This window comes from Corvus hawaiiensis, chromosome 2 (assembly GCF_020740725.1).
Source record: "Corvus hawaiiensis isolate bCorHaw1 chromosome 2, bCorHaw1.pri.cur, whole genome shotgun sequence".
Taxonomy (NCBI): domain Eukaryota; kingdom Metazoa; phylum Chordata; class Aves; order Passeriformes; family Corvidae; genus Corvus; species Corvus hawaiiensis.
In genome coordinates, this window is record NC_063214.1 from 50,254,583 (window position 1) to 50,390,890 (window position 136,308).

Here is a 136,308-nt window from a genome sequence, read left to right on the forward strand (position 1 = left end):
CCTAGGCGTAACCCTTACCTTAGCCCTAGGTCTCAGACTAAGAAAGAGCATTGGGCTGAGTTGGGTTCCAATGAGGAAGCCACTGAGGCTGCAATGTTGGGGCCGTACCGCGCTCTCCTTGGCATTCCTTCCGCATGGTCAGTGTCCCTGGAGCTGTGGGCTTTGTGCTTTTCTGAAGCCTAACCCTAGGCGTAACCCTAACCCTAGCCCTAGGTCGCAGCCTAAGAAAGAGCATTGGGCTGAGTTGGGTTCCAATGAGGAAGCCATTCAGGCTGCAATGTTGGGGCCGTACCGCGCTCTCCTTGGCATTCCTTCCGCATTGTCAGTGTCCCTGGAGCTGTGGGCTTTGTGCTTTTCTGAAGCCTAACCCTAGGCCTAACCCTAACACTAACCCTAGCCCTAGGTCTCAGCCTAAGAAAGAGCATTGGGCTGAATTGGGTTCCAATGAGGAAGCCATTCAGGCTGCAATGTTGGGGCAGTACCGCGCTCTCCTTGGCATTCCTTCCGCCTTGTCAGTGTCCCTGGAGCTGTGGGCTTTGTGCTTTTCTGAAGCCTAACCCTAGGCCTAACCCTAACCCTAGGCCTAGGCGCAGCCTAAGAAAGAGCATTGGGCTGAGTTGGGTTCCAATGAGGAAGCCACTGAGGCTGCAATGTTGGGGCAGTACCGCGCTCTCCTTGGCATTCCTTCCGCATTGTCAGTGTCCCTGGAGCTGTGGGCTTTGTGCTTTTCTGAAGCCTAACCCTAGGCCTAACCCTAACCCTAACCCTAGCCCTAGGTCGCAGCCCAAGAAAGAGCATTGGGCTGAGTTGGGTTCTAATGAGGAAGCCACTGAGGCTGCAATGTTGGGGCCGTACCGCGCTCTCCTTGGCATTCCTTCCGCATTGTCAGTGTCCCTGGAGCTGTGGGCTTTGTGCTTTTCTGAAGCCTAACCCTAGGCGTAACCCTAACCCTAGCCCTAGATCGCAGCCCAGGAAAGAGCATTGGGCTGAGTTGGGTTCCAGTGAGGAAGCCACTGAGGCTGCAATGTTGGGGCCGTACCGCACTCTCCTTGGCATTCCTTCCGCATTGTCAGTGTCCCTGGAGCTGTGGGCTTTGTGCTTTTCTGAAGCCTAACCCTAGGCGAAACCCTAACCCCCTAGCCCTAGGTCGCAGCCTAAGAAAGAGCATTGGGCTGAGTTGGGTTCCAATGAGGAAGCCAGTGAGGCTGCAATGTTGGGGCCGTACCGCGCTCTCCTTGGCATTCCTTCCACATTGTCAGTGTCCCTGGAGCTGTGGGCTTTGTGCTTTTCTGAAGCCTAACCCTAGGCGTAACCCTAACCCTAGCCCTAGGTCTCAGCCTAAGAAAGAGCATTGGGCTGAGTTGGGTTCCAATGAGGAAGCCACTGAGGCTGCAATGTTGGGGCCGTACCGCGCTCTCCTTGGCATTCCTTCCGCATTGTCAGTGTCCCTGGAGCTGTGGGCTTTGTGCTTTTCTGAAGCCTAACCCTAGGCGTAACCCTAACCCTAGCCCTAGGTCGCAGCCTAAGAAAGAGCATTGGGCTGAGTTGGGTTCCAATGAGGAAGCCACTGAGGCTTCAATGTTGGGGCAGTACCGCGCTCTCCTTGGCATTCCTTCCGCATTGTCAGTGTCCCTGGAGCTGTGGGCTTTGTGCTTTTCTGAAGCCTAACCCTAGGCGTAACCCTAACCCTAGCCCTCGGCTCAGCCCAAGAAAGAGCATTGGGCTGAGTTGGGTTCCAATGAGGAAGCCACTGAGGCTGCAATGTTGGGGCTGTACCGTGCCCTCCTTGGCATTCCTTCCGCATTGTCAGTGTCCCTGGAGCTGTGGGCTTTGTGCTTTTCTGAAGCCTAACCCTAGGCCTAACCCTAACCCTAACCCTAGCCCTAGGTCTCAGCCTAAGAAAGAGCATTGGGCTGAGTTGGGTTCTAATGAGGAAGCCATTCAGGCTGCAATGTTGGGGCCGTACCGCGCTCTCCTTGGCATTCCTTCCGCATTGTCAGTGTCCCTGGAGCTGTGGGCTTTGTGCTTTTCTGAAGCCTAACCCTAGGCGTAACCCTAACCCTAGCCCTAGGTCGCAGCCCAGGAAAGAGCATTGGGCTGAGTTGGGTTCCAGTGAGGAAGCCACTGAGGCTGCAATGTTGGGGCCGTACCGCGCTCTCCTTGGCATTCCTTCCGCATTGTCAGTGTCCCTGGAGGTGTGGGCTTTGTGCTTTTCTGAAGCCTAACCCTAGGCGTAACCCTAACCCTAGCCCTAGGTCTCAGCCTAAGAAAGAGCATTGGGCTGAGTTGGGTTCCAATGAGGAAGCCAGTGAGGCTGCAATGTTGGGGCCGTACCGCGCTCTCCTTGGCATTCCTTCCACATTGTCAGTGTCCCTGGAGCTGTGGGCTTTGTGCTTTTCTGAAGCCTAACCCTAGGCGTAACCCTAACCCTAGCCCTAGGTCTCAGCCTAAGAAAGAGCATTGGGCTGAGTTGGGTTCCAATGAGGAAGCCAGTGAGGCTGCAATGTTGGGGCCGTACCGCGCTCTCCTTGGCATTCCTTCCACATTGTCAGTGTCCCTGGAGCTGTGGGCTTTGTGCTTTTCTGAAGCCTAACCCTAGGCGTAACCCTAACCCTAGCCCTAGGTCTCAGCCTAAGAAAGAGCATTGGGCTGAGTTGGGTTCCAATGAGGAAGCCACTGAGGCTGCAATGTTGGGGCCGTACCGCGCTCTCCTTGGCATTCCTTCCGCATGGTCAGTGTCCCTGGAGCTGTGGGCTTTGTGCTTTTCTGAAGCCTAACCCTAGGCGTAACCCTAACCCTAGCCCTAGGTCTCAGGCTAAGAAAGAGCATTGGGCTGAATTGGGTTCCAATGAGGAAGCCAGTGAGGCTGCAATGTTGGGGCCGTACCGCGCTCTCCTTGGCATTCCTTCCGCATTGTCAGTGTCCCTGGAGCTGTGGGCTTTGTGCTTTTCTGAAGCCTAACCCTAGGCGTAACCCTAACCCTAGCCCTCGGCTCAGCCCAAGAAAGAGCATTGGGCTGAGTTGGGTTCCAATGAGGAAGCCACTGAGGCTGCAATGTTGGGGCTGTACCGTGCCCTCCTTGGCATTCCTTCCGCATTGTCAGTGTCCCTGGAGCTGTGGGCTTTGTGCTTTTCTGAAGCCTAACCCTAGGCCTAACCCTAACCCTAACCCTAGCCCTAGGTCTCAGCCTAAGAAAGAGCATTGGGCTGAGTTGGGTTCTAATGAGGAAGCCATTCAGGCTGCAATGTTGGGGCCGTACCGCGCTCTCCTTGGCATTCCTTCCGCATTGTCAGTGTCCCTGGAGCTGTGGGCTTTGTGCTTTTCTGAAGCCTAACCCTAGGCCTAACCCTAACCCTAGGCCTAGGCGCAGCCTAAGAAAGAGCATTGGGCTGAGTTGGGTTCCAATGAGGAAGCCACTGAGGCTGCAATGTTGGGGCAGTACCGCGCTCTCCTTGGCATTCCTTCCGCATTGTCAGTGTCCCTGGAGCTGTGGGCTTTGTGCTTTTCTGAAGCCTAACCCTAGGCCTAACCCTAACCCTAACCCTAGCCCTAGGTCTCAGCCTAAGAAAGAGCATTGGGCTGAGTTGGGTTCTAATGAGGAAGCCTGTGAGGCTGCAATGTTGGGGCCGTACCGCGCTCTCCTTGGCATTCCTTCCGCATTGTCAGTGTCCCTGGAGCTGTGGGCTTTGTGCTTTTCTGAAGCCTAACCCTAGGCGTAACCCTAACCCTAGCCCTAGGTCGCAGCCCAAGAAAGAGCATTGGGCTGAGTTGGGTTCTAATGAGGAAGCCACTGAGGCTGCAATGTTGGGGCCGTACCGCGCTCTCCTTGGCATTCCTTCCGCATTGTCAGTGTCCCTGGAGCTGTGGGCTTTGTGCTTTTCTGAAGCCTAACCCTAGGCGTAACCCTAACCCTAGCCCTAGGTCGCAGCCCAGGAAAGAGCATTGGGCTGAGTTGGGTTCCAGTGAGGAAGCCACTGAGGCTGCAATGTTGGGGCCGTACCGCGCTCTCCTTGGCATTCCTTCCGCATTGTCAGTGTCCCTGGAGCTGTGGGCTTTGTGCTTTTCTGAAGCCTAACCCTAGGCGTAACCCTAACCCTAGCCCTAGGTCGCAGACTAAGAAAGAGCATTGGGCTGAATTGGGTTCCAATGAGGAGCCCAGTGAGGCTGCAATGTTGGGGCCGTACCGCGCTCTCCTTGGCATTCCTTCCGCATTGTCAGTGTCCCTGGAGCTGTGGGCTTTGTGCTTTTCTGAAGCCTAACCCTAGGCGAAACCCTAACCCCCTAGCCCTAGGTCGCAGCCTAAGAAAGAGCATTGGGCTGAGTTGGGTTCCAATGAGGAAGCCACTGAGGCTGCAATGTTGGGGCAGTACCGCGCTCTCCTTGGCATTCCTTCCGCATTGTCAGTGTCCCTGGAGCTGTGGGCTTTGTGCTTTTCTGAAGCCTAACCCTAGGCGTAACCCTAACCCTAGCCCTAGGTCTCAGCCTAAGAAAGAGCATTGGGCTGAGTTGGGTTCCAATGAGGAAGCCAGTGAGGCTGCAATGTTGGGGCAGTACCGCGCTCTCCTTGGCATTCCTTCCGCATGGTCAGTGTCCCTGGAGCTGTGGGCTTTGTGCTTTTCTGAAGCCTAACCCTAGGCGTAACCCTAACCCTAGCCCTAGGTCGCAGCCTAAGAAAGAGCATTGGGCTGAATTGGGTTCCAATGAGGAAACCATTCAGGCTGCAATGTTGGGGCCGTACTGCGCTCTCCTTGGCATTCCTTCCGCATTGTCAGTGTCCCTGGAGCTGTGGGCTTTGTGCTTTTCTGAAGCCTAACCCTAGGCGTAACCCTAACCCTAGCCCTAGGTCTCAGCCTAAGAAAGAGCATTGGGCTGAATTGGTTTCCAATGAGGAAGCCAGTGAGGCTGCAATGTTGGGGCCGTACCGCGCTCTCCTTGGCATTCCTTCCGCATTGTCAGTGTCCCTGGAGCTGTGGGCTTTGTGCTTTTCTGAAGCCTAACCCTAGGCGTAACCCTAACCCTAGCCCTAGGTCGCAGCCCAAGAAAGAGCATTGGGCTGAGTTGGGTTCTAATGAGGAAGCCAGTGAGGCTGCAATGTTGGGGCCGTACCGCGCTCTCCTTGGCATTCCTTCCGCGTTGTCAGTGTCCCTGGAGCTGTGGGCTTTGTGCTTTTCTGAAGCCTAACCCTAGGCGTAACCCTAACCCCCTAGCCCTAGGTCGCAGCCTAAGAAAGAGCATTGGGCTGAGTTGGGTTCCAATGAGGAAGCCAGTGAGGCTGCAATGTTGGGGCAGTACCGCGCTCTCCTTGGCATTCCTTCCGCATTGTCAGTGTCCCTGGAGCTGTGGGCTTTGTGCTTTTCTGAAGCCTAACCCTAGGCGTAACCCTAACCCTAGCCCTAGGTCTCAGCCTAAGAAAGAGCATTGGGCTGAGTTGGGTTCCAATGAGGAAGCCACTGAGGCTGCAATGTTGGGGCCGTACCGCGCTCTCCTTGGCATTCCTTCCGCATTGTCAGTGTCCCTGGAGCTGTGGGCTTTGTGCTTTTCTGAAGCCTAACCCTAGGCGTAACCCTTACCTTAGCCCTAGGTCTCAGACTAAGAAAGAGCATTGGGCTGAGTTGGGTTCCAATGAGGAAGCCACTGAGGCTGCAATGTTGGGGCCGTACCGCGCTCTCCTTGGCATTCCTTCCGCATGGTCAGTGTCCCTGGAGCTGTGGGCTTTGTGCTTTTCTGAAGCCTAACCCTAGGCGTAACCCTAACCCTAGCCCTAGGTCGCAGCCTAAGAAAGAGCATTGGGCTGAGTTGGGTTCCAATGAGGAAGCCATTCAGGCTGCAATGTTGGGGCCGTACCGCGCTCTCCTTGGCATTCCTTCCGCATTGTCAGTGTCCCTGGAGCTGTGGGCTTTGTGCTTTTCTGAAGCCTAACCCTAGGCGTAACCCTAACCCTAGCCCTAGGTCGCAGCCTAAGAAAGAGCATTGGGCTGAGTTGGGTTCCAATGAGGAAGCCATTCAGGCTGCAATGTTGGGGCCGTACCGCGCTCTCCTTGGCATTCCTTCCGCATTGTCAGTGTCCCTGGAGCTGTGGGCTTTGTGCTTTTCTGAAGCCTAACCCTAGGCGTAACCCTAACCCTAGCCCTAGGTCTCAGCCCAAGAAAGAGCATTGGGCTGAATTGGGTTCTCATGAGGAAGCCATTGAGGCTGCTATGTTGGGGCCGTACCGCGCTCTCCTTGGCATTCCTTCCGCATTGTCAGTGTCCCTGGAGCTGTGGGCTTTGTGCTTTTCTGAAGCCTAACCCTAGGCGTAACCCTAAGCCTAGCCCTAGGTCGCAGCCTAAGAAAGAGCATTGGGCTGAGTTGGGTTCCAATGAGGAAGCCACTGAGGCTGCAATGTTGGGGCTGTACCGCTCTCTCCTTGGCATTCCTTCCGCATTGTCAGTGTCCCTGGAGCTGTGGGCTTTGTGCTTTTCTGAAGCCTAACCCTAGGCGTAACCCTAACCCTAGCCCTCGGCTCAGCCCAAGAAAGTGCATTGGGCTGAGTTGGGTTCCAATGAGGAAGCCACTGAGGCTGCAATGTTGGGGCTGTACCGCTCTCTCCTTGGCATTCCTTCCGCATTGTCAATGTCCCTGGAGCTGTGGGCTTTGTGCTTTTCTGAAGCCTAACCCTAGGCCTAACCCTAACACTAACCCTAGCCCTAGGTCTCAGCCTAAGAAAGAGCATTGGGCTGAATTGGGTTCCAATGAGGAAGCCATTCAGGCTGCAATGTTGGGGCAGTACCGCGCTCTCCTTGGCATTCCTTCCGCCTTGTCAGTGTCCCTGGAGCTGTGGGCTTTGTGCTTTTCTGAAGCCTAACCCTAGGCCTAACCCTAACCCTAGGCCTAGGCGCAGCCTAAGAAAGAGCATTGGGCTGAGTTGGGTTCCAATGAGGAAGCCACTGAGGCTGCAATGTTGGGGCAGTACCGCGCTCTCCTTGGCATTCCTTCCGCATTGTCAGTGTCCCTGGAGCTGTGGGCTTTGTGCTTTTCTGAAGCCTAACCCTAGGCCTAACCCTAACCCTAACCCTAGCCCTAGGTCGCAGCCCAAGAAAGAGCATTGGGCTGAGTTGGGTTCTAATGAGGAAGCCACTGAGGCTGCAATGTTGGGGCCGTACCGCGCTCTCCTTGGCATTCCTTCCGCATTGTCAGTGTCCCTGGAGCTGTGGGCTTTGTGCTTTTCTGAAGCCTAACCCTAGGCGTAACCCTAACCCTAGCCCTAGATCGCAGCCCAGGAAAGAGCATTGGGCTGAGTTGGGTTCCAGTGAGGAAGCCACTGAGGCTGCAATGTTGGGGCCGTACCGCGCTCTCCTTGGCATTCCTTCCGCATTGTCAGTGTCCCTGGAGCTGTGGGCTTTGTGCTTTTCTGAAGCCTAACCCTAGGCGTAACCCTAACCCTAGCCCTAGGTCGCAGACTAAGAAAGAGCATTGGGCTGAGTTGGGTTCCAATGAGGAGCCCAGTGAGGCTGCAATGTTGGGGCCGTACCGCGCTCTCCTTGGCATTCCTTCCGCATTGTCAGTGTCCCTGGAGCTGTGGGCTTTGTGCTTTTCTGAAGCCTAACCCTAGGCGAAACCCTAACCCCCTAGCCCTAGGTCGCAGCCTAAGAAAGAGCATTGGGCTGAGTTGGGTTCCAATGAGGAAGCCAGTGAGGCTGCAATGTTGGGGCCGTACCGCGCTCTCCTTGGCATTCCTTCCACATTGTCAGTGTCCCTGGAGCTGTGGGCTTTGTGCTTTTCTGAAGCCTAACCCTAGGCGTAACCCTAAGCCTAGCCCTAGGTCTCAGCCTAAGAAAGAGCATTGGGCTGAGTTGGGTTCCAATGAGGAAGCCACTGAGGCTGCAATGTTGGGGCCGTACCGCGCTCTCCTTGGCATTCCTTCCGCATTGTCAGTGTCCCTGGAGCTGTGGGCTTTGTGCTTTTCTGAAGCCTAACCCTAGGCGTAACCCTAACCCTAGCCCTAGGTCGCAGCCTAAGAAAGAGCATTGGGCTGAATTGGGTTCCAATGAGGAAGCCACTGAGGCTGCAATGTTGGGGCCGTACCGCGCTCTCCTTGGCATTCCTTCCGCATTGTCAGTGTCCCTGGAGCTGTGGGCTTTGTGCTTTTCTGAAGCCTAACCCTAGGCGTAACCCTAACCCTAGCCCTCGGCTCAGCCCAAGAAAGAGCATTGGGCTGAGTTGGGTTCCAATGAGGAAGCCACTGAGGCTGCAATGTTGGGGCTGTACCGTGCCCTCCTTGGCATTCCTTCCGCATTGTCAGTGTCCCTGGAGCTGTGGGCTTTGTGCTTTTCTGAAGCCTAACCCTAGGCCTAACCCTAACCCTAACCCTAGCCCTAGGTCTCAGCCTAAGAAAGAGCATTGGGCTGAGTTGGGTTCTAATGAGGAAGCCATTCAGGCTGCAATGTTGGGGCCGTACCGCGCTCTCCTTGGCATTCCTTCCGCATTGTCAGTGTCCCTGGAGCTGTGGGCTTTGTGCTTTTCTGAAGCCTAACCCTAGGCGTAACCCTAACCCTAGCCCTAGGTCGCAGCCCAGGAAAGAGCATTGGGCTGAGTTGGGTTCCAGTGAGGAAGCCACTGAGGCTGCAATGTTGGGGCCGTACCGCGCTCTCCTTGGCATTCCTTCCGCATTGTCAGTGTCCCTGGAGGTGTGGGCTTTGTGCTTTTCTGAAGCCTAACCCTAGGCGTAACCCTAACCCTAGCCCTAGGTCGCAGACTAAGAAAGAGCATTGGGCTGAATTGGGTTCCAATGAGGAGCCCAGTGAGGCTGCAATGTTGGGGCCGTACCGCGCTCTCCTTGGCATTCCTTCCGCATTGTCAGTGTCCCTGGAGCTGTGGGCTTTGTGCTTTTCTGAAGCCTAACCCTAGGCGTAACCCTAACCCTAGCCCTAGGTCTCAGCCTAAGAAAGAGCATTGGGCTGAGTTGGGTTCCAATGAGGAAGCCAGTGAGGCTGCAATGTTGGGGCCGTACCGCGCTCTCCTTGGCATTCCTTCCACATTGTCAGTGTCCCTGGAGCTGTGGGCTTTGTGCTTTTCTGAAGCCTAACCCTAGGCGTAACCCTAACCCTAGCCCTAGGTCGCAGACTAAGAAAGAGCATTGGGCTGAATTGGGTTCCAATGAGGAGCCCAGTGAGGCTGCAATGTTGGGGCCGTACCGCGCTCTCCTTGGCATTCCTTCCACATTGTCAGTGTCCCTGGAGCTGTGGGCTTTGTGCTTTTCTGAAGCCTAACCCTAGGCGTAACCCTAACCCTAGCCCTAGGTCTCAGCCTAAGAAAGAGCATTGGGCTGAGTTGGGTTCCAATGAGGAAGCCACTGAGGCTGCAATGTTGGGGCCGTACCGCGCTCTCCTTGGCATTCCTTCCGCATGGTCAGTGTCCCTGGAGCTGTGGGCTTTGTGCTTTTCTGAAGCCTAACCCTAGGCGTAACCCTAACCCTAGCCCTAGGTCTCAGGCTAAGAAAGAGCATTGGGCTGAATTGGGTTCCAATGAGGAAGCCAGTGAGGCTGCAATGTTGGGGCCGTACCGCGCTCTCCTTGGCATTCCTTCCGCATTGTCAGTGTCCCTGGAGCTGTGGGCTTTGTGCTTTTCTGAAGCCTAACCCTAGGCGTAACCCTAACCCTAGCCCTAGGTCGCAGCCTAAGAAAGAGCATTGGGCTGAGTTGGGTTCCAATGAGGAAGCCACTGAGGCTGCAATGTTGGGGCGGTACCGCACTCTCCTTGGCATTCCTTCCGCATTGTCAGTGTCCCTGGAGCTGTGGGCTTTGTGCTTTTCTGAAGCCTAACCCTAGGCGAAACCCTAACCCCCTAGCCCTAGGTCGCAGCCTAAGAAAGAGCATTGGGCTGAGTTGGGTTCCAATGAGGAAGCCAGTGAGGCTGCAATGTTGGGGCCGTACCGCGCTCTCCTTGGCATTCCTTCCACATTGTCAGTGTCCCTGGAGCTGTGGGCTTTGTGCTTTTCTGAAGCCTAACCCTAGGCGTAACCCTAACCCTAGCCCTAGGTCTCAGCCTAAGAAAGAGCATTGGGCTGAGTTGGGTTCCAATGAGGAAGCCACTGAGGCTGCAATGTTGGGGCCGTACCGCGCTCTCCTTGGCATTCCTTCCGCATTGTCAGTGTCCCTGGAGCTGTGGGCTTTGTGCTTTTCTGAAGCCTAACCCTAGGCGTAACCCTAACCCTAGCCCTAGGTCGCAGCCTAAGAAAGAGCATTGGGCTGAGTTGGGTTCCAATGAGGAAGCCACTGAGGCTTCAATGTTGGGGCAGTACCGCGCTCTCCTTGGCATTCCTTCCGCATTGTCAGTGTCCCTGGAGCTGTGGGCTTTGTGCTTTTCTGAAGCCTAACCCTAGGCGTAACCCTAACCCTAGCCCTCGGCTCAGCCCAAGAAAGAGCATTGGGCTGAGTTGGGTTCCAATGAGGAAGCCACTGAGGCTGCAATGTTGGGGCTGTACCGTGCCCTCCTTGGCATTCCTTCCGCATTGTCAGTGTCCCTGGAGCTGTGGGCTTTGTGCTTTTCTGAAGCCTAACCCTAGGCCTAACCCTAACCCTAACCCTAGCCCTAGGTCTCAGCCTAAGAAAGAGCATTGGGCTGAGTTGGGTTCTAATGAGGAAGCCATTCAGGCTGCAATGTTGGGGCCGTACCGCGCTCTCCTTGGCATTCCTTCCGCATTGTCAGTGTCCCTGGAGCTGTGGGCTTTGTGCTTTTCTGAAGCCTAACCCTAGGCGTAACCCTAACCCTAGCCCTAGGTCGCAGCCCAGGAAAGAGCATTGGGCTGAGTTGGGTTCCAGTGAGGAAGCCACTGAGGCTGCAATGTTGGGGCCGTACCGCGCTCTCCTTGGCATTCCTTCCGCATTGTCAGTGTCCCTGGAGGTGTGGGCTTTGTGCTTTTCTGAAGCCTAACCCTAGGCGTAACCCTAACCCTAGCCCTAGGTCTCAGCCTAAGAAAGAGCATTGGGCTGAGTTGGGTTCCAATGAGGAAGCCAGTGAGGCTGCAATGTTGGGGCCGTACCGCGCTCTCCTTGGCATTCCTTCCACATTGTCAGTGTCCCTGGAGCTGTGGGCTTTGTGCTTTTCTGAAGCCTAACCCTAGGCGTAACCCTAACCCTAGCCCTAGGTCTCAGCCTAAGAAAGAGCATTGGGCTGAGTTGGGTTCCAATGAGGAAGCCAGTGAGGCTGCAATGTTGGGGCCGTACCGCGCTCTCCTTGGCATTCCTTCCACATTGTCAGTGTCCCTGGAGCTGTGGGCTTTGTGCTTTTCTGAAGCCTAACCCTAGGCGTAACCCTAACCCTAGCCCTAGGTCTCAGCCTAAGAAAGAGCATTGGGCTGAGTTGGGTTCCAATGAGGAAGCCACTGAGGCTGCAATGTTGGGGCCGTACCGCGCTCTCCTTGGCATTCCTTCCGCATGGTCAGTGTCCCTGGAGCTGTGGGCTTTGTGCTTTTCTGAAGCCTAACCCTAGGCGTAACCCTAACCCTAGCCCTAGGTCTCAGGCTAAGAAAGAGCATTGGGCTGAATTGGGTTCCAATGAGGAAGCCAGTGAGGCTGCAATGTTGGGGCCGTACCGCGCTCTCCTTGGCATTCCTTCCGCATTGTCAGTGTCCCTGGAGCTGTGGGCTTTGTGCTTTTCTGAAGCCTAACCCTAGGCGTAACCCTAACCCTAGCCCTCGGCTCAGCCCAAGAAAGAGCATTGGGCTGAGTTGGGTTCCAATGAGGAAGCCACTGAGGCTGCAATGTTGGGGCTGTACCGTGCCCTCCTTGGCATTCCTTCCGCATTGTCAGTGTCCCTGGAGCTGTGGGCTTTGTGCTTTTCTGAAGCCTAACCCTAGGCCTAACCCTAACCCTAACCCTAGCCCTAGGTCTCAGCCTAAGAAAGAGCATTGGGCTGAGTTGGGTTCTAATGAGGAAGCCATTCAGGCTGCAATGTTGGGGCCGTACCGCGCTCTCCTTGGCATTCCTTCCGCATTGTCAGTGTCCCTGGAGCTGTGGGCTTTGTGCTTTTCTGAAGCCTAACCCTAGGCCTAACCCTAACCCTAGGCCTAGGCGCAGCCTAAGAAAGAGCATTGGGCTGAGTTGGGTTCCAATGAGGAAGCCACTGAGGCTGCAATGTTGGGGCAGTACCGCGCTCTCCTTGGCATTCCTTCCGCATTGTCAGTGTCCCTGGAGCTGTGGGCTTTGTGCTTTTCTGAAGCCTAACCCTAGGCCTAACCCTAACCCTAACCCTAGCCCTAGGTCTCAGCCTAAGAAAGAGCATTGGGCTGAGTTGGGTTCTAATGAGGAAGCCAGTGAGGCTGCAATGTTGGGGCCGTACCGCGCTCTCCTTGGCATTCCTTCCGCATTGTCAGTGTCCCTGGAGCTGTGGGCTTTGTGCTTTTCTGAAGCCTAACCCTAGGCGTAACCCTAACCCTAGCCCTAGGTCGCAGCCCAAGAAAGAGCATTGGGCTGAGTTGGGTTCTAATGAGGAAGCCACTGAGGCTGCAATGTTGGGGCCGTACCGCGCTCTCCTTGGCATTCCTTCCGCATTGTCAGTGTCCCTGGAGCTGTGGGCTTTGTGCTTTTCTGAAGCCTAACCCTAGGCGTAACCCTAACCCTAGCCCTAGGTCGCAGCCCAGGAAAGAGCATTGGGCTGAGTTGGGTTCCAGTGAGGAAGCCACTGAGGCTGCAATGTTGGGGCCGTACCGCGCTCTCCTTGGCATTCCTTCCGCATTGTCAGTGTCCCTGGAGCTGTGGGCTTTGTGCTTTTCTGAAGCCTAACCCTAGGCGTAACCCTAACCCTAGCCCTAGGTCGCAGACTAAGAAAGAGCATTGGGCTGAATTGGGTTCCAATGAGGAGCCCAGTGAGGCTGCAATGTTGGGGCCGTACCGCGCTCTCCTTGGCATTCCTTCCGCATTGTCAGTGTCCCTGGAGCTGTGGGCTTTGTGCTTTTCTGAAGCCTAACCCTAGGCGAAACCCTAACCCCCTAGCCCTAGGTCGCAGCCTAAGAAAGAGCATTGGGCTGAGTTGGGTTCCAATGAGGAAGCCACTGAGGCTGCAATGTTGGGGCAGTACCGCGCTCTCCTTGGCATTCCTTCCGCATTGTCAGTGTCCCTGGAGCTGTGGGCTTTGTGCTTTTCTGAAGCCTAACCCTAGGCGTAACCCTAACCCTAGCCCTAGGTCTCAGCCTAAGAAAGAGCATTGGGCTGAGTTGGGTTCCAATGAGGAAGCCAGTGAGGCTGCAATGTTGGGGCAGTACCGCGCTCTCCTTGGCATTCCTTCCGCATGGTCAGTGTCCCTGGAGCTGTGGGCTTTGTGCTTTTCTGAAGCCTAACCCTAGGCGTAACCCTAACCCTAGCCCTAGGTCGCAGCCTAAGAAAGAGCATTGGGCTGAATTGGGTTCCAATGAGGAAACCATTCAGGCTGCAATGTTGGGGCCGTACTGCGCTCTCCTTGGCATTCCTTCCGCATTGTCAGTGTCCCTGGAGCTGTGGGCTTTGTGCTTTTCTGAAGCCTAACCCTAGGCGTAACCCTAACCCTAGCCCTAGGTCTCAGCCTAAGAAAGAGCATTGGGCTGAATTGGTTTCCAATGAGGAAGCCAGTGAGGCTGCAATGTTGGGGCCGTACCGCGCTCTCCTTGGCATTCCTTCCGCATTGTCAGTGTCCCTGGAGCTGTGGGCTTTGTGCTTTTCTGAAGCCTAACCCTAGGCGTAACCCTAACCCTAGCCCTAGGTCGCAGCCCAAGAAAGAGCATTGGGCTGAGTTGGGTTCTAATGAGGAAGCCAGTGAGGCTGCAATGTTGGGGCCGTACCGCGCTCTCCTTGGCATTCCTTCCGCGTTGTCAGTGTCCCTGGAGCTGTGGGCTTTGTGCTTTTCTGAAGCCTAACCCTAGGCGTAACCCTAACCCCCTAGCCCTAGGTCGCAGCCTAAGAAAGAGCATTGGGCTGAGTTGGGTTCCAATGAGGAAGCCAGTGAGGCTGCAATGTTGGGGCAGTACCGCGCTCTCCTTGGCATTCCTTCCGCATTGTCAGTGTCCCTGGAGCTGTGGGCTTTGTGCTTTTCTGAAGCCTAACCCTAGGCGTAACCCTAACCCTAGCCCTAGGTCTCAGCCTAAGAAAGAGCATTGGGCTGAGTTGGGTTCCAATGAGGAAGCCAGTGAGGCTGCAATGTTGGGGCCGTACCGCGCTCTCCTTGGCATTCCTTCCGCATTGTCAGTGTCCCTGGAGCTGTGGGCTTTGTGCTTTTCTGAAGCCTAACCCTAGGCGTAACCCTTACCTTAGCCCTAGGTCTCAGACTAAGAAAGAGCATTGGGCTGAGTTGGGTTCCAATGAGGAAGCCACTGAGGCTGCAATGTTGGGGCCGTACCGCGCTCTCCTTGGCATTCCTTCCGCATGGTCAGTGTCCCTGGAGCTGTGGGCTTTGTGCTTTTCTGAAGCCTAACCCTAGGCGTAACCCTAACCCTAGCCCTAGGTCGCAGCCTAAGAAAGAGCATTGGGCTGAGTTGGGTTCCAATGAGGAAGCCATTCAGGCTGCAATGTTGGGGCCGTACCGCGCTCTCCTTGGCATTCCTTCCGCATTGTCAGTGTCCCTGGAGCTGTGGGCTTTGTGCTTTTCTGAAGCCTAACCCTAGGCGTAACCCTAACCCTAGCCCTAGGTCTCAGCCTAAGAAAGAGCATTGGGCTGAATTGGGTTCCAATGAGGAAGCCATTCAGGCTGCAATGTTGGGGCCGTACCGCGCTCTCCTTGGCATTCCTTCCGCATTGTCAGTGTCCCTGGAGCTGTGGGCTTTGTGCTTTTCTGAAGCCTAACCCTAGGCGTAACCCTAACCCTAGCCCTAGGTCTCAGCCCAAGAAAGAGCATTGGGCTGAATTGGGTTCTCATGAGGAAGCCATTGAGGCTGCTATGTTGGGGCCGTACCGCGCTCTCCTTGGCATTCCTTCCGCATTGTCAGTGTCCCTGGAGCTGTGGGCTTTGTGCTTTTCTGAAGCCTAACCCTAGGCCTAACCCTAACACTAACCCTAGCCCTAGGTCTCAGCCTAAGAAAGAGCATTGGGCTGAATTGGGTTCCAATGAGGAAGCCATTCAGGCTGCAATGTTGGGGCAGTACCGCGCTCTCCTTGGCATTCCTTCCGCCTTGTCAGTGTCCCTGGAGCTGTGGGCTTTGTGCTTTTCTGAAGCCTAACCCTAGGCCTAACCCTAACCCTAGGCCTAGGCGCAGCCTAAGAAAGAGCATTGGGCTGAGTTGGGTTCCAATGAGGAAGCCACTGAGGCTGCAATGTTGGGGCAGTACCGCGCTCTCCTTGGCATTCCTTCCGCATTGTCAGTGTCCCTGGAGCTGTGGGCTTTGTGCTTTTCTGAAGCCTAACCCTAGGCCTAACCCTAACCCTAACCCTAGCCCTAGGTCGCAGCCCAAGAAAGAGCATTGGGCTGAGTTGGGTTCTAATGAGGAAGCCACTGAGGCTGCAATGTTGGGGCCGTACCGCGCTCTCCTTGGCATTCCTTCCGCATTGTCAGTGTCCCTGGAGCTGTGGGCTTTGTGCTTTTCTGAAGCCTAACCCTAGGCGTAACCCTAACCCTAGCCCTAGATCGCAGCCCAGGAAAGAGCATTGGGCTGAGTTGGGTTCCAGTGAGGAAGCCACTGAGGCTGCAATGTTGGGGCCGTACCGCGCTCTCCTTGGCATTCCTTCCGCATTGTCAGTGTCCCTGGAGCTGTGGGCTTTGTGCTTTTCTGAAGCCTAACCCTAGGCGTAACCCTAACCCTAGCCCTAGGTCTCAGCCTAAGAAAGAGCATTGGGCTGAGTTGGGTTCCAATGAGGAGCCCAGTGAGGCTGCAATGTTGGGGCCGTACCGCGCTCTCCTTGGCATTCCTTCCACATTGTCAGTGTCCCTGGAGCTGTGGGCTTTGTGCTTTTCTGAAGCCTAACCCTAGGCGTAACCCTAACCCTAGCCCTAGGTCTCAGCCTAAGAAAGAGCATTGGGCTGAATTGGGTTCCAATGAGGAAGCCACTGAGGCTGCAATGTTGGGGCCGTACCGCGCTCTCCTTGGCATTCCTTCCACATTGTCAGTGTCCCTGGAGCTGTGGGCTTTGTGCTTTTCTGAAGCCTAACCCTAGGCGTAACCCTAACCCTAGCCCTAGGTCTCAGCCTAAGAAAGAGCATTGGGCTGAGTTGGGTTCCAATGAGGAAGCCACTGAGGCTGCAATGTTGGGGCCGTACCGCGCTCTCCTTGGCATTCCTTCCGCATGGTCAGTGTCCCTGGAGCTGTGGGCTTTGTGCTTTTCTGAAGCCTAACCCTAGGCGTAACCCTAACCCTAGCCCTAGGTCTCAGGCTAAGAAAGAGCATTGGGCTGAATTGGGTTCCAATGAGGAAGCCAGTGAGGCTGCAATGTTGGGGCCGTACCGCGCTCTCCTTGGCATTCCTTCCGCATTGTCAGTGTCCCTGGAGCTGTGGGCTTTGTGCTTTTCTGAAGCCTAACCCTAGGCGTAACCCTAACCCTAGCCCTCGGCTCAGCCCAAGAAAGAGCATTGGGCTGAGTTGGGTTCCAATGAGGAAGCCACTGAGGCTGCAATGTTGGGGCTGTACCGTGCCCTCCTTGGCATTCCTTCCGCATTGTCAGTGTCCCTGGAGCTGTGGGCTTTGTGCTTTTCTGAAGCCTAACCCTAGGCCTAACCCTAACCCTAACCCTAGCCCTAGGTCTCAGCCTAAGAAAGAGCATTGGGCTGAGTTGGGTTCTAATGAGGAAGCCATTCAGGCTGCAATGTTGGGGCCGTACCGCGCTCTCCTTGGCATTCCTTCCGCATTGTCAGTGTCCCTGGAGCTGTGGGCTTTGTGCTTTTCTGAAGCCTAACCCTAGGCCTAACCCTAACCCTAGGCCTAGGCGCAGCCTAAGAAAGAGCATTGGGCTGAGTTGGGTTCCAATGAGGAAGCCACTGAGGCTGCAATGTTGGGGCAGTACCGCGCTCTCCTTGGCATTCCTTCCGCATTGTCAGTGTCCCTGGAGCTGTGGGCTTTGTGCTTTTCTGAAGCCTAACCCTAGGCCTAACCCTAACCCTAACCCTAGCCCTAGGTCTCAGCCTAAGAAAGAGCATTGGGCTGAGTTGGGTTCTAATGAGGAAGCCAGTGAGGCTGCAATGTTGGGGCCGTACCGCGCTCTCCTTGGCATTCCTTCCGCATTGTCAGTGTCCCTGGAGCTGTGGGCTTTGTGCTTTTCTGAAGCCTAACCCTAGGCGTAACCCTAACCCTAGCCCTAGGTCGCAGCCCAAGAAAGAGCATTGGGCTGAGTTGGGTTCTAATGAGGAAGCCACTGAGGCTGCAATGTTGGGGCCGTACCGCGCTCTCCTTGGCATTCCTTCCGCATTGTCAGTGTCCCTGGAGCTGTGGGCTTTGTGCTTTTCTGAAGCCTAACCCTAGGCGTAACCCTAACCCTAGCCCTAGGTCGCAGCCCAGGAAAGAGCATTGGGCTGAGTTGGGTTCCAGTGAGGAAGCCACTGAGGCTGCAATGTTGGGGCCGTACCGCGCTCTCCTTGGCATTCCTTCCGCATTGTCAGTGTCCCTGGAGCTGTGGGCTTTGTGCTTTTCTGAAGCCTAACCCTAGGCGTAACCCTAACCCTAGCCCTAGGTCGCAGACTAAGAAAGAGCATTGGGCTGAATTGGGTTCCAATGAGGAGCCCAGTGAGGCTGCAATGTTGGGGCCGTACCGCGCTCTCCTTGGCATTCCTTCCGCATTGTCAGTGTCCCTGGAGCTGTGGGCTTTGTGCTTTTCTGAAGCCTAACCCTAGGCGAAACCCTAACCCCCTAGCCCTAGGTCGCAGCCTAAGAAAGAGCATTGGGCTGAGTTGGGTTCCAATGAGGAAGCCACTGAGGCTGCAATGTTGGGGCAGTACCGCGCTCTCCTTGGCATTCCTTCCGCATTGTCAGTGTCCCTGGAGCTGTGGGCTTTGTGCTTTTCTGAAGCCTAACCCTAGGCGTAACCCTAACCCTAGCCCTAGGTCTCAGCCTAAGAAAGAGCATTGGGCTGAGTTGGGTTCCAATGAGGAAGCCAGTGAGGCTGCAATGTTGGGGCAGTACCGCGCTCTCCTTGGCATTCCTTCCGCATGGTCAGTGTCCCTGGAGCTGTGGGCTTTGTGCTTTTCTGAAGCCTAACCCTAGGCGTAACCCTAACCCTAGCCCTAGGTCGCAGCCTAAGAAAGAGCATTGGGCTGAATTGGGTTCCAATGAGGAAACCATTCAGGCTGCAATGTTGGGGCCGTACTGCGCTCTCCTTGGCATTCCTTCCGCATTGTCAGTGTCCCTGGAGCTGTGGGCTTTGTGCTTTTCTGAAGCCTAACCCTAGGCGTAACCCTAACCCTAGCCCTAGGTCTCAGCCTAAGAAAGAGCATTGGGCTGAATTGGTTTCCAATGAGGAAGCCAGTGAGGCTGCAATGTTGGGGCCGTACCGCGCTCTCCTTGGCATTCCTTCCGCATTGTCAGTGTCCCTGGAGCTGTGGGCTTTGTGCTTTTCTGAAGCCTAACCCTAGGCGTAACCCTAACCCTAGCCCTAGGTCGCAGCCCAAGAAAGAGCATTGGGCTGAGTTGGGTTCTAATGAGGAAGCCAGTGAGGCTGCAATGTTGGGGCCGTACCGCGCTCTCCTTGGCATTCCTTCCGCGTTGTCAGTGTCCCTGGAGCTGTGGGCTTTGTGCTTTTCTGAAGCCTAACCCTAGGCGTAACCCTAACCCCCTAGCCCTAGGTCGCAGCCTAAGAAAGAGCATTGGGCTGAGTTGGGTTCCAATGAGGAAGCCAGTGAGGCTGCAATGTTGGGGCAGTACCGCGCTCTCCTTGGCATTCCTTCCGCATTGTCAGTGTCCCTGGAGCTGTGGGCTTTGTGCTTTTCTGAAGCCTAACCCTAGGCGTAACCCTAACCCTAGCCCTAGGTCTCAGCCTAAGAAAGAGCATTGGGCTGAGTTGGGTTCCAATGAGGAAGCCAGTGAGGCTGCAATGTTGGGGCCGTACCGCGCTCTCCTTGGCATTCCTTCCGCATTGTCAGTGTCCCTGGAGCTGTGGGCTTTGTGCTTTTCTGAAGCCTAACCCTAGGCGTAACCCTTACCTTAGCCCTAGGTCTCAGACTAAGAAAGAGCATTGGGCTGAGTTGGGTTCCAATGAGGAAGCCACTGAGGCTGCAATGTTGGGGCCGTACCGCGCTCTCCTTGGCATTCCTTCCGCATGGTCAGTGTCCCTGGAGCTGTGGGCTTTGTGCTTTTCTGAAGCCTAACCCTAGGCGTAACCCTAACCCTAGCCCTAGGTCGCAGCCTAAGAAAGAGCATTGGGCTGAGTTGGGTTCCAATGAGGAAGCCATTCAGGCTGCAATGTTGGGGCCGTACCGCGCTCTCCTTGGCATTCCTTCCGCATTGTCAGTGTCCCTGGAGCTGTGGGCTTTGTGCTTTTCTGAAGCCTAACCCTAGGCGTAACCCTAACCCTAGCCCTAGGTCGCAGCCTAAGAAAGAGCATTGGGCTGAGTTGGGTTCCAATGAGGAAGCCATTCAGGCTGCAATGTTGGGGCCGTACCGCGCTCTCCTTGGCATTCCTTCCGCATTGTCAGTGTCCCTGGAGCTGTGGGCTTTGTGCTTTTCTGAAGCCTAACCCTAGGCGTAACCCTAACCCTAGCCCTAGGTCTCAGCCCAAGAAAGAGCATTGGGCTGAATTGGGTTCTCATGAGGAAGCCATTGAGGCTGCTATGTTGGGGCCGTACCGCGCTCTCCTTGGCATTCCTTCCGCATTGTCAGTGTCCCTGGAGCTGTGGGCTTTGTGCTTTTCTGAAGCCTAACCCTAGGCGTAACCCTAAGCCTAGCCCTAGGTCGCAGCCTAAGAAAGAGCATTGGGCTGAGTTGGGTTCCAATGAGGAAGCCACTGAGGCTGCAATGTTGGGGCTGTACCGCTCTCTCCTTGGCATTCCTTCCGCATTGTCAGTGTCCCTGGAGCTGTGGGCTTTGTGCTTTTCTGAAGCCTAACCCTAGGCGTAACCCTAACCCTAGCCCTCGGCTCAGCCCAAGAAAGAGCATTGGGCTGAGTTGGGTTCCAATGAGGAAGCCACTGAGGCTGCAATGTTGGGGCTGTACCGCTCTCTCCTTGGCATTCCTTCCGCATTGTCAATGTCCCTGGAGCTGTGGGCTTTGTGCTTTTCTGAAGCCTAACCCTAGGCCTAACCCTAACACTAACCCTAGCCCTAGGTCTCAGCCTAAGAAAGAGCATTGGGCTGAATTGGGTTCCAATGAGGAAGCCAGTGAGGCTGCAATGTTGGGGCAGTACCGCGCTCTCCTTGGCATTCCTTCCGCCTTGTCAGTGTCCCTGGAGCTGTGGGCTTTGTGCTTTTCTGAAGCCTAACCCTAGGCCTAACCCTAACCCTAGGCCTAGGCGCAGCCTAAGAAAGAGCATTGGGCTGAGTTGGGTTCCAATGAGGAAGCCACTGAGGCTGCAATGTTGGGGCAGTACCGCGCTCTCCTTGGCATTCCTTCCGCATTGTCAGTGTCCCTGGAGCTGTGGGCTTTGTGCTTTTCTGAAGCCTAACCCTAGGCCTAACCCTAACCCTAACCCTAGCCCTAGGTCGCAGCCCAAGAAAGAGCATTGGGCTGAGTTGGGTTCTAATGAGGAAGCCACTGAGGCTGCAATGTTGGGGCCGTACCGCGCTCTCCTTGGCATTCCTTCCGCATTGTCAGTGTCCCTGGAGCTGTGGGCTTTGTGCTTTTCTGAAGCCTAACCCTAGGCGTAACCCTAACCCTAGCCCTAGATCGCAGCCCAGGAAAGAGCATTGGGCTGAGTTGGGTTCCAGTGAGGAAGCCACTGAGGCTGCAATGTTGGGGCCGTACCGCGCTCTCCTTGGCATTCCTTCCGCATTGTCAGTGTCCCTGGAGCTGTGGGCTTTGTGCTTTTCTGAAGCCTAACCCTAGGCGTAACCCTAACCCTAGCCCTAGGTCGCAGACTAAGAAAGAGCATTGGGCTGAGTTGGGTTCCAATGAGGAGCCCAGTGAGGCTGCAATGTTGGGGCCGTACCGCGCTCTCCTTGGCATTCCTTCCGCATTGTCAGTGTCCCTGGAGCTGTGGGCTTTGTGCTTTTCTGAAGCCTAACCCTAGGCGAAACCCTAACCCCCTAGCCCTAGGTCGCAGCCTAAGAAAGAGCATTGGGCTGAGTTGGGTTCCAATGAGGAAGCCAGTGAGGCTGCAATGTTGGGGCCGTACCGCGCTCTCCTTGGCATTCCTTCCACATTGTCAGTGTCCCTGGAGCTGTGGGCTTTGTGCTTTTCTGAAGCCTAACCCTAGGCGTAACCCTAACCCTAGCCCTAGGTCTCAGCCTAAGAAAGAGCATTGGGCTGAGTTGGGTTCCAATGAGGAAGCCACTGAGGCTGCAATGTTGGGGCCGTACCGCGCTCTCCTTGGCATTCCTTCCGCATTGTCAGTGTCCCTGGAGCTGTGGGCTTTGTGCTTTTCTGAAGCCTAACCCTAGGCGTAACCCTAACCCTAGCCCTAGGTCGCAGCCTAAGAAAGAGCATTGGGCTGAATTGGGTTCCAATGAGGAAGCCACTGAGGCTGCAATGTTGGGGCCGTACCGCGCTCTCCTTGGCATTCCTTCCGCATTGTCAGTGTCCCTGGAGCTGTGGGCTTTGTGCTTTTCTGAAGCCTAACCCTAGGCGTAACCCTAACCCTAGCCCTCGGCTCAGCCCAAGAAAGAGCATTGGGCTGAGTTGGGTTCCAATGAGGAAGCCACTGAGGCTGCAATGTTGGGGCTGTACCGTGCCCTCCTTGGCATTCCTTCCGCATTGTCAGTGTCCCTGGAGCTGTGGGCTTTGTGCTTTTCTGAAGCCTAACCCTAGGCCTAACCCTAACCCTAACCCTAGCCCTAGGTCTCAGCCTAAGAAAGAGCATTGGGCTGAGTTGGGTTCTAATGAGGAAGCCATTCAGGCTGCAATGTTGGGGCCGTACCGCGCTCTCCTTGGCATTCCTTCCGCATTGTCAGTGTCCCTGGAGCTGTGGGCTTTGTGCTTTTCTGAAGCCTAACCCTAGGCGTAACCCTAACCCTAGCCCTAGGTCGCAGCCCAGGAAAGAGCATTGGGCTGAGTTGGGTTCCAGTGAGGAAGCCACTGAGGCTGCAATGTTGGGGCCGTACCGCGCTCTCCTTGGCATTCCTTCCGCATTGTCAGTGTCCCTGGAGGTGTGGGCTTTGTGCTTTTCTGAAGCCTAACCCTAGGCGTAACCCTAACCCTAGCCCTAGGTCGCAGACTAAGAAAGAGCATTGGGCTGAATTGGGTTCCAATGAGGAGCCCAGTGAGGCTGCAATGTTGGGGCCGTACCGCGCTCTCCTTGGCATTCCTTCCGCATTGTCAGTGTCCCTGGAGCTGTGGGCTTTGTGCTTTTCTGAAGCCTAACCCTAGGCGTAACCCTAACCCTAGCCCTAGGTCTCAGCCTAAGAAAGAGCATTGGGCTGAGTTGGGTTCCAATGAGGAAGCCAGTGAGGCTGCAATGTTGGGGCCGTACCGCGCTCTCCTTGGCATTCCTTCCACATTGTCAGTGTCCCTGGAGCTGTGGGCTTTGTGCTTTTCTGAAGCCTAACCCTAGGCGTAACCCTAACCCTAGCCCTAGGTCGCAGACTAAGAAAGAGCATTGGGCTGAATTGGGTTCCAATGAGGAGCCCAGTGAGGCTGCAATGTTGGGGCCGTACCGCGCTCTCCTTGGCATTCCTTCCGCATTGTCAGTGTCCCTGGAGCTGTGGGCTTTGTGCTTTTCTGAAGCCTAACCCTAGGCGTAACCCTAACCCTAGCCCTAGGTCGCAGACTAAGAAAGAGCATTGGGCTGAATTGGGTTCCAATGAGGAGCCCAGTGAGGCTGCAATGTTGGGGCCGTACCGCGCTCTCCTTGGCATTCCTTCCGCATTGTCAGTGTCCCTGGAGCTGTGGGCTTTGTGCTTTTCTGAAGCCTAACCCTAGGCGTAACCCTAACCCTAGCCCTAGGTCTCAGCCTAAGAAAGAGCATTGGGCTGAGTTGGGTTCCAATGAGGAAGCCAGTGAGGCTGCAATGTTGGGGCCGTACCGCGCTCTCCTTGGCATTCCTTCCACATTGTCAGTGTCCCTGGAGCTGTGGGCTTTGTGCTTTTCTGAAGCCTAACCCTAGGCCTAACCCTAACCCTAACCCTAGCCCTAGGTCTCAGCCTAAGAAAGAGCATTGGGCTGAGTTGGGTTCTAATGAGGAAGCCATTCAGGCTGCAATGTTGGGGCCGTACCGCGCTCTCCTTGGCATTCCTTCCGCATTGTCAGTGTCCCTGGAGCTGTGGGCTTTGTGCTTTTCTGAAGCCTAACCCTAGGCGTAACCCTAACCCTAGCCCTAGGTCGCAGCCCAGGAAAGAGCATTGGGCTGAGTTGGGTTCCAGTGAGGAAGCCACTGAGGCTGCAATGTTGGGGCCGTACCGCGCTCTCCTTGGCATTCCTTCCGCATTGTCAGTGTCCCTGGAGGTGTGGGCTTTGTGCTTTTCTGAAGCCTAACCCTAGGCGTAACCCTAACCCTAGCCCTAGGTCTCAGCCTAAGAAAGAGCATTGGGCTGAGTTGGGTTCCAATGAGGAAGCCAGTGAGGCTGCAATGTTGGGGCCGTACCGCGCTCTCCTTGGCATTCCTTCCACATTGTCAGTGTCCCTGGAGCTGTGGGCTTTGTGCTTTTCTGAAGCCTAACCCTAGGCGTAACCCTAACCCTAGCCCTAGGTCTCAGCCTAAGAAAGAGCATTGGGCTGAGTTGGGTTCCAATGAGGAAGCCAGTGAGGCTGCAATGTTGGGGCCGTACCGCGCTCTCCTTGGCATTCCTTCCACATTGTCAGTGTCCCTGGAGCTGTGGGCTTTGTGCTTTTCTGAAGCCTAACCCTAGGCGTAACCCTAACCCTAGCCCTAGGTCTCAGCCTAAGAAAGAGCATTGGGCTGAGTTGGGTTCCAATGAGGAAGCCACTGAGGCTGCAATGTTGGGGCCGTACCGCGCTCTCCTTGGCATTCCTTCCGCATGGTCAGTGTCCCTGGAGCTGTGGGCTTTGTGCTTTTCTGAAGCCTAACCCTAGGCGTAACCCTAACCCTAGCCCTAGGTCTCAGGCTAAGAAAGAGCATTGGGCTGAATTGGGTTCCAATGAGGAAGCCACTGAGGCTTCAATGTTGGGGCCGTACCGCGCTCTCCTTGGCATTCCTTCCGCATTGTCAGTGTCCCTGGAGCTGTGGGCTTTGTGCTTTTCTGAAGCCTAACCCTAGGCGTAACCCTAACCCTAGCCCTCGGCTCAGCCCAAGAAAGAGCATTGGGCTGAGTTGGGTTCCAATGAGGAAGCCACTGAGGCTGCAATGTTGGGGCTGTACCGTGCCCTCCTTGGCATTCCTTCCGCATTGTCAGTGTCCCTGGAGCTGTGGGCTTTGTGCTTTTCTGAAGCCTAACCCTAGGCCTAACCCTAACCCTAACCCTAGCCCTAGGTCTCAGCCTAAGAAAGAGCATTGGGCTGAGTTGGGTTCTAATGAGGAAGCCATTCAGGCTGCAATGTTGGGGCCGTACCGCGCTCTCCTTGGCATTCCTTCCGCATTGTCAGTGTCCCTGGAGCTGTGGGCTTTGTGCTTTTCTGAAGCCTAACCCTAGGCCTAACCCTAACCCTAGGCCTAGGCGCAGCCTAAGAAAGAGCATTGGGCTGAGTTGGGTTCCAATGAGGAAGCCACTGAGGCTGCAATGTTGGGGCAGTACCGCGCTCTCCTTGGCATTCCTTCCGCATTGTCAGTGTCCCTGGAGCTGTGGGCTTTGTGCTTTTCTGAAGCCTAACCCTAGGCCTAACCCTAACCCTAACCCTAGCCCTAGGTCTCAGCCTAAGAAAGAGCATTGGGCTGAGTTGGGTTCTAATGAGGAAGCCAGTGAGGCTGCAATGTTGGGGCCGTACCGCGCTCTCCTTGGCATTCCTTCCGCATTGTCAGTGTCCCTGGAGCTGTGGGCTTTGTGCTTTTCTGAAGCCTAACCCTAGGCGTAACCCTAACCCTAGCCCTAGGTCGCAGCCCAAGAAAGAGCATTGGGCTGAGTTGGGTTCTAATGAGGAAGCCACTGAGGCTGCAATGTTGGGGCCGTACCGCGCTCTCCTTGGCATTCCTTCCGCATTGTCAGTGTCCCTGGAGCTGTGGGCTTTGTGCTTTTCTGAAGCCTAACCCTAGGCGTAACCCTAACCCTAGCCCTAGGTCGCAGACTAAGAAAGAGCATTGGGCTGAATTGGGTTCCAATGAGGAGCCCAGTGAGGCTGCAATGTTGGGGCCGTACCGCGCTCTCCTTGGCATTCCTTCCGCATTGTCAGTGTCCCTGGAGCTGTGGGCTTTGTGCTTTTCTGAAGCCTAACCCTAGGCGAAACCCTAACCCCCTAGCCCTAGGTCGCAGCCTAAGAAAGAGCATTGGGCTGAGTTGGGTTCCAATGAGGAAGCCAGTGAGGCTGCAATGTTGGGGCAGTACCGCGCTCTCCTTGGCATTCCTTCCGCATTGTCAGTGTCCCTGGAGCTGTGGGCTTTGTGCTTTTCTGAAGCCTAACCCTAGGCGTAACCCTAACCCTAGCCCTAGGTCTCAGCCTAAGAAAGAGCATTGGGCTGAGTTGGGTTCCAATGAGGAAGCCAGTGAGGCTTCAATGTTGGGGCAGTACCGCGCTCTCCTTGGCATTCCTTCCGCATGGTCAGTGTCCCTGGAGCTGTGGGCTTTGTGCTTTTCTGAAGCCTAACCCTAGGCGTAACCCTAACCCTAGCCCTAGGTCGCAGCCTAAGAAAGAGCATTGGGCTGAATTGGGTTCCAATGAGGAAACCATTCAGGCTGCAATGTTGGGGCCGTACTGCGCTCTCCTTGGCATTCCTTCCGCATTGTCAGTGTCCCTGGAGCTGTGGGCTTTGTGCTTTTCTGAAGCCTAACCCTAGGCGTAACCCTAACCCTAGCCCTAGGTCGCAGCCCAAGAAAGAGCATTGGGCTGAGTTGGGTTCTAATGAGGAAGCCAGTGAGGCTGCAATGTTGGGGCCGTACCGCGCTCTCCTTGGCATTCCTTCCGCGTTGTCAGTGTCCCTGGAGCTGTGGGCTTTGTGCTTTTCTGAAGCCTAACCCTAGGCGTAACCCTAACCCCCTAGCCCTAGGTCGCAGCCTAAGAAAGAGCATTGGGCTGAATTGGGTTCCAATGAGGAAGCCACTGAGGCTGCAATGTTGGGGCCGTACCGCGCTCTCCTTGGCATTCCTTCCGCATTGTCAGTGTCCCTGGAGCTGTGGGCTTTGTGCTTTTCTGAAGCCTAACCCTAGGCGTAACCCTAACCCTAGCCCTCGGCTCAGCCTAAGAAAGAGCATTGGGCTGAGTTGGGTTCCAATGAGGAAGCCACTGAGGCTGCAATGTTGGGGCTGTACCGTGCCCTCCTTGGCATTCCTTCCGCATTGTCAGTGTCCCTGGAGCTGTGGGCTTTGTGCTTTTCTGAAGCCTAACCCTAGGCCTAACCCTAACCCTAACCCTAGCCCTAGGTCTCAGCCTAAGAAAGAGCATTGGGCTGAGTTGGGTTCTAATGAGGAAGCCATTCAGGCTGCAATGTTGGGGCCGTACCGCGCTCTCCTTGGCATTCCTTCCGCATTGTCAGTGTCCCTGGAGCTGTGGGCTTTGTGCTTTTCTGAAGCCTAACCCTAGGCCTAACCCTAACCCTAGGCCTAGGCGCAGCCTAAGAAAGAGCATTGGGCTGAGTTGGGTTCCAATGAGGAAGCCACTGAGGCTGCAATGTTGGGGCAGTACCGCGCTCTCCTTGGCATTCCTTCCGCATTGTCAGTGTCCCTGGAGCTGTGGGCTTTGTGCTTTTCTGAAGCCTAACCCTAGGCCTAACCCTAACCCTAACCCTAGCCCTAGGTCTCAGCCTAAGAAAGAGCATTGGGCTGAGTTGGGTTCTAATGAGGAAGCCAGTGAGGCTGCAATGTTGGGGCCGTACCGCGCTCTCCTTGGCATTCCTTCCGCATTGTCAGTGTCCCTGGAGCTGTGGGCTTTGTGCTTTTCTGAAGCCTAACCCTAGGCGTAACCCTAACCCTAGCCCTAGGTCGCAGCCCAAGAAAGAGCATTGGGCTGAGTTGGGTTCTAATGAGGAAGCCACTGAGGCTGCAATGTTGGGGCCGTACCGCGCTCTCCTTGGCATTCCTTCCGCATTGTCAGTGTCCCTGGAGCTGTGGGCTTTGTGCTTTTCTGAAGCCTAACCCTAGGCGTAACCCTAACCCTAGCCCTAGGTCGCAGCCCAGGAAAGAGCATTGGGCTGAGTTGGGTTCCAGTGAGGAAGCCACTGAGGCTGCAATGTTGGGGCCGTACCGCGCTCTCCTTGGCATTCCTTCCGCATTGTCAGTGTCCCTGGAGCTGTGGGCTTTGTGCTTTTCTGAAGCCTAACCCTAGGCGTAACCCTAACCCTAGCCCTAGGTCGCAGACTAAGAAAGAGCATTGGGCTGAATTGGGTTCCAATGAGGAGCCCAGTGAGGCTGCAATGTTGGGGCCGTACCGCGCTCTCCTTGGCATTCCTTCCGCATTGTCAGTGTCCCTGGAGCTGTGGGCTTTGTGCTTTTCTGAAGCCTAACCCTAGGCGAAACCCTAACCCCCTAGCCCTAGGTCGCAGCCTAAGAAAGAGCATTGGGCTGAGTTGGGTTCCAATGAGGAAGCCACTGAGGCTGCAATGTTGGGGCAGTACCGCGCTCTCCTTGGCATTCCTTCCGCATTGTCAGTGTCCCTGGAGCTGTGGGCTTTGTGCTTTTCTGAAGCCTAACCCTAGGCGTAACCCTAACCCTAGCCCTAGGTCTCAGCCTAAGAAAGAGCATTGGGCTGAGTTGGGTTCCAATGAGGAAGCCAGTGAGGCTGCAATGTTGGGGCAGTACCGCGCTCTCCTTGGCATTCCTTCCGCATGGTCAGTGTCCCTGGAGCTGTGGGCTTTGTGCTTTTCTGAAGCCTAACCCTAGGCGTAACCCTAACCCTAGCCCTAGGTCGCAGCCTAAGAAAGAGCATTGGGCTGAATTGGGTTCCAATGAGGAAACCATTCAGGCTGCAATGTTGGGGCCGTACTGCGCTCTCCTTGGCATTCCTTCCGCATTGTCAGTGTCCCTGGAGCTGTGGGCTTTGTGCTTTTCTGAAGCCTAACCCTAGGCGTAACCCTAACCCTAGCCCTAGGTCGCAGCCCAAGAAAGAGCATTGGGCTGAGTTGGGTTCTAATGAGGAAGCCAGTGAGGCTGCAATGTTGGGGCCGTACCGCGCTCTCCTTGGCATTCCTTCCGCGTTGTCAGTGTCCCTGGAGCTGTGGGCTTTGTGCTTTTCTGAAGCCTAACCCTAGGCGTAACCCTAACCCCCTAGCCCTAGGTCGCAGCCTAAGAAAGAGCATTGGGCTGAGTTGGGTTCCAATGAGGAAGCCAGTGAGGCTGCAATGTTGGGGCAGTACCGCGCTCTCCTTGGCATTCCTTCCGCATTGTCAGTGTCCCTGGAGCTGTGGGCTTTGTGCTTTTCTGAAGCCTAACCCTAGGCGTAACCCTAACCCTAGCCCTAGGTCGCAGCCTAAGAAAGAGCATTGGGCTGAGTTGGGTTCCAATGAGGAAGCCAGTGAGGCTGCAATGTTGGGGCCGTACCGCGCTCTCCTTGGCATTCCTTCCGCATTGTCAGTGTCCCTGGAGCTGTGGGCTTTGTGCTTTTCTGAAGCCTAACCCTAGGCGTAACCCTTACCTTAGCCCTAGGTCTCAGACTAAGAAAGAGCATTGGGCTGAGTTGGGTTCCAATGAGGAAGCCACTGAGGCTGCAATGTTGGGGCCGTACCGCGCTCTCCTTGGCATTCCTTCCGCATGGTCAGTGTCCCTGGAGCTGTGGGCTTTGTGCTTTTCTGAAGCCTAACCCTAGGCGTAACCCTAACCCTAGCCCTAGGTCGCAGCCTAAGAAAGAGCATTGGGCTGAGTTGGGTTCCAATGAGGAAGCCATTCAGGCTGCAATGTTGGGGCCGTACCGCGCTCTCCTTGGCATTCCTTCCGCATTGTCAGTGTCCCTGGAGCTGTGGGCTTTGTGCTTTTCTGAAGCCTAACCCTAGGCGTAACCCTAACCCTAGCCCTAGGTCGCAGCCTAAGAAAGAGCATTGGGCTGAGTTGGGTTCCAATGAGGAAGCCATTCAGGCTGCAATGTTGGGGCCGTACCGCGCTCTCCTTGGCATTCCTTCCGCATTGTCAGTGTCCCTGGAGCTGTGGGCTTTGTGCTTTTCTGAAGCCTAACCCTAGGCGTAACCCTAACCCTAGCCCTAGGTCTCAGCCCAAGAAAGAGCATTGGGCTGAATTGGGTTCTCATGAGGAAGCCTTTGAGGCTGCTATGTTGGGGCCGTACCGCGCTCTCCTTGGCATTCCTTCCGCATTGTCAGTGTCCCTGGAGCTGTGGGCTTTGTGCTTTTCTGAAGCCTAACCCTAGGCGTAACCCTAAGCCTAGCCCTAGGTCGCAGCCTAAGAAAGAGCATTGGGCTGAGTTGGGTTCCAATGAGGAAGCCACTGAGGCTGCAATGTTGGGGCTGTACCGCTCTCTCCTTGGCATTCCTTCCGCATTGTCAGTGTCCCTGGAGCTGTGGGCTTTGTGCTTTTCTGAAGCCTAACCCTAGGCGTAACCCTAACCCTAGCCCTCGGCTCAGCCCAAGAAAGAGCATTGGGCTGAGTTGGGTTCCAATGAGGAAGCCACTGAGGCTGCAATGTTGGGGCTGTACCGCTCTCTCCTTGGCATTCCTTCCGCATTGTCAATGTCCCTGGAGCTGTGGGCTTTGTGCTTTTCTGAAGCCTAACCCTAGGCCTAACCCTAACACTAACCCTAGCCCTAGGTCTCAGCCTAAGAAAGAGCATTGGGCTGAATTGGGTTCCAATGAGGAAGCCATTCAGGCTGCAATGTTGGGGCAGTACCGCGCTCTCCTTGGCATTCCTTCCGCCTTGTCAGTGTCCCTGGAGCTGTGGGCTTTGTGCTTTTCTGAAGCCTAACCCTAGGCCTAACCCTAACCCTAGGCCTAGGCGCAGCCTAAGAAAGAGCATTGGGCTGAGTTGGGTTCCAATGAGGAAGCCACTGAGGCTGCAATGTTGGGGCAGTACCGCGCTCTCCTTGGCATTCCTTCCGCATTGTCAGTGTCCCTGGAGCTGTGGGCTTTGTGCTTTTCTGAAGCCTAACCCTAGGCCTAACCCTAACCCTAACCCTAGCCCTAGGTCGCAGCCCAAGAAAGAGCATTGGGCTGAGTTGGGTTCTAATGAGGAAGCCACTGAGGCTGCAATGTTGGGGCCGTACCGCGCTCTCCTTGGCATTCCTTCCGCATTGTCAGTGTCCCTGGAGCTGTGGGCTTTGTGCTTTTCTGAAGCCTAACCCTAGGCGTAACCCTAACCCTAGCCCTAGATCGCAGCCCAGGAAAGAGCATTGGGCTGAGTTGGGTTCCAGTGAGGAAGCCACTGAGGCTGCAATGTTGGGGCCGTACCGCGCTCTCCTTGGCATTCCTTCCGCATTGTCAGTGTCCCTGGAGCTGTGGGCTTTGTGCTTTTCTGAAGCCTAACCCTAGGCGTAACCCTAACCCTAGCCCTAGGTCGCAGACTAAGAAAGAGCATTGGGCTGAGTTGGGTTCCAATGAGGAGCCCAGTGAGGCTGCAATGTTGGGGCCGTACCGCGCTCTCCTTGGCATTCCTTCCGCATTGTCAGTGTCCCTGGAGCTGTGGGCTTTGTGCTTTTCTGAAGCCTAACCCTAGGCGAAACCCTAACCCCCTAGCCCTAGGTCGCAGCCTAAGAAAGAGCATTGGGCTGAGTTGGGTTCCAATGAGGAAGCCAGTGAGGCTGCAATGTTGGGGCCGTACCGCGCTCTCCTTGGCATTCCTTCCACATTGTCAGTGTCCCTGGAGCTGTGGGCTTTGTGCTTTTCTGAAGCCTAACCCTAGGCGTAACCCTAACCCTAGCCCTAGGTCTCAGCCTAAGAAAGAGCATTGGGCTGAGTTGGGTTCCAATGAGGAAGCCACTGAGGCTGCAATGTTGGGGCCGTACCGCGCTCTCCTTGGCATTCCTTCCGCATGGTCAGTGTCCCTGGAGCTGTGGGCTTTGTGCTTTTCTGAAGCCTAACCCTAGGCGTAACCCTAACCCTAGCCCTAGGTCTCAGGCTAAGAAAGAGCATTGGGCTGAATTGGGTTCCAAAGAGGAAGCCACTGAGGCTGCAATGTTGGGGCCGTACCGCGCTCTCCTTGGCATTCCTTCCGCATTGTCAGTGTCCCTGGAGCTGTGGGCTTTGTGCTTTTCTGAAGCCTAACCCTAGGCGTAACCCTAACCCTAGCCCTCGGCTCAGCCCAAGAAAGAGCATTGGGCTGAGTTGGGTTCCAATGAGGAAGCCACTGAGGCTGCAATGTTGGGGCTGTACCGTGCCCTCCTTGGCATTCCTTCCGCATTGTCAGTGTCCCTGGAGCTGTGGGCTTTGTGCTTTTCTGAAGCCTAACCCTAGGCCTAACCCTAACCCTAACCCTAGCCCTAGGTCTCAGCCTAAGAAAGAGCATTGGGCTGAGTTGGGTTCTAATGAGGAAGCCATTCAGGCTGCAATGTTGGGGCCGTACCGCGCTCTCCTTGGCATTCCTTCCGCATTGTCAGTGTCCCTGGAGCTGTGGGCTTTGTGCTTTTCTGAAGCCTAACCCTAGGCGTAACCCTAACCCTAGCCCTAGGTCGCAGCCCAGGAAAGAGCATTGGGCTGAGTTGGGTTCCAGTGAGGAAGCCACTGAGGCTGCAATGTTGGGGCCGTACCGCGCTCTCCTTGGCATTCCTTCCGCATTGTCAGTGTCCCTGGAGCTGTGGGCTTTGTGCTTTTCTGAAGCCTAACCCTAGGCGTAACCCTAACCCTAGCCCTAGGTCGCAGACTAAGAAAGAGCATTGGGCTGAATTGGGTTCCAATGAGGAGCCCAGTGAGGCTGCAATGTTGGGGCCGTACCGCGCTCTCCTTGGCATTCCTTCCGCATTGTCAGTGTCCCTGGAGCTGTGGGCTTTGTGCTTTTCTGAAGCCTAACCCTAGGCGTAACCCTAACCCTAGCCCTAGGTCGCAGCCTAAGAAAGAGCATTGGGCTGAGTTGGGTTCCAATGAGGAAGCCAGTGAGGCTGCAATGTTGGGGCCGTACCGCGCTCTCCTTGGCATTCCTTCCACATTGTCAGTGTCCCTGGAGCTGTGGGCTTTGTGCTTTTCTGAAGCCTAACCCTAGGCGTAACCCTAACCCTAGCCCTAGGTCTCAGCCTAAGAAAGAGCATTGGGCTGAGTTGGGCTCCAATGAGGAAGCCACTGAGGCTGCAATGTTGGGGCCGTACCGCGCTCTCCTTGGCATTCCTTCCGCATGGTCAGTGTCCCTGGAGCTGTGGGCTTTGTGCTTTTCTGAAGCCTAACCCTAGGCGTAACCCTAACCCTAGCCCTAGGTCTCAGGCTAAGAAAGAGCATTGGGCTGAATTGGGTTCCAATGAGGAAGCCACTGAGGCTGCAATGTTGGGGCCGTACCGCGCTCTCCTTGGCATTCCTTCCGCATTGTCAGTGTCCCTGGAGCTGTGGGCTTTGTGCTTTTCTGAAGCCTAACCCTAGGCGTAACCCTAACCCTAGCCCTCGGCTCAGCCCAAGAAAGAGCATTGGGCTGAGTTGGGTTCCAATGAGGAAGCCACTGAGGCTGCAATGTTGGGGCTGTACCGTGCCCTCCTTGGCATTCCTTCCGCATTGTCAGTGTCCCTGGAGCTGTGGGCTTTGTGCTTTTCTGAAGCCTAACCCTAGGCCTAACCCTAACCCTAACCCTAGCCCTAGGTCTCAGCCTAAGAAAGAGCATTGGGCTGAGTTGGGTTCTAATGAGGAAGCCATTCATGCTGCAATGTTGGGGCCGTACCGCGCTCTCCTTGGCATTCCTTCCGCATTGTCAGTGTCCCTGGAGCTGTGGGCTTTGTGCTTTTCTGAAGCCTAACCCTAGGCGTAACCCTAACCCTAGCCCTAGGTCTCAGCCTAAGAAAGAGCATTGGGCTGAATTGGTTTCCAATGAGGAAGCCAGTGAGGCTGCAATGTTGGGGCCGTACCGCGCTCTCCTTGGCATTCCTTCCGCATTGTCAGTGTCCCTGGAGCTGTGGGCTTTGTGCTTTTCTGAAGCCTAACCCTAGGCGTAACCCTAACCCTAGCCCTAGGTCGCAGCCCAAGAAAGAGCATTGGGCTGAGTTGGGTTCTAATGAGGAAGCCAGTGAGGCTGCAATGTTGGGGCCGTACCGCGCTCTCCTTGGCATTCCTTCCGCGTTGTCAGTGTCCCTGGAGCTGTGGGCTTTGTGCTTTTCTGAAGCCTAACCCTAGGCGTAACCCTAACCCTAGCCCTAGGTCTCAGGCTAAGAAAGAGCATTGGGCTGAGTTGGGTTCCAATGAGGAAGCCACTGAGGCTGCAATGTTGGGGCCGTACCGCGCTTTCCATGGCATTCCTTCCGCATTGTCAGTGTCCCTGGAGCTGTGGGCTTTGTGCTTTTCTGAAGCCTAACCCTAGGCGTAACCCTAACCCTAGCCCTAGGTCTCAGGCTAAGAAAGAGCATTGGGCTGAGTTGGGTTCCAATGAAGAAGCCACTGAGGCTGCAATGTTGGGGCCGTACCGCGCTCTCCTTGGCATTCCTTCCGCATTGTCAGTGTCCCTGGAGCTGTGGGCTTTGTGCTTTTCTGAAGCCTAACCCTAGGCGTAACCCTAACCCTAGCCCTAGGTCGCAGCCCAAGAAAGAGCATTGGGCTGAGTTGGGTTCCAATGAGGAAGCCACTGAGGCTGCAATGTGTGGGCAGTACCGCGCTCTCCTTGGCATGCCTTTCGCCTTGTCAGTGTCCCTGGAGCTGTGGGCTTTGTGCTTTTCTGAAGCCTAACCCTAGGCGTAACCCTAACCCTAGCCCTAGGCGCAGTCCGAGAAAGAGCATTGGGCTGAATTGGGTTCCAATGAGGAAGCCACTGAGGCTGCAATGTGTGGGCAGTACCGCGCTCTCCTTGGCATTCCTTCCGCCTTGTCAGTGTCCCTGGAGCTGTGGGCTTTGTGCTTTTCTGAAGCCTAACCCTAGGCGTAACCCTAACCCTAGCCCTAGGTCTCAGGCTAAGAAAGAGCATTGGGCTGAGTTGGGTCCAATGAGGAAGCCACTGAGGCTGCAATGTTGGGGCCGTACCGCGCTCTCCTTGGCATTCCTTCCGCATTGTCAGTGTCCCTGGAGCTGTGGGCTTTGTGCTTTTCTGAAGCCTAACCCTAGGCGTAACCCTAACCCTAGCCCTAGGTCGCAGCCCAAGAAAGAGCATTGGGCTGAGTTGGGTTCCAATGAGGAAGCCACTGAGGCTGCAATGTTGGGGCAGTACCGCGCTCTCCTTGGCATTCCTTCCGCATTGTCAGTGTCCCTGGAGCTCTGGGCTTTGTGCTTTTCTGAAGCCTAACCCTAGGCGTAACCCTAACCCTAGCCCTAGGCGCAGTCCGAGAAAGAGCATTGGGCTGAATTGGGTTCCAATGAGGAAGCCAGTGAGGCTGCAATGTTGGGGCAGTACCGCGCTCTCCATGGCATTCCTTCCGCCTTGTCAGTGTCCCTGGAGCTGTGGGCTTTGTGCTTTTCTGAAGCCTAACCCTAGGCGTAACCCTAACCCTAGCCCTAGGTCTCAGACTAAGAAAGAGCATTGGGCTGAGTTGGGTTCCAATGAGGAAGCCACTGAGGCTGCAATGTTGGGGCCGTACCGCGCTCTCCTTGGCATTCCTTCCGCATTGTCAGTGTCCCTGGAGCTGTGGGCTTTGTGCTTTTCTGAAGCCTAACCCTAGGCGTAACTCTAACTCTAGCCCTAGGTCTCAGACTAAGAAAGAGCATTGGGCTGAGTTGGGTTCCAGTGAGGAAGCCACTGAGGCTGCAATGTTGAGGCCGTACCGCGCTCTCCTTGGCATTCCTTCCGCATTGTCAGTGTCCCTGGAGCTGTGGGCTTTGTGCTTTTCTGAAGCCTAACCCTAGGCGTAACCCTAACCCTAGCCCTAGGTCTCAGACTAAGAAAGAGCATTGGGCTGAGTTGGGTTCCAATGAGGAGCCCAGTGAGGCTGCAATGTTGGGGCCGTACCGCGCTCTCCTTGGCATTCCTTCCGCATTGTCAGTGTCCCTGGAGGTGTGGGCTTTGTGCTTTTCTGAAGCCTAACCCTAGGCGTAACCCTAACCCTAGCCCTAGGTCTCAGGCTAAGAAAGAGCATTGGGTTGAGTTGGGTTCCAATGAGGAAGCCAGTGAGGCTGCAATGTTGGGGCCGTACCGCGCTCTCCTTGGCATTCCTTCCGCATTGTCAGTGTCCCTGGAGCTGTGGGCTTTGTGCTTTTCTGAAGCCTAACCCTAGGCGTAACCCTAACCCTAGCCCTACTTCGCAGCCTAAGAAAGAGCATTGGGCTGAGTTGGGTTCCAATGAGGAAGCCAGTGAGGCTGCAATGTTGGGGCCGTACTGCGCTTTCCATGGCATTCCTTCCGCATTGTCAGTGTCCCTGGAGGTGTGGGCTTTGTGCTTTTCTGAAGCCTAACCCTAGGCGTAACCCTAACCCTAGCCCTAGGTCGCAGCCTAAGAAAGAGCATTGGGCTGAGTTGGGTTCCAATGAGGAAGCCACTGAGGCTGCAATGTTGGGGCCGTACCGCGCTCTCCTTGGCATTCCTTCCGCATTGTCAGTGTCCCTGGAGCTGTGGGCTTTGTGCTTTTCTGAAGCCTAACCCTAGGCGTAACCCTAACCCTAGCCCTAGGTCTCAGCCTAAGAAAGAGCATTGGGCTGAGTTGGGTTCCAATGAGGAAGCCACTGAGGCTGCAATGTTGGGGCCGTACCGCGCTCTCCTTGGCATTCCTTCCGCATTGTCAGTGTCCCTGGAGCTGTGGGCTTTGTGCTTTTCTGAAGCCTAACCCTAGGCGTAACCCTAACCCTAGCCCTAGGTCTCAGGCTAAGAAAGAGCATTGGGCTGAATTGGGTTCTAATGCGGAAGCCACTGAGGCTGCAATGTTGGGGCCGTACCGCGCTCTCCTTGGCATTCCTTCCGCATTGTCAGTGTCCCTGGAGCTGTGGGCTTTGTGCTTTTCTGAAGCCTAACCCTAGGCGTAACCCTAACCCTAGCCCTAGGTCTCAGCCCAAGAAAGAGCATTGGGCTGAGTTGGGTTCCAATGAGGAAGCCAGTGAGGCTGCAATGTGTGGGCAGTACCGCGCTCTCCTTGGCATTCCTTCCGCCTTGTCAGTGTCCCTGGAGCTGTGGGCTTTGTGCTTTTCTGAAGCCTAACCCTAGGCGTAACCCTAACCCTAGCCCTAGGTCTCAGGCTAAGAAAGAGCATTGGGCTGAGTTGGGTTCCAATGAGGAAGCCATTGAGGCTGCAATGTTGGGGCCGTACCGCGCTCTCCTTGGCATTCCTTCCGCATTGTCAGTGTCCCTGGAGCTGTGGGCTTTGTGCTTTTCTGAAGCCTAACCCTAGGCGTAACCCTAACCCTAGCCCTAGGTCGCAGCCCAAGAAAGAGCATTGGGCAGAATTGGGTTCCAATGAGGAAGCCACTGAGGCTGCAATGTTGGGGCCGTACCGCGCTCTCCTTGGCATTCCTTCCGCATTGTCCGTGTCCCTGGAGCTGTGGGCTTTGTGCTTTTCTGAAGCCTAACCCTAGGCGTAACCCTAACCCTAGCCCTAGGTCGCAGCCTAAGAAAGAGCATTGGGCTGAGTTGGGTCCAATGAGGAAGCCACTGAGGCTGCAATGTGTGGGCAGTACCGCGCTCTCCTTGGCATTCCTTCCGCCTTGTCAGTGTCCCTGGAGCTGTGGGCTTTGTGCTTTTCTGAAGCCTAACCCTAGGCGTAACCCTAACCCTAGCCCTAGGTCGCAGCCTAAGAAAGAGCATTGGGCTCAGTTGGGTTCCAATGAGGAAGCCAGTGAGGCTGCAATGTTGGGGCAGTACCGCGCTCTCCTTGGCATTCCTTCCGCATTGTCAGTGTCCCTGGAGCTGTGGGCTTTGTGCTTTTCTGAAGCCTAACCCTAGGCGTAACCCTAACCCTAGCCCTAGGTCTCAGGCTAAGAAAGAGCATTGGGCTGAGTTGGGTTCCAATGAGGAAGCCAGTGAGGCTGCAATGTTGGGGCCGTACCGCGCTCTCCTTGGCATTCCTTCCGCATTGTCAGTGTCCCTGGAGCTGTGGGCTTTGTGCTTTTCTGAAGCCTAACCCTAGGCGTAACCCTAACCCTAGCCCTAGGTCTCAGGCTAAGAAAGAGCATTGGGCTGAGTTGGGTTCCAGTGAGGAAGCCACTGAGGCTGCAATATTGGGGCAGTACCGCGCTCTCCTTGGCATTCCTTCCGCATTGTCAGTGTCCCTGGAGCTGTGGGCTTTGTGCTTTTCTGAAGCCTAACCCTAGGCGTAACCCTAACCCTAGCCCGAGGTCTCAGGCTAAGAAAGAGCATTGGGCTGAGTTGGGTTCCAATGAGGAAGCCAGTGAGGCTGCAATGTTGGGGCCGTACCGCGCTCTCCTTGGCATTCCTTCCGCATTGTCAGTGTCCCTGGAGGTGTGGGCTTTGTGCTTTTCTGAAGCCTAACCCTAGGCGTAACCCTAAGCCTAGCCCTAGGTCGCAGCCTAAGAAAGAGCATTGGGCTGAGTTGGGTCCAATGAGGAAGCCAGTGAGGCTGCAATGTTGGGGCCGTACCGCGCTCTCCTTGGCATTCCTTCCGCATTGTCAGTGTCCCTGGAACTGTGGGCTTTGTGCTTTTCTGAAGCCTAACCCTAGGCGTAACCCTAACCCTAGCCCTAGGTCGCAGCCTAAGAAAGAGCATTGGGCTGAGTTGGGTTCCAATGAGGAAGCCACTGAGGCTGCAATGTTGGGGCCGTACCGCGCTTTCCATGGCATTCCTTCCGCATTGTCAGTGTCCCTGGAGCTGTGGGCTTTGTGCTTTTCTGAAGCCTAACCCTAGGCGTAACCCTAACCCTAGCCCTAGGTCTCAGGCTAAGAAAGAGCATTGGGCTGAGTTGGGTTCCAATGAGGAAGCCACTGAGGCTTCAATGTTGGGGCAGTACCGCGCTCTCCTTGGCATTCCTTCCGCATTGTCAGTGTCCCTGGAGCTGTGGGCTTTGTGCTTTTCTGAAGCCTAACCCTAGGCGTAACCCTAACCCTAGCCCTAGGTCGCAGCCTAAGAAAGAGCATTGGGCTGAGTTGGGTTCCAATGAGGAAGCCAGTGAGGCTGCAATGTTGGGGCCGTACCGCGCTCTCCTTGGCATTCCTTCCGCATTGTCAGTGACCCTGGAGCTGTGGGCTTTGTGCTTTTCTGAAGCCTAACCCTAGGCGTAACCCTAACCCTAGCCCTAGGTCTCAGGCTAAGAAAGAGCATTGGGCTGAGTTGGGTTCCAGTGAGGAAGCCACTGAGGCTGCAATGTTGGGGCAGTACCACGCTCTCCTTGGCATTCCTTCCGCATTGTCAGTGTCCCTGGAGCTGTGGGCTTTGTGCTTTTCTGAAGCCTAACCCTAGGCGTAACCCTAACCCTAGCCCTAGGTCGCAGCCTAAGAAAGAGCATTGGGCTGAGTTGGGTTCCAGTGAGGAGCCCAGTGAGGCTGCAATGTTGGGGCAGTACCGCGCTCTCCTTGGCATTCCTTCCGCATTGTCAGTGTCCCTGGAGCTGTGAGCTTTGTGCTTTTCTGAAGCCTAACCCTAGGCGTAACCCTAACCCTAGCCCTAGGTCGCAGCCCAAGAAAGAGCATTGGGCTGAGTTGGGTTCCAATGAGGAAGCCACTGAGGCTGCAATGTGTGGGCAATACCGCGCTCTCCTTGGCATGCCTTTCGCCTTGTCAGTGTCCCTGGAGCTGTGGGCTTTGTGCTTTTCTGAAGCCTAACCCTAGGCGTAACCCTAACCCTAGCCCTAGGTCTCAGCCTAAGAAAGAGCATTGGGCTGAGTTGGGTTCCAATGAGGAAGCCACTGAGGCTGCAATGTTGGGGCCGTACCGCGCTCTCCTTGGCATTCCTTCCGCATTGTCAGTGTCCCTGGAGCTGTGGGCTTTGTGCTTTTCTGAAGCCTAACCCTAGGCGTAACCCTAACCCTAGCCCTAGGTCTCAGACTAAGAAAGAGCATTGGGCTGAGTTGGGTTCCAATGAGGAAGCCAGTGAGGCTGCAATGTTGGGGCCGTACCGCGCTCTCCTTGGCATTCTTTCCGCATTGTCAGTGTCCCTGGAGCTGTGGGCTTTGTGCTTTTCTGAAGCCTAACCCTAGGCGTAACCCTAACCCTAGCCCTAGGTCTCAGGCTAAGAAAGAGCATTGGGCTGAGTTGGGTTCCAGTGAGGAAGCCACTGAGGCTGCAATGTTGGGGCAGTACCGCGCTCTCCTTGGCATTCCTTCCGCATTGTCAGTGTCCCTGGAGCTGTGGGCTTTGTGCTTTTCTGAAGCCTAACCCTAGGCGTAACCCTAACCCTAGCCCTAGGCGCAGTCCGAGAAAGAGCATTGGGCTGAATTGGGTTCCAATGAGGAAGCCACTGAGGCTGCAATGTTGGGGCAGTACCGCGCTCTCCATGGCATTCCTTCCGCCTTGTCAGTGTCCCTGGAGCTGTGGGCTTTGTGCTTTTCTGAAGCCTAACCCTAGGCGTAACCCTAACCCTAGCCCTAGGTCGCAGCCTAAGAAAGAGCATTGGGCTGAGTTGGGTTCCAATGAGGAAGCCAGTGAGGCTGCAATGTTGGGGCCGTACCGCGCTCTCCTTGGATTTCCTTCCGCATTGTCAGTGTCCCTGGAGCTGTGGGCTTTGTGCTTTTCTGAAGCCTAACCCTAGGCGTAACCCTAACCCTAGCCCTAGGTCTCAGGCTAAGAAAGAGCATTGGGCTGAATTGGGTTCTAATGCGGAAGCCACTGAGGCTGCAATGTTGGGGCCGTACCGCGCTCTCCTTGGCATTCCTTCCGCATTGTCAGTGTCCCTGGAGGTGTGGGCTTTGTGCTTTTCTGAAGCCTAACCCTAGGCGTAACCCTAACCCTAGCCCTAGGTGGCAGCCCAAGAAAGAGCATTGGGCTGAGTTGGGTTCCAATGAGGAAGCCACTGAGGCTGCAATGTGTGGGCAGTACCGCGCTCTCCTTGGCATGCCTTTCGCCTTGTCAGTGTCCCTGGAGCTGTGGGCTTTGTGCTTTTCTGAAGCCTAACCCTAGGCGTAACCCTAACCCTAGCCCTAGGCGCAGTCCGAGAAAGAGCATTGGGCTGAATTGGGTTCCAATGAGGAAGCCACTGAGGCTGCAATGTGTGGGCAGTACCGCGCTCTCCTTGGCATTCCTTCCGCCTTGTCAGTGTCCCTGGAGCTGTGGGCTTTGTGCTTTTCTGAAGCCTAACCCTAGGCGTAACCCTAACCCTAGCCCTAGGTCTCAGGCTAAGAAAGAGCATTGGGCTGAGTTGGGTTCCAATGAGGAAGCCATTGAGGCTGCAATGTTGGGGCCGTACCGCGCTCTCCTTGGCATTCCTTCCGCATTGTCAGTGTCCCTGGAGCTGTGGGCTTTGTGCTTTTCTGAAGCCTAACCCTAGGCGTAACCCTAACCCTAGCCCTAGGTCGCAGCCTAAGAAAGAGCATTGGGCAGAATTGGGTTCCAATGAGGAAGCCACTGAGGCTGCAATGTTGGGGCCGTACCGCGCTCTCCTTGGCATTCCTTCCGCATTGTCCGTGTCCCTGGAGCTGTGGGCTTTGTGCTTTTCTGAAGCCTAACCCTAGGCGTAACCCTAACCCTAGCCCTAGGTCGCAGCCTAAGAAAGAGCATTGGGCTGAGTTGGGTCCAATGAGGAAGCCACTGAGGCTGCAATGTGTGGGCAGTACCGCGCTCTCCTTGGCATTCCTTCCGCCTTGTCAGTGTCCCTGGAGCTGTGGGCTTTGTGCTTTTCTGAAGCCTAACCCTAGGCGTAACCCTAACCCCCTAGCCCTAGGTCGCAGCCTAAGAAAGAGCATTGGGCTCAGTTGGGTTCCAATGAGGAAGCCAGTGAGGCTGCAATGTTGGGGCAGTACCGCGCTCTCCTTGGCATTCCTTCCGCATTGTCAGTGTCCCTGGAGCTGTGGGCTTTGTGCTTTTCTGTAGCCTAACCCTAGGCGTAACCCTAACCCTAGCCCTAGGTCTCAGCCTAAGAAAGAGCATTGGGCTGAGTTGGGTTCCAATGAGGAAGCCAGTGAGGCTGCAATGTTGGGGCCGTACCGCGCTCTCCTTGGCATTCCTTCCGCATTGTCAGTGTCCCTGGAGCTGTGGGCTTTGTGCTTTTCTGAAGCCTAACCCTAGGCGTAACCCTAACCCTAGCCCTAGGTCTCAGACTAAGAAAGAGCATTGGGCTGAGTTGGGTTCCAGTGAGGAAGCCACTGAGGCTGCAATGTTGGGGCAGTACCGCGCTCTCCTTGGCATTCCTTCCGCATTGTCAGTGTCCCTGGAGCTGTGGGCTTTGTGCTTTTCTGAAGCCTAACCCTAGGCGTAACCCTAACCCTAGCCCGAGGTCTCAGGCTAAGAAAGAGCATTGGGCTGAGTTGGGTTCCAATGAGGAAGCCAGTGAGGCTGCAATGTTGGGGCCGTACCGCGCTCTCCTTGGCATTCCTTCCGCATTGTCAGTGTCCCTGGAGGTGTGGGCTTTGTGCTTTTCTGAAGCCTAACCCTAGGCGTAACCCTAAGCCTAGCCCTAGGTCGCAGCCTAAGAAAGAGCATTGGGCTGAGTTGGGTCCAATGAGGAAGCCAGTGAGGCTGCAATGTTGGGGCCGTACCGCGCTCTCCTTGGCATTCCTTCCGCATTGTCAGTGTCCCTGGAGCTGTGAGCTTTGTGCTTTTCTGAAGCCTAACCCTAGGCGTAACCCTAACCCTAGCCCTAGGTCGCAGCCCAAGAAAGAGCATTGGGCTGAGTTGGGTTCCAATGAGGAAGCCACTGAGGCTGCAATGTGTGGGCAATACCGCGCTCTCCTTGGCATGCCTTTCGCCTTGTCAGTGTCCCTGGAGCTGTGGGCTTTGTGCTTTTCTGAAGCCTAACCCTAGGCGTAACCCTAACCCTAGCCCTAGGTCTCAGGCTAAGAAAGAGCATTGGGCTGAGTTGGGTTCCAATGAGGAAGCCACTGAGGCTGCAATGTTGGGGCCGTACCGCGCTCTCCTTGGCATTCCTTCCGCATTGTCAGTGTCCCTGGAGCTGTGGGCTTTGTGCTTTTCTGAAGCCTAACCCTAGGCGTAACCCTAACCCTAGCCCTAGGTCTCAGACTAAGAAAGAGCATTGGGCTGAGTTGGGTTCCAATGAGGAAGCCAGTGAGGCTGCAATGTTGGGGCCGTACCGCGCTCTCCTTGGCATTCTTTCCGCATTGTCAGTGTCCCTGGAGCTGTGGGCTTTGTGCTTTTCTGAAGCCTAACCCTAGGCGTAACCCTAACCCTAGCCCTAGGTCTCAGGCTAAGAAAGAGCATTGGGCTGAGTTGGGTTCCAGTGAGGAAGCCAGTGAGGCTGCAATGTTGGGGCAGTACCGCGCTCTCCTTGGCATTCCTTCCGCATTGTCAGTGTCCCTGGAGCTGTGGGCTTTGTGCTTTTCTGAAGCCTAACCCTAGGCGTAACCCTAACCCTAGCCCTAGGCGCAGTCCGAGAAAGAGCATTGGGCTGAATTGGGTTCCAATGAGGAAGCCACTGAGGCTGCAATGTTGGGGCAGTACCGCGCTCTCCATGGCATTCCTTCCGCCTTGTCAGTGTCCCTGGAGCTGTGGGCTTTGTGCTTTTCTGAAGCCTAACCCTAGGCGTAACCCTAACCCTAGCCCTAGGTCGCAGCCTAAGAAAGAGCATTGGGCTGAGTTGGGTTCCAATGAGGAAGCCAGTGAGGCTGCAATGTTGGGGCCGTACCGCGCTCTCCTTGGATTTCCTTCCGCATTGTCAGTGTCCCTGGAGCTGTGGGCTTTGTGCTTTTCTGAAGCCTAACCCTAGGCGTAACCCTAACCCTAGCCCTAGGTCGCAGCCTAAGAAAGAGCATTGGGCTGAATTGGGTTCTAATGCGGAAGCCACTGAGGCTGCAATGTTGGGGCCGTACCGCGCTCTCCTTGGCATTCCTTCCGCATTGTCAGTGTCCCTGGAGCTGTGGGCTTTGTGCTTTTCTGAAGCCTAACCCTAGGCGTAACCCTAACCCTAGCCCTAGGGCACAGCCCAAGAAAGAGCATTGGGCTGAGTTAGGTTCCAATGAGGAAGCCACTGAGGCTGCAATGTGTGGGCAGTACCGCGCTCTCCTTGGCATGCCTTTCGCCTTGTCAGTGTCCCTGGAGCTGTGGGCTTTGTGCTTTTCTGAAGCCTAACCCTAGGCGTAACCCTAACCCTAGCCCTAGGCGCAGTCCGAGAAAGAGCATTGGGCTGAATTGGGTTCCAATGAGGAAGCCACTGAGGCTGCAATGTGTGGGCAGTACCGCGCTCTCCTTGGCATTCCTTCCGCCTTGTCAGTGTCCCTGGAGCTGTGGGCTTTGTGCTTTTCTGAAGCCTAACCCTAGGCGTAACCCTAACCCTAGCCCTAGGTCTCAGGCTAAGAAAGAGCATTGGGCTGAGTTGGGTTCCAATGAGGAAGCCATTGAGGCTGCAATGTTGGGGCAGTACCGCGCTCTCCTTGGCATTCCTTCCGCATTGTCCGTGTCCCTGGAGCTGTGGGCTTTGTGCTTTTCTGAAGCCTAACCCTAGGCGTAACCCTAACCCTAGCCCTAGGTCTCAGGCTAAGAAGAGCATTGGGCTGAGTTGGGTCCAATGAGGAAGCCACTGAGGCTGCAATGTTGGGGCCGTACCGCGCTCTCCTTGGCATTCCTTCCGCATTGTCAGTGTCCCTGGAGCTGTGGGCTTTGTGCTTTTCTGAAGCCTAACCCTAGGCGTAACCCTAACCCTAGCCCTAGGTCTCAGCCTAAGAAAGAGCATTGGGCTGAGTTGGGTTCCAATGAGGAAGCCAGTGAGGCTGCAATGTTGGGGCCGTACCGCGCTCTCCTTGGCATTCCTTCCGCATTGTCAGTGTCCCTGGAGCTGTGGGCTTTGTGCTTTTCTGAAGCCTAACCCTAGGTGTAACCCTAACCGTAGCCCTAGGCGCAGCCCAAGAAAGAGCATTGGGCTGAGTTGGGTTCCAGTGAGGAAGCCACTGAGGCTGCAATGTTGGGGCCGTACCGCGCTCTCCTTGGCATTCCTTCCGCATTGTCAGTGTCCCTGGAGGTGTGGGCTTTGTGCTTTTCTGAAGCCTAACCCTAGGCGTAACCCTAACCCTAGCCCTAGGTCGCAGCCTAAGAAAGAGCATTGGGCTGAGTTGGGTTCCAATGTGGAAGCCAGTGAGGCTGCAATGTTGGGGCAGTACCGCGCTCTCCTTGGCATTCCTTCCGCATTGTCAGTGTCCCTGGAGCTGTGGGCTTTGTGCTTTTCTGTAGCCTAACCCTAGGCGTAACCCTAACCCTAGCCCTAGGTCTCAGCCTAAGAAAGAGCATTGGGCTGAATTGGGTTCCAATGAGGAAGCCAGTGAGGCTGCAATGTTGGGGCCGTACCGCGCTCTCCTTGGCATTCCTTCCGCATTGTCAGTGTCCCTGGAGCTGTGGGCTTTGTGCTTTTCTGAAGCCTAACCCTAGGCGTAACCCTAACCCTAGCCCTAGGTCTCAGGCTAAGAAAGAGCATTGGGCTGAGTTGGGTTCCAGTGAGGAAGCCACTGAGGCTGCAATGTTGGGGCAGTACCGCGCTCTCCTTGGCATTCCTTCCGCATTGTCAGTGTCCCTGGAGCTGTGGGCTTTGTGCTTTTCTGAAGCCTAACCCTAGGCGTAACCCTAACCCTAGCCCTAGGTCTCAGGCTAAGAAAGAGCATTGGGCTGAGTTGGGTTCCAATGAGGAAGCCAGTGAGGCTGCAATGTTGGGGCCGTACCGCGCTCTCCTTGGCATTCCTTCCGCATTGTCAGTGTCCCTGGAGCTGTGGGCTTTGTGCTTTTCTGAAGCCTAACCCTAGGCGTAACCCTAACCCTAGCCCTAGGTCGCAGCCCAAGAAAGAGCATTGGGCTGAATTGGGTTCCAATGAGGAAGCCACTGAGGCTGCAATGTTGGGGCCGTACCGCGCTCTCCTTGGCATTCCTTCCGCATTGTCAGTGTCCCTGGAGCTGTGGGCTTTGTGCTTTTCTGAAGCCTAAACCTAGGCGTAACCCTAACCCTAGCCCTAGGTCTCAGCCTAAGAAAGAGCATTGGGCTGAGTTGGGTTCCAATGAGGAAGCCACTGAGGCTGCAATGTTGGGGCCGTACCGCGCTCTCCTTGGCATTCCTTCCGCATTGTCAGTGTCCCTGGAGCTGTGGGCTTTGTGCTTTTCTGAAGCCTAACCCTAGGCGTAACCCTAACTCTAGCCCTAGGTCTCAGCCTAAGAAAGAGCATTGGGCTGAGTTGGGTTCCAGTGAGGAAGCCACTGAGGCTGCAATGTTGGGGCAGTACCGCGCTCTCCATGGCATTCCTTCCGCCTTGTCAGTGTCCCTGGAGCTGTGGGCTTTGTGCTTTTCTGAAGCCTAACCCTAGGCGTAACCCTAACCCTAGCCCTAGGTCTCAGCCTAAGAAAGAGCATTGGGCTGAGTTGGGTTCCAATGAGGAAGCCACTGAGGCTGCAATGTTGGGGCCGTACCGCGCTCTCCTTGGCATTCCTTCCGCATTGTCAGTGTCCCTGGAGCTCTGGGCTTTGTGCTTTTCTGAAGCCTAACCCTAGGCGTAACCCTAACCCTAGCCCTAGGTCTCAGCCTAAGAAAGAGCATTGGGCTGAGTTGGGTTCCAATGAGGAAGCCACTGAGGCTGCAATGTTGGGGCCGTACCGCGCTCTCCTTGGCATTCCTTCCGCATTGTCAGTGTCCCTGGAGCTGTGGGCTTTGTGCTTTTCTGAAGCCTAACCCTAGGCGTAACCCTAACCCTAGCCCTAGGTCTCAGCCTAAGAAAGAGCATTGGGCTGAGTTGGGTTCCAATGAGGAAGCCAGTGAGGCTGCAATGTTGGGGCCGTACCGCGCTCTCCTTGGCATTCCTTCCGCATTGTCAGTGTCCCTGGAGCTGTGGGCTTTGTGCTTTTCTGAAGCCTAACCCTAGGCGTAACCCTAACCCTAGCCCTAGGCGCAGCCCAAGAAAGAGCATTGGGCTGAGTTGGGTTCCAATGAGGAAGCCAGTGAGGCTGCAATGTTGGGGCAGTACCGCGCTCTCCTTGGCATTCCTTCCGCATTGTCAGTGTCCCTGGAGCTGTGGGCTTTGTGCTTTTCTGTAGCCTAACCCTAGGCGTAACCCTAACCCTAGCCCTCGGTCTCAGGCTAAGAAAGAGCATTGGGCTGAGTTGGGTTCCAATGAGGAAGCCAGTGAGGCTGCAATGTTGGGGCCGTACCGCGCTCTCCTTGGCATTCCTTCCGCATTGTCAGTGTCCCTGGAGCTGTGGGCTTTGTGCTTTTCTGAAGCCTAACCCTAGGCCTAACCCTAACCCTAGCCCTAGGTCTCAGCCTAAGAAAGAGCATTGGGCTGAGTTGGGTTCCAATGAGGAAGCCACTGAGGCTGCAATGTTGGGGCCGTACCGCGCTCTCCTTGGCATTCCTTCCGCATTGTCAGTGTCCCTGGAGCTGTGGGCTTTGTGCTTTTCTGAAACCTAACCCTAGGCGTAACCCTAATCCTAGCCCTAGGTCTCAGGCTAAGAAAGAGCATTGGGCTGAGTTGGGTTCCAATGAGGAAGCCACTGAGGCTGCAATGTTGGGGCCGTACCGCGCTCTCCATGGCATTCCTTCCGCATTGTCAGTGTCCCTGGAGCTGTGGGCTTTGTGCTTTTCTGAAGCCTAACCCTAGGCGTAACCCTAACCCTAGCCCTAGGTCGCAGCCCAAGAAAGAGCATTGGGCTGAGTTGGGTTCCAATGAGGAAGCCACTGAGGCTGCAATGTTGGGGCCGTACCGCGCTCTCCTTGGCATTCCTTCCGCATTGTCAGTGTCCCTGGAGCTGTGGGCTTTGTGCTTTTCTGAAGCCTAACCCTAGGCGTAACCCTAACCCTAGCCCTAGGTCGCAGCCCAAGAAAGAGCATTGGGCTGAGTTGGGTTCCAATGAGGAAGCCAGTGAGGCTGCAATGTTGGGGCAGTACCGCGCTCTCCTTGGCATTCCTTCCGCATTGTCAGTGTCCCTGGAGCTCTGGGCTTTGTGCTTTTCTGAAGCCTAACCCTAGGCGTAACCCTAACCCTAGCCCTAGGTCGCAGCCTAAGAAAGAGCATTGGGCTGAGTTGGGTTCCAGTGAGGAGCCCACTGAGGCTGCAATGTTGGGGCCGTACCGCGCTCTCCTTGGCATTCCTTCCGCATTGTCAGTGTCCCTGGAGCTGTGGGCTTTGTGCTTTTCTGAAGCCTAACCCTAGGCGTAACCCTAACCCTAGCCCTAGGTCGCAGCCCAAGAAAGAGCATTGGGCTGAGTTGGGTTCCAATGAGGAAGCCACTGAGGCTGCAATGTTGGGGCCGTACCGCGCTCTCCTTGGCATTCCTTCCGCATTGTCAGTGTCCCTGGAGCTGTGGGCTTTGTGCTTTTCTGAAGCCTAACCCTAGGCGTAACCCTAACCCTAGCCCTAGGTCTCAGACTAAGAAAGAGCATTGGGCTGAGTTGGGTTCCAATGAGGAAGCCACTGAGGCTGCAATGTTGGGGCCGTACCGCGCTCTCCTTGGCATTCCTTCCGCATTGTCAGTGTCCCTGGAGCTGTGGGCTTTGTGCTTTTCTGAAGCCTAACCCTAGGCGTAAACCTAACTCTAGCCCTAGGTCTCAGCCTAAGAAAGAGCATTGGGCTGAGTTGGGTTCCAGTGAGGAAGCCACTGAGGCTGCAATGTTGGGGCCGTACCGCGCTCTCCTTGGCATTCCTTCCGCATTGTCAGTGTCCCTGCAGCTGTGGGCTTTGTGCTTTTCTGAAGCCTAACCCTAGGCGTAACCCTAACCCTAGCCCTAGGTCTCAGCCTAAGAAAGAGCATTGGGCTGAGTTGGGTTCCAATGAGGAAGCCAGTGAGGCTGCAATGTTGGGGCCGTACCGCGCTCTCCTTGGCATTCCTTCCGCATTGTCAGTGTCCCTGGAGCTGTGGGCTTTGTGCTTTTCTGAAGCCTAACCCTAGGCGTAACCCTAACCCTAGCCCTAGGCGCAGCCCAAGAAAGAGCATTGGGCTGAGTTGGGTTCCAATGAGGAAGCCAGTGAGGCTGCAATGTTGGGGCAGTACCGCGCTCTCCTTGGCATTCCTTCCGCATTGTCAGTGTCCCTGGAGCTGTGGGCTTTGTGCTTTTCTGTAGCCTAACCCTAGGCGTAACCCTAACCCTAGCCCTCGGTCTCAGGCTAAGAAAGAGCATTGGGCTGAGTTGGGTTCCAATGAGGAAGCCAGTGAGGCTGCAATGTTGGGGCCGTACCGCGCTCTCCTTGGCATTCCTTCCGCATTGTCAGTGTCCCTGGAGCTGTGGGCTTTGTGCTTTTCTGAAGCCTAACCCTAGGCGTAACCCTAACCCTAGCCCTAGGTCTCAGGCTAAGAAAGAGCATTGGGCTGAGTTGGGTTCCAGTGAGGAAGCCACTGAGGCTGCAGTGTTGGGGCAGTACCGCGCTCTCCTTGGCATTCCTTCCGCATTGTCAGTGTCCCTGGAGCTGTGGGCTTTGTGCTTTTCTGAAGCCTAACCCTAGGCGTAACCCTAACCCTAGCCCGAGGTCTCAGGCTAAGAAAGAGCATTGGGCTGAGTTGGGTTCCAATGAGGAAGCCAGTGAGGCTGCAATGTTGGGGCCGTACCGCGCTCTCCTTGGCATTCCTTCCGCATTGTCAGTGTCCCTGGAGCTGTGGGCTTTGTGCTTTTCTGAAGCCTAACCCTAGGCGTAACCCTAACCCTAGCCCTAGGTCGCAGCCCAAGAAAGAGCATTGGGCTGAATTGGGTTCCAATGAGGAAGACACTGAGGCTGCAATGTTGGGGCAGTACCGCGCTCTCCTTGGCATGCCTTTTGCCTTGTCAGTGTCCCTGGAGCTGTGGGCTTTGTGCTTTTCTGAAGCCTAACCCTAGGCCTAACCCTAACCCTAGCCCTAGGTCGCAGACTAAGAAAGAGCATTGGGCTGAGTTGGGTTCCAATGAGGAAGCCACTGAGGCTGCAATGTTGGGGCCGTACCGCGCTCTCCTTGGCATTCCTTCCGCATTGTCAGTGTCCCTGGAGCTGTGGGCTTTGTGCTTTTCTGAAACCTAACCCTAGGCGTAACCCTAATCCTAGCCCTAGGTCTCAGGCTAAGAAAGAGCATTGGGCTGAGTTGGGTTCCAATGAGGAAGCCACTGAGGCTGCAATGTTGGGGCCGTACCGCGCTCTCCATGGCATTCCTTCCGCATTGTCAGTGTCCCTGGAGCTGTGGGCTTTGTGCTTTTCTGAAGCCTAACCCTAGGCGTAACCCTAACCCTAGCCCTAGGTCGCAGCCCAAGAAAGAGCATTGGGCTGAGTTGGGTTCCAATGAGGAAGCCACTGAGGCTGCAATGTTGGGGCCGTACCGCGCTCTCCTTGGCATTCCTTCCGCATTGTCAGTGTCCCTGGAGCTGTGGGCTTTGTGCTTTTCTGAAGCCTAACCCTAGGCGTAACCCTAACCCTAGCCCTAGGTCTCAGCCTAAGAAAGAGCATTGGGCTGAGTTGGGTTCCAATGAGGAAGCCAGTGAGGCTGCAATGTTGGGGCCGTACCGCGCTCTCCTTGGCATTCCTTCCGCATTGTCAGTGTCCCTGGAGCTGTGGGCTTTGTGCTTTTCTGAAGCCTAACCCTAGGCGTAACCCTAAGCCTAGCCCTAGGTCGCAGCCTAAGAAAGAGCATTGGGCTGAGTTGGGTTCCAATGAGGAAGCCACTGAGGCTGCAATGTTGGGGCCGTACCGCGCTCTCCTTGGCATTCCTTCCGCATTGTCCGTGTCCCTGGAGCTGTGGGCTTTGTGCTTTTCTGAAGCCTAACCCTAGGCGTAACCCTAACCCTAGCCCTAGGCGCAGCCCAAGAAAGAGCATTGGGCTGAGTTGGGTTCCAATGAGGAAGCCACTGAGGCTGCAATGTTGGGGCCGTACCGCGCTCTCCTTGGCATTCCTTCCGCATTGTCAGTGTCCCTGGAGCTCTGGGCTTTGTGCTTTTCTGAAGCCTAACCCTAGGCGTAACCCTAACTCTAGCCCTAGGTCTCAGCCTAAGAAAGAGCATTGGGCTGAGTTGGGTTCCAGTGAGGAAGCCACTGAGGCTGCAATGTTGGGGCAGTACCGCGCTCTCCATGGCATTCCTTCCGCATTGTCAGTGTCCCTGGAGCTCTGGGCTTTGTGCTTTTCTGAAGCCTAACCCTAGGCGTAACCCTAACTCTAGCCCTAGGTCTCAGCCTAAGAAAGAGCATTGGGCTGAGTTGGGTTCCAGTGAGGAAGCCAGTGAGGCTGCAATGTTGGGGCCGTACCGCGCTCTCCTTGGCATTCCTTCCGCATTGTCAGTGTCCCTGGAGCTCTGGGCTTTGTGCTTTTCTGAAGCCTAACCCTAGGCGTAACCCTAACCCTAGCCCTAGGTCTCAGCCTAAGAAAGAGCATTGGGCTGAGTTGGGTTCCAGTGAGGAAGCCAGTGAGGCTGCAATGTTGGGGCCGTACCGCGCTCTCCTTGGCATTCCTTCCGCATTGTCAGTGTCCCTGGAGGTGTGGGCTTTGTGCTTTTCTGAAGCCTAACCCTAGGCGTAACCCTAACCCTAGCCCTAGGTCTCAGCCTAAGAAAGAGCATTGGGCTGAGTTGGGTTCCAATGAGGAAGCCAGTGAGGCTGCAATGTTGGGGCCGTACCGCGCTCTCCTTGGCATTCCTTCCGCATTGTCAGTGTCCCTGGAGCTGTGGGCTTTGTGCTTTTCTGAAGACTAACCCTAGGCGTAACCCTAACCCTAGCCCTAGGTCGCAGCCTAAGAAAGAGCATTGGGCTGAATTGGGTTCCAATGAGGAAGCCACTGAGGCTGTAATGTTGGGGCCGTACCGCGCTCTCCTTGGCATTCCTTCCGCATTGTCAGTGTCCCTGGAGCTGTGGGCTTTGTGCTTTTCTGAAGCCTAACCCTAGGCGTAACCCTAACCCTAGCCCTAGGTCGCAGCCTAAGAAAGAGCATTGGGCTGAGTTGGGTCCAATGAGGAAGCCACTGAGGCTGCAATGTTGGGGCCGTACCGCGCTCTCCTTGGCATTCCTTCCGCATTGTCAGTGTCCCTGGAGCTGTGGGCTTTGTGCTTTTCTGAAGCCTAACCCTAGGCGTAACCCTAACCCTAGCCCTAGGTCGCAGCCCAAGAAAGAGCATTGGGCTGAATTGGGTTCCCATGAGGAGCCCAGTGAGGCTGCAATGTTGGGGCCGTACCGCGCTCTCCTTGGCATTCCTTCCGCATTGTCAGTGTCCCTGGAGCTGTGGGCTTTGTGCTTTTCTGAAGCCTAACCCTAGGCGTAACCCTAACCCTAGCCCTAGGTCGCAGCCTAAGAAAGAGCATTGGGCTGAGTTGGGTTCCAATGAGGAAGCCACTGAGGCTGCAATGTTGGGGCCGTACCGCGCTTTCCATGGCATTCCTTCCGCATTGTCAGTGTCCCTGGAGCTGTGGGCTTTGTGCTTTTCTGAAGCCTAACCCTAGGCGTAACCCTAACCCTAGCCCTAGGTCGCAGCCTAAGAAAGAGCATTGGGCTGAGTTGGGTTCCAATGAGGAAGCCACTGAGGCTTCAATGTTGGGGCAGTACCGCGCTCTCCTTGGCATTCCTTCCGCATTGTCAGTGTCCCTGGAGCTGTGGGCTTTGTGCTTTTCTGAAGCCTAACCCTAGGCGTAACCCTAACCCTAGCCCTAGGTCTCAGGCTAAGAAAGAGCATTGGGCTGAGTTGGGTTCCAATGAGGAAGCCAGTGAGGCTGCAATGTTGGGGCCGTACCGCGCTCTCCTTGGCATTCCTTCCGCATTGTCAGTGTCCCTGGAGCTGTGGGCTTTGTGCTTTTCTGAAGCCTAACCCTAGGCGTAACCCTAACCCTAGCCCTAGGTCTCAGGCTAAGAAAGAGCATTGGGCTGAGTTGGGTTCCAGTGAGGAAGCCACTGAGGCTGCAATGTTGGGGCCGTACCGCGCTCTCCTTGGCATTCCTTCCGCATTGTCAGTGTCCCTGGAGCTGTGGGCTTTGTGCTTTTCTGAAGCCTAACCCTAGGCGTAACCCTAACCCTAGCCCTAGGTCTCAGGCTAAGAAAGAGCATTGGGCTGAGTTGGGTTCCAATGAGGAAGCCAGTGAGGCTGCATTGTTGGGGCAGTACCGCGCTCTCCTTGGCATTCCTTCCGCATTGTCAGTGTCCCTGGAGCTGTGGGCTTTGTGCTTTTCTGAAGCCTAACCCTAGGCGTAACCCTAACCCTAGCCCTAGGTCGCAGCCTAAGAATGAGCATTGGGCTGAGTTGGGTTCCAATGAGGAAGCCACTGAGGCTGCAATGTTGGGGCCGTACCGCGCTCTCCTTGGCATTCCTTCCGCATTGTCAGTGTCCCTGGAGCTGTGGGCTTTGTGCTTTTCTGAAGCCTAACCCTAGGCGTAACCCTAACCCTAGCCCTAGGTCACAGCCCAAGAAAGAGCATTGGGCTGAGTTGGGTTCCAATGAGGAAGCCAGTGAGGCTGCAATGTTGGGGCCGTACCGCGCTTTCCATGGCATTCCTTCCGCATTGTCAGTGTCCCTGGAGCTGTGGGCTTTGTGCTTTTCTGAAGCCTAACCCTAGGCGTAACCCTAACCCTAGCCCTAGGTCGCAGCCCAAGAAAGAGCATTGGGCTGAGTTGGGTTCCAATGAGGAAGCCACTGAGGCTGCAATGTGTGGGCAGTACCGCGCTCTCCTTGGCATTCCTTCTGCCTTGTCAGTGTCCCTGGAGCTGTGGGCTTTGTGCTTTTCTGAAGCCTAACCCTAGGCCTAACCCTAACCCTAGCCCTAGGTCTCAGGCTAAGAAAGAGCATTGGGCTGAGTTGGGTTCCAATGAGGAAGCCATTGAGGCTGCAATGTTGGGGCCGTACCGCGCTCTCCTTGGCATTCCTTCCGCATTGTCAGTGTCCCTGGAGCTGTGGGCTTTGTGCTTTTCTGAAGCCTAACCCTAGGCGTAACCCTAACCCTAGCCCTAGGTCGCAGCCTAAGAAAGAGCATTGGGCAGAATTGGGTTCCAATGAGGAAGCCACTGAGGCTGCAATGTTGGGGCCGTACCGCGCTCTCCTTGGCATTCCTTCCGCATTGTCCGTGTCCCTGGAGCTGTGGGCTTTGTGCTTTTCTGAAGCCTAACCCTAGGCGTAACCCTAACCCTAGCCCTAGGCGCAGCCCAAGAAAGAGCATTGGGCTGAGTTGGGTTCCAATGAGGAAGCCACTGAGGCTGCAATGTTGGGGCCGTACCGCGCTCTCCTTGGCATTCCTTCCGCATTGTCAGTGTCCCTGGAGCTCTGGGCTTTGTGCTTTTCTGAAGCCTAACCCTAGGCGTAACCCTAACTCTAGCCCTAGGTCTCAGCCTAAGAAAGAGCATTGGGCTGAGTTGGGTTCCAGTGAGGAAGCCACTGAGGCTGCAATGTTGGGGCAGTACCGCGCTCTCCATGGCATTCCTTCCGCCTTGTCAGTGTCCCTGGAGCTGTGGGCTTTGTGCTTTTCTGAAGCCTAACCCTAGGCGTAACCCTAACCCTAGCCCTAGGTCTCAGCCTAAGAAAGAGCATTGGGCTGAGTTGGGTTCCAATGAGGAAGCCAGTGAGGCTGCAATGTTGGGGCCGTACCGCGCTCTCCTTGGCATTCCTTCCGCATTGTCAGTGTCCCTGGAGCTGTGGGCTTTGTGCTTTTCTGAAGCCTAACCCTAGGCGTAACCCTAACCCTAGCCCTAGGCGCAGCCCAAGAAAGAGCATTGGGCTGAATTGGGTTCCAATGAGGAAGCCAGTGAGGCTGCAATGTTGGGGCAGTACCGCGCTCTCCTTGGCATTCCTTCCGCATTGTCAGTGTCCCTGGAGCTGTGGGCTTTGTGCTTTTCTGTAGCCTAACCCTAGGCGTAACCCTAACCCTAGCCCTAGGTCTCAGGCTAAGAAAGAGCATTGGGCTGAGTTGGGTTCCAATGAGGAAGCCACTGAGGCTGCAATGTTGGGGCCGTACCGCGCTCTCCTTGGCATTCCTTCCGCATTGTCAGTGTCCCTGGAGCTGTGGGCTTTGTGCTTTTCTGAAGCCTAACCCTAGGCGTAACCCTAACCCTAGCCCTAGGTCTCAGGCTAAGAAAGAGCATTGGGCTGAGTTGGGTTCCAGTGAGGAAGCCACTGAGGCTGCAGTGTTGGGGCAGTACCGCGCTCTCCTTGGCATTCCTTCCGCATTGTCAGTGTCCCTGGAGCTGTGGGCTTTGTGCTTTTCTGAAGCCTAACCCTAGGCGTAACCCTAACCCTAGCCCGAGGTCTCAGGCTAAGAAAGAGCATTGGGCTGAGTTGGGTTCCAATGAGGAAGCCAGTGAGGCTGCAATGTTGGGGCCGTACCGCGCTCTCCTTGGCATTCCTTCCGCATTGTCAGTGTCCCTGGAGCTGTGGGCTTTGTGCTTTTCTGAAGCCTAACCCTAGGCGTAACCCTAACCCTAGCCCTAGGTCTCAGACTAAGAAAGAGCATTGGGCTGAGTTGGGTTCCAATGAGGAAGCCAGTGAGGCTGCAATGTTGGGGCCGTACCGCGCTCTCCTTGGCATTCCTTCCGCATTGTCAGTGTCCCTGGAGGTGTGGGCTTTGTGCTTTTCTGAAGCCTAACCCTAGGCGTAACCCTAACCCTAGCCCGAGGTCTCAGCCTAAGAAAGAGCATTGGGCTGAGTTGGGTTCCAATGAGGAAGCCAGTGAGGCTGCAATGTTGGGGCCGTACCGCGCTCTCCTTGGCATTCCTTCCGCATTGTCAGTGTCCCTGGAGCTGTGGGCTTTGTGCTTTTCTGAAGACTAACCCTAGGCGTAACCCTAACCCTAGCCCTAGGTCGCAGCCTAAGAAAGAGCATTGGGCTGAATTGGGTTCCAATGAGGAAGCCACTGAGGCTGTAATGTTGGGGCCGTACCGCGCTCTCCTTGGCATTCCTTCCGCATTGTCAGTGTCCCTGGAGCTGTGGGCTTTGTGCTTTTCTGAAGCCTAACCCTAGGCGTAACCCTAACCCTAGCCCTAGGTCGCAGCCTAAGAAAGAGCATTGGGCTGAGTTGGGTCCAATGAGGAAGCCACTGAGGCTGCAATGTTGGGGCCGTACCGCGCTCTCCTTGGCATTCCTTCCGCATTGTCAGTGTCCCTGGAGCTGTGGGCTTTGTGCTTTTCTGAAGCCTAACCCTAGGCGTAACCCTAACCCTAGCCCTAGGTCGCAGCCCAAGAAAGATCATTGGGCTGAATTGGGTTCCAATGAGGAGCCCAGTGAGGCTGCAATGTTGGGGCCGTACCGCGCTCTCCTTGGCATTCCTTCCGCATTGTCAGTGTCCCTGGAGCTGTGGGCTTTGTGCTTTTCTGAAGCCTAACCCTAGGCGTAACCCTAACCCTAGCCCTAGGTCTCAGGCTAAGAAAGAGCATTGGGCTGAGTTGGGTTCCAATGAGGAAGCCACTGAGGCTGCAATGTTGGGGCAGTACCGCGCTTTCCATGGCATTCCTTCCGCATTGTCAGTGTCCCTGGAGCTGTGGGCTTTGTGCTTTTCTGAAGCCTAACCCTAGGCGTAACCCTAACCCTAGCCCTAGGTCGCAGCCTAAGAAAGAGCATTGGGCTGAGTTGGGTTCCAATGAGGAAGCCACTGAGGCTTCAATGTTGGGGCAGTACCGCGCTCTCCTTGGCATTCCTTCCGCATTGTCAGTGTCCCTGGAGCTGTGGGCTTTGTGCTTTTCTGAAGCCTAACCCTAGGCGTAACCCTAACCCTAGCCCTAGGTCTCAGGCTAAGAAAGAGCATTGGGCTGAGTTGGGTTCCAGTGAGGAAGCCACTGAGGCTGCAATGTTGGGGCAGTACCGCGCTCTCCTTGGCATTCCTTCCGCATTGTCAGTGTCCCTGGAGCTGTGGGCTTTGTGCTTTTCTGAAGCCTAACCCTAGGCGTAACCCTAACCCTAGCCCTAGGTCTCAGGCTAAGAAAGAGCATTGGGCTGAGTTGGGTTCCAATGAGGAAGCCAGTGAGGCTGCATTGTTGGGGCAGTACCGCGCTCTCCTTGGCATTCCTTCCGCATTGTCAGTGTCCCTGGAGCTGTGGGCTTTGTGCTTTTCTGAAGCCTAACCCTAGGCGTAACCCTAACCCTAGCCCTAGGTCTCAGGCTAAGAAAGAGCATTGGGCTGAGTTGGGTTCCAATGAGGAAGCCACTGAGGCTGCAATGTTGGGGCCGTACCGCGCTCTCCTTGGCATTCCTTCCGCATTGTCAGTGTCCCTGGAGCTGTGGGCTTTGTGCTTTTCTGAAGCCTAACCCTAGGCGTAACCCTAACCCTAGCCCTAGGTCGCAGCCCAAGAAAGAGCATTGGGCTGAGTTGGGTTCCAATGAGGAAGCCACTGAGGCTGCAATGTTGGGGCCGTACCGCGCTTTCCATGGCATTCCTTCCGCATTGTCAGTGTCCCTGGAGCTGTGGGCTTTGTGCTTTTCTGAAGCCTAACCCTAGGCGTAACCCTAACCCTAGCCCTAGGTCGCAGCCCAAGAAAGAGCATTGGGCTGAGTTGGGTTCCAATGAGGAAACCACTGAGGCTGCAATGTGTGGGCAGTACCGCGCTCTCCTTGGCATGCCTTTCGCCTTGTCAGTGTCCCTGGAGCTGTGGGCTTTGTGCTTTTCTGAAGCCTAACCCTAGGCGTAACCCTAACCCTAGCCCTAGGCGCAGTCCGAGAAAGAGCATTGGGCTGAATTGGGTTCCAATGAGGAAGCCACTGAGGCTGCAATGTGTGGGCAGTACCGCGCTCTCCTTGGCATTCCTTCCGCCTTGTCAGTGTCCCTGGAGCTGTGGGCTTTGTGCTTTTCTGAAGCCTAACCCTAGGCGTAACCCTAACCCTAGCCCTAGGTCTCAGGCTAAGAAAGAGCATTGGGCTGAGTTGGGTTCCAATGAGGAAGCCATTGAGGCTGCAATGTTGGGGCCGTACCGCGCTCTCCTTGGCATTCCTTCCGCATTGTCAGTGTCCCTGGAGCTGTGGGCTTTGTGCTTTTCTGAAGCCTAACCCTAGGCGTAACCCTAACCCTAGCCCTAGGTCGCAGCCTAAGAAAGAGCATTGGGCAGAATTGGGTTCCAATGAGGAAGCCACTGAGGCTGCAATGTTGGGGCCGTACCGCGCTCTCCTTGGCATTCCTTCCGCATTGTCAGTGTCCCTGGAGCTGTGGGCTTTGTGCTTTTCTGTAGCCTAACCCTAGGCGTAACCCTAACCCTAGCCCTAGGTCTCAGGCTAAGAAAGAGCATTGGGCTGAGTTGGGTTCCAATGAGGAAGCCAGTGAGGCTGCAATGTTGGGGCCGTACCGCGCTCTCCTTGGCATTCCTTCCGCATTGTCAGTGTCCCTGGAGCTGTGGGCTTTGTGCTTTTCTGAAGCCTAACCCTAGGCGTAACCCTAACCCTAGCCCTAGGCGCAGTCCGAGAAAGAGCATTGGGCTGAATTGGGTTCCAATGAGGAAGCCACTGAGGCTGCAATGTGTGGGCAGTACCGCGCTCTCCTTGGCATTCCTTCCGCCTTGTCAGTGTCCCTGGAGCTGTGGGCTTTGTGCTTTTCTGAAGCCTAACCCTAGGCGTAACCCTAACCCTAGCCCTAGGTCTCAGGCTAAGAAAGATCATTGGGCTGAGTTGGGTTCCAATGAGGAAGCCATTGAGGCTGCAATGTTGGGGCCGTACCGCGCTCTCCTTGGCATTCCTTCCGCATTGTCAGTGTCCCTGGAGCTGTGGGCTTTGTGCTTTTCTGAAGCCTAACCCTAGGCGTAACCCTAACCCTAGCCCTAGGTCGCAGCCTAAGAAAGAGCATTGGGCAGAATTGGGTTCCAATGAGGAAGCCACTGAGGCTGCAATGTTGGGGCCGTACCGCGCTCTCCTTGGCATTCCTTCCGCATTGTCCGTGTCCCTGGAGCTGTGGGCTTTGTGCTTTTCTGAAGCCTAACCCTAGGCGTAACCCTAACCCTAGCCCTAGGCGCAGCCCAAGAAAGAGCATTGGGCTGAGTTGGGTTCCAATGAGGAAGCCACTGAGGCTGCAATGTTGGGGCCGTACCGCGCTCTCCTTGGCATTCCTTCCGCATTGTCAGTGTCCCTGGAGCTGTGGGCTTTGTGCTTTTCTGAAGCCTAACCCTAGGCGTAACCCTAACTCTAGCCCTAGGTCTCAGCCTAAGAAAGAGCATTGGGCTGAGTTGGGTTCCAGTGAGGAAGCCACTGAGGCTGCAATGTTGGGGCAGTACCGCGCTCTCCATGGCATTCCTTCCGCCTTGTCAGTGTCCCTGGAGCTGTGGGCTTTGTGCTTTTCTGAAGCCTAACCCTAGGCGTAACCCTAACCCTAGCCCTAGGTCTCAGCCTAAGAAAGAGCATTGGGCTGAGTTGGGTTCCAATGAGGAAGCCACTGAGGCTGCAATGTTGGGGCCGTACCGCGCTCTCCTTGGCATTCCTTCCGCATTGTCAGTGTCCCTGGAGCTCTGGGCTTTGTGCTTTTCTGAAGCCTAACCCTAGGCGTAACCCTAACCCTAGCCCTAGGTCTCAGGCTAAGAAAGAGCATTGGGCTGAGTTGGGTTCCAATGAGGAAGCCAGTGAGGCTGCAATGTTGGGGCCGTACCGCGCTCTCCTTGGCATTCCTTCCGCATTGTCAGTGTCCCTGGAGCTGTGGGCTTTGTGCTTTTCTGAAGCCTAACCCTAGGCGTAACCCTAACCCTAGCCCTAGGTCTCAGGCTAAGAAAGAGCATTGGGCTGAGTTGGGTTCCAATGAGGAAGCCAGTGAGGCTGCAATGTTGGGGCAGTACCGCGCTCTCCTTGGCATTCCTTCCGCATTGTCAGTGTCCCTGGAGCTGTGGGCTTTGTGCTTTTTTGTAGCCTAACCCTAGGCGTAACCCTAACCCTAGCCCTAGGTCTCAGGCTAAGAAAGAGCATTGGGCTGAGTTGGGTTCCAATGAGGAAGCCAGTGAGGCTGCAATGTTGGGGCCGTACCGCGCTCTCCTTGGCATTCCTTCCGCATTGTCAGTGTCCCTGGAGCTGTGGGCTTTGTGCTTTTCTGAAGCCTAACCCTAGGCGTAACCCTAACCCTAGCCCTAGGTCTCAGGCTAAGAAAGAGCATTGGGCTGAGTTGGGTTCCAGTGAGGAAGCCACTGAGGCTGCAGTGTTGGGGCAGTACCGCGCTCTCCTTGGCATTCCTTCCGCATTGTCAGTGTCCCTGGAGCTGTGGGCTTTGTGCTTTTCTGAAGCCTAACCCTAGGCGTAACCCTAACCCTAGCCCGAGGTCTCAGGCTAAGAAAGAGCATTGGGCTGAGTTGGGTTCCAATGAGGAAGCCAGTGAGGCTGCAATGTTGGGGCCGTACCGCGCTCTCCTTGGCATTCCTTCCGCATTGTCAGTGTCCCTGGAGCTGTGGGCTTTGTGCTTTTCTGAAGCCTAACCCTAGGCGTAACCCTAACCCTAGCCCTAGGTCGCAGCCCAAGAAAGAGCATTGGGCTGAATTGGGTTCCAATGAGGAAGACACTGAGGCTGCAATGTTGGGGCAGTACCGCGCTCTCCTTGGCATGCCTTTTGCCTTGTCAGTGTCCCTGGAGCTGTGGGCTTTGTGCTTTTCTGAAGCCTAACCCTAGGCGTAACCCTAACCCTAGCCCTAGGTCGCAGCCTAAGAAAGAGCATTGGGCTGAGTTGGGTTCCAATGAGGAAGCCACTGAGGCTGCAATGTTGGGGCCGTACCGCGCTCTCCTTGGCATTCCTTCCGCATTGTCAGTGTCCCTGGAGCTGTGGGCTTTGTGCTTTTCTGAAACCTAACCCTAGGCGTAACCCTAACCCTAGCCCTAGGTCGCAGCCTAAGAAAGAGCATTGGGCTGAGTTGGGTTCCAATGAGGAAGCCAGTGAGGCTGCAATGTTGGGGCCGTACCGCGCTCTCCATGGCATTCCTTTCGCATTGTCAGTGTCCCTGGAGCTGTGGGCTTTGTGCTTTTCTGAAGCCTAACCCTAGGCGTAACCCTAACCCTAGCCCTAGGTCTCAGCCTAAGAAAGAGCATTGGGCTGAGTTGGGTTCTAATGAGGAAGCCACTGAGGCTGCAATGTTGGGGCCGTACCACGCTCTCCTTGGCATTCCTTCCGCATTGTCAGTGTCCCTGGAGCTGTGGGCTTTGTGCTTTTCTGAAGCCTAACCCTAGGCGTAACCCTAACCCTAGCCCTAGGTCGCAGCCTAAGAAAGAGCATTGGGCTGAGTTGGGTTCCAATGAGGAAGCCACTGAGGCTGCAATGTTGGGGCCGTACCGCGCTCTCCTTGGCATTCCTTCCGCATTGTCAGTGTCCCTGGAGCTGTGGGCTTTGTGCTTTTCTGAAGCCTAACCCTAGGCGTAACCCTAACCCTAGCCCTAGGTCGCAGCCCAAGAAAGAGCATTGGGCTGAGTTGGGTTCCAATGAGGAAGCCAGTGAGGCTGCAATGTTGGGGCAGTACCGCGCTCTCCTTGGCATTCCTTCCGCATTGTCAGTGTCCCTGGAGCTGTGGGCTTTGTGCTTTTCTGAAGCCTAACCCTAGGCGTAACCCTAACCCTAGCCCTAGGTCGCAGCCTAAGAAAGAGCATTGGGCTGAGTTGGGTTCCAGTGAGGAGCCCACTGAGGCTGCAATGTTGGGGCCGTACCGCGCTCTCCTTGGCATTCCTTCCGCATTGTCAGTGTCCCTGGAGCTGTGGGCTTTGTGCTTTTCTGAAGCCTAACCCTAGGCGTAACCCTAACCCTAGCCCTAGGTCGCAGCCCAAGAAAGAGCATTGGGCTGAGTTGGGTTCCAATGAGGAAGCCACTGAGGCTGCAATGTTGGGGCCGTACCGCGCTCTCCTTGGCATTCCTTCCGCATTGTCAGTGTCCCTGGAGCTGTGGGCTTTGTGCTTTTCTGAAGCCTAACCCTAGGCGTAACCCTAACCCTAGCCCTAGGTCTCAGACTAAGAAAGAGCATTGGGCTGAGTTGGGTTCCAATGAGGAAGCCACTGAGGCTGCAATGTTGGGGCCGTACCGCGCTCTCCTTGGCATTCCTTCCGCATTGTCAGTGTCCCTGGAGCTGTGGGCTTTGTGCTTTTCTGAAGCCTAACCCTAGGCGTAAACCTAACTCTAGCCCTAGGTCTCAGCCTAAGAAAGAGCATTGGGCTGAGTTGGGTTCCAGTGAGGAAGCCACTGAGGCTGCAATGTTGGGGCCGTACCGCGCTCTCCTTGGCATTCCTTCCGCATTGTCAGTGTCCCTGGAGCTGTGGGCTTTGTGCTTTTCTGAAGCCTAACCCTAGGCGTAACCCTAACCCTAGCCCTAGGTCTCAGACTAAGAAAGAGCATTGGGCTGAGTTGGGTTCCAATGAGGAAGCCAGTGAGGCTGCAATGTTGGGGCCGTACCGCGCTCTCCTTGGCATTCCTTCCGCATTGTCAGTGTCCCTGGAGGTGTGGGCTTTGTGCTTTTCTGAAGCCTAACCCTAGGCGTAACCCTAACCCTAGCCCTAGGTCTCAGACTAAGAAAGAGCATTGGGCTGAGTTGGGTTCCAATGAGGAAGCCAGTGAGGCTGCAATGTTGGGGCCGTACCGCGCTCTCCTTGGCATTCCTTCCGCATTGTCAGTGTCCCTGGAGCTGTGGGCTTTGTGCTTTTCTGAAGCCTAACCCTAGGCGTAACCCTAACCCTAGCCCTAGGTCGCAGCCTAAGAAAGAGCATTGGGCTGAGTTGGGTTCCAATGAGGAAGCCACTGAGGCTGCAATGTTGGGGCCGTACCGCGCTCTCCTTGGCATTCCTTCCGCATTATCCGTGTCCCTGGAGCTGTGGGCTTTGTGCTTTTCTGAAGCCTAACCCTAGGCGTAACCCTAACCCTAGCCCTAGGTCGCAGCCTAAGAAAGAGCATTGGGCTGAGTTGGGTCCAATGAGGAAGCCACTGAGGCTGCAATGTTGGCGCCGTACCGCGCTCTCCTTGGCATTCCTTCCGCATTGTCAGTGTCCCTGGAGCTGTGGGCTTTGTGCTTTTCTGAAGCCTAACCCTAGGCGTAACCCTAACCCTAGCCCTAGGTCTCAGGCTAAGAAAGAGCATTGGGCTGAGTTGGGTTCCAATGAGGAAGCCACTGAGGCTGCAATGTTGGGGCCGTACCGCGCTTTCCATGGCATTCCTTCCGCATTGTCAGTGTCCCTGGAGCTGTGGGCTTTGTGCTTTTCTGAAGCCTAACCCTAGGCGTAACCCTAACCCTAGCCCTAGGTCGCAGCCTAAGAAAGAGCATTGGGCTGAGTTGGGTTCCAATGAGGAAGCCACTGAGGCTTCAATGTTGGGGCAGTACCGCGCTCTCCTTGGCATTCCTTCCGCATTGTCAGTGTCCCTGGAGCTGTGGGCTTTGTGCTTTTCTGAAGCCTAACCCTAGGCGTAACCCTAACCCTAGCCCTAGGTCTCAGGCTAAGAAAGAGCATTGGGCTGAGTTGGGTTCCAATGAGGAAGCCAGTGAGGCTGCAATGTTGGGGCCGTACCGCGCTCTCCTTGGCATTCCTTCCGCATTGTCAGTGTCTCTGGAGCTGTGGGCTTTGTGCTTTTCTGAAGCCTAACCCTAGGCGTAACCCTAACCCTAGCCCTAGGTCTCAGGCTAAGAAAGAGCATTGGGCTGAGTTGGGTTCCAGTGAGGAAGCCACTGAGGCTGCAATGTTGGGGCAGTACCGCGCTCTCCTTGGCATTCCTTCCGCATTGTCAGTGTCCCTGGAGCTGTGGGCTTTGTGCTTTTCTGAAGCCTAACCCTAGGCGTAACCCTAACCCTAGCCCTAGGTCTCAGGCTAAGAAAGAGCATTGGGCTGAGTTGGGTTCCAATGAGGAAGCCAGTGAGGCTGCAATGTTGGGGCAGTACCGCGCTCTCCTTGGCATTCCTTCCGCATTGTCAGTGTCCCTGGAGCTGTGGGCTTTGTGCTTTTCTGAAGCCTAACCCTAGGCGTAACCCTAACCCTAGCCCTAGGTCGCAGCCTAAGAAAGAGCATTGGGCTGAGTTGGGTTCCAATGAGGAAGCCACTGAGGCTGCAATGTTGGGGCCGTACCGCGCTCTCCTTGGCATTCCTTCCGCATTGTCAGTGTCCCTGGAGCTGTGAGCTTTGTGCTTTTCTGAAGCCTAACCCTAGGCGTAACCCTAACCCTAGCCCTAGGTCGCAGCCCAAGAAAGAGCATTGGGCTGAGTTGGGTTCCAATGAGGAAGCCGGTGAGGCTGCAATGTTGGGGCCGTACCGCGCTTTCCATGGCATTCCTTCCGCATTGTCAGTGTCCCTGGAGCTGTGGGCTTTGTGCTTTTCTGAAGCCTAACCCTAGGCGTAACCCTAACCCTAGCCCTAGGTCGCAGCCCAAGAAAGAGCATTGGGCTGAGTTGGGTTCCAATGAGGAAGCCACTGAGGCTGCTATGTGTGGGCAGTACCGCGCTCTCCTTGGCATGCCTTTCGCCTTGTCAGTGTCCCTGGAGCTGTGGGCTTTGTGCTTTTCTGAAGCCTAACCCTAGGCGTAACCCTAACCCTAGCCCTAGGTGCAGTCCGAGAAAGAGCATTGGGCTGAATTGGGTTCCAATGAGGAAGCCACTGAGGCTGCAATGTGTGGGCAGTACCGCGCTCTCCTTGGCATTCCTTCCGCCTTGTCAGTGTCCCTGGAGCTGTGGGCTTTGTGCTTTTCTGAAGCCTAACCCTAGGCGTAACCCTAACCCTAGCCCTAGGTCTCAGGCTAAGAAAGAGCATTGGGCTGAGTTGGGTTCCAATGAGGAAGCCATTGAGGCTGCAATGTTGGGGCCGTACCGCGCTCTCCTTGGCATTCCTTCCGCATTGTCAGTGTCCCTGGAGCTGTGGGCTTTGTGCTTTTCTGAAGCCTAACCCTAGGCGTAACCCTAACCCTAGCCCTAGGTCTCAGGCTAAGAAAGAGCATTGGGCAGAATTGGGTTCCAGTGAGGAAGCCAGTGAGGCTGCAATGTTGGGGCCGTACCGCGCTCTCCTTGGCATTCCTTCCGCATTGTCCGTGTCCCTGGAGCTGTGGGCTTTGTGCTTTTCTGAAGCCTAACCCTAGGCGTAACCCTAACCCTAGCCCTAGGCGCAGCCCAAGAAAGAGCATTGGGCTGAGTTGGGTTCCAATGAGGAAGCCATTCAGGCTGCAATGTTGGGGCAGTACCGCGCTCTCCTTGGCATTCCTTCCGCATTGTCAGTGTCCCTGGAGCTGTGGGCTTTGTGCTTTTCTGTAGCCTAACCCTAGGCGTAACCCTAACCCTAGCCCTAGGTCTCAGGCTAAGAAAGAGCATTGGGCTGAGTTGGGTTCCAATGAGGAAGCCAGTGAGGCTGCAATGTTGGGGCCGTACCGCGCTCTCCTTGGCATTCCTTCCGCATTGTCAGTGTCCCTGGAGCTGTGGGCTTTGTGCTTTTCTGAAGCCTAACCCTAGGCGTAACCCTAACCCTAGCCCTAGGTCTCAGGCTAAGAAAGAGCATTGGGCTGAGTTGGGTTCCAGTGAGGAAGCCACTGAGGCTGCAGTGTTGGGGCAGTACCGCGCTCTCCTTGGCATTCCTTCCGCATTGTCAGTGTCCCTGGAGCTGTGGGCTTTGTGCTTTTCTGAAGCCTAACCCTAGGCGTAACCCTAACCCTAGCCCGAGGTCTCAGGCTAAGAAAGAGCATTGGGCTGAGTTGGGTTCCAATGAGGAAGCCAGTGAGGCTGCAATGTTGGGGCCGTACCGCGCTCTCCTTGGCATTCCTTCCGCATTGTCAGTGTCCCTGGAGCTGTGGGCTTTGTGCTTTTCTGAAGCCTAACCCTAGGCGTAACCCTAACCCTAGCCCTAGGTCGCAGCCCAAGAAAGAGCATTGGGCTGAATTGGGTTCCAATGAGGAAGACACTGAGGCTGCAATGTTGGGGCAGTACCGCGCTCTCCTTGGCATGCCTTTTGCCTTGTCAGTGTCCCTGGAGCTGTGGGCTTTGTGCTTTTCTGAAGCCTAACCCTAGGCGTAACCCTAACCCTAGCCCTAGGTCGCAGCCTAAGAAAGAGCATTGGGCTGAGTTGGGTTCCAATGAGGAAGCCACTGAGGCTGCAATGTTGGGGCCGTACCGCGCTCTCCTTGGCATTCCTTCCGCATTGTCAGTGTCCCTGGAGCTGTGGGCTTTGTGCTTTTCTGAAGCCTAACCCTAGGCGTAACCCTAACCCTAGCCCTAGGTCTCAGCCTAAGAAAGAGCATTGGGCTGAGTTGGGTTCTAATGAGGAAGCCACTGAGGCTGCAATGTTGGGGCCGTACCGCGCTCTCCTTGGCATTCCTTCCGCATTGTCAGTGTCCCTGGAGCTGTGGGCTTTGTGCTTTTCTGAAGCCTAACCCTAGGCGTAACCCTAACCCTAGCCCTAGGTCGCAGCCCAAGAAAGAGCATTGGGCTGAGTTGGGTTCCAATGAGGAAGCCACTGAGGCTGCAATGTTGGGGCCGTACCGCGCTCTCCTTGGCATTCCTTCCGCATTGTCAGTGTCCCTGGAGCTGTGGGCTTTGTGCTTTTCTGAAGCCTAACCCTAGGCATAACCCTAACCCTAGCCCTAGGTCGCAGCCCAAGAAAGAGCATTGGGCTGAGTTGGGTTCCAATGAGGAAGCCAGTGAGGTTGCAATGTTGGGGCAGTACCGCGCTCTCCTTGGCATTCCTTCCGCATTGTCAGTGTCCCTGGAGCTGTGGGCTTTGTGCTTTTCTGCAGCCTAACCCTAGGCGTAACCCTAACCCTAGCCCTAGGTCTCAGGCTAAGAAAGAGCATTGGGCTGAGTTGGGTTCCAGTGAGGAGCCCACTGAGGCTGCAATGTTGGGGCCGTACCGCGCTCTCCTTGGCATTCCTTCCGCATTGTCAGTGTCCCTGGAGCTGTGGGCTTTGTGCTTTTCTGAAGCCTAACCCTAGGCGTAACCCTAACCCTAGCCCTAGGTCGCAGCCCAAGAAAGAGCATTGGGCTGAGTTGGGTTCCAGTGAGGAAGCCACTGAGGCTGCAATGTTGGGGCCGTACCGCGCTCTCCTTGGCATTCCTTCCGCATTGTCAGTGTCCCTGGAGGTGTGGGCTTTGTGCTTTTCTGAAGCCTAACCCTAGGCGTAACCCTAACCCTAGCCCTAGGTCTCAGCCTAAGAAAGAGCATTGGGCTGAGTTGGGTTCCAATGAGGAAGCCAGTGAGGCTGCAATGTTGGGGCCGTACCGCGCTCTCCTTGGCATTCCTTCCGCATTGTCAGTGTCCCTGGAGCTGTGGGCTTTGTGCTTTTCTGAAGCCTAACCCTAGGCGTAACCCTAACCCTAGCCCTAGGTCGCAGCCTAAGAAAGAGCATTGGGCTGAGTTGGGTCCAATGAGGAAGCCACTGAGGCTGCAATGTTGGGGCCGTACCGCGCTCTCCTTGGCATTCCTTCCGCATTGTCAGTGTCCCTGGAGCTGTGGGCTTTGTGCTTTTCTGAAGCCTAACCCTAGGCGTAACCCTAACCCTAGCCCTAGGTCTCAGGCTAAGAAAGAGCATTGGGCTGAATTGGGTTCCAATGAGGAGCCCAGTGAGGCTGCAATGTTGGGGCCGTACCGCGCTCTCCTTGGCATTCCTTCCGCATTGTCAGTGTCCCTGGAGCTGTGGGCTTTGTGCTTTTCTGAAGCCTAACCCTAGGCGTAACCCTAACCCTAGCCCTAGGTCTCAGACTAAGAAAGAGCATTGGGCTGAGTTGGGTTCCAATGAGGAAGCCACTGAGGCTGCAATGTTGGGGCCGTACCGCGCTTTCCATGGCATTCCTTCCACATTGTCAGTGTCCCTGGAGCTGTGGGCTTTGTGCTTTTCTGAAGCCTAACCCTAGGCGTAACCCTAACCCTAGCCCTAGGTCGCAGCCTAAGAAAGAGCACTGGGCTGAGTTGGGTTCCAATGAGGAAGCCACTGAGGCTTCAATGTTGGGGCAGTACCGCGCTCTCCTTGGCATTCCTTCCGCATTGTCAGTGTCCCTGGAGCTGTGGGCTTTGTGCTTTTCTGAAGCCTAACCCTAGGCGTAACCCTAACCCTAGCCCTAGGTCTCAGGCTAAGAAAGAGCATTGGGCTGAGTTGGGTTCTAATGAGGAAGCAAGTGAGGCTGCAATGTTGGGGCCGTACCGCGCTCTCCTTGGCATTCCTTCCGCATTGTCAGTGTCCCTGGAGCTGTGGGCTTTGTGCTTTTCTGAAGCCTAACCCTAGGCGTAACCCTAACCCTAGCCCTAGGTCTCAGGCTAAGAAAGAGCATTGGGCTGAGTTGGGTTCCAGTGAGGAAGCCACTGAGGCTGCAATGTTGGGGCAGTACCGCGCTCTCCTTGGCATTCCTTCCGCATTGTCAGTGTCCCTGGAGCTGTGGGCTTTGTGCTTTTCTGAAGCCTAACCCTAGGCGTAACCCTAAGCCTAGCCCTAGGTCGCAGACTAAGAAAGAGCATTGGGCTGAGTTGGGTTCCAATGAGGAAGCCAGTGAGGCTGCAATGTTGGGGCAGTACCGCGCTCTCCTTGGCATTCCTTCCGCATTGTCAGTGTCCCTGGAGCTGTGGGCTTTGTGCTTTTCTGAAGCCTAACCCTAGGCGTAACCCTAACCCTAGCCCTAGGTCGCAGCCTAAGAAAGAGCATTGGGCTGAGTTGGGTTCCAGTGAGGAAGCCACAGAGGCTGCAATGTTGGGGCCGTACCGCGCTCTCCTTGGCATTCCTTCCACATTGTCAGTGTCCCTGGAGCTGTGGGCTTTGTGCTTTTCTGAAGCCTAACCCTAGGCGTAACCCTAACCCTAGCCCTAGGTCGCAGCCCAAGAAAGAGCATTGGGCTGAGTTGGGTTCCAATGAGGAAGCCAGTGAGGCTGCAATGTTGGGGCCGTACCGCGCTTTCCATGGCATTCCTTCCGCATTATCAGTGTCCCTGGAGCTGTGGGCTTTGTGCTTTTCTGAAGCCTAACCCTAGGCGTAACCCTAACCCTAGCCCTAGGTCGCAGCCCAAGAAAGAGCATTGGGCTGAGTTGGGTCCAATGAGGAAGCCACTGAGGCTGCAATGTTGGGGCCGTACCGCGCTCTCCTTGGCATTCCTTCCGCATTGTCAGTGTCCCTGGAGCTGTGGGCTTTGTGCTTTTCTGAAGCCTAACCCTAGGCGTAACCCTAACCCTAGCCCTAGGCGCAGCCCAAGAAAGAGCATTGGGCTGAGTTGGGTTCCAATGAGGAAGCCAGTGAGGCTGCAATGTTGGGGCAGTACCGCGCTCTCCTTGGCATTCCTTCCGCATTGTCAGTGTCCCTGGAGCTGTGGGCTTTGTGCTTTTCTGTAGCCTAACCCTAGGCGTAACCCTAACCCTAGCCCTAGGTCTCAGGCTAAGAAAGAGCATTGGGCTGAGTTGGGTTCCAATGAGGAAGCCACTGAGGCTGCAATGTTGGGGCCGTACCGCGCTCTCCTTGGCATTCCTTCCGCATTGTCAGTGTCCCTGGAGCTGTGGGCTTTGTGCTTTTCTGAAGCCTAACCCTAGGCGTAACCCTAACCCTAGCCCTAGGTCTCAGGCTAAGAAAGAGCATTGGGCTGAGTTGGGTTCCAGTGAGGAAGCCACTGAGGCTGCAGTGTTGGCGCAGTACCGCGCTCTCCTTGGCATTCCTTCCGCATTGTCAGTGTCCCTGGAGCTGTGGGCTTTGTGCTTTTCTGAAGCCTAACCCTAGGCGTAGCCCTAACCCTAGCCCGAGGTCTCAGACTAAGAAAGAGCATTGGGCTGAGTTGGGTTCCAATGAGGAAGCCAGTGAGGCTGCAATGTTGGGGCCGTACCGCGCTCTCCTTGGCATTCCTTCCGCATTGTCAGTGTCCCTGGAGCTGTGGGCTTTGTGCTTTTCTGAAGCCTAACCCTAGGCGTAACCCTAACCCTAGCCCTAGGTCGCAGCCCAAGAAAGAGCATTGGGCTGAATTGGGTTCCAATGAGGAAGACACTGAGGCTGCAATGTTGGGGCAGTACCGCGCTCTCCTTGGCATGCCTTTTGCCTTGTCAGTGTCCCTGGAGCTGTGGGCTTTGTGCTTTTCTGAAGCCTAACCCTAGGCGTAACCCTAACCCTAGCCCTAGGTCTCAGCCTAAGAAAGAGCATTGGGCTGAGTTGGGTTCTAATGAGGAAGCCACTGAGGCTGCAATGTTGGGGCCGTACCGCGCTCTCCTTGGCATTCCTTCCGCATTGTCAGTGTCCCTGGAGCTGTGGGCTTTGTGCTTTTCTGAAGCCTAACCCTAGGCGTAACCCTAACCCTAGCCCTAGGTCGCAGCCCAAGAAAGAGCATTGGGCTGAGTTGGGTTCCAATGAGGAAGCCACTGAGGCTGCAATGTTGGGGCCGTACCGCGCTCTCCTTGGCATTCCTTCCGCATTGTCAGTGTCCCTGGAGCTGTGGGCTTTGTGCTTTTCTGAAGCCTAACCCTAGGCGTAACCCTAACCCTAGCCCTAGGTCGCAGCCCAAGAAAGAGCATTGGGCAGAGTTGGGTTCCAATGAGGAAGCCACTGAGGCTGCAATGTTGGGGCAGTACCGCGCTCTCCTTGGCATTCCTTCCGCATTGTCAGTGTCCCTGGAGCTGTGGGCTTTGTGCTTTTCTGAAGCCTAACCCTAGGCGTAACCCTAACCCTAGCCCTAGGTCGCAGCCTAAGAAAGAGCATTGGGCTGAGTTGGGTTCCAGTGAGGAGCCCACTGAGGCTGCAATGTTGGGGCCGTACCGCGCTCTCCTTGGCATTCCTTCCGCATTGTCAGTGTCCCTGGAGCTGTGGGCTTTGTGCTTTTCTGAAGCCTAACCCTAGGCGTAACCCTAACCCTAGCCCTAGGTCGCAGCCCAAGAAAGAGCATTGGGCTGAGTTGGGTTCCAATGAGGAAGCCACTGAGGCTGCAATGTTGGGGCCGTACCGCGCTCTCCTTGGCATTCCTTCCGCATTGTCAGTGTCCCTGGAGCTGTGGGCTTTGTGCTTTTCTGAAGCCTAACCCTAGGCGTAACCCTAACCCTAGCCCTAGGTCTCAGACTAAGAAAGAGCATTGGGCTGAGTTGGGTTCCAATGAGGAAGCCACTGAGGCTGCAATGTTGGGGCCGTACCGCGCTCTCCTTGGCATTCCTTCCGCATTGTCAGTGTCCCTGGAGCTGTGGGCTTTGTGCTTTTCTGAAGCCTAACCCTAGGCGTAACCCTAACTCTAGCCCTAGGTCTCAGCCTAAGAAAGAGCATTGGGCTGAGTTGGGTTCCAGTGAGGAAGCCACTGAGGCTGCAATGTTGGGGCCGTACCGCGCTCTCCTTGGCATTCCTTCCGCATTGTCAGTGTCCCTGGAGCTGTGGGCTTTGTGCTTTTCTGAAGCCTAACCCTAGGCGTAACCCTAACCCTAGCCCTAGGTCTCAGACTAAGAAAGAGCATTGGGCTGAGTTGGGTTCCAATGAGGAAGCCAGTGAGGCTGCAATGTTGGGGCCGTACCGCGCTCTCCTTGGCATTCCTTCCGCATTGTCAGTGTCCCTGGAGCTGTGGGCTTTGTGCTTTTCTGAAGCCTAACCCTAGGCGTAACCCTAACCCTAGCCCTAGGTCGCAGCCTAAGAAAGAGCATTGGGCTGAATTGGGTTCCAATGAGGAAGCCACTGAGGCTGTAATGTTGGGGCCGTACCGCGCTCTCCTTGGCATTCCTTCCGCATTGTCCGTGTCCCTGGAGCTGTGGGCTTTGTGCTTTTCTGAAGCCTAACCCTAGGCGTAACCCTAACCCTAGCCCTAGGTCGCAGCCTAAGAAAGAGCATTGGGCTGAGTTGGGTCCAATGAGGAAGCCACTGAGGCTGCAATGTTGGGGCCGTACCGCGCTCTCCTTGGCATTCCTTCCGCATTGTCAGTGTCCCTGGAGCTGTGGGCTTTGTGCTTTTCTGAAGCCTAACCCTAGGCGTAACCCTAACCCTAGCCCTAGGTCTCAGGCTAAGAAAGAGCATTGGGCTGAGTTGGGTTCCAATGAGGAAGCCAGTGAGGCTGCAATGTTGGGGCCGTACCGCGCTCTCCTTGGCATTCCTTCCGCATTGTCAGTGTCCCTGGAGCTGTGGGCTTTGTGCTTTTCTGAAGCCTAACCCTAGGCGTAACCCTAACCCTAGCCCTAGGTCTCAGGCTAAGAAAGAGCATTGGGCTGAGTTGGGTTCCAATGAGGAAGCCAGTGAGGCTGCAATGTTGGGGCAGTACCGTGCTCTCCTTGGCATTCCTTCCGCATTGTCAGTGTCCCTGGAGCTGTGGGCTTTGTGCTTTTCTGAAGCCTAACCCTAGGCGTAACCCTAACCCTAGCCCTAGGTCGCAGCCTAAGAAAGAGTATTGGGCTGAGTTGGGTTCCAGTGAGGAAGCCACTGAGGCTGCAATGTTGGGGCCGTACCGCGCTCTCCTTGGCATTCCTTCCGCATTGTCAGTGTCCCTGGAGCTGTGGGCTTTGTGCTTTTCTGAAGCCTAACCCTAGGTGTAACCCTAACCCTAGCCCTAGGTCGCAGCCCAAGAAAGAGCATTGGGCTGAGTTGGGTTCCAATGAGGAAGCCACTGAGGCTGCAATGTTGGGGCCGTACCGCGCTTTCCATGGCATTCCTTCCGCATTGTCAGTGTCCCTGGAGCTGTGGGCTTTGTGCTTTTCTGAAGCCTAACCCTAGGCGTAACCCTAACCCTAGCCCTAGGTCGCAGCCCAGGAAAGAGCATTGGGCTGAGTTGGGTTCCAATGAGGAAGCCACTGAGGCTGCAATGTGTGGGCAGTACCGCGCTCTCCTTGGCATGCCTTTCGCCTTGTCAGTGTCCCTGGAGCTGTGGGCTTTGTGCTTTTCTGAAGCCTAACCCTAGGCGTAACCCTAACCCTAGCCCTAGGCGCAGTCCGAGAAAGAGCATTGGGCTGAATTGGGTTCCAATGAGGAAGCCATTGAGGCTGCAATGTTGGGGCCGTACCGCGCTCTCCTTGGCATTCCTTCCGCATTGTCAGTGTCCCTGGAGCTGTGGGCTTTGTGCTTTTCTGAAGCCTAACCCTAGGCGTAACCCTAACCCTAGCCCTAGGTCGCAGCCTAAGAAAGAGCATTGGGCAGAATTGGGTTCCAATGAGGAAGCCAGTGAGGCTGCAATGTTGGGGCCGTACCGCGCTCTCCTTGGCATTCCTTCCGCATTGTCCGTGTCCCTGGAGCTGTGGGCTTTGTGCTTTTCTGAAGCCTAACCCTAGGCGTAACCCTAACCCTAGCCCTAGGCGCAGCCCGAGAAAGAGCATTGGGCTGAGTTGGGTTCCAATGAGGAAGCCAGTGAGGCTGCAATGTTGGGGCAGTACCGCGCTCTCCTTGGCATTCCTTCCGCATTGTCAGTGTCCCTGGAGCTGTGGGCTTTGTGCTTTTCTGTAGCCTAACCCTAGGCGTAACCCTAACCCTAGCCCTAGGTCTCAGGCTAAGAAAGAGCATTGGGCTGAGTTGGGTTCCAATGAGGAAGCCAGTGAGGCTGCAATGTTGGGGCCGTACCGCGCTCTCCTTGGCATTCCTTCCGCATTGTCAGTGTCCCTGGAGCTGTGGGCTTTGTGCTTTTCTGAAGCCTAACCCTAGGCGTAACCCTAACCCTAGCCCTAGGTCGCAGCCCAAGAAAGAGCATTGGGCTGAATTGGGTTCCAATGAGGAAGACACTGAGGCTGCAATGTTGGGGCCGTACCGCGCTCTCCTTGGCATGCCTTTTGCCTTGTCAGTGTCCCTGGAGCTGTGGGCTTTGTGCTTTTCTGAAGCCTAACCCTAGGCGTAACCCTAAGCCTAGCCCTAGGTCGCAGCCTAAGAAAGAGCATTGGGCTGAGTTGGGTTCCAATGAGGAAGCCAGTGAGGCTGCAATGTTGGGGCCGTACCGCGCTCTCCTTGGCATTCCTTCCGCATTGTCAGTGTCCCTGGAGCTGTGGGCTTTGTGCTTTTCTGAAACCTAACCCTAGGCGTAACCCTAACCCTAGCCCTAGGTCGCAGCCTAAGAAAGAGCATTGGGCTGAGTTGGGTTCCAATGAGGAAGCCACTGAGGCTGCAATGTTGGGGTCGTACCGCGCTCTCCATGGCATTCCTTTCGCATTGTCAGTGTCCCTGGAGCTGTGGGCTTTGTGCTTTTCTGAAGCCTAACCCTAGGCGTAACCCTAACCCTAGCCCTAGGTCTCAGCCTAAGAAAGAGCATTGGGCTGAGTTGGGTTCTAATGAGGAAGCCACTGAGGCTGCAATGTTGGGGCCGTACCGCGCTCTCCTTGGCATTCCTTCCGCATTGTCAGTGTCCCTGGAGCTGTGGGCTTTGTGCTTTTCTGAAGCCTAACCCTAGGCGTAACCCTAACCCTAGCCCTAGGTCGCAGCCCAAGAAAGAGCATTGGGCTGAGTTGGGTTCCAATGAGGAAGCCACTGAGGCTGCAATGTTGGGGCCGTACCGCGCTCTCCTTGGCATTCCTTCCGCATTGTCAGTGTCCCTGGAGCTGTGGGCTTTGTGCTTTTCTGAAGCCTAACCCTAGGCGTAACCCTAACCCTAGCCCTAGGTCGCAGCCCAAGAAAGAGCATTGGGCTGAGTTGGGTTCCAATGAGGAAGCCACTGAGGCTGCAATGTTGGGGCCGTACCGCGCTCTCCTTGGCATTCCTTCCGCATTGTCAGTGTCCCTGGAGCTGTGGGCTTTGTGCTTTTCTGAAGCCTAACCCTAGGCGTAACCCTAACCCTAGCCCTAGGTCGCAGCCCAAGAAAGAGCATTGGGCTGAGTTGGGTTCCAATGAGGAAGCCAGTGAGGCTGCAATGTTGGGGCAGTACCGCGCTCTCCTTGGCATTCCTTCCGCATTGTCAGTGTCCCTGGAGCTGTGGGCTTTGTGCTTTTCTGAAGCCTAACCCTAGGCGTAACCCTAACCCTAGCCCTAGGTCGCAGCCTAAGAAAGAGCATTGGGCTGAGTTGGGTTCCAGTGAGGAGCCCACTGAGGCTGCAATGTTGGGGCCGTACCGCGCTCTCCTTGGCATTCCTTCCGCATTGTCAGTGTCCCTGGAGCTGTGGGCTTTGTGCTTTTCTGAAGCCTAACCCTAGGCGTAACCCTAACCCTAGCCCTAGGTCGCAGCCCAAGAAAGAGCATTGGGCTGAGTTAGGTTCCAGTGAGGAAGCCACTGAGGCTGCAATGTTGGGGCCGTACCGCGCTCTCCTTGGCATTCCTTCCGCATTGTCAGTGTCCCTGGAGCTGTGGGCTTTGTGCTTTTCTGAAGCCTAACCCTAGGCGTAACCCTAACCCTAGCCCTAGGTCTCAGACTAAGAAAGAGCATTGGGCTGAGTTGGGTTCCAATGAGGAAGCCATTGCGGCTGCAATGTTGGGGCCGTACCGCGCTCTCCTTGGCATTCCTTCCGCATTGTCAGTGTCCCTGGAGGTGTGGGCTTTGTGCTTTTCTGAAGCCTAAACCTAGGCGTAACCCTAACCCTAGCCCTAGGTCTCAGCCTAAGAAAGAGCATTGGGCTGAGTTGGGTTCCAATGAGGAAGCCAGTGAGGCTGCAATGTTGGGGCCGTACCGCGCTCTCCTTGGCATTCCTTCCGCATTGTCAGTGTCCCTGGAGCTGTGGGCTTTGTGCTTTTCTGAAGCCTAACCCTAGGCGTAACCCTAACCCTAGCCCTAGGTCGCAGCCTAAGAAAGAGCATTGGGCTGAGTTGGGTCCAATGAGGAAGCCACTGAGGCTGCAATGTTGGGGCCGTACCGCGCTCTCCTTGGCATTCCTTCCGCATTGTCAGTGTCCCTGGAGCTGTGGGCTTTGTGCTTTTCTGAAGCCTAACCCTAGGCGTAACCCTAACCCTAGCCCTAGGTCTCAGGCTAAGAAAGAGCATTGGGCAGAATTGGGTTCCAATGAGGAAGCCAGTGAGGCTGCAATGTTGGGGCCGTACCGCGCTCTCCTTGGCATTCCTTCCGCATTGTCCGTGTCCCTGGAGCTGTGGGCTTTGTGCTTTTCTGAAGCCTAACCCTAGGCGTAACGCTAACCCTAGCCCTAGGCGCAGCCCAAGAAAGAGCATTGGGCTGAGTTGGGTTCCAATGAGGAAGCCATTCAGGCTGCAATGTTGGGGCAGTACCGCGCTCTCCTTGGCATTCCTTCCGCATTGTCAGTGTCCCTGGAGCTGTGGGCTTTGTGCTTTTCTGTAGCCTAACCCTAGGCGTAACCCTAACCCTAGCCCTAGGTCGCAGCCTAAGAAAGAGCATTGGGCTGAGTTGGGTTCCAATGAGGAAGCCAGTGAGGCTGCAATGTTGGGGCCGTACCGCGCTCTCCTTGGCATTCCTTCCGCATTGTCAGTGTCCCTGGAGCTGTGGGCTTTGTGCTTTTCTGAAGCCTAACCCTAGGCGTAACCCTAACCCTAGCCCTAGGTCTCAGGCTAAGAAAGAGCATTGGGCTGAGTTGGGTTCCAGTGAGGAAGCCACTGAGGCTGCAGTGTTGGGGCAGTACCGCGCTCTCCTTGGCATTCCTTCCGCATTGTCAGTGTCCCTGGAGCTGTGGGCTTTGTGCTTTTCTGAAGCCTAACCCTAGGCGTAACCCTAACCCTAGCCCGAGGTCTCAGGCTAAGAAAGAGCATTGGGCTGAGTTGGGTTCCAATGAGGAAGCCAGTGAGGCTGCAATGTTGGGGCCGTACCGCGCTCTCCTTGGCATTCCTTCCGCATTGTCAGTGTCCCTGGAGCTGTGGGCTTTGTGCTTTTCTGAAGCCTAACCCTAGGCGTAACCCTAACCCTAGCCCTAGGTCGCAGCCCAAGAAAGAGCATTGGGCTGTGTTGGGTTCCAATGAGGAAGACACTGAGGCTGCAATGTTGGGGCAGTACCGCGCTCTCCTTGGCATGCCTTTTGCCTTGTCAGTGTCCCTGGAGCTGTGGGCTTTGTGCTTTTCTGAAGCCTAACCCTAGGCGTAACCCTAACCCTAGCCCTAGGTCGCAGCCTAAGAAAGAGCATTGGGCTGAGTTGGGTTCCAATGAGGAAGCCACTGAGGCTGCAATGTTGGGGCCGTACCGCGCTCTCCTTGGCATTCCTTCCGCATTGTCAGTGTCCCTGGAGCTGTGGGCTTTGTGCTTTTCTGAAGCCTAACCCTAGGCGTAACCCTAACCCTAGCCCTAGGTCTCAGCCTAAGAAAGAGCATTGGGCTGCGTTGGGTTCTAATGAGGAAGCCACTGAGGCTGCAATGTTGGGGCCGTACTGCGCTCTCCTTGGCATTCCTTCCGCATTGTCAGTGTCCCTGGAGCTGTGGGCTTTGTGCTTTTCTGAAGCCTAACCCTAGGCGTAACCCTAACCCTAGCCCTAGGTCGCAGCCCAAGAAAGAGCATTGGGCTGAGTTGGGTTCCAATGAGGAAGCCACTGAGGCTGCAATGTTGGGGCCGTACCGCGCTCTCCTTGGCATTCCTTCCGCATTGTCAGTGTCCCTGGAGCTGTGGGCTTTGTGCTTTTCTGAAGCCTAACCCTAGGCATAACCCTAACCCTAGCCCTAGGTCGCAGCCCAAGAAAGAGCATTGGGCTGAGTTGGGTTCCAATGAGGAAGCCAGTGAGGTTGCAATGTTGGGGCAGTACCGCGCTCTCCTTGGCATTCCTTCCGCATTGTCAGTGTCCCTGGAGCTGTGGGCTTTGTGCTTTTCTGCAGCCTAACCCTAGGCGTAACCCTAACCCTAGCCCTAGGTCTCAGGCTAAGAAAGAGCATTGGGCTGAGTTGGGTTCCAGTGAGGAGCCCACTGAGGCTGCAATGTTGGGGCCGTACCGCGCTCTCCTTGGCATTCCTTCCGCATTGTCAGTGTCCCTGGAGCTGTGGGCTTTGTGCTTTTCTGAAGCCTAACCCTAGGCGTAACCCTAACCCTAGCCCTAGGTCGCAGCCCAAGAAAGAGCATTGGGCTGAGTTGGGTTCCAGTGAGGAAGCCACTGAGGCTGCAATGTTGGGGCCGTACCGCGCTCTCCTTGGCATTCCTTCCGCATTGTCAGTGTCCCTGGAGGTGTGGGCTTTGTGCTTTTCTGAAGCCTAACCCTAGGCGTAACCCTAACCCTAGCCCTAGGTCTCAGCCTAAGAAAGAGCATTGGGCTGAGTTGGGTTCCAATGAGGAAGCCAGTGAGGCTGCAATGTTGGGGCCGTACCGCGCTCTCCTTGGCATTCCTTCCGCATTGTCAGTGTCCCTGGAGCTGTGGGCTTTGTGCTTTTCTGAAGCCTAACCCTAGGCGTAACCCTAACCCTAGCCCTAGGTCGCAGCCTAAGAAAGAGCATTGGGCTGAGTTGGGTCCAATGAGGAAGCCACTGAGGCTGCAATGTTGGGGCCGTACCGCGCTCTCCTTGGCATTCCTTCCGCATTGTCAGTGTCCCTGGAGCTGTGGGCTTTGTGCTTTTCTGAAGCCTAACCCTAGGCGTAACCCTAACCCTAGCCCTAGGTCTCAGGCTAAGAAAGAGCATTGGGCTGAATTGGGTTCCAATGAGGAGCCCAGTGAGGCTGCAATGTTGGGGCCGTACCGCGCTCTCCTTGGCATTCCTTCCGCATTGTCAGTGTCCCTGGAGCTGTGGGCTTTGTGCTTTTCTGAAGCCTAACCCTAGGCGTAACCCTAACCCTAGCCCTAGGTCTCAGACTAAGAAAGAGCATTGGGCTGAGTTGGGTTCCAATGAGGAAGCCACTGAGGCTGCAATGTTGGGGCCGTACCGCGCTTTCCATGGCATTCCTTCCACATTGTCAGTGTCCCTGGAGCTGTGGGCTTTGTGCTTTTCTGAAGCCTAACCCTAGGCGTAACCCTAACCCTAGCCCTAGGTCGCAGCCTAAGAAAGAGCACTGGGCTGAGTTGGGTTCCAATGAGGAAGCCACTGAGGCTTCAATGTTGGGGCAGTACCGCGCTCTCCTTGGCATTCCTTCCGCATTGTCAGTGTCCCTGGAGCTGTGGGCTTTGTGCTTTTCTGAAGCCTAACCCTAGGCGTAACCCTAACCCTAGCCCTAGGTCTCAGGCTAAGAAAGAGCATTGGGCTGAGTTGGGTTCTAATGAGGAAGCAAGTGAGGCTGCAATGTTGGGGCCGTACCGCGCTCTCCTTGGCATTCCTTCCGCATTGTCAGTGTCCCTGGAGCTGTGGGCTTTGTGCTTTTCTGAAGCCTAACCCTAGGCGTAACCCTAACCCTAGCCCTAGGTCTCAGGCTAAGAAAGAGCATTGGGCTGAGTTGGGTTCCAGTGAGGAAGCCACTGAGGCTGCAATGTTGGGGCAGTACCGCGCTCTCCTTGGCATTCCTTCCGCATTGTCAGTGTCCCTGGAGCTGTGGGCTTTGTGCTTTTCTGAAGCCTAACCCTAGGCGTAACCCTAAGCCTAGCCCTAGGTCTCAGGCTAAGAAAGAGCATTGGGCTGAGTTGGGTTCCAATGAGGAAGCCAGTGAGGCTGCAATGTTGGGGCAGTACCGCGCTCTCCTTGGCATTCCTTCCGCATTGTCAGTGTCCCTGGAGCTGTGGGCTTTGTGCTTTTCTGAAGCCTAACCCTAGGCGTAACCCTAACCCTAGCCCTAGGTCGCAGCCTAAGAAAGAGCATTGGGCTGAGTTGGGTTCCAGTGAGGAAGCCACAGAGGCTGCAATGTTGGGGCCGTACCGCGCTCTCCTTGGCATTCCTTCCACATTGTCAGTGTCCCTGGAGCTGTGGGCTTTGTGCTTTTCTGAAGCCTAACCCTAGGCGTAACCCTAACCCTAGCCCTAGGTCGCAGCCCAAGAAAGAGCATTGGGCTGAGTTGGGTTCCAATGAGGAAGCCAGTGAGGCTGCAATGTTGGGGCCGTACCGCGCTTTCCATGGCATTCCTTCCGCATTATCAGTGTCCCTGGAGCTGTGGGCTTTGTGCTTTTCTGAAGCCTAACCCTAGGCGTAACCCTAACCCTAGCCCTAGGTCGCAGCCCAAGAAAGAGCATTGGGCTGAGTTGGGTCCAATGAGGAAGCCACTGAGGCTGCAATGTTGGGGCCGTACCGCGCTCTCCTTGGCATTCCTTCCGCATTGTCAGTGTCCCTGGAGCTGTGGGCTTTGTGCTTTTCTGAAGCCTAACCCTAGGCGTAACCCTAACCCTAGCCCTAGGCGCAGCCCAAGAAAGAGCATTGGGCTGAGTTGGGTTCCAATGAGGAAGCCAGTGAGGCTGCAATGTTGGGGCAGTACCGCGCTCTCCTTGGCATTCCTTCCGCATTGTCAGTGTCCCTGGAGCTGTGGGCTTTGTGCTTTTCTGTAGCCTAACCCTAGGCGTAACCCTAACCCTAGCCCTAGGTCTCAGGCTAAGAAAGAGCATTGGGCTGAGTTGGGTTCCAATGAGGAAGCCACTGAGGCTGCAATGTTGGAGCCGTACCGCGCTCTCCTTGGCATTCCTTCCGCATTGTCAGTGTCCCTGGAGCTGTGGGCTTTGTGCTTTTCTGAAGCCTAACCCTAGGCGTAACCCTAACCCTAGCCCTAGGTCTCAGGCTAAGAAAGAGCATTGGGCTGAGTTGGGTTCCAGTGAGGAAGCCACTGAGGCTGCAGTGTTGGGGCAGTACCGCGCTCTCCTTGGCATTCCTTCCGCATTGTCAGTGTCCCTGGAGCTGTGGGCTTTGTGCTTTTCTGAAGCCTAACCCTAGGCGTAGCCCTAACCCTAGCCCGAGGTCTCAGACTAAGAAAGAGCATTGGGCTGAGTTGGGTTCCAATGAGGAAGCCAGTGAGGCTGCAATGTTGGGGCCGTACCGCGCTCTCCTTGGCATTCCTTCCGCATTGTCAGTGTCCCTGGAGCTGTGGGCTTTGTGCTTTTCTGAAGCCTAACCCTAGGCGTAACCCTAACCCTAGCCCTAGGTCGCAGCCCAAGAAAGAGCATTGGGCTGAATTGGGTTCCAATGAGGAAGACACTGAGGCTGCAATGTTGGGGCAGTACCGCGCTCTCCTTGGCATGCCTTTTGCCTTGTCAGTGTCCCTGGAGCTGTGGGCTTTGTGCTTTTCTGAAGCCTAACCCTAGGCGTAACCCTAACCCTAGCCCTAGGTCTCAGCCTAAGAAAGAGCATTGGGCTGAGTTGGGTTCTAATGAGGAAGCCACTGAGGCTGCAATGTTGGGGCCGTACCGCGCTCTCCTTGGCATTCCTTCCGCATTGTCAGTGTCCCTGGAGCTGTGGGCTTTGTGCTTTTCTGAAGCCTAACCCTAGGCGTAACCCTAACCCTAGCCCTAGGTCGCAGCCCAAGAAAGAGCATTGGGCTGAGTTGGGTTCCAATGAGGAAGCCACTGAGGCTGCAATGTTGGGGCCGTACCGCGCTCTCCTTGGCATTCCTTCCGCATTGTCAGTGTCCCTGGAGCTGTGGGCTTTGTGCTTTTCTGAAGCCTAACCCTAGGCGTAACCCTAACCCTAGCCCTAGGTCGCAGCCCAAGAAAGAGCATTGGGCAGAGTTGGGTTCCAATGAGGAAGCCACTGAGGCTGCAATGTTGGGGCAGTACCGCGCTCTCCTTGGCATTCCTTCCGCATTGTCAGTGTCCCTGGAGCTGTGGGCTTTGTGCTTTTCTGAAGCCTAACCCTAGGCGTAACCCTAACCCTAGCCCTAGGTCGCAGCCTAAGAAAGAGCATTGGGCTGAGTTGGGTTCCAGTGAGGAGCCCACTGAGGCTGCAATGTTGGGGCCGTACCGCGCTCTCCTTGGCATTCCTTCCGCATTGTCAGTGTCCCTGGAGCTGTGGGCTTTGTGCTTTTCGGAAGCCTAACCCTAGGCGTAACCCTAACCCTAGCCCTAGGTCGCAGCCCAAGAAAGAGCATTGGGCTGAATTGGGTTCCAATGAGGAGCCCAGTGAGGCTGCAATGTTGGGGCCGTACCGCGCTCTCCTTGGCATTCCTTCCGCATTGTCAGTGTCCCTGGAGCTGTGGGCTTTGTGCTTTTCTGAAGCCTAACCCTAGGCGTAACCCTAACCCTAGCCCTAGGTCTCAGGCTAAGAAAGAGCATTGGGCTGAGTTGGGTTCCAATGAGGAAGCCAGTGAGGCTGCAATGTTGGGGCCGTACCGCGCTCTCCTTGGCATTCCTTCCGCATTGTCAGTGTCCCTGGAGCTGTGGGCTTTGTGCTTTTCTGAAGCCTAACCCTAGGCGTAACCCTAACCCTAGCCCTAGGTCTCAGGCTAAGAAAGAGCATTGGGCTGAGTTGGGTTCCAATGAGGAAGCCAGTGAGGCTGCAATGTTGGGGCAGTACCGCGCTCTCCTTGGCATTCCTTCCGCATTGTCAGTGTCCCTGGAGCTGTGGGCTTTGTGCTTTTCTGAAGCCTAACCCTAGGCGTAACCCTAACCCTAGCCCTAGGTCGCAGCCTAAGAAAGAGTATTGGGCTGAGTTGGGTTCCAGTGAGGAAGCCACTGAGGCTGCAATGTTGGGGCCGTACCGCGCTCTCCTTGGCATTCCTTCCGCATTGTCAGTGTCCCTGGAGCTGTGGGCTTTGTGCTTTTCTGAAGCCTAACCCTAGGTGTAACCCTAACCCTAGCCCTAGGTCGCAGCCCAAGAAAGAGCATTGGGCTGAGTTGGGTTCCAATGAGGAAGCCACTGAGGCTGCAATGTTGGGGCCGTACCGCGCTTTCCATGGCATTCCTTCCGCATTGTCAGTGTCCCTGGAGCTGTGGGCTTTGTGCTTTTCTGAAGCCTAACCCTAGGCGTAACCCTAACCCTAGCCCTAGGTCGCAGCCCAGGAAAGAGCATTGGGCTGAGTTGGGTTCCAATGAGGAAGCCACTGAGGCTGCAATGTGTGGGCAGTACCGCGCTCTCCTTGGCATGCCTTTCGCCTTGTCAGTGTCCCTGGAGCTGTGGGCTTTGTGCTTTTCTGAAGCCTAACCCTAGGCGTAACCCTAACCCTAGCCCTAGGCGCAGTCCGAGAAAGAGCATTGGGCTGAATTGGGTTCCAATGAGGAAGCCATTGAGGCTGCAATGTTGGGGCCGTACCGCGCTCTCCTTGGCATTCCTTCCGCATTGTCAGTGTCCCTGGAGCTGTGGGCTTTGTGCTTTTCTGAAGCCTAACCCTAGGCGTAACCCTAACCCTAGCCCTAGGTCGCAGCCTAAGAAAGAGCATTGGGCAGAATTGGGTTCCAATGAGGAAGCCACTGAGGCTGCAATGTTGGGGCCGTACCGCGCTCTCCTTGGCATTCCTTCCGCATTGTCCGTGTCCCTGGAGCTGTGGGCTTTGTGCTTTTCTGAAGCCTAACCCTAGGCGTAACCCTAACCCTAGCCCTAGGCGCAGCCCAAGAAAGAGCATTGGGCTGAGTTGGGTTCCAATGAGGAAGCCAGTGAGGCTGCAATGTTGGGGCAGTACCGCGCTCTCCTTGGCATTCCTTCCGCATTGTCAGTGTCCCTGGAGCTGTGGGCTTTGTGCTTTTCTGTAGCCTAACCCTAGGCGTAACCCTAACCCTAGCCCTAGGTCTCAGGCTAAGAAAGAGCATTGGGCTGAGTTGGGTTCCAATGAGGAAGCCAGTGAGGCTGCAATGTTGGGGCCGTACCGCGCTCTCCTTGGCATTCCTTCCGCATTGTCAGTGTCCCTGGAGCTGTGGGCTTTGTGCTTTTCTGAAGCCTAACCCTAGGCGTAACCCTAACCCTAGCCCTAGGTCGCAGCCCAAGAAAGAGCATTGGGCTGAATTGGGTTCCAATGAGGAAGACACTGAGGCTGCAATGTTGGGGCCGTACCGCGCTCTCCTTGGCATGCCTTTTGCCTTGTCAGTGTCCCTGGAGCTGTGGGCTTTGTGCTTTTCTGAAGCCTAACCCTAGGCGTAACCCTAAGCCTAGCCCTAGGTCGCAGCCTAAGAAAGAGCATTGGGCTGAGTTGGGTTCCAATGAGGAAGCCAGTGAGGCTGCAATGTTGGGGCCGTACCGCGCTCTCCTTGGCATTCCTTCCGCATTGTCAGTGTCCCTGGAGCTGTGGGCTTTGTGCTTTTCTGAAACCTAACCCTAGGCGTAACCCTAACCCTAGCCCTAGGTCGCAGCCTAAGAAAGAGCATTGGGCTGAGTTGGGTTCCAATGAGGAAGCCACTGAGGCTGCAATGTTGGGGTCGTACCGCGCTCTCCATGGCATTCCTTTCGCATTGTCAGTGTCCCTGGAGCTGTGGGCTTTGTGCTTTTCTGAAGCCTAACCCTAGGCGTAACCCTAACCCTAGCCCTAGGTCTCAGCCTAAGAAAGAGCATTGGGCTGAGTTGGGTTCTAATGAGGAAGCCACTGAGGCTGCAATGTTGGGGCCGTACCGCGCTCTCCTTGGCATTCCTTCCGCATTGTCAGTGTCCCTGGAGCTGTGGGCTTTGTGCTTTTCTGAAGCCTAACCCTAGGCGTAACCCTAACCCTAGCCCTAGGTCGCAGCCCAAGAAAGAGCATTGGGCTGAGTTGGGTTCCAATGAGGAAGCCACTGAGGCTGCAATGTTGGGGCCGTACCGCGCTCTCCTTGGCATTCCTTCCGCATTGTCAGTGTCCCTGGAGCTGTGGGCTTTGTGCTTTTCTGAAGCCTAACCCTAGGCGTAACCCTAACCCTAGCCCTAGGTCGCAGCCCAAGAAAGAGCATTGGGCTGAGTTGGGTTCCAATGAGGAAGCCACTGAGGCTGCAATGTTGGGGCCGTACCGCGCTCTCCTTGGCATTCCTTCCGCATTGTCAGTGTCCCTGGAGCTGTGGGCTTTGTGCTTTTCTGAAGCCTAACCCTAGGCGTAACCCTAACCCTAGCCCTAGGTCGCAGCCCAAGAAAGAGCATTGGGCTGAGTTGGGTTCCAATGAGGAAGCCAGTGAGGCTGCAATGTTGGGGCAGTACCGCGCTCTCCTTGGCATTCCTTCCGCATTGTCAGTGTCCCTGGAGCTGTGGGCTTTGTGCTTTTCTGAAGCCTAACCCTAGGCGTAACCCTAACCCTAGCCCTAGGTCGCAGCCTAAGAAAGAGCATTGGGCTGAGTTGGGTTCCAGTGAGGAGCCCACTGAGGCTGCAATGTTGGGGCCGTACCGCGCTCTCCTTGGCATTCCTTCCGCATTGTCAGTGTCCCTGGAGCTGTGGGCTTTGTGCTTTTCTGAAGCCTAACCCTAGGCGTAACCCTAACCCTAGCCCTAGGTCGCAGCCCAAGAAAGAGCATTGGGCTGAGTTAGGTTCCAGTGAGGAAGCCACTGAGGCTGCAATGTTGGGGCCGTACCGCGCTCTCCTTGGCATTCCTTCCGCATTGTCAGTGTCCCTGGAGCTGTGGGCTTTGTGCTTTTCTGAAGCCTAACCCTAGGCGTAACCCTAACCCTAGCCCTAGGTCTCAGACTAAGAAAGAGCATTGGGCTGAGTTGGGTTCCAATGAGGAAGCCATTGCGGCTGCAATGTTGGGGCCGTACCGCGCTCTCCTTGGCATTCCTTCCGCATTGTCAGTGTCCCTGGAGGTGTGGGCTTTGTGCTTTTCTGAAGCCTAAACCTAGGCGTAACCCTAACCCTAGCCCTAGGTCTCAGCCTAAGAAAGAGCATTGGGCTGAGTTGGGTTCCAATGAGGAAGCCAGTGAGGCTGCAATGTTGGGGCCGTACCGCGCTCTCCTTGGCATTCCTTCCGCATTGTCAGTGTCCCTGGAGCTGTGGGCTTTGTGCTTTTCTGAAGCCTAACCCTAGGCGTAACCCTAACCCTAGCCCTAGGTCTCAGGCTAAGAAAGAGCATTGGGCTGAATTGGGTTCCAATGAGGAGCCCAGTGAGGCTGCAATGTTGGGGCCGTACCGCGCTCTCCTTGGCATTCCTTCCGCATTGTCAGTGTCCCTGGAGCTGTGGGCTTTGTGCTTTTCTGAAGCCTAACCCTAGGCGTAACCCTAACCCTAGCCCTAGGTCTCAGACTAAGAAAGAGCATTGGGCTGAGTTGGGTTCCAATGAGGAAGCCACTGAGGCTGCAATGTTGGGGCCGTACCGCGCTTTCCATGGCATTCCTTCCGCATTGTCAGTGTCCCTGGAGCTGTGGGCTTTGTGCTTTTCTGAAGCCTAACCCTAGGCGTAACCCTAACCCTAGCCCTAGGTCGCAGCCTAAGAAAGAGCATTGGGCTGAGTTGGGTTCCAATGAGGAAGCCACTGAGGCTTCAATGTTGGGGCAGTACCGCGCTCTCCTTGGCATTCCTTCCGCATTGTCAGTGTCCCTGGAGCTGTGGGCTTTGTGCTTTTCTGAAGCCTAACCCCAGGCGTAACCCTAACCCTAGCCCTAGGTCGCAGCCTAAGAAAGAGCATTGGGCTGAGTTGGGTTCCAATGAGGAAGCCAGTGAGGCTGCAATGTTGGGGCCGTACCGCGCTCTCCTTGGCATTCCTTCCGCATTGTCAGTGTCCCTGGAGCTGTGGGCTTTGTGCTTTTCTGAAGCCTAACCCTAGGCGTAACCCTAACCCTAGCCCTAGGTCTCAGGCTAAGAAAGAGCATTGGGCTGAGTTGGGTTCCAGTGAGGAAGCCACTGAGGCTGCAATGTTGGGGCCGTACCGCGCTCTCCTTGGCATTCCTTCCGCATTGTCAGTGTCCCTGGAGCTGTGGGCTTTGTGCTTTTCTGAAGCCTAACCCTAGGCGTAACCCTAACCCTAGCCCTAGGTCTCAGCCTAAGAAAGAGCATTGGGCTGAGTTGGGTTCCAGTGAGGAAGCCAGTGAGGCTGCAATGTTGGGGCAGTACCGCGCTCTCCTTGGCATTCCTTCCGCATTGTCAGTGTCCCTGGAGCTGTGGGCTTTGTGCTTTTCTGAAGCCTAACCCTAGGCGTAACCCTAACCCTAGCCCTAGGTCGCAGCCTAAGAAAGAGCATTGGGCTGAGTTGGGTTCCAGTGAGGAAGCCACTGAGGCTGCAATGTTGGGGCCGTACCGCGCTCTCCTTGGCATTCCTTCCGCATTGTCAGTGTCCCTGGAGCTGTGGGCTTTGTGCTTTTCTGAAGCCTAACCCTAGGCGTAACCCTAACCCTAGCCCTAGGTCGCAGCCCAAGAAAGAGCATTGGGCTGAGTTGGGTCCAATGAGGAAGCCACTGAGGCTGCAATGTTGGGGCCGTACCGCGCTCTCCTTGGCATTCCTTCCGCCTTGTCAGTGTCCCTGGAGCTGTGGGCTTTGTGCTTTTCTGAAGCCTAACCCTAGGTGTAACCCTAACCCTAGCCCTAGGCGCAGCCCAAGAAAGAGCATTGGGCTGAGTTGGGTTCCAATGAGGAAGCCAGTGAGGCTGCAATGTTGGGGCAGTACCGCGCTCTCCTTGGCATTCCTTCCGCATTGTCAGTGTCCCTGGAGCTGTGGGCTTTGTGCTTTTCTGTAGCCTAACCCTAGGCGTAACCCTAACCCTAGCCCTAGGTCGCAGCCTAAGAAAGAGCATTGGGCTGAGTTGGGTTCCAGTGAGGAAGCCACTGAGGCTGCAATGTTGGGGCCGTACCGCGCTCTCCTTGGCATTCCTTCCGCATTGTCAGTGTCCCTGGAGCTGTGGGCTTTGTGCTTTTCTGAAGCCTAACCCTAGGCGTAACCCTAACCCTAGCCCTAGGTCGCAGCCCAAGAAAGAGCATTGGGCTGAGTTGGGTCCAATGAGGAAGCCACTGAGGCTGCAATGTTGGGGCCGTACCGCGCTCTCCTTGGCATTCCTTCCGCCTTGTCAGTGTCCCTGGAGCTGTGGGCTTTGTGCTTTTCTGAAGCCTAACCCTAGGCGTAACCCTAACCCTAGCCCTAGGCGCAGCCCAAGAAAGAGCATTGGGCTGAGTTGGGTTCCAATGAGGAAGCCAGTGAGGCTGCAATGTTGGGGCAGTACCGCGCTCTCCTTGGCATTCCTTCCGCATTGTCAGTGTCCCTGGAGCTGTGGGCTTTGTGCTTTTCTGTAGCCTAACCCTAGGCGTAACCCTAACCCTAGCCCTAGGTCTCAGGCTAAGAAAGAGCATTGGGCTGAGTTGGGTTCCAATGAGGAAGCCAGTGAGGCTGCAATGTTGGGGCCGTACCGCGCTCTCCTTGGCATTCCTTCCGCATTGTCAGTGTCCCTGGAGCTGTGGGCTTTGTGCTTTTCTGAAGCCTAACCCTAGGCGTAACCCTAACCCTAGCCCTAGGTCTCAGGCTAAGAAAGAGCATTGGGCTGAGTTGGGTTCCAGTGAGGAAGCCACTGAGGCTGCAGTGTTGGGGCAGTACCGCGCTCTCCTTGGCATTCCTTCCGCATTGTCAGTGTCCCTGGAGCTGTGGGCTTTGTGCTTTTCTGAAGCCTAACCCTAGGCGTAACCCTAACCCTAGCCCGAGGTCTCAGGCTAAGAAAGAGCATTGGGCTGAGTTGGGTTCCAATGAGGAAGCCAGTGAGGCTGCAATGTTGGGGCCGTACCGCGCTCTCCTTGGCATTCCTTCCGCATTGTCAGTGTCCCTGGAGCTGTGGGCTTTGTGCTTTTCTGAAGCCTAACCCTAGGCGTAACCCTAACCCTAGCCCTAGGTCGCAGCCCAAGAAAGAGCATTGGGCTGAATTGGGTTCCAATGAGGAAGACACTGAGGCTGCAATGTTGGGGCAGTACCGCGCTCTCCTTGGCATGCCTTTTGCCTTGTCAGTGTCCCTGGAGCTGTGGGCTTTGTGCTTTTCTGAAGCCTAACCCTAGGCGTAACCCTAAGCCTAGCCCTAGGTCGCAGCCTAAGAAAGAGCATTGGGCTGAGTTGGGTTCCAATGAGGAAGCCAGTGAGGCTGCAATGTTGGGGCCGTACCGCGCTCTCCTTGGCATTCCTTCCGCATTGTCAGTGTCCCTGGAGCTGTGGGCTTTGTGCTTTTCTGAAACCTAACCCTAGGCGTAACCCTAACCCTAGCCCTAGGTCGCAGCCTAAGAAAGAGCATTGGGCTGAGTTGGGTTCCAATGAGGAAGCCACTGAGGCTGCAATGTTGGGGCCGTACCACGCTCTCCATGGCATTCCTTTCGCATTGTCAGTGTCCCTGGAGCTGTGGGCTTTGTGCTTTTCTGAAGCCTAACCCTAGGCGTAACCCTAACCCTAGCCCTAGGTCTCAGCCTAAGAAAGAGCATTGGGCTGAGTTGGGTTCTAATGAGGAAGCCACTGAGGCTGCAATGTTGGGGCCGTACCGCGCTCTCCTTGGCATTCCTTCCGCATTGTCAGTGTCCCTGGAGCTGTGGGCTTTGTGCTTTTCTGAAGCCTAACCCTAGGCGTAACCCTAACCCTAGCCCTAGGTCGCAGCCCAAGAAAGAGCATTGGGCTGAGTTGGGTTCCAATGAGGAAGCCAGTGAGGCTGCAATGTTGGGGCAGTACCGCGCTCTCCTTGGCATTCCTTCCGCATTGTCAGTGTCCCTGGAGCTGTGGGCTTTGTGCTTTTCTGAAGCCTAACCCTAGGCGTAACCCTAAGCCTAGCCCTAGGTCTCAGGCTAAGAAAGAGCATTGGGCTGAGTTGGGTTCCAATGAGGAAGCCAGTGAGGCTGCAATGTTGGGGCAGTACCGCGCTCTCCTTGGCATTCCTTCCGCATTGTCAGTGTCCCTGGAGCTGTGGGCTTTGTGCTTTTCTGAAGCCTAACCCTAGGCGTAACCCTAACCCTAGCCCTAGGTCGCAGCCTAAGAAAGAGCATTGGGCTGAGTTGGGTTCCAGTGAGGAAGCCACAGAGGCTGCAATGTTGGGGCCGTACCGCGCTCTCCTTGGCATTCCTTCCACATTGTCAGTGTCCCTGGAGCTGTGGGCTTTGTGCTTTTCTGAAGCCTAACCCTAGGCGTAACCCTAACCCTAGCCCTAGGTCGCAGCCCAAGAAAGAGCATTGGGCTGAGTTGGGTTCCAATGAGGAAGCCAGTGAGGCTGCAATGTTGGGGCCGTACCGCGCTTTCCATGGCATTCCTTCCGCATTATCAGTGTCCCTGGAGCTGTGGGCTTTGTGCTTTTCTGAAGCCTAACCCTAGGCGTAACCCTAACCCTAGCCCTAGGTCGCAGCCCAAGAAAGAGCATTGGGCTGAGTTGGGTCCAATGAGGAAGCCACTGAGGCTGCAATGTTGGGGCCGTACCGCGCTCTCCTTGGCATTCCTTCCGCATTGTCAGTGTCCCTGGAGCTGTGGGCTTTGTGCTTTTCTGAAGCCTAACCCTAGGCGTAACCCTAACCCTAGCCCTAGGCGCAGCCCAAGAAAGAGCATTGGGCTGAGTTGGGTTCCAATGAGGAAGCCAGTGAGGCTGCAATGTTGGGGCCGTACCGCGCTCTCCTTGGCATTCCTTCCGCATTGTCAGTGTCCCTGGAGCTGTGGGCTTTGTGCTTTTCTGTAGCCTAACCCTAGGCGTAACCCTAACCCTAGCCCTAGGTCTCAGGCTAAGAAAGAGCATTGGGCTGAGTTGGGTTCCAATGAGGAAGCCAGTGAGGCTGCAATGTTGGGGCCGTACCGCGCTCTCCTTGGCATTCCTTCCGCATTGTCAGTGTCCCTGGAGCTGTGGGCTTTGTGCTTTTCTGAAGCCTAACCCTAGGCGTAACCCTAACCCTAGCCCTAGGTCTCAGGCTAAGAAAGAGCATTGGGCTGAGTTGGGTTCCAGTGAGGAAGCCACTGAGGCTGCAGTGTTGGGGCAGTACCGCGCTCTCCTTGGCATTCCTTCCGCATTGTCAGTGTCCCTGGAGCTGTGGGCTTTGTGCTTTTCTGAAGCCTAACCCTAGGCGTAACCCTAACCCTAGCCCTAGGTCTCAGGCTAAGAAAGAGCATAGGGCTGAGTTGGGTTCCAATGAGGAAGCCAGTGAGGCTGCAATGTTGGGGCCGTACCGCGCTCTCCTTGGCATTCCTTCCGCATTGTCAGTGTCCCTGGAGCTGTGGGCTTTGTGCTTTTCTGAAGCCTAACCCTAGGCGTAACCCTAACCCTAGCCCTAGGTCGCAGCCCAAGAAAGAGCATTGGGCTGAATTGGGTTCCAATGAGGAAGACACTGAGGCTGCAATGTTGGGGCAGTACCGCGCTCTCCTTGGCATGCCTTTTGCCTTGTCAGTGTCCCTGGAGCTGTGGGCTTTGTGCTTTTCTGAAGCCTAACCCTAGGCGTAACCCTAACCCTAGCCCTAGGTCGCAGCCCAAGAAAGAGCATTGGGCTGAGTTGGGTTCCAATGAGGAAGCCACTGAGGCTGCAATGTTGGGGCCGTACCGCGCTCTCCTTGGCATTCCTTCCGCATTGTCAGTGTCCCTGGAGCTGTGGGCTTTGTGCTTTTCTGAAGCCTAACCCTAGGCGTAACCCTAACCCTAGCCCTAGGTCGCAGCCCAAGAAAGAGCATTGGGCTGAGTTGGGTTCCAATGAGGAAGCCACTGAGGCTGCAATGTTGGGGCAGTACCGCGCTCTCCTTGGCATTCCTTCCGCATTGTCAGTGTCCCTGGAGCTGTGGGCTTTGTGCTTTTCTGAAGCCTAACCCTAGGCGTAACCCTAACCCTAGCCCTAGGTCGCAGCCTAAGAAAGAGCATTGGGCTGAGTTGGGTTCCAGTGAGGAGCCCACTGAGGCTGCAATGTTGGGGCCGTACCGCGCTCTCCTTGGCATTCCTTCCGCATTGTCAGTGTCCCTGGAGCTGTGGGCTTTGTGCTTTTCTGAAGCCTAACCCTAGGCGTAACCCTAACCCTAGCCCTAGGTCGCAGCCCAAGAAAGAGCATTGGGCTGAGTTGGGTTCCAATGAGGAAGCCACTGAGGCTGCAATGTTGGGGCCGTACCGCGCTCTCCTTGGCATTCCTTCCGCATTGTCAGTGTCCCTGGAGCTGTGGGCTTTGTGCTTTTCTGAAGCCTAACCCTAGGCGTAACCCTAACTCTAGCCCTAGGTCTCAGCCTAAGAAAGAGCATTGGGCTGAGTTGGGTTCCAGTGAGGAAGCCACTGAGGCTGCAATGTTGGGGCCGTACCGCGCTCTCCTTGGCATTCCTTCCGCATTGTCAGTGTCCCTGGAGCTGTGGGCTTTGTGCTTTTCTGAAGCCTAACCCTAGGCGTAACCCTAACCCTAGCCCTAGGTCTCAGACTAAGAAAGAGCATTGGGCTGAGTTGGGTTCCAATGAGGAAGCCAGTGAGGCTGCAATGTTGGGGCCGTACCGCGCTCTCCTTGGCATTCCTTCCGCATTGTCAGTGTCCCTGGAGCTGTGGGCTTTGTGCTTTTCTGAAGCCTAACCCTAGGCGTAACCCTAACCCTAGCCCTAGGTCTCAGCCTAAGAAAGAGCATTGGGCTGAGTTGGGTTCCAATGAGGAAGCCAGTGAGGCTGCAATGTTGGGGCCGTACCGCGCTCTCCTTGGCATTCCTTCCGCATTGTCAGTGTCCCTGGAGCTGTGGGCTTTGTGCTTTTCTGAAGACTAACCCTAGGCGTAACCCTAACCCTAGCCCTAGGTCTCAGCCTAAGAAAGAGCATTGGGCTGAATTGGGTTCCAATGAGGAAGCCACTGAGGCTGTAATGTTGGGGCCGTACCGCGCTCTCCTTGGCATTCCTTCCGCATTGTCCGTGTCCCTGGAGCTGTGGGCTTTGTGCTTTTCTGAAGCCTAACCCTAGGCGTAACCCTAACCCTAGCCCTAGGTCGCAGCCTAAGAAAGAGCATTGGGCTGAGTTGGGTCCAATGAGGAAGCCACTGAGGCTGCAATGTTGGGGCCGTACCGCGCTCTCCTTGGCATTCCTTCCGCATTGTCAGTGTCCCTGGAGCTGTGGGCTTTGTGCTTTTCGGAAGCCTAACCCTAGGCGTAACCCTAACCCTAGCCCTAGGTCGCAGCCCAAGAAAGAGCATTGGGCTGAATTGGGTTCCAATGAGGAGCCCAGTGAGGCTGCAATGTTGGGGCCGTACCGCGCTCTCCTTGGCATTCCTTCCGCATTGTCAGTGTCCCTGGAGCTGTGGGCTTTGTGCTTTTCTGAAGCCTAACCCTAGGCGTAACCCTAACCCTAGCCCTAGGTCTCAGGCTAAGAAAGAGCATTGGGCTGAATTGGGTTCCAATGAGGAAGCCAGTGAGGCTGCAATGTTGGGGCCGTACCGCGCTTTCCATGGCATTCCTTCCGCATTGTCAGTGTCCCTGGAGCTGTGGGCTTTGTGCTTTTCTGAAGCCTAACCCTAGGCGTAACCCTAACCCTAGCCCTAGGTCGCAGCCTAAGAAAGAGCATTGGGCTGAGTTGGGTTCCAATGAGGAAGCCACTGAGGCTTCAATGTTGGGGCAGTACCGCGCTCTCCTTGGCATTCCTTCCGCATTGTCAGTGTCCCTGGAGCTGTGGGCTTTGTGCTTTTCTGAAGCCTAACCCTAGGCGTAACCCTAACCCTAGCCCTAGGTCTCAGGCTAAGAAAGAGCATTGGGCTGAGTTGGGTTCCAATGAGGAAGCCAGTGAGGCTGCAATGTTGGGGCCGTACCGCGCTCTCCTTGGCATTCCTTCCGCATTGTCAGTGTCCCTGGAGCTGTGGGCTTTGTGCTTTTCTGAAGCCTAACCCTAGGCGTAACCCTAACCCTAGCCCTAGGTCTCAGGCTAAGAAAGAGCATTGGGCTGAGTTGGGTTCCAATGAGGAAGCCAGTGAGGCTGCAATGTTGGGGCAGTACCGCGCTCTCCTTGGCATTCCTTCCGCATTGTCAGTGTCCCTGGAGCTGTGGGCTTTGTGCTTTTCTGAAGCCTAACCCTAGGCGTAACCCTAACCCTAGCCCTAGGCGCAGTCCGAGAAAGAGCATTGGGCTGAATTGGGTTCCAATGAGGAAGCCATTGAGGCTGCAATGTTGGGGCCGTACCGCGCTCTCCTTGGCATTCCTTCCGCATTGTCAGTGTCCCTGGAGCTGTGGGCTTTGTGCTTTTCTGAAGCCTAACCCTAGGCGTAACCCTAACCCTAGCCCTAGGTCGCAGCCTAAGAAAGAGCATTGGGCAGAATTGGGTTCCAATGAGGAAGCCACTGAGGCTGCAATGTTGGGGCCGTACCGCGCTCTCCTTGGCATTCCTTCCGCATTGTCCGTGTCCCTGGAGCTGTGGGCTTTGTGCTTTTCTGAAGCCTAACCCTAGGCGTAACCCTAACCCTAGCCCTAGGCGCAGCCCAAGAAAGAGCATTGGGCTGAGTTGGGTTCCAATGAGGAAGCCAGTGAGGCTGCAATGTTGGGGCAGTACCGCGCTCTCCTTGGCATTCCTTCCGCATTGTCAGTGTCCCTGGAGCTGTGGGCTTTGTGCTTTTCTGTAGCCTAACCCTAGGCGTAACCCTAACCCTAGCCCTAGGTCTCAGGCTAAGAAAGAGCATTGGGCTGAGTTGGGTTCCAATGAGGAAGCCAGTGAGGCTGCAATGTTGGGGCCGTACCGCGCTCTCCTTGGCATTCCTTCCGCATTGTCAGTGTCCCTGGAGCTGTGGGCTTTGTGCTTTTCTGAAGCCTAACCCTAGGCGTAACCCTAACCCTAGCCCTAGGTCGCAGCCCAAGAAAGAGCATTGGGCTGAATTGGGTTCCAATGAGGAAGACACTGAGGCTGCAATGTTGGGGCAGTACCGCGCTCTCCTTGGCATGCCTTTTGCCTTGTCAGTGTCCCTGGAGCTGTGGGCTTTGTGCTTTTCTGAAGCCTAACCCTAGGCGTAACCCTAACCCTAGCCCTAGGTCGCAGCCTAAGAAAGAGCATTGGGCTGAGTTGGGTTCCAGTGAGGAGCCCACTGAGGCTGCAATGTTGGGGCCGTACCGCGCTCTCCTTGGCATTCCTTCCGCATTGTCAGTGTCCCTGGAGCTGTGGGCTTTGTGCTTTTCTGAAGCCTAACCCTAGGCGTAACCCTAACCCTAGCCCTAGGTCGCAGCCCAAGAAAGAGCATTGGGCTGAGTTGGGTTCCAATGAGGAAGCCACTGAGGCTGCAATGTTGGGGCCGTACCGCGCTCTCCTTGGCATTCCTTCCGCATTGTCAGTGTCCCTGGAGCTGTGGGCTTTGTGCTTTTCTGAAGCCTAACCCTAGGCGTAACCCTAACCCTAGCCCTAGGTCTCAGACTAAGAAAGAGCATTGGGCTGAGTTGGGTTCCAATGAGGAAGCCACTGAGGCTGCAATGTTGGGGCCGTACCGCGCTCTCCTTGGCATTCCTTCCGCATTGTCAGTGTCCCTGGAGCTGTGGGCTTTGTGCTTTTCTGAAGCCTAACCCTAGGCGTAACCCTAACTCTAGCCCTAGGTCTCAGCCTAAGAAAGAGCATTGGGCTGAGTTGGGTTCCAGTGAGGAAGCCACTGAGGCTGCAATGTTGGGGCCGTACCGCGCTCTCCTTGGCATTCCTTCCGCATTGTCAGTGTCCCTGGAGCTGTGGGCTTTGTGCTTTTCTGAAGCCTAACCCTAGGCGTAACCCTAACCCTAGCCCTAGGTCTCAGACTAAGAAAGAGCATTGGGCTGAGTTGGGTTCCAATGAGGAAGCCAGTGAGGCTGCAATGTTGGGGCCGTACCGCGCTCTCCTTGGCATTCCTTCCGCATTGTCAGTGTCCCTGGAGCTGTGGGCTTTGTGCTTTTCTGAAGCCTAACCCTAGGCGTAACCCTAACCCTAGCCCTAGGTCTCAGCCTAAGAAAGAGCATTGGGCTGAGTTGGGTTCCAATGAGGAAGCCAGTGAGGCTGCAATGTTGGGGCCGTACCGCGCTCTCCTTGGCATTCCTTCCGCATTGTCAGTGTCCCTGGAGCTGTGGGCTTTGTGCTTTTCTGAAGACTAACCCTAGGCGTAACCCTAACCCTAGCCCTAGGTCTCAGCCTAAGAAAGAGCATTGGGCTGAATTGGGTTCCAATGAGGAAGCCACTGAGGCTGTAATGTTGGGGCCGTACCGCGCTCTCCTTGGCATTCCTTCCGCATTGTCCGTGTCCCTGGAGCTGTGGGCTTTGTGCTTTTCTGAAGCCTAACCCTAGGCGTAACCCTAACCCTAGCCCTAGGTCGCAGCCTAAGAAAGAGCATTGGGCTGAGTTGGGTCCAATGAGGAAGCCACTGAGGCTGCAATGTTGGGGCCGTACCGCGCTCTCCTTGGCATTCCTTCCGCATTGTCAGTGTCCCTGGAGCTGTGGGCTTTGTGCTTTTCGGAAGCCTAACCCTAGGCGTAACCCTAACCCTAGCCCTAGGTCGCAGCCCAAGAAAGAGCATTGGGCTGAATTGGGTTCCAATGAGGAGCCCAGTGAGGCTGCAATGTTGGGGCCGTACCGCGCTCTCCTTGGCATTCCTTCCGCATTGTCAGTGTCCCTGGAGCTGTGGGCTTTGTGCTTTTCTGAAGCCTAACCCTAGGCGTAACCCTAACCCTAGCCCTAGGTCTCAGGCTAAGAAAGAGCATTGGGCTGAGTTGGGTTCCAATGAGGAAGCCACTGAGGCTGCAATGTTGGGGCCGTACCGCGCTTTCCATGGCATTCCTTCCGCATTGTCAGTGTCCCTGGAGCTGTGGGCTTTGTGCTTTTCTGAAGCCTAACCCTAGGCGTAACCCTAACCCTAGCCCTAGGTCGCAGCCTAAGAAAGAGCATTGGGCTGAGTTGGGTTCCAATGAGGAAGCCACTGAGGCTTCAATGTTGGGGCAGTACCGCGCTCTCCTTGGCATTCCTTCCGCATTGTCAGTGTCCCTGGAGCTGTGGGCTTTGTGCTTTTCTGAAGCCTAACCCTAGGCGTAACCCTAACCCTAGCCCTAGGTCTCAGGCTAAGAAAGAGCATTGGGCTGAGTTGGGTTCCAATGAGGAAGCCAGTGAGGCTGCAATGTTGGGGCCGTACCGCGCTCTCCTTGGCATTCCTTCCGCATTGTCAGTGTCCCTGGAGCTGTGGGCTTTGTGCTTTTCTGAAGCCTAACCCTAGGCGTAACCCTAACCCTAGCCCTAGGTCTCAGGCTAAGAAAGAGCATTGGGCTGAGTTGGGTTCCAATGAGGAAGCCAGTGAGGCTGCAATGTTGGGGCAGTACCGCGCTCTCCTTGGCATTCCTTCCGCATTGTCAGTGTCCCTGGAGCTGTGGGCTTTGTGCTTTTCTGAAGCCTAACCCTAGGCGTAACCCTAACCCTAGCCCTAGGCGCAGTCCGAGAAAGAGCATTGGGCAGAATTGGGTTCCAATGAGGAAGCCACTGAGGCTGCAATGTTGGGGCCGTACCGCGCTCTCCTTGGCATTCCTTCCGCATTGTCCGTGTCCCTGGAGCTGTGGGCTTTGTGCTTTTCTGAAGCCTAACCCTAGGCGTAACCCTAACCCTAGCCCTAGGCGCAGCCCAAGAAAGAGCATTGGGCTGAGTTGGGTTCCAATGAGGAAGCCACTGAGGCTGCAATGTTGGGGCAGTACCGCGCTCTCCTTGGCATTCCTTCCGCATTGTCAGTGTCCCTGGAGCTGTGGGCTTTGTGCTTTTCTGTAGCCTAACCCTAGGCGTAACCCTAACCCTAGCCCTAGGTCTCAGGCTAAGAAAGAGCATTGGGCTGAGTTGGGTTCCAATGAGGAAGCCAGTGAGGCTGCAATGTTGGGGCCGTACCGCGCTCTCCTTGGCATTCCTTCCGCATTGTCAGTGTCCCTGGAGCTGTGGGCTTTGTGCTTTTCTGAAGCCTAACCCTAGGCGTAACCCTAACCCTAGCCCTAGGTCGCAGCCCAAGAAAGAGCATTGGGCTGAATTGGGTTCCAATGAGGAAGACACTGAGGCTGCAATGTTGGGGCCGTACCGCGCTCTCCTTGGCATTCCTTCCGCATTGTCAGTGTCCCTGGAGCTGTGGGCTTTGTGCTTTTCTGAAGCCTAACCCTAGGCGTAACCCTAACCCTAGCCCTAGGTCTCAGGCTAAGAAAGAGCATTGGGCTGAGTTGGGTTCCAATGAGGAAGCCACTGAGGCTGCAATGTTGGGGCCGTACCGCGCTTTCCATGGCATTCCTTCCGCATTGTCAGTGTCCCTGGAGCTGTGGGCTTTGTGCTTTTCTGAAGCCTAACCCTAGGCGTAACCCTAACCCTAGCCCTAGGTCGCAGCCTAAGAAAGAGCATTGGGCTGAGTTGGGTTCCAATGAGGAAGCCACTGAGGCTTCAATGTTGGGGCAGTACCGCGCTCTCCTTGGCATTCCTTCCGCATTGTCAGTGTCCCTGGAGCTGTGGGCTTTGTGCTTTTCTGAAGCCTAACCCTAGGCGTAACCCTAACCCTAGCCCTAGGTCTCAGGCTAAGAAAGAGCATTGGGCTGAGTTGGGTTCCAATGAGGAAGCCAGTGAGGCTGCAATGTTGGGGCCGTACCGCGCTCTCCTTGGCATTCCTTCCGCATTGTCAGTGTCCCTGGAGCTGTGGGCTTTGTGCTTTTCTGAAGCCTAACCCTAGGCGTAACCCTAACCCTAGCCCTAGGTCTCAGGCTAAGAAAGAGCATTGGGCTGAGTTGGGTTCCAATGAGGAAGCCAGTGAGGCTGCAATGTTGGGGCAGTACCGCGCTCTCCTTGGCATTCCTTCCGCATTGTCAGTGTCCCTGGAGCTGTGGGCTTTGTGCTTTTCTGAAGCCTAACCCTAGGCGTAACCCTAACCCTAGCCCTAGGCGCAGTCCGAGAAAGAGCATTGGGCTGAATTGGGTTCCAATGAGGAAGCCATTGAGGCTGCAATGTTGGGGCCGTACCGCGCTCTCCTTGGCATTCCTTCCGCATTGTCAGTGTCCCTGGAGCTGTGGGCTTTGTGCTTTTCTGAAGCCTAACCCTAGGCGTAACCCTAACCCTAGCCCTAGGTCGCAGCCTAAGAAAGAGCATTGGGCAGAATTGGGTTCCAATGAGGAAGCCACTGAGGCTGCAATGTTGGGGCCGTACCGCGCTCTCCTTGGCATTCCTTCCGCATTGTCCGTGTCCCTGGAGCTGTGGGCTTTGTGCTTTTCTGAAGCCTAACCCTAGGCGTAACCCTAACCCTAGCCCTAGGCGCAGCCCAAGAAAGAGCATTGGGCTGAGTTGGGTTCCAATGAGGAAGCCAGTGAGGCTGCAATGTTGGGGCAGTACCGCGCTCTCCTTGGCATTCCTTCCGCATTGTCAGTGTCCCTGGAGCTGTGGGCTTTGTGCTTTTCTGTAGCCTAACCCTAGGCGTAACCCTAACCCTAGCCCTAGGTCTCAGGCTAAGAAAGAGCATTGGGCTGAGTTGGGTTCCAATGAGGAAGCCAGTGAGGCTGCAATGTTGGGGCCGTACCGCGCTCTCCTTGGCATTCCTTCCGCATTGTCAGTGTCCCTGGAGCTGTGGGCTTTGTGCTTTTCTGAAGCCTAACCCTAGGCGTAACCCTAACCCTAGCCCTAGGTCGCAGCCCAAGAAAGAGCATTGGGCTGAATTGGGTTCCAATGAGGAAGACACTGAGGCTGCAATGTTGGGGCAGTACCGCGCTCTCCTTGGCATGCCTTTTGCCTTGTCAGTGTCCCTGGAGCTGTGGGCTTTGTGCTTTTCTGAAGCCTAACCCTAGGCGTAACCCTAAGCCTAGCCCTAGGTCGCAGCCTAAGAAAGAGCATTGGGCTGAGTTGGGTTCTAATGAGGAAGCCACTGAGGCTGCAATGTTGGGGCCGTACCGCGCTCTCCTTGGCATTCCTTCCGCATTGTCAGTGTCCCTGGAGCTGTGGGCTTTGTGCTTTTCTGAAGCCTAACCCTAGGCGTAACCCTAACCCTAGCCCTAGGTCGCAGCCCAAGAAAGAGCATTGGGCTGAGTTGGGTTCCAATGAGGAAGCCACTGAGGCTGCAATGTTGGGGCCGTACCGCGCTCTCCTTGGCATTCCTTCCGCATTGTCAGTGTCCCTGGAGCTGTGGGCTTTGTGCTTTTCTGAAGCCTAACCCTAGGCGTAACCCTAACCCTAGCCCTAGGTCGCAGCCCAAGAAAGAGCATTGGGCTGAGTTGGGTTCCAATGAGGAAGCCACTGAGGCTGCAATGTTGGGGCCGTACCGCGCTCTCCTTGGCATTCCTTCCGCATTGTCAGTGTCCCTGGAGCTGTGGGCTTTGTGCTTTTCTGAAGCCTAACCCTAGGCGTAACCCTAACCCTAGCCCTAGGTCGCAGCCCAAGAAAGAGCATTGGGCTGAGTTGGGTTCCAATGAGGAAGCCAGTGAGGCTGCAATGTTGGGGCAGTACCGCGCTCTCCTTGGCATTCCTTCCGCATTGTCAGTGTCCCTGGAGCTGTGGGCTTTGTGCTTTTCTGAAGCCTAACCCTAGGCGTAACCCTAACCCTAGCCCTAGGTCGCAGCCTAAGAAAGAGCATTGGGCTGAGTTGGGTTCCAGTGAGGAGCCCACTGAGGCTGCAATGTTGGGGCCGTACCGCGCTCTCCTTGGCATTCCTTCCGCATTGTCAGTGTCCCTGGAGCTGTGGGCTTTGTGCTTTTCTGAAGCCTAACCCTAGGCGTAACCCTAACCCTAGCCCTAGGTCGCAGCCCAAGAAAGAGCATTGGGCTGAGTTAGGTTCCAGTGAGGAAGCCAGTGAGGCTGCAATGTTGGGGCCGTACCGCGCTCTCCTTGGCATTCCTTCCGCATTGTCAGTGTCCCTGGAGCTGTGGGCTTTGTGCTTTTCTGAAGCCTAACCCTAGGCGTAACCCTAACCCTAGCCCTAGGTCTCAGACTAAGAAAGAGCATTGGGCTGAGTTGGGTTCCAATGAGGAAGCCATTGCGGCTGCAATGTTGGGGCCGTACCGCGCTCTCCTTGGCATTCCTTCCGCATTGTCAGTGTCCCTGGAGGTGTGGGCTTTGTGCTTTTCTGAAGCCTAACCCTAGGCGTAACCCTAACCCTAGCCCTAGGTCTCAGCCTAAGAAAGAGCATTGGGCTGAGTTGGGTTCCAATGAGGAAGCCAGTGAGGCTGCAATGTTGGGGCCGTACCGCGCTCTCCTTGGCATTCCTTCCGCATTGTCAGTGTCCCTGGAGCTGTGGGCTTTGTGCTTTTCTGAAGCCTAACCCTAGGCGTAACCCTAACCCTAGCCCTAGGTCGCAGCCTAAGAAAGAGCATTGGGCTGAGTTGGGTCCAATGAGGAAGCCACTGAGGCTTCAATGTTGGGGCCGTACCGCGCTCTCCTTGGCATTCCTTCCGCATTGTCAGTGTCCCTGGAGCTGTGGGCTTTGTGCTTTTCTGAAGCCTAACCCTAGGCGTAACCCTAACCCTAGCCCTAGGTCTCAGGCTAAGAAAGAGCATTGGGCTGAATTGGGTTCCAATGAGGAGCCCAGTGAGGCTGCAATGTTGGGGCCGTACCGCGCTCTCCTTGGCATTCCTTCCGCATTGTCAGTGTCCCTGGAGCTGTGGGCTTTGTGCTTTTCTGAAGCCTAACCCTAGGCGTAACCCTAACCCTAGCCCTAGGTCTCAGACTAAGAAAGAGCATTGGGCTGAGTTGGGTTCCAATGAGGAAGCCACTGAGGCTGCAATGTTGGGGCCGTACCGCGCTTTCCATGGCATTCCTTCCGCATTGTCAGTGTCCCTGGAGCTGTGGGCTTTGTGCTTTTCTGAAGCCTAACCCTAGGCGTAACCCTAACCCTAGCCCTAGGTCGCAGCCTAAGAAAGAGCATTGGGCTGAGTTGGGTTCCAATGAGGAAGCCACTGAGGCTTCAATGTTGGGGCAGTACCGCGCTCTCCTTGGCATTCCTTCCGCATTGTCAGTGTCCCTGGAGCTGTGGGCTTTGTGCTTTTCTGAAGCCTAACCCTAGGCGTAACCCTAACCCTAGCCCTAGGTCTCAGGCTAAGAAAGAGCATTGGGCTGAGTTGGGTTCCAATGAGGAAGCCAGTGAGGCTGCAATGTTGGGGCCGTACCGCGCTCTCCTTGGCATTCCTTCCGCATTGTCAGTGTCCCTGGAGCTGTGGGCTTTGTGCTTTTCTGAAGCCTAACCCTAGGCGTAACCCTAACCCTAGCCCTAGGTCTCAGGCTAAGAAAGAGCATTGGGCTGAGTTGGGTTCCAGTGAGGAAGCCACTGAGGCTGCAATGTTGGGGCAGTACCGCGCTCTCCTTGGCATTCCTTCCGCATTGTCAGTGTCCCTGGAGCTGTGGGCTTTGTGCTTTTCTGAAGCCTAACCCTAGGCGTAACCCTAACCCTAGCCCTAGGTCGCAGCCTAAGAAAGAGCATTGGGCTGAGTTGGGTTCCAGTGAGGAAGCCACTGAGGCTGCAATGTTGGGGCCGTACCGCGCTCTCCTTGGCATTCCTTCCGCATTGTCAGTGTCCCTGGAGCTGTGGGCTTTGTGCTTTTCTGAAGCCTAACCCTAGGCGTAACCCTAACCCTAGCCCTAGGTCGCAGCCCAAGAAAGAGCATTGGGCTGAGTTGGGTCCAATGAGGAAGCCACTGAGGCTGCAATGTTGGGGCCGTACCGCGCTCTCCTTGGCATTCCTTCCGCCTTGTCAGTGTCCCTGGAGCTGTGGGCTTTGTGCTTTTCTGAAGCCTAACCCTAGGCGTAACCCTAACCCTAGCCCTAGGCGCAGCCCAAGAAAGAGCATTGGGCTGAGTTGGGTTCCAATGAGGAAGCCAGTGAGGCTGCAATGTTGGGGCAGTACCGCGCTCTCCTTGGCATTCCTTCCGCATTGTCAGTGTCCCTGGAGCTGTGGGCTTTGTGCTTTTCTGTAGCCTAACCCTAGGCGTAACCCTAACCCTAGCCCTAGGTCTCAGGCTAAGAAAGAGCATTGGGCTGAGTTGGGTTCCAATGAGGAAGCCAGTGAGGCTGCAATGTTGGGGCCGTACCGCGCTCTCCTTGGCATTCCTTCCGCATTGTCAGTGTCCCTGGAGCTGTGGGCTTTGTGCTTTTCTGAAGCCTAACCCTAGGCATAACCCTAACCCTAGCCCTAGGTCTCAGGCTAAGAAAGAGCATTGGGCTGAGTTGGGTTCCAGTGAGGAAGCCACTGAGGCTGCAGTGTTGGGGCAGTACCGCGCTCTCCTTGGCATTCCTTCCGCATTGTCAGTGTCCCTGGAGCTGTGGGCTTTGTGCTTTTCTGAAGCCTAACCCTAGGCGTAACCCTAACCCTAGCCCGAGGTCTCAGGCTAAGAAAGAGCATTGGGCTGAGTTGGGTTCCAATGAGGAAGCCAGTGAGGCTGCAATGTTGGGGCCGTACCGCGCTCTCCTTGGCATTCCTTCCGCATTGTCAGTGTCCCTGGAGCTGTGGGCTTTGTGCTTTTCTGAAGCCTAACCCTAGGCGTAACCCTAACCCTAGCCCTAGGTCGCAGCCCAAGAAAGAGCATTGGGCTGAATTGGGTTCCAATGAGGAAGACACTGAGGCTGCAATGTTGGGGCAGTACCGCGCTCTCCTTGGCATGCCTTTTGCCTTGTCAGTGTCCCTGGAGCTGTGGGCTTTGTGCTTTTCTGAAGCCTAACCCTAGGCGTAACCCTAAGCCTAGCCCTAGGTCGCAGCCTAAGAAAGAGCATTGGGCTGAGTTGGGTTCCAATGAGGAAGCCAGTGAGGCTGCAATGTTGGGGCCGTACCGCGCTCTCCTTGGCATTCCTTCCGCATTGTCAGTGTCCCTGGAGCTGTGGGCTTTGTGCTTTTCTGAAACCTAACCCTAGGCGTAACCCTAACCCTAGCCCTAGGTCGCAGCCTAAGAAAGAGCATTGGGCTGAGTTGGGTTCCAATGAGGAAGCCACTGAGGCTGCAATGTTGGGGCCATACCACGCTCTCCATGGCATTCCTTTCGCATTGTCAGTGTCCCTGGAGCTGTGGGCTTTGTGCTTTTCTGAAGCCTAACCCTAGGCGTAACCCTAACCCTAGCCCTAGGTCTCAGCCTAAGAAAGAGCATTGGGCTGAGTTGGGTTCTAATGAGGAAGCCAGTGAGGCTGCAATGTTGGGGCCGTACCGCGCTCTCCTTGGCATTCCTTCCGCATTGTCAGTGTCCCTGGAGCTGTGGGCTTTGTGCTTTTCTGAAGCCTAACCCTAGGCGTAACCCTAACCCTAGCCCTAGGTCGCAGCCCAAGAAAGAGCATTGGGCTGAGTTGGGTTCCAATGAGGAAGCCAGTGAGGCTGCAATGTTGGGGCAGTACCGCGCTCTCCTTGGCATTCCTTCCGCATTGTCAGTGTCCCTGGAGCTGTGGGCTTTGTGCTTTTCTGAAGCCTAACCCTAGGCGTAACCCTAACCCTACTCCTAGGTCGCAGCCTAAGAAAGAGCATTGGGCTGAGTTGGGTTCCAGTGAGGAGCCCACTGAGGCTGCAATGTTGGGGCCGTACCGTGCTCTCCTTGGCATTCCTTCCGCATTGTCAGTGTCCCTGGAGCTGTGGGCTTTGTGCTTTTCTGAAGCCTAACCCTAGGCGTAACCCTAACCCTAGCCCTAGGTCGCAGCCCAAGAAAGAGCATTGGGCTGAGTTGGGTTCCAATGAGGAAGCCACTGAGGCTGCAATGTTGGGGCCGTACCGCGCTCTCCTTGGCATTCCTTCCGCATTGTCAGTGTCCCTGGAGCTGTGGGCTTTGTGCTTTTCTGAAGCCTAACCCTAGGCGTAACCCTAACCCTAGCCCTAGGTCTCAGACTAAGAAAGAGCATTGGGCTGAGTTGGGTTCCAATGAGGAAGCCACTGAGGCTGCAATGTTGGGGCCGTACCGCGCTCTCCTTGGCATTCCTTCCGCATTGTCAGTGTCCCTGGAGCTGTGGGCTTTGTGCTTTTCTGAAGCCTAACCCTAGGCGTAACCCTAACTCTAGCCCTAGGTCTCAGCCTAAGAAAGAGCATTGGGCTGAGTTGGGTTCCAGTGAGGAAGCCACTGAGGCTGCAATGTTGGGGCCGTACCGCGCTCTCCTTGGCATTCCTTCCGCATTGTCAGTGTCCCTGGAGCTGTGGGCTTTGTGCTTTTCTGAAGCCTAACCCTAGGCGTAACCCTAACCCTAGCCCTAGGTCGCAGCCCAAGAAAGAGCATTGGGCTGAGTTGGGTTCCAATGAGGAAGCCAGTGAGGCTGCAATGTTGGGGCCGTACCGCGCTCTCCTTGGCATTCCTTCCGCATTGTCAGTGTCCCTGGAGGTGTGGGCTTTGTGCTTTTCTGAAGCCTAACCCTAGGCGTAACCCTAACCCTAGCCCTAGGTCTCAGCCTAAGAAAGAGCATTGGGCTGAGTTGGGTTCCAATGAGGAAGCCAGTGAGGCTGCAATGTTGGGGCCGTACCGCGCTCTCCTTGGCATTCCTTCCGCATTGTCAGTGTCCCTGGAGCTGTGGGCTTTGTGCTTTTCTGAAGCCTAACCCTAGGCGTAACCCTAACCCTAGCCCTAGGTCGCAGCCTAAGAAAGAGCATTGGGCTGAGTTGGGTTCCAATGAGGAAGCCACTGAGGCTGTAATGTTGGGGCCGTACCGCGCTCTCCTTGGCATTCCTTCCGCATTGTCCGTGTCCCTGGAGCTGTGGCCTTTGTGCTTTTCTGAAGCCTAACCCTAGGCGTAACCCTAACCCTAGCCCTAGGTCTCAGCCTAAGAAAGAGCATTGGGCTGAGTTGGGTCCAATGAGGAAGCCACTGAGGCTGCAATGTTGGGGCCGTACCGCGCTCTCCTTGGCATTCCTTCCGCATTGTCAGTGTCCCTGGAGCTGTGGGCTTTGTGCTTTTCTGAAGCCTAACCCTAGGCGTAACCCTAACCCTAGCCCTAGGTCTCAGGCTAAGAAAGAGCATTGGGCTGAATTGGGTTCCAATGAGGAGCCCAGTGAGGCTGCAATGTTGGGGCCGTACCGCGCTCTCCTTGGCATTCCTTCCGCATTGTCAGTGTCCCTGGAGCTGTGGGCTTTGTGCTTTTCTGAAGCCTAACCCTAGGCGTAACCCTAACCCTAGCCCTAGGTCGCAGCCCAAGAAAGAGCATTGGGCTGAGTTGGGTTCCAGTGAGGAAGCCACTGAGGCTGCAATGTTGGGGCCGTACCGCGCTTTCCATGGCATTCCTTCCGCATTGTCAGTGTCCCTGGAGCTGTGGGCTTTGTGCTTTTCTGAAGCCTAACCCTAGGCATAACCCTAACCCTAGCCCTAGGTCTCAGGCTAAGAAAGAGCATTGGGCTGAGTTGGGTTCCAATGAGGAAGCCAGTGAGGCTGCAATGTTGGGGCCGTACCGCGCTCTCCTTGGCATTCCTTCCGCATTGTCAGTGTCCCTGGAGCTGTGGGCTTTGTGCTTTTCTGAAGCCTAACCCTAGGCATAACCCTAACCCTAGCCCTAGGTCTCAGGCTAAGAAAGAGCATTGGGCTGAGTTGGGTTCCAGTGAGGAAGCCACTGAGGCTGCAGTGTTGGGGCAGTACCGCGCTCTCCTTGGCATTCCTTCCGCATTGTCAGTGTCCCTGGAGCTGTGGGCTTTGTGCTTTTCTGAAGCCTAACCCTAGGCGTAACCCTAACCCTAGCCCGAGGTCTCAGGCTAAGAAAGAGCATTGGGCTGAGTTGGGTTCCAATGAGGAAGCCAGTGAGGCTGCAATGTTGGGGCCGTACCGCGCTCTCCTTGGCATTCCTTCCGCATTGTCAGTGTCCCTGGAGCTGTGGGCTTTGTGCTTTTCTGAAGCCTAACCCTAGGCGTAACCCTAACCCTAGCCCTAGGTCGCAGCCCAAGAAAGAGCATTGGGCTGAATTGGGTTCCAATGAGGAAGACACTGAGGCTGCAATGTTGGGGCAGTACCGCGCTCTCCTTGGCATGCCTTTTGCCTTGTCAGTGTCCCTGGAGCTGTGGGCTTTGTGCTTTTCTGAAGCCTAACCCTAGGCGTAACCCTAAGCCTAGCCCTAGGTCGCAGCCTAAGAAAGAGCATTGGGCTGAGTTGGGTTCCAATGAGGAAGCCAGTGAGGCTGCAATGTTGGGGCCGTACCGCGCTCTCCTTGGCATTCCTTCCGCATTGTCAGTGTCCCTGGAGCTGTGGGCTTTGTGCTTTTCTGAAACCTAACCCTAGGCGTAACCCTAACCCTAGCCCTAGGTCGCAGCCTAAGAAAGAGCATTGGGCTGAGTTGGGTTCCAATGAGGAAGCCACTGAGGCTGCAATGTTGGGGCCATACCACGCTCTCCATGGCATTCCTTTCGCATTGTCAGTGTCCCTGGAGCTGTGGGCTTTGTGCTTTTCTGAAGCCTAACCCTAGGCGTAACCCTAACCCTAGCCCTAGGTCTCAGCCTAAGAAAGAGCATTGGGCTGAGTTGGGTTCTAATGAGGAAGCCAGTGAGGCTGCAATGTTGGGGCCGTACCGCGCTCTCCTTGGCATTCCTTCCGCATTGTCAGTGTCCCTGGAGCTGTGGGCTTTGTGCTTTTCTGAAGCCTAACCCTAGGCGTAACCCTAACCCTAGCCCTAGGTCGCAGCCCAAGAAAGAGCATTGGGCTGAGTTGGGTTCCAATGAGGAAGCCAGTGAGGCTGCAATGTTGGGGCAGTACCGCGCTCTCCTTGGCATTCCTTCCGCATTGTCAGTGTCCCTGGAGCTGTGGGCTTTGTGCTTTTCTGAAGCCTAACCCTAGGCGTAACCCTAACCCTACTCCTAGGTCGCAGCCTAAGAAAGAGCATTGGGCTGAGTTGGGTTCCAGTGAGGAGCCCACTGAGGCTGCAATGTTGGGGCCGTACCGTGCTCTCCTTGGCATTCCTTCCGCATTGTCAGTGTCCCTGGAGCTGTGGGCTTTGTGCTTTTCTGAAGCCTAACCCTAGGCGTAACCCTAACCCTAGCCCTAGGTCGCAGCCCAAGAAAGAGCATTGGGCTGAGTTGGGTTCCAATGAGGAAGCCACTGAGGCTGCAATGTTGGGGCCGTACCGCGCTCTCCTTGGCATTCCTTCCGCATTGTCAGTGTCCCTGGAGCTGTGGGCTTTGTGCTTTTCTGAAGCCTAACCCTAGGCGTAACCCTAACCCTAGCCCTAGGTCTCAGACTAAGAAAGAGCATTGGGCTGAGTTGGGTTCCAATGAGGAAGCCACTGAGGCTGCAATGTTGGGGCCGTACCGCGCTCTCCTTGGCATTCCTTCCGCATTGTCAGTGTCCCTGGAGCTGTGGGCTTTGTGCTTTTCTGAAGCCTAACCCTAGGCGTAACCCTAACCCTAGCCCTAGGTCGCAGCCCAAGAAAGAGCATTGGGCTGAGTTGGGTTCCAATGAGGAAGCCAGTGAGGCTGCAATGTTGGGGCCGTACCGCGCTCTCCTTGGCATTCCTTCCGCATTGTCAGTGTCCCTGGAGGTGTGGGCTTTGTGCTTTTCTGAAGCCTAACCCTAGGCGTAACCCTAACCCTAGCCCTAGGTCTCAGCCTAAGAAAGAGCATTGGGCTGAGTTGGGTTCCAATGAGGAAGCCAGTGAGGCTGCAATGTTGGGGCCGTACCGCGCTCTCCTTGGCATTCCTTCCGCATTGTCAGTGTCCCTGGAGCTGTGGGCTTTGTGCTTTTCTGAAGCCTAACCCTAGGCGTAACCCTAACCCTAGCCCTAGGTCGCAGCCTAAGAAAGAGCATTGGGCTGAGTTGGGTTCCAATGAGGAAGCCACTGAGGCTGTAATGTTGGGGCCGTACCGCGCTCTCCTTGGCATTCCTTCCGCATTGTCCGTGTCCCTGGAGCTGTGGCCTTTGTGCTTTTCTGAAGCCTAACCCTAGGCGTAACCCTAACCCTAGCCCTAGGTCTCAGCCTAAGAAAGAGCATTGGGCTGAGTTGGGTCCAATGAGGAAGCCACTGAGGCTGCAATGTTGGGGCCGTACCGCGCTCTCCTTGGCATTCCTTCCGCATTGTCAGTGTCCCTGGAGCTGTGGGCTTTGTGCTTTTCTGAAGCCTAACCCTAGGCGTAACCCTAACCCTAGCCCTAGGTCTCAGGCTAAGAAAGAGCATTGGGCTGAATTGGGTTCCAATGAGGAGCCCAGTGAGGCTGCAATGTTGGGGCCGTACCGCGCTCTCCTTGGCATTCCTTCCGCATTGTCAGTGTCCCTGGAGCTGTGGGCTTTGTGCTTTTCTGAAGCCTAACCCTAGGCGTAACCCTAACCCTAGCCCTAGGTCGCAGCCCAAGAAAGAGCATTGGGCTGAGTTGGGTTCCAGTGAGGAAGCCACTGAGGCTGCAATGTTGGGGCCGTACCGCGCTTTCCATGGCATTCCTTCCGCATTGTCAGTGTCCCTGGAGCTGTGGGCTTTGTGCTTTTCTGAAGCCTAACCCTAGGCATAACCCTAACCCTAGCCCTAGGTCTCAGGCTAAGAAAGAGCATTGGGCTGAGTTGGGTTCCAATGAGGAAGCCACTGAGGCTTCAATGTTGGGGCAGTACCGCGCTCTCCTTGGCATTCCTTCCGCATTGTCAGTGTCCCTGGAGCTGTGGGCTTTGTGCTTTTCTGAAGCCTAACCCTAGGCGTAACCCTAACCCTAGCCCTAGGTCTCAGGCTAAGAAAGAGCATTGGGCTGAGTTGGGTTCCAATGAGGAAGCCAGTGAGGCTGCAATGTTGGGGCCGTACCGCGCTCTCCTTGGCATTCCTTCCGCATTGTCAGTGTCCCTGGAGCTGTGGGCTTTGTGCTTTTCTGAAGCCTAACCCTAGGCGTAACCCTAACCCTAGCCCTAGGTCTCAGGCTAAGAAAGAGCATTGGGCTGAGTTGGGTTCCAGTGAGGAAGCCACTGAGGCTGCAATGTTGGGGCAGTACCGCGCTCTCCTTGGCATTCCTTCCGCATTGTCAGTGTCCCTGGAGCTGTGGGCTTTGTGCTTTTCTGAAGCCTAACCCTAGGCGTAACCCTAACCCTAGCCCTAGGTCTCAGCCTAAGAAAGAGCATTGGGCTGAGTTGGGTTCCAATGAGGAAGCCAGTGAGGCTGCAATGTTGGGGCAGTACCGCGCTCTCCTTGGCATTCCTTCCGCATTGTCAGTGTCCCTGGAGCTGTGGGCTTTGTGCTTTTCTGAAGCCTAACCCTAGGCGTAACCCTAAGCCTAGCCCTAGGTCGCAGCCTAAGAAAGAGCATTGGGCTGAGTTGGGTTCCAGTGAGGAAGCCACTGAGGCTGCAATGTTGGGGCCGTACCGCGCTCTCCTTGGCATTCCTTCCGCATTGTCAGTGTCCCTGGAGCTGTGGGCTTTGTGCTTTTCTGAAGCCTAACCCTAGGCGTAACCCTAACCCTAGCCCTAGGTCGCAGCCTAAGAAAGAGCATTGGGCTGAGTTGGGTTCCAATGAGGAAGCCAGTGAGGCTGCAATGTTGGGGCCGTACCGCGCTTTCCATGGCATTCCTTCCACATTGTCAGTGTCCCTGGAGCTGTGGGCTTTGTGCTTTTCTGAAGCCTAACCCTAGGCGTAACCCTAACCCTAGCCCTAGGTCGCAGCCCAAGAAAGAGCATTGGGCTGAGTTGGGTTCCAATGAGGAAGCCACTGAGGCTGCAATGTGTGGGCAGTACCGCGCTCTCCTTGGCATGCCTTTCGCCTTGTCAGTGTCCCTGGAGCTGTGGGCTTTGTGCTTTTCTGAAGCCTAACCCTAGGCGTAACCCTAACCCTAGCCCTAGGCGCAGTCCGAGAAAGAGCATTGGGCTGAATTGGGTTCCAATGAGGAAGCCACTGAGGCTGCAATGTGTGGGCAGTACCGCGCTCTCCTTGGCATTCCTTCCGCCTTGTCAGTGTCCCTGGAGCTGTGGGCTTTGTGCTTTTCTGAAGCCTAACCCTAGGCGTAACCCTAACCCTAGCCCTAGGTCTCAGGCTAAGAAAGAGCATTGGGCTGAGTTGGGTTCCAATGAGGAAGCCATTGAGGCTGCAATGTTGGGGCCGTACCGCGCTCTCCTTGGCATTCCTTCCGCATTGTCAGTGTCCCTGGAGCTGTGGGCTTTGTGCTTTTCTGAAGCCTAACCCTAGGCGTAACCCTAACCCTAGCCCTAGGTCGCAGCCTAAGAAAGAGCATTGGGCAGAATTGGGTTCCAATGAGGAAGCCACTGAGGCTGCAATGTTGGGGCCGTACCGCGCTCTCCTTGGCATTCCTTCCGCATTGTCAGTGTCCCTGGAGCTGTGGGCTTTGTGCTTTTCTGAAGCCTAACCCTAGGCGTAACCCTAACCCTAGCCCTAGGTCGCAGCCCAAGAAAGAGCATTGGGCTGAGTTGGGTTCCAATGAGGAAGCCACTGAGGCTGCAATGTTGGGGCCGTACCGCGCTCTCCTTGGCATTCCTTCCGCATTGTCAGTGTCCCTGGAGCTGTGGGCTTTGTGCTTTTCTGAAGCCTTAACCTAGGTGTAACCCTAACCGTAGCCCTAGGCGCAGCCCAAGAAAGAGCATTGGGCTGAGTTGGGTTCCAGTGAGGAAGCCACTGAGGCTGCAATGTTGGGGCCGTACCGCGCTCTCCTTGGCATTCCTTCCGCATTGTCAGTGTCCCTGGAGCTGTGGGCTTTGTGCTTTTCTGAAGCCTAACCCTAGGCGTAACCCTAACCCTAGCCCTAGGTCGCAGCCTAAGAAAGAGCATTGGGCTCAGTTGGGTTCCAATGAGGAAGCCAGTGAGGCTGCAATGTTGGGGCAGTACCGCGCTCTCCTTGGCATTCCTTCCGCATTGTCAGTGTCCCTGGAGCTGTGGGCTTTGTGCTTTTCTGTAGCCTAACCCTAGGCGTAACCCTAACCCTAGCCCTAGGTCTCAGGCTAAGAAAGAGCATTGGGCTGAGTTGGGTTCCAATGAGGAAGCCAGTGAGGCTGCAATGTTGGGGCCGTACCGCGCTCTCCTTGGCATTCCTTCCGCATTGTCAGTGTCCCTGGAGCTGTGGGCTTTGTGCTTTTCTGAAGCCTAACCCTAGGCGTAACCCTAACCCTAGCCCTAGGTCTCAGACTAAGAAAGCGCATTGGGCTGAGTTGGGTTCCAATGAGGAAGCCACTGAGGCTGCAATGTTGGGGCCGTACCGCGCTTTCCATGGCATTCCTTCCGCATTGTCAGTGTCCCTGGAGCTGTGGGCTTTGTGCTTTTCTGAAGCCTAACCCTAGGCGTAACCCTAACCCTAGCCCTAGGTCTCAGACTAAGAAAGAGCATTGGGCTGAGTTGGGTTCCAATGAGGAAGCCAGTGAGGCTGCAATGTTGGGGCCGTACCGCGCTTTCCATGGCATTCCTTCCGCATTGTCAGTGTCCCTGGAGCTGTGGGCTTTGTGCTTTTCTGAAGCCTAACCCTAGGCGTAACCCTAACCCTAGCCCTAGGTCGCAGCCCAAGAAAGAGCATTGGGCTGAATTGGGTTCCAATGAGGAAGCCACTGAGGCTGCAATGTTGGGGCAGTACCGCGCTCTCCTTGGCATTCCTTCCGCATTGTCAGTGTCCCTGGAGCTCTGGGCTTTGTGCTTTTCTGAAGCCTAACCCTAGGCGTAACCCTAACCCTAGCCCTAGGCGCAGTCCGAGAAAGAGCATTGGGCTGAATTGGGTTCCAATGAGGAAGCCACTGAGGCTGCAATGTTGGGGCAGTACCGCGCTCTCCATGGCATTCCTTCCGCCTTGTTAGTGTCCCTGGAGCTGTGGGCTTTGTGCTTTTCTGAAGCCTAACCCTAGGCGTAACCCTAACCCTAGCCCTAGGTCTCAGACTAAGAAAGAGCATTGGGCTGAGTTGGGTTCCAATGAGGAAGCCACTGAGGCTGCAATGTTGGGGCCGTACCGCGCTCTCCTTGGCATTCCTTCCGCATTGTCAGTGTCCCTGGAGGTGTGGGCTTTGTGCTTTTCTGAAGCCTAACCCTAGGCGTAACCCTAACTCTAGCCCTAGGTCTCAGCCTAAGAAAGAGCATTGGGCTGAGTTGGGTTCCAGTGAGGAAGCCACTGAGGCTGCAATGTTGGGGCCGTACCGCGCTCTCCTTGGCATTCCTTCCGCATTGTCAGTGTCCCTGGAGCTGTGGGCTTTGTGCTTTTCTGAAGCCTAACCCTAGGCGTAACCCTAACCCTAGCCCTAGGTCTCAGACTAAGAAAGAGCATTGGGCTGAGTTGGGTTCCAATGAGGAAGCCAGTGAGGCTGCAATGTTGGGGCCGTACCGCGCTCTCCTTGGCATTCCTTCCGCATTGTCAGTGTCCCTGGAGGTGTGGGCTTTGTGCTTTTCTGAAGCCTAACCCTAGGCGTAACCCTAAGCCTAGCCCTAGGTCGCAGCCTAAGAAAGAGCATTGGGCTGAGTTGGGTTCCAATGAGGAAGCCAGTGAGGCTGCAATGTTGGGGCCGTACCGCGCTCTCCTTGGCATTCCTTCCGCATTGTCAGTGTCCCTGGAACTGTGGGCTTTGTGCTTTTCTGAAGCCTAACCCTAGGCGTAACCCTAACCCTAGCCCTAGGTCTCAGCCCAAGAAAGAGCATTGGGCTGAGTTGGGTTCCAATGAGGAAGCCACTGAGGCTGCAATGTTGGGGCCGTACCGCGCTTTCCATGGCATTCCTTCCGCATTGTCAGTGTCCCTGGAGCTGTGGGCTTTGTGCTTTTCTGAAGCCTAACCCTAGGCGTAACCCTAACCCTAGCCCTAGGTCTCAGCCTAAGAAAGAGAATTGGGCTGAGTTGGGTTCCAATGAGGAAGCCACTGAGGCTGCAATGTTGGGGCCGTACCGCGCTTTCCATGGCATTCCTTCCGCATTGTCAGTGTCCCTGGAGCTGTGGGCTTTGTGCTTTTCTGAAGCCTAACCCTAGGCGTAACCCTAACCCTAGCCCTAGGTCGCAGCCCAAGAAAGAGCATTGGGCTGAATTGGGTTCCAATGAGGAAGCCACTGAGGCTGCAATGTTGGGGCAGTACCGCGCTCTCCTTGGCATTCCTTCCGCATTGTCAGTGTCCCTGGAGCTCTGGGCTTTGTGCTTTTCTGAAGCCTAACCCTAGGCGTAACCCTAACCCTAGCCCTAGGTCTCAGGCTAAGAAAGAGCATTGGGCTGAGTTGGGTTCCAATGAGGAAGCCAGTGAGGCTGCAATGTTGGGGCCGTACCGCGCTCTCCTTGGCATTCCTTCCGCATTGTCAGTGTCCCTGGAGCTGTGGGCTTTGTGCTTTTCTGAAGCCTAACCCTAGGCGTAACCCTAACCCTAGCCCTAGGTCTCAGGCTAAGAAAGAGCATTGGGCTGAGTTGGGTTCCAGTGAGGAAGCCACTGAGGCTGCAATGTTGGGGCAGTACCACGCTCTCCTTGGCATTCCTTCCGCATTGTCAGTGTCCCTGGAGCTGTGGGCTTTGTGCTTTTCTGAAGCCTAACCCTAGGCGTAACCCTAACCCTAGCCCTAGGTCTCAGGCTAAGAAAGAGCATTGGGCTGAGTTGGGTTCCAGTGAGGAAGCCACTGAGGCTGCAATGTTGGGGCCGTACCGCGCTCTCCTTGGCATTCCTTCAGCATTGTCAGTGTCCCTGGAGCTGTGGGCTTTGTGCTTTTCTGAAGCCTAACCCTAGGCGTAACCCTAACCCTAGCCCTAGGTCGCAGCCCAAGAAAGAGCATTGGGCTGAGTTGGGTTCCAATGAGGAAGCCACTGAGGCTGCAATGTGTGGGCAATACCGCGCTCTCCTTGGCATGCCTTTCGCCTTGTCAGTGTCCCTGGAGCTGTGGGCTTTGTGCTTTTCTGAAGCCTAACCCTAGGCGTAACCCTAACCCTAGCCCTAGGTCTCAGCCTAAGAAAGAGCATTGGGCTGAGTTGGGTTCTAATGAGGAAGCCAGTGAGGCTGCAATGTTGGGGCCGTACCGCGCTCTCCTTGGCATTCCTTCCGCATTGTCAGTGTCCCTGGAGCTGTGGGCTTTGTGCTTTTCTGAAGCCTAACCCTAGGCGTAACCCTAACCCTAGCCCTAGGTCTCAGACTAAGAAAGAGCATTGGGCTGAGTTGGGTTCCAATGAGGAAGCCAGTGAGGCTGCAATGTTGGGGCCGTACCGCGCTCTCCTTGGCATTCTTTCCGCATTGTCAGTGTCCCTGGAGCTGTGGGCTTTGTGCTTTTCTGAAGCCTAACCCTAGGCGTAACCCTAACCCTAGCCCTAGGTCTCAGGCTAAGAAAGAGCATTGGGCTGAGTTGGGTTCCAGTGAGGAAGCCACTGAGGCTGCAATGTTGGGGCAGTACCGCGCTCTCCTTGGCATTCCTTCCGCATTGTCAGTGTCCCTGGAGCTGTGGGCTTTGTGCTTTTCTGAAGCCTAACCCTAGGCGTAACCCTAACCCTAGCCCTAGGTCGCAGCCCAAGAAAGAGCATTGGGCTGAGTTGGGTTCCAATGAGGAAGCCACTGAGGCTGCAATGTTGGGGCCGTACCGCGCTCTCCTTGGCATTCCTTCCGCATTGTCAGTGTCCCTGGAGCTGTGGGCTTTGTGCTTTTCTGAAGCCTAACCCTAGGCGTAACCCTAACCCTAGCCCTAGGTCTCAGGCTAAGAAAGAGCATTGGGCTGAGTTGGGTTCCAGTGAGGAAGCCACTGAGGCTGCAATGTTGGGGCAGTACCGCGCTCTCCTTGGCATTCCTTCCGCATTGTCAGTGTCCCTGGAGCTGTGGGCTTTGTGCTTTTCTGAAGCCTAACCCTAGGCGTAACCCTAACCCTAGCCCTAGGTCTCAGGCTAAGAAAGAGCATTGGGCTGAGTTGGGTTCCAATGAGGAAGCCACTGAGGCTGCAATGTTGGGGCAGTACCGCGCTCTCCTTGGCATTCCTTCCGCATTGTCAGTGTCCCTGGAGCTGTGGGCTTTGTGCTTTTCTGAAGCCTAACCCTAGGCGTAACCCTAACCCTAGCCCTAGGTCACAGCCTAAGAAAGAGCATTGGGCTGAGTTGGGTTCCAGTGAGGAAGCCACTGAGGCTGCAATGTTGGGGCCGTACCGCGCTCTCCTTGGCATTCCTTCCGCATTGTCAGTGTCCCTGGAGCTGTGGGCTTTGTGCTTTTCTGAAGCCTAACCCTAGGCGTAACCCTAACCCTAGCCCTAGGTCGCAGCCCAAGAAAGAGCATTGGGCTGAGTTGGGTTCCAATGAGGAAGCCACTGAGGCTGCAATGTGTGGGCAGTACCGCGCTCTCCTTGGCATGCCTTTCGCCTTGTCAGTGTCCCTGGAGCTGTGGGCTTTGTGCTTTTCTGAAGCCTAACCCTAGGCGTAACCCTAACCCTAGCCCTAGGTCTCAGGCTAAGAAAGAGCATTGGGCTGAGTTGGGTTCCAATGAGGAAGCCATTGAGGCTGCAATGTTGGGGCCGTACCGCGCTCTCCTTGGCATTCCTTCCGCATTGTCAGTGTCCCTGGAGCTGTGGGCTTTGTGCTTTTCTGAAGCCTAACCCTAGGCGTAACCCTAACCCTAGCCCTAGGTCTCAGGCTAAGAAAGAGCATTGGGCAGAACTGGGTTCCAATGAGGAAGCCACTGAGGCTGCAATGTTGGGGCCGTACCACGCTCTCCTTGGCATTCCTTCCGCATTGTCCGTGTCCCTGGAGCTGTGGGCTTTGTGCTTTTCTGAAGCCTAACCCTAGGCGTAACCCTAACCCTAGCCCTAGGTCTCAGGCTAAGAAAGAGCATTGGGCTGAGTTGGGTCCAATGAGGAAGCCACTGAGGCTGCAATGTTGGGGCCGTACCGCGCTCTCCTTGGCATTCCTTCCGCATTGTCAGTGTCCCTGGAGCTGTGGGCTTTGTGCTTTTCTGAAGCCTAACCCTAGGCGTAACCCTAACCCTAGCCCTAGGCGCAGCCCAAGAAAGAGCATTGGGCTGAGTTGGGTTCCAATGAGGAAGCCAGTGAGGCTGCAATGTTGGGGCCGTACCGCGCTCTCCTTGGCATTCCTTCCGCATTGTCAGTGTCCCTGGAGCTGTGGGCTTTGTGCTTTTCTGAAGCCTAACCCTAGGCGTAACCCTAACCCTAGCCCGAGGTCTCAGGCTAAGAAAGAGCATTGGGCTGAGTTGGGTTCCAATGAGGAAGCCAGTGAGGCTGCAATGTTGGGGCCGTACCGCGCTCTCCTTGGCATTCCTTCCGCATTGTCAGTGTCCCTGGAGCTGTGGGCTTTGTGCTTTTCTGAAGCCTAACCCTAGGCGTAACCCTAACCCTAGCCCTAGGTCGCAGCCCAAGAAAGAGCATTGGGCTGAATTGGGTTCCAATGAGGAAGACACTGAGGCTGCAATGTTGGGGCAGTACCGCGCTCTCCTTGGCATGCCTTTTGCCTTGTCAGTGTCCCTGGAGCTGTGGGCTTTGTGCTTTTCTGAAGCCTAACCCTAGGCGTAACCCTAAGCCTAGCCCTAGGTCGCAGCCTAAGAAAGAGCATTGGGCTGAGTTGGGTTCCAATGAGGAAGCCACTGAGGCTGCAATGTTGGGGCCGTACCGCGCTCTCCTTGGCATTCCTTCCGCATTGTCAGTGTCCCTGGAGCTGTGGGCTTTGTGCTTTTCTGAAACCTAACCCTAGGCGTAACCCTAACCCTAGCCCTAGGTCGCAGCCTAAGAAAGAGCATTGGGCTGAGTTGGGTTCCAATGAGGAAGCCACTGAGGCTGCAATGTTGGGGCCGTACCGCGCTCTCCATGGCATTCCTTTCGCATTGTCAGTGTCCCTGGAGCTGTGGGCTTTGTGCTTTTCTGAAGCCTAACCCTAGGCGTAACCCTAACCCTAGCCCTAGGTCTCAGCCTAAGAAAGAGCATTGGGCTGAGTTGGGTTCTAATGAGGAAGCCACTGAGGCTGCAATGTTGGGGCCGTACCGCGCTCTCCTTGGCATTCCTTCCGCATTGTCAGTGTCCCTGGAGCTGTGGGCTTTGTGCTTTTCTGAAGCCTAACCCTAGGCGTAACCCTAACCCTAGCCCTAGGTCGCAGCCCAAGAAAGAGCATTGGGCTGAGTTGGGTTCCAATGAGGAAGCCACTGAGGCTGCAATGTTGGGGCCGTACCGCGCTCTCCTTGGCATTCCTTCCGCATTGTCAGTGTCCCTGGAGCTGTGGGCTTTGTGCTTTTCTGAAGCCTAACCCTAGGCGTAACCCTAACCCTAGCCCTAGGTCGCAGCCCAAGAAAGAGCATTGGGCTGAGTTGGGTTCCAATGAGGAAGCCACTGAGGCTGCAATGTTGGGGCAGTACTGCGCTCTCCTTGGCATTCCTTCCGCATTGTCAGTGTCCCTGGAGCTGTGGGCTTTGTGCTTTTCTGAAGCCTAACCCTAGGCGTAACCCTAACCCTAGCCCTAGGTCGCAGCCTAAGAAAGAGCATTGGGCTGAGTTGGGTTCCAGTGAGGAGCCCACTGAGGCTGCAATGTTGGGGCCGTACCGCGCTCTCCTTGGCATTCCTTCCGCATTGTCAGTGTCCCTGGAGCTGTGGGCTTTGTGCTTTTCTGAAGCCTAACCCTAGGCGTAACCCTAACCCTAGCCCTAGGTCGCAGCCCAAGAAAGAGCATTGGGCTGAGTTGGGTTCCAATGAGGAAGCCACTGAGGCTGCAATGTTGGGGCCGTACCGCGCTCTCCTTGGCATTCCTTCCGCATTGTCAGTGTCCCTGGAGCTGTGGGCTTTGTGCTTTTCTGAAGCCTAACCCTAGGCGTAACCCTAACCCTAGCCCTAGGTCGCAGCCCAAGAAAGAGCATTGGGCTGAGTTGGGTTCCAATGAGGAAGCCAGTGAGGCTGCAATGTTGGGGCAGTACTGCGCTCTCCTTGGCATTCCTTCCGCATTGTCAGTGTCCCTGGAGCTGTGGGCTTTGTGCTTTTCTGAAGCCTAACCCTAGGCGTAACCCTAACCCTAGCCCTAGGTCGCAGCCTAAGAAAGAGCATTGGGCTGAGTTGGGTTCCAGTGAGGAAGCCACTGAGGCTGCAATGTTGGGGCCGTACCGCGCTCTCCTTGGCATTCCTTCCGCATTGTCAGTGTCCCTGGAGCTGTGGGCTTTGTGCTTTTCTGAAGCCTAACCCTAGGCGTAACCCTAACCCTAGCCCTAGGTCGCAGCCCAAGAAAGAGCATTGGGCTGAGTTGGGTTCCAATGAGGAAGCCAGTGAGGCTGCAATGTTGGGGCCGTACCGCGCTTTCCATGGCATTCCTTCCGCATTGTCAGTGTCCCTGGAGCTGTGGGCTTTGTGCTTTTCTGAAGCCTAACCCTAGGCGTAACCCTAACCCTAGCCCTAGGTCGCAGCCCAAGAAAGAGCATTGGGCTGAGTTGGGTTCCAATGAGGAAGCCACTGAGGCTGCAATGTTGGGGCAGTACCGCGCTCTCCTTGGCATGCCTTTCGCCTTGTCAGTGTCCCTGGAGCTGTGGGCTTTGTGCTTTTCTGAAGCCTAACCCTAGGCGTAACCCTAACCCTAGCCCTAGGTCTCAGGCTAAGAAAGAGCATTGGGCTGAGTTGGGTTCCAATGAGGAAGCCAGTGACGCTGCAATGTTGAGGCCGTACCGCGCTCTCGTTGGCATTCCTTCCGCATTGTCAGTGTCCCTGGAGCTGTGGGCTTTGTGCTTTTCTGAAGCCTAACCCTAGGCGTAACCCTAACCCTAGCCCTAGGTCTCAGGCTAAGAAAGAGCATTGGGCTGAGTTGGGTTCCAGTGAGGAAGCCACTGAGGCTGCAATGTTGGGGCAGTACCGCGCTCTCCTTGGCATTCCTTCCGCATTGTCAGTGTCCCTGGAGCTGTGGGCTTTGTGCTTTTCTGAAGCCTAACCCTAGGCGTAACCCTAACCCTAGCCCTAGGTCTCAGGCTAAGAAAGAGCATTGGGCTGATTTGGGTTCCAATGAGGAAGCCAGTGAGGCTGCAATGTTGGGGCAGTAACGCGCTCTCCTTGGCATTCCTTCCGCATTGTCAGTGTCCCTGGAGCTGTGGGCTTTGTGCTTTTCTGAAGCCTAAACCTAGGCGTAACCCTAACCCTAGCCCTAGGTCTCAGGCTAAGAAAGAGCATTGGGCTGAGTTGGGTTCCAATGAGGAAGCCAGTGAGGCTGCAATGTTGGGGCAGTACCACGCTCTCCTTGGCATTCCTTCCGCATTGTCAGTGTCCCTGGAGCTGTGGGCTTTGTGCTTTTCTGAAGCCTAACCCTAGGCGTAACCCTAACCCTAGCCCTAGGTCGCAGCCTAAGAAAGAGCATTGGGCTGAGTTGGGTTCCAGTGAGGAGCCCACTGAGGCTGCAATGTTGGGGCCGTACCGCGCTCTCCTTGGCATTCCTTCCGCATTGTCAGTGTCCCTGGAGCTGTGGGCTTTGTGCTTTTCTGAAGCCTAACCCTAGGCGTAACCCTAACCCTAGCCCTAGGTCTCAGGCTAAGAAAGAGCATTGGGCTGAGTTGGGTTCCAATGAGGAAGCCATTGAGGCTGCAATGTTGGGGCCGTACCGCGCTCTCCTTGGCATTCCTTCCGCATTGTCAGTGTCCCTGGAGCTGTGGGCTTTGTGCTTTTCTGAAGCCTAACCCTAGGCGTAACCCTAACCCTAGCCCTAGGTCTCAGCCTAAGAAAGAGCATTGGGCAGAATTGGGTTCCAATGAGGAAGCCACTGAGGCTGCAATGTTGGGGCCGTACCGCGCTCTCCTTGGCATTCCTTCCGCATTGTCAGTGTCCCTGGAGCTGTGGGCTTTGTGCTTTTCTGAAGCCTAACCCTAGGCGTAACCCTAACCCTAGCCCTAGGTCGCAGCCCAAGAAAGAGCATTGGGCTGAGTTGGGTTCCAATGAGGAAGCCAGTGAGGCTGCAATGTTGGGGCCGTACCGCGCTCTCCTTGGCATTCCTTCCGCATTGTCAGTGTCCCTGGAGCTGTGGGCTTTGTGCTTTTCTGAAGCCTTAACCTAGGTGTAACCCTAACCGTAGCCCTAGGCGCAGCCCAAGAAAGAGCATTGGGCTGAGTTGGGTTCCAGTGAGGAAGCCACTGAGGCTGCAATGTTGGGGCCGTACCGCGCTCTCCTTGGCATTCCTTCCGCATTGTCAGTGTCCCTGGAGCTGTGGGCTTTGTGCTTTTCTGAAGCCTAACCCTAGGCGTAACCCTAACCCTAGCCCTAGGTCGCAGCCTAAGAAAGAGCATTGGGCTCAGTTGGGTTCCAATGAGGAAGCCAGTGAGGCTGCAATGTTGGGGCAGTACCGCGCTCTCCTTGGCATTCCTTCCGCATTGTCAGTGTCCCTGGAGCTGTGGGCTTTGTGCTTTTCTGTAGCCTAACCCTAGGCGTAACCCTAACCCTAGCCCTAGGTCTCAGGCTAAGAAAGAGCATTGGGCTGAGTTGGGTTCCAATGAGGAAGCCAGTGAGGCTGCAATGTTGGGGCCGTACCGCGCTCTCCTTGGCATTCCTTCCGCATTGTCAGTGTCCCTGGAGCTGTGGGCTTTGTGCTTTTCTGAAGCCTAACCCTAGGCGTAACCCTAACCCTAGCCCTAGGTCTCAGACTAAGAAAGCGCATTGGGCTGAGTTGGGTTCCAATGAGGAAGCCACTGAGGCTGCAATGTTGGGGCCGTACCGCGCTTTCCATGGCATTCCTTCCGCATTGTCAGTGTCCCTGGAGCTGTGGGCTTTGTGCTTTTCTGAAGCCTAACCCTAGGCGTAACCCTAACCCTAGCCCTAGGTCTCAGACTAAGAAAGAGCATTGGGCTGAGTTGGGTTCCAATGAGGAAGCCAGTGAGGCTGCAATGTTGGGGCCGTACCGCGCTTTCCATGGCATTCCTTCCGCATTGTCAGTGTCCCTGGAGCTGTGGGCTTTGTGCTTTTCTGAAGCCTAACCCTAGGCGTAACCCTAACCCTAGCCCTAGGTCGCAGCCCAAGAAAGAGCATTGGGCTGAATTGGGTTCCAATGAGGAAGCCACTGAGGCTGCAATGTTGGGGCCGTACCGCGCTCTCCTTGGCATTCCTTCCGCATTGTCAGTGTCCCTGGAGCTGTGGGCTTTGTGCTTTTCTGAAACCTAACCCTAGGCGTAACCCTAACCCTAGCCCTAGGTCGCAGCCTAAGAAAGAGCATTGGGCTGAGTTGGGTTCCAATGAGGAAGCCACTGAGGCTGCAATGTTGGGGCCGTACCGCGCTCTCCTTGGCATTCCTTCCGCATTGTCAGTGTCCCTGGAGCTCTGGGCTTTGTGCTTTTCTGAAGCCTAACCCTAGGCGTAACCCTAACCCTAGCCCTAGGCGCAGTCCGAGAAAGAGCATTGGGCTGAATTGGGTTCCAATGAGGAAGCCACTGAGGCTGCAATGTTGGGGCAGTACCGCGCTCTCCATGGCATTCCTTCCGCCTTGTTAGTGTCCCTGGAGCTGTGGGCTTTGTGCTTTTCTGAAGCCTAACCCTAGGCGTAACCCTAACCCTAGCCCTAGGTCTCAGACTAAGAAAGAGCATTGGGCTGAGTTGGGTTCCAATGAGGAAGCCACTGAGGCTGCAATGTTGGGGCCGTACCGCGCTCTCCTTGGCATTCCTTCCGCATTGTCAGTGTCCCTGGAGCTGTGGGCTTTGTGCTTTTCTGAAGCCTAACCCTAGGCGTAACCCTAACTCTAGCCCTAGGTCTCAGCCTAAGAAAGAGCATTGGGCTGAGTTGGGTTCCAGTGAGGAAGCCACTGAGGCTGCAATGTTGGGGCCGTACCGCGCTCTCCTTGGCATTCCTTCCGCATTGTCAGTGTCCCTGGAGCTGTGGGCTTTGTGCTTTTCTGAAGCCTAACCCTAGGCGTAACCCTAACCCTAGCCCTAGGTCTCAGACTAAGAAAGAGCATTGGGCTGAGTTGGGTTCCAATGAGGAAGCCAGTGAGGCTGCAATGTTGGGGCCGTACCGCGCTCTCCTTGGCATTCCTTCCGCATTGTCAGTGTCCCTGGAGGTGTGGGCTTTGTGCTTTTCTGAAGCCTAACCCTAGGCGTAACCCTAACCCTAGCCCTAGGTCTCAGACTAAGAAAGAGCATTGGGCTGAGTTGGGTTCCAATGAGGAAGCCAGTGAGGCTGCAATTTTGGGGCCGTACCGCGCTCTCCTTGGCATTCCTTCCGCATTGTCAGTGTCCCTGGAACTGTGGGCTTTGTGCTTTTCTGAAGCCTAACCCTAGGCGTAACCCTAACCCTAGCCCTAGGTCTCAGCCCAAGAAAGAGCATTGGGCTGAGTTGGGTTCCAATGAGGAAGCCACTGAGGCTGCAATGTTGGGGCCGTACCGCGCTTTCCATGGCATTCCTTCCGCATTGTCAGTGTCCCTGGAGCTGTGGGCTTTGTGCTTTTCTGAAGCCTAACCCTAGGCGTAACCCTAACCCTAGCCCTAGGTCTCAGCCTAAGAAAGAGAATTGGGCTGAGTTGGGTTCCAATGAGGAAGCCACTGAGGCTGCAATGTTGGGGCCGTACCGCGCTTTCCATGGCATTCCTTCCGCATTGTCAGTGTCCCTGGAGCTGTGGGCTTTGTGCTTTTCTGAAGCCTAACCCTAGGCGTAACCCTAACCCTAGCCCTAGGTCGCAGCCCAAGAAAGAGCATTGGGCTGAATTGGGTTCCAATGAGGAAGCCACTGAGGCTGCAATGTTGGGGCAGTACCGCGCTCTCCTTGGCATTCCTTCCGCATTGTCAGTGTCCCTGGAGCTCTGGGCTTTGTGCTTTTCTGAAGCCTAACCCTAGGCGTAACCCTAACCCTAGCCCTAGGTCTCAGGCTAAGAAAGAGCATTGGGCTGAGTTGGGTTCCAATGAGGAAGCCAGTGAGGCTGCAATGTTGGGGCCGTACCGCGCTCTCCTTGGCATTCCTTCCGCATTGTCAGTGTCCCTGGAGCTGTGGGCTTTGTGCTTTTCTGAAGCCTAACCCTAGGCGTAACCCTAACCCTAGCCCTAGGTCTCAGGCTAAGAAAGAGCATTGGGCTGAGTTGGGTTCCAGTGAGGAAGCCACTGAGGCTGCAATGTTGGGGCCGTACCGCGCTCTCCTTGGCATTCCTTCAGCATTGTCAGTGTCCCTGGAGCTGTGGGCTTTGTGCTTTTCTGAAGCCTAACCCTAGGCGTAACCCTAACCCTAGCCCTAGGTCGCAGCCCAAGAAAGAGCATTGGGCTGAGTTGGGTTCCAATGAGGAAGCCACTGAGGCTGCAATGTGTGGGCAATACCGCGCTCTCCTTGGCATGCCTTTCGCCTTGTCAGTGTCCCTGGAGCTGTGGGCTTTGTGCTTTTCTGAAGCCTAACCCTAGGCGTAACCCTAACCCTAGCCCTAGGTCTCAGCCTAAGAAAGAGCATTGGGCTGAGTTGGGTTCTAATGAGGAAGCCAGTGAGGCTGCAATGTTGGGGCCGTACCGCGCTCTCCTTGGCATTCCTTCCGCATTGTCAGTGTCCCTGGAGCTGTGGGCTTTGTGCTTTTCTGAAGCCTAACCCTAGGCGTAACCCTAACCCTAGCCCTAGGTCGCAGACTAAGAAAGAGCATTGGGCTGAGTTGGGTTCCAATGAGGAAGCCAGTGAGGCTGCAATGTTGGGGCCGTACCGCGCTCTCCTTGGCATTCTTTCCGCATTGTCAGTGTCCCTGGAGCTGTGGGCTTTGTGCTTTTCTGAAGCCTAACCCTAGGCGTAACCCTAACCCTAGCCCTAGGTCTCAGGCTAAGAAAGAGCATTGGGCTGAGTTGGGTTCCAGTGAGGAAGCCACTGAGGCTGCAATGTTGGGGCAGTACCGCGCTCTCCTTGGCATTCCTTCCGCATTGTCAGTGTCCCTGGAGCTGTGGGCTTTGTGCTTTTCTGAAGCCTAACCCTAGGCGTAACCCTAACCCTAGCCCTAGGTCGCAGCCCAAGAAAGAGCATTGGGCTGAGTTGGGTTCCAATGAGGAAGCCACTGAGGCTGCAATGTTGGGGCCGTACCGCGCTCTCCTTGGCATTCCTTCCGCATTGTCAGTGTCCCTGGAGCTGTGGGCTTTGTGCTTTTCTGAAGCCTAACCCTAGGCGTAACCCTAACCCTAGCCCTAGGTCTCAGGCTAAGAAAGAGCATTGGGCTGAGTTGGGTTCCAGTGAGGAAGCCACTGAGGCTGCAATGTTGGGGCAGTACCGCGCTCTCCTTGGCATTCCTTCCGCATTGTCAGTGTCCCTGGAGCTGTGGGCTTTGTGCTTTTCTGAAGCCTAACCCTAGGCGTAACCCTAACCCTAGCCCTAGGTCTCAGGCTAAGAAAGAGCATTGGGCTGAGTTGGGTTCCAATGAGGAAGCCACTGAGGCTGCAATGTTGGGGCAGTACCGCGCTCTCCTTGGCATTCCTTCCGCATTGTCAGTGTCCCTGGAGCTGTGGGCTTTGTGCTTTTCTGAAGCCTAACCCTAGGCGTAACCCTAACCCTAGCCCTAGGTCACAGCCTAAGAAAGAGCATTGGGCTGAGTTGGGTTCCAGTGAGGAAGCCACTGAGGCTGCAATGTTGGGGCCGTACCGCGCTCTCCTTGGCATTCCTTCCGCATTGTCAGTGTCCCTGGAGCTGTGGGCTTTGTGCTTTTCTGAAGCCTAACCCTAGGCGTAACCCTAACCCTAGCCCTAGGTCGCAGCCCAAGAAAGAGCATTGGGCTGAGTTGGGTTCCAATGAGGAAGCCACTGAGGCTGCAATGTGTGGGCAGTACCGCGCTCTCCTTGGCATGCCTTTCGCCTTGTCAGTGTCCCTGGAGCTGTGGGCTTTGTGCTTTTCTGAAGCCTAACCCTAGGCGTAACCCTAACCCTAGCCCTAGGTCTCAGGCTAAGAAAGAGCATTGGGCTGAGTTGGGTTCCAATGAGGAAGCCATTGAGGCTGCAATGTTGGGGCCGTACCGCGCTCTCCTTGGCATTCCTTCCGCATTGTCAGTGTCCCTGGAGCTGTGGGCTTTGTGCTTTTCTGAAGCCTAACCCTAGGCGTAACCCTAACCCTAGCCCTAGGTCTCAGGCTAAGAAAGAGCATTGGGCAGAACTGGGTTCCAATGAGGAAGCCACTGAGGCTGCAATGTTGGGGCCGTACCACGCTCTCCTTGGCATTCCTTCCGCATTGTCCGTGTCCCTGGAGCTGTGGGCTTTGTGCTTTTCTGAAGCCTAACCCTAGGCGTAACCCTAACCCTAGCCCTAGGTCTCAGGCTAAGAAAGAGCATTGGGCTGAGTTGGGTCCAATGAGGAAGCCACTGAGGCTGCAATGTTGGGGCCGTACCGCGCTCTCCTTGGCATTCCTTCCGCATTGTCAGTGTCCCTGGAGCTGTGGGCTTTGTGCTTTTCTGAAGCCTAACCCTAGGCGTAACCCTAACCCTAGCCCTAGGCGCAGCCCAAGAAAGAGCATTGGGCTGAGTTGGGTTCCAATGAGGAAGCCAGTGAGGCTGCAATGTTGGGGCCGTACCGCGCTCTCCTTGGCATTCCTTCCGCATTGTCAGTGTCCCTGGAGCTGTGGGCTTTGTGCTTTTCTGAAGCCTAACCCTAGGCGTAACCCTAACCCTAGCCCGAGGTCTCAGGCTAAGAAAGAGCATTGGGCTGAGTTGGGTTCCAATGAGGAAGCCAGTGAGGCTGCAATGTTGGGGCCGTACCGCGCTCTCCTTGGCATTCCTTCCGCATTGTCAGTGTCCCTGGAGCTGTGGGCTTTGTGCTTTTCTGAAGCCTAACCCTAGGCGTAACCCTAACCCTAGCCCTAGGTCGCAGCCCAAGAAAGAGCATTGGGCTGAATTGGGTTCCAATGAGGAAGACACTGAGGCTGCAATGTTGGGGCAGTACCGCGCTCTCCTTGGCATGCCTTTTGCCTTGTCAGTGTCCCTGGAGCTGTGGGCTTTGTGCTTTTCTGAAGCCTAACCCTAGGCGTAACCCTAAGCCTAGCCCTAGGTCGCAGCCTAAGAAAGAGCATTGGGCTGAGTTGGGTTCCAATGAGGAAGCCACTGAGGCTGCAATGTTGGGGCCGTACCGCGCTCTCCTTGGCATTCCTTCCGCATTGTCAGTGTCCCTGGAGCTGTGGGCTTTGTGCTTTTCTGAAACCTAACCCTAGGCGTAACCCTAACCCTAGCCCTAGGTCGCAGCCTAAGAAAGAGCATTGGGCTGAGTTGGGTTCCAATGAGGAAGCCACTGAGGCTGCAATGTTGGGGCCGTACCGCGCTCTCCATGGCATTCCTTTCGCATTGTCAGTGTCCCTGGAGCTGTGGGCTTTGTGCTTTTCTGAAGCCTAACCCTAGGCGTAACCCTAACCCTAGCCCTAGGTCTCAGCCTAAGAAAGAGCATTGGGCTGAGTTGGGTTCTAATGAGGAAGCCACTGAGGCTGCAATGTTGGGGCCGTACCGCGCTCTCCTTGGCATTCCTTCCGCATTGTCAGTGTCCCTGGAGCTGTGGGCTTTGTGCTTTTCTGAAGCCTAACCCTAGGCGTAACCCTAACCCTAGCCCTAGGTCGCAGCCCAAGAAAGAGCATTGGGCTGAGTTGGGTTCCAATGAGGAAGCCACTGAGGCTGCAATGTTGGGGCCGTACCGCGCTCTCCTTGGCATTCCTTCCGCATTGTCAGTGTCCCTGGAGCTGTGGGCTTTGTGCTTTTCTGAAGCCTAACCCTAGGCGTAACCCTAACCCTAGCCCTAGGTCGCAGCCCAAGAAAGAGCATTGGGCTGAGTTGGGTTCCAATGAGGAAGCCAGTGAGGCTGCAATGTTGGGGCAGTACTGCGCTCTCCTTGGCATTCCTTCCGCATTGTCAGTGTCCCTGGAGCTGTGGGCTTTGTGCTTTTCTGAAGCCTAACCCTAGGCGTAACCCTAACCCTAGCCCTAGGTCGCAGCCTAAGAAAGAGCATTGGGCTGAGTTGGGTTCCAGTGAGGAGCCCACTGAGGCTGCAATGTTGGGGCCGTACCGCGCTCTCCTTGGCATTCCTTCCGCATTGTCAGTGTCCCTGGAGCTGTGGGCTTTGTGCTTTTCTGAAGCCTAACCCTAGGCGTAACCCTAACCCTAGCCCTAGGTCGCAGCCCAAGAAAGAGCATTGGGCTGAGTTGGGTTCCAATGAGGAAGCCACTGAGGCTGCAATGTTGGGGCCGTACCGCGCTCTCCTTGGCATTCCTTCCGCATTGTCAGTGTCCCTGGAGCTGTGGGCTTTGTGCTTTTCTGAAGCCTAACCCTAGGCGTAACCCTAACCCTAGCCCTAGGTCGCAGCCCAAGAAAGAGCATTGGGCTGAGTTGGGTTCCAATGAGGAAGCCAGTGAGGCTGCAATGTTGGGGCAGTACTGCGCTCTCCTTGGCATTCCTTCCGCATTGTCAGTGTCCCTGGAGCTGTGGGCTTTGTGCTTTTCTGAAGCCTAACCCTAGGCGTAACCCTAACCCTAGCCCTAGGTCGCAGCCTAAGAAAGAGCATTGGGCTGAGTTGGGTTCCAGTGAGGAAGCCACTGAGGCTGCAATGTTGGGGCCGTACCGCGCTCTCCTTGGCATTCCTTCCGCATTGTCAGTGTCCCTGGAGCTGTGGGCTTTGTGCTTTTCTGAAGCCTAACCCTAGGCGTAACCCTAACCCTAGCCCTAGGTCGCAGCCCAAGAAAGAGCATTGGGCTGAGTTGGGTTCCAATGAGGAAGCCAGTGAGGCTGCAATGTTGGGGCCGTACCGCGCTTTCCATGGCATTCCTTCCGCATTGTCAGTGTCCCTGGAGCTGTGGGCTTTGTGCTTTTCTGAAGCCTAACCCTAGGCGTAACCCTAACCCTAGCCCTAGGTCGCAGCCCAAGAAAGAGCATTGGGCTGAGTTGGGTTCCAATGAGGAAGCCACTGAGGCTGCAATGTGTGGGCAGTACCGCGCTCTCCTTGGCATGCCTTTCGCCTTGTCAGTGTCCCTGGAGCTGTGGGCTTTGTGCTTTTCTGAAGCCTAACCCTAGGCGTAACCCTAACCCTAGCCCTAGGTCTCAGCCTAAGAAAGAGCATTGGGCTGAGTTGGGTTCCAATGAGGAAGCCAGTGACGCTGCAATGTTGGGGCCGTACCGCGCTCTCGTTGGCATTCCTTCCGCATTGTCAGTGTCCCTGGAGCTGTGGGCTTTGTGCTTTTCTGAAGCCTAACCCTAGGCGTAACCCTAACCCTAGCCCTAGGTCTCAGGCTAAGAAAGAGCATTGGGCTGAGTTGGGTTCCAGTGAGGAAGCCACTGAGGCTGCAATGTTGGGGCAGTACCGCGCTCTCCTTGGCATTCCTTCCGCATTGTCAGTGTCCCTGGAGCTGTGGGCTTTGTGCTTTTCTGAAGCCTAACCCTAGGCGTAACCCTAACCCTAGCCCTAGGTCGCAGCCCAAGAAAGAGCATTGGGCTGAGTTGGGTTCCAATGAGGAAGCCAGTGAGGCTGCAATGTTGGGGCAGTACCGCGCTCTCCTTGGCATTCCTTCCGCATTGTCAGTGTCCCTGGAGCTGTGGGCTTTGTGCTTTTCTGAAGCCTAACCCTAGGCGTAACCCTAACCCTAGCCCTAGGTCTCAGGCTAAGAAAGAGCATTGGGCTGAGTTGGGTTCCAATGAGGAAGCCAGTGAGGCTGCAATGTTGGGGCAGTACCGCGCTCTCCTTGGCATTCCTTCCGCATTGTCAGTGTCCCTGGAGCTGTGGGCTTTGTGCTTTTCTGAAGCCTAACCCTAGGCGTAACCCTAACCCTAGCCCTAGGTCGCAGCCTAAGAAAGAGCATTGGGCTGAGTTGGGTTCCAGTGAGGAGCCCACTGAGGCTGCAATGTTGGGGCCGTACCGCGCTCTCCTTGGCATTCCTTCCGCATTGTCAGTGTCCCTGGAGCTGTGGGCTTTGTGCTTTTCTGAAGCCTAACCCTAGGCGTAACCCTAACCCTAGCCCTAGGTCGCAGCCCAAGAAAGAGCATTGGGCTGAGTTGGGTTCCAATGAGGAAGCCAGTGAGGCTGCAATGTTGGGGCCGTACCGCGCTTTCCATGGCATTCCTTCCGCATTGTCAGTGTCCCTGGAGCTGTGGGCTTTGTGCTTTTCTGAAGCCTAACCCTAGGCGTAACCCTAACCCTAGCCCTAGGTCTCAGGCTAAGAAAGAGCATTGGGCTGAGTTGGGTTCCAATGAGGAAGCCACTGAGGCTGCAATGTGTGGGCAGTACCGCGCTCTCCTTGGCATGCCTTTCGCCTTGTCAGTGTCCCTGGAGCTGTGGGCTTTGTGCTTTTCTGAAGCCTAACCCTAGGCGTAACCCTAACCCTAGCCCTAGGTCTCAGGCTAAGAAAGAGCATTGGGCTGAATTGGGTTCCAATGAGGAAGCCACTGAGGCTGCAATGTGTGGGCAGTACCGCGCTCTCCTTGGCATTCCTTCCGCCTTGTCAGTGTCCCTGGAGCTGTGGGCTTTGTGCTTTTCTGAAGCCTAACCCTAGGCGTAACCCTAACCCTAGCCCTAGGTCTCAGCCTAAGAAAGAGCATTGGGCTGAGTTGGGTTCCAATGAGGAAGCCACTGAGGCTGCAATGTTGGGGCCGTACCGCGCTCTCCTTGGCATTCCTTCCGCATTGTCAGTGTCCCTGGAGCTGTGGGCTTTGTGCTTTTCTGAAGCCTAACCCTAGGCGTAACCCTAACCCTAGCCCTAGGCGCAGCCCAAGAAAGAGCATTGGGCTGAGTTGGGTTCCAATGAGGAAGCCAGTGAGGCTGCAATGTTGGGGCAGTACCGCGCTCTCCTTGGCATTCCTTCCGCATTGTCAGTGTCCCTGGAGCTGTGGGCTTTGTGCTTTTCTGTAGCCTAACCCTAGGCGTAACCCTAACCCTAGCCCTAGGTCTCAGGCTAAGAAAGAGCATTGGGCTGAGTTGGGTTCTAATGAGGAAGCCAGTGAGGCTGCAATGTTGGGGCCGTACCGCGCTCTCCTTGGCATTCCTTCCGCATTGTCAGTGTCCCTGGAGCTGTGGGCTTTGTGCTTTTCTGAAGCCTAACCCTAGGCGTAACCCTAACCCTAGCCCTAGGTCTCAGGCTAAGAAAGAGCATTGGGCTGAGTTGGGTTCCAGTGAGGAAGCCACTGAGGCTGCAGTGTTGGGGCAGTACCGCGCTCTCCTTGGCATTCCTTCCGCATTGTCAGTGTCCCTGGAGCTGTGGGCTTTGTGCTTTTCTGAAGCCTAACCCTAGGCGTAACCCTAACCCTAGCCCTAGGTCGCAGCCCAAGAAAGAGCATTGGGCTGAGTTGGATTCCAATGAGGAAGCCAGTGAGGCTGCAATGTTGGGGCCGTACCGCGCTCTCCTTGGCATTCCTTCCGCATTGTCAGTGTCCCTGGAGCTGTGGGCTTTGTGCTTTTCTGAAGCCTAACCCTAGGCGTAACCCTAACCCTAGCCCTAGGTCGCAGCCCAAGAAAGAGCATTGGGCTGAATTGGGTTCCAGTGAGGAAGCCAGTGAGGCTGCAATGTTGGGGCAGTACCGCGCTCTCCTTGGCATTCCTTCCGCATTGTCAGTGTCCCTGGAGCTGTGGGCTTTGTGCTTTTCTGAAGCCTAACCCTAGGCGTAACCCTAACCCTAGCCCTAGGTCTCAGGCTAAGAAAGAGCATTGGGCTGAGTTGGGTTCCAATGAGGAAGCCACTGAGGCTGCAATGTTGGGGCAGTACCGCGCTCTCCTTGGCATTCCTTCCGCATTGTCAGTGTCCCTGGAGCTGTGGGCTTTGTGCTTTTCTGAAGCCTAACCCTAGGCGTAACCCTAACCCTAGCCCTAGGTCGCAGCCTAAGAAAGAGCATTGGGCTGAGTTGGGTTCCAGTGAGGAAGCCACTGAGGCTGCAATGTTGGGGCCGTACTGCGCTCTCCTTGGCATTCCTTCCGCATTGTCAGTGTCCCTGGAGCTGTGGGCTTTGTGCTTTTCTGAAGCCTAACCCTAGGCGTAACCCTAACCCTAGCCCTAGGTCGCAGCCCAAGAAAGAGCATTGGGCTGAGTTGGGTTCCAATGAGGAAGCCACTGAGGCTGCAATGTTGGGGCCGTACCGCGCTTTCCATGGCATTCCTTCCGCATTGTCAGTGTCCCTGGAGCTGTGGGCTTTGTGCTTTTCTGAAGCCTAACCCTAGGCGTAACCCTAACCCTAGCCCTAGGTCGCAGCCCAAGAAAGAGCATTGGGCTGAGTTGGGTTCCAATGAGGAAGCCACTGAGGCTGCAATGTGTGGGCAGTACCGCGCTCTCCTTGGCATGCCTTTCGCCTTGTCAGTGTCCCTGGAGCTGTGGGCTTTGTGCTTTTCTGAAGCCTAACCCTAGGCGTAACCCTAACCCTAGCCCTAGGCGCAGTCCGAGAAAGAGCATTGGGCTGAATTGGGTTCCAATGAGGAAGCCACTGAGGCTGCAATGTGTGGGCAGTACCGCGCTCTCCTTGGCATTCCTTCCGCCTTGTCAGTGTCCCTGGAGCTGTGGGCTTTGTGCTTTTCTGAAGCCTAACCCTAGGCGTAACCCTAACCCTAGCCCTAGGTCTCAGGCTAAGAAAGAGCATTGGGCTGAGTTGGGTTCCAATGAGGAAGCCATTGAGGCTGCAATGTTGGGGCCGTACCGCGCTCTCCTTGGCATTCCTTCCGCATTGTCAGTGTCCCTGGAGCTGTGGGCTTTGTGCTTTTCTGAAGCCTAACCCTAGGCGTAACCCTAACCCTAGCCCTAGGTCGCAGCCTAAGAAAGAGCATTGGGCAGAATTGGGTTCCAATGAGGAAGCCACTGAGGCTGCAATGTTGGGGCCGTACCACGCTCTCCTTGGCATTCCTTCCGCATTGTCCGTGTCCCTGGAGCTGTGGGCTTTGTGCTTTTCTGAAGCCTAACCCTAGGCGTAACCCTAACCCTAGCCCTAGGTCTCAGGCTAAGAAAGAGCATTGGGCTGAGTTGGGTCCAATGAGGAAGCCACTGAGGCTGCAATGTTGGGGCCGTACCGCGCTCTCCTTGGCATTCCTTCCGCATTGTCAGTGTCCCTGGAGCTGTGGGCTTTGTGCTTTTCTGAAGCCTAACCCTAGGCGTAACCCTAACCCTAGCCCTAGGCGCAGCCCAAGAAAGAGCATTGGGCTGAGTTGGGTTCCAATGAGGAAGCCAGTGAGGCTGCAATGTTGGGGCAGTACCGCGCTCTCCTTGGCATTCCTTCCGCATTGTCAGTGTCCCTGGAGCTGTGGGCTTTGTGCTTTTCTGTAGCCTAACCCTAGGCGTAACCCTAACCCTAGCCCTAGGTCTCAGGCTAAGAAAGAGCATTGGGCTGAGTTGGGTTCCAATGAGGAAGCCAGTGAGGCTGCAATGTTGGGGCCGTACCGCGCTCTCCTTGGCATTCCTTCCGCATTGTCAGTGTCCCTGGAGCTGTGGGCTTTGTGCTTTTCTGAAGCCTAACCCTAGGCGTAACCCTAAGCCTAGCCCTAGGTCGCAGCCTAAGAAAGAGCATTGGGCTGAGTTGGGTTCCAATGAGGAAGCCAGTGAGGCTGCAATGTTGGGGCCGTACCGCGCTCTCCTTGGCATTCCTTCCGCATTGTCAGTGTCCCTGGAGCTGTGGGCTTTGTGCTTTTCTGAAACCTAACCCTAGGCGTAACCCTAACCCTAGCCCTAGGTCGCAGCCTAAGAAAGAGCATTGGGCTGAGTTGGGTTCCAATGAGGAAGCCACTGAGGCTGCAATGTTGGGGCCGTACCGCGCTCTCCATGGCATTCCTTTCGCATTGTCAGTGTCCCTGGAGCTGTGGGCTTTGTGCTTTTCTGAAGCCTAACCCTAGGCGTAACCCTAACCCTAGCCCTAGGTCTCAGGCTAAGAAAGAGCATTGGGCTGAGTTGGGTTCTAATGAGGAAGCCACTGAGGCTGCAATGTTGGGGCCGTACCGCGCTCTCCTTGGCATTCCTTCCGCATTGTCAGTGTCCCTGGAGCTGTGGGCTTTGTGCTTTTCTGAAGCCTAACCCTAGGCGTAACCCTAACCCTAGCCCTAGGTCGCAGCCCAAGAAAGAGCATTGGGCTGAGTTGGGTTCCAATGAGGAAGCCACTGAGGCTGCAATGTTGGGGCCGTACCGCGCTCTCCTTGGCATTCCTTCCGCATTGTCAGTGTCCCTGGAGCTGTGGGCTTTGTGCTTTTCTGAAGCCTAATCCTAGGCGTAACCCTAACCCTAGCCCTAGGTCGCAGCCCAAGAAAGAGCATTGGGCTGAGTTGGGTTCCAATGAGGAAGCCAGTGAGGCTTCAATGTTGGGGCAGTACTGCGCTCTCCTTGGCATTCCTTCCGCATTGTCAGTGTCCCTGGAGCTGTGGGCTTTGTGCTTTTCTGAAGCCTAACCCTAGGCGTAACCCTAACCCTAGCCCTAGGTCGCAGCCTAAGAAAGAGCATTGGGCTGAGTTGGGTTCCAGTGAGGAGCCCACTGAGGCTGCAATGTTGGGGCCGTACCGCGCTCTCCTTGGCATTCCTTCCGCATTGTCAGTGTCCCTGGAGCTGTGGGCTTTGTGCTTTTCTGAAGCCTAACCCTAGGCGTAACCCTAACCCTAGCCCTAGGTCGCAGCCCAAGAAAGAGCATTGGGCTGAGTTGGGTTCCAATGAGGAAGCCAGTGAGGCTGCAATGTTGGGGCCGTACCGCGCTCTCCTTGGCATTCCTTCCGCATTGTCAGTGTCCCTGGAGCTGTGGGCTTTGTGCTTTTCTGAAGCCTAACCCTAGGCGTAACCCTAACCCTAGCCCTAGGTCTCAGACTAAGAAAGAGCATTGGGCTGAGTTGGGTTCCAATGAGGAAGCCAGTGAGGCTGCAATGTTGGGGCCGTACCGCGCTCTCCTTGGCATTCCTTCCGCATTGTCAGTGTCCCTGGAGCTGTGGGCTTTGTGCTTTTCTGAAGCCTAACCCTAGGCGTAACCCTAACCCTAGCCCTAGGTCTCAGGCTAAGAAAGAGCATTGGGCTGAGTTGGGTTCCAATGAGGAAGCCACTGAGGCTTCAATGTTGGGGCAGTACCGCGCTCTCCTTGGCATTCCTTCCGCATTGTCAGTGTCCCTGGAGCTGTGGGCTTTGTGCTTTTCTGAAGCCTAACCCTAGGCGTAACCCTAACCCTAGCCCTAGGTCTCAGGCTAAGAAAGAGCATTGGGCTGAGTTGGGTTCCAATGAGGAAGCCATTGAGGCTGCAATGTTGGGGCCGTACCGCGCTCACCTTGGCATTCCTTCCGCATTGTCAGTGTCCCTGGAGCTGTGGGCTTTGTGCTTTTCTGAAGCCTAACCCTAGGCGTAACCCTAACCCTAGCCCTAGGTCTCAGGCTAAGAAAGAGCATTGGGCTGAGTTGGGTTCCAGTGAGGAAGCCACTGAGGCTGCAATGTTGGGGCAGTACCGCGCTCTCCTTGGCATTCCTTCCGCATTGTCAGTGTCCCTGGAGCTGTGGGCTTTGTGCTTTTCTGAAGCCTAACCCTAGGCGTAACCCTAACCCTAGCCCTAGGTCTCAGCCTAAGAAAGAGCATTGGGCTGAGTTGGGTTCCAATGAGGAAGCCAGTGAGGCTGCAATGTTGGGGCAGTACCGCGCTCTCCTTGGCATTCCTTCCGCATTGTCAGTGTCCCTGGAGCTGTGGGCTTTGTGCTTTTCTGAAGCCTAACCCTAGGCGTAACCCTAACCCTAGCCCTAGGTCTCAGGCTAAGAAAGAGCATTGGGCTGAGTTGGGTTCCAATGAGGAAGCCAGTGAGGCTGCAATGTTGGGGCAGTACCGCGCTCTCCTTGGCATTCCTTCCGCATTGTCAGTGTCCCTGGAGCTGTGGGCTTTGTGCTTTTCTGAAGCCTAACCCTAGGCGTAACCCTAACCCTAGCCCTAGGTCGCAGCCTAAGAAAGAGCATTGGGCTGAGTTGGGTTCCAGTGAGGAGCCCACTGAGGCTGCAATGTTGGGGCCGTACCGCGCTCTCCTTGGCATTCCTTCCGCATTGTCAGTGTCCCTGGAGCTGTGGGCTTTGTGCTTTTCTGAAGCCTAATCCTAGGCGTAACCCTAACCCTAGCCCTAGGTCGCAGCCCAAGAAAGAGCATTGGGCTGAGTTGGGTTCCAATGAGGAAGCCAGTGAGGCTGCAATGTTGGGGCCGTACCGCGCTTTCCATGGCATTCCTTCCGCATTGTCAGTGTCCCTGGAGCTGTGGGCTTTGTGCTTTTCTGAAGCCTAACCCTAGGCGTAACCCTAACCCTAGCCCTAGGTCTCAGGCTAAGAAAGAGCATTGGGCTGAGTTGGGTTCCAATGAGGAAGCCACTGAGGCTGCAATGTGTGGGCAGTACCGCGCTCTCCTTGGCATGCCTTTCGCCTTGTCAGTGTCCCTGGAGCTGTGGGCTTTGTGCTTTTCTGAAGCCTAACCCTAGGCGTAACCCTAACCCTAGCCCTAGGCGCAGTCCGAGAAAGAGCATTGGGCTGAATTGGGTTCCAATGAGGAAGCCACTGAGACTGCAATGTGTGGGCAGTACCGCGCTCTCCTTGGCATTCCTTCCGCCTTGTCAGTGTCCCTGGAGCTGTGGGCTTTGTGCTTTTCTGAAGCCTAACCCTAGGCGTAACCCTAACCCTAGCCCTAGGTCTCAGGCTAAGAAAGAGCATTGGGCTGAGTTGGGTTCCAATGAGGAAGCCACTGAGGCTGCAATGTTGGGGCCGTACCGCGCTCTCCTTGGCATTCCTTCCGCATTGTCAGTGTCCCTGGAGCTGTGGGCTTTGTGCTTTTCTGAAGCCTAACCCTAGGCGTAACCCTAACCCTAGCCCTAGGCGCAGCCCAAGAAAGAGCATTGGGCTGAGTTGGGTTCCAATGAGGAAGCCAGTGAGGCTGCAATGTTGGGGCAGTACCGCGCTCTCCTTGGCATTCCTTCCGCATTGTCAGTGTCCCTGGAGCTGTGGGCTTTGTGCTTTTCTGTAGCCTAACCCTAGGCGTAACCCTAACCCTAGCCCTAGGTCTCAGGCTAAGAAAGAGCATTGGGCTGAGTTGGGTTCCAATGAGGAAGCCAGTGAGGCTGCAATGTTGGGGCCGTACCGCGCTCTCCTTGGCATTCCTTCCGCATTGTCAGTGTCCCTGGAGCTGTGGGCTTTGTGCTTTTCAGAAGCCTAACCCTAGGCGTAACCCTAACCCTAGCCCTAGGTCTCAGGCTAAGAAAGAGCATTGGGCTGAGTTGGGTTCCAATGAGGAAGCCACTGAGGCTGCAGTGTTGGGGCAGTACCGCGCTCTCCTTGGCATTCCTTCCGCATTGTCAGTGTCCCTGGAGCTGTGGGCTTTGTGCTTTTCTGAAGCCTAACCCTAGGCGTAACCCTAACCCTAGCCCTAGGTCGCAGCCCAAGAAAGAGCATTGGGCTGAATTGGGTTCCAATGAGGAAGACACTGAGGCTGCAATGTTGGGGCAGTACCGCGCTCTCCTTGGCATGCCTTTTGCCTTGTCAGTGTCCCTGGAGCTGTGGGCTTTGTGCTTTTCTGAAGCCTAACCCTAGGCGTAACCCTAAGCCTAGCCCTAGGTCTCAGCCTAAGAAAGAGCATTGGGCTGAGTTGGGTTCCAATGAGGAAGCCACTGAGGCTGCAATGTTGGGGCCGTACCGCGCTCTCCTTGGCATTCCTTTCGCATTGTCAGTGTCCCTGGAGCTGTGGGCTTTGTGCTTTTCTGAAGCCTAACCCTAGGCGTAACCCTAACCCTAGCCCTAGGTCTCAGCCTAAGAAAGAGCATTGGGCTGAGTTGGGTTCTAATGAGGAAGCCACTGAGGCTGCAATGTTGGGGCCGTACCGCGCTCTCCTTGGCATTCCTTCCGCATTGTCAGTGTCCCTGGAGGTGTGGGCTTTGTGCTTTTCTGAAGCCTAACCCTAGGCGTAACCCTAACCCTAGCCCTAGGTCGCAGCCCAAGAAAGAGCATTGGGCTGAGTTGGGTTCCAATGAGGAAGCCACTGAGGCTGCAATGTTGGGGCCGTACCGCGCTCTCCTTGGCATTCCTTCCGCATTGTCAGTGTCCCTGGAGCTGTGGGCTTTGTGCTTTTCTGAAGCCTAACCCTAGGCGTAACCCTAACCCTAGCCCTAGGTCGCAGCCCAAGAAAGAGCATTGGGCTGAGTTGGGTTCCAATGAGGAAGCCAGTGAGGCTGCAATGTTGGGGCAGTACCGCGCTCTCCTTGGCATTCCTTCCGCATTGTCAGTGTCCCTGGAGCTGTGGGCTTTGTGCTTTTCTGAAGCCTAACCCTAGGCGTAACCCTAACCCTAGCCCTAGGTCGCAGCCTAAGAAAGAGCATTGGGCTGAGTTGGGTTCCATTGAGGAAGCCACTGAGGCTGCAATGTTGGGGCCGTACCGCGCTCTCCTTGGCATTCCTTCCGCATTGTCAGTGTCCCTGGAGCTGTGGGCTTTGTGCTTTTCTGAAGCCTAACCCTAGGCGTAACCCTAACCCTAGCCCTAGGTCTCAGACTAAGAAAGAGCATT